The sequence below is a fragment of the Macaca mulatta genome, chromosome 3, assembly GCF_049350105.2.
Source record: "Macaca mulatta isolate MMU2019108-1 chromosome 3, T2T-MMU8v2.0, whole genome shotgun sequence".
NCBI lineage: Eukaryota > Metazoa > Chordata > Mammalia > Primates > Cercopithecidae > Macaca > Macaca mulatta.
In genome coordinates, this window is record NC_133408.1 from 2,541,426 (window position 1) to 2,680,392 (window position 138,967).

The window sequence follows — 138,967 nt, forward strand, 5'->3', positions numbered from 1 at the left end:
GGAATACCATCAAGGGCTACTTCCCTGGGACAATCTGCGTCCATCTCAGCCGATGGGACACCTGCTGCCACTCCTGCCCGTCGCTGTCCTTCCACAGCACCCTCCTCCACGCGACTCTCAGGCACCGCCAGGGGCTGCTCGCCCAGGGAGGAGTTAGAGGCCCCTGAGCCCACAAGGATCCCTAGAAGAGGGGCTGCGAGCCACAACCAGACAGGAGTAATTTCAAAACCAGGAAACAAGAAGGTTTTTAAATTTTTATTTTTTAGAGACAGGATCGCTCTGTCACCCAGGCTGGAGTGCCGTGGCGCAATCTTGGCTCACTATAGCCATGGCTTCCTAGGCTCAAGCAATCCTCCCACCTCAGCCTCCCCAGTAGCTAGAACTACAGGCACGCACCACCACGCCTGGCTAATTTTTGTATTTTTTTCGTCGAGATGGGGTCTCACTATGTTGGCTGGTCTTGAACTCCTGGCCTCAAGTGATACACCTGCCTTGGCCTCCCAAAGTGCTGGGACTGCAGGTGTATGTCACTGCGCCCGGCCAGATTTTTCACAAGAAACCCAGACCATGGGATGAGGATGTTGGAGAAAGTGGAAGCCGCCCCCGCCCGCCTCCCCACCACGCTGCCCTGCCTGCATCCCACAGACGTTGTTCCCAGCACTCGCTCTACCACAAAAATGGTTTTGTTGCAAGCACTGGTTTGTGACCAGCTCCTCTGAAGCGAGAAGCCCGTTCTCTAAGGAGCTGGGGCTGGGGCTGGGCAGCCAAGCCGGCCCCACCCGAGGGAGTGTGGGATCCGCTGCCTGTGGCTCCTGTACGCCCGTCTGTCCCATCATCGGGGCCTCGGAGGGTGTCCAGGCTGTGTCTGTGGATGCCGTGTCTGCTCGTGTCAGGGAAGGGCCAGGACACTGAACAGAAGGGATGCAGGCTCCAAGTCGTCTCGGCCACCCACTCGCCAGGAAGCCTTTGGTGGGGCTGCTGGGGCTCTGAACCCTGAGCAGGCAGCAGGGCCGGGGAGGTTGGACCACGGGCGCTCACGACAAGAAGGGCCATGCACACAGGGGCCACCCACATGCCCTGGAGCCCCTGGGACTACCCCCACCCCAGGCAGCCTGGGAAGGCTAAGGGTGCTGGGCCCCTGCCTGGGAGCTGAGAGTGGTCCTGCTCTGTACTTCCCAGACACCCCGAGTGGGGTACACCACCACGCCCAGCCTGCCCAGCCCTGCTGCAGGACATGGGCCAGCGAGGTCCCACAGAGCACTGGGGTGGGGGAGCAGGGGCAGGGGGAGCCCAGCTGGGCCTCAGGGGCCTGGGGACGCACCACCCCCTTGCTTTCCACACCCTGAAAACAAGGACTGATCAGTCACTGATTCACAGTCCAACAAACCTTCAAATACCAGGGCTTCCAGCAACAAAAGAGGCCCTCTCCTGCTTCTGGGTCAGCAAGAGCTTCAGGGCTGGGCCCACTCCGCGTCTCCTCCCTGCAGAAGGACCCTCTGCTCTCCGCCCCCAGAGCAAGGCAGTGGGCTGCCTGGGTTTGGAGCAGCTGGGAAGGGCGAGGGCAATGGTTGGGGTTGGGGGCACAGCCCAGGGGGTGCATACACAGGCAAAGAGCAGGCTGGGGCCTTGCCAGGGCCATCTGTGTCCCTGGTCACTGAGGGTGGCAAGGGAGACTGGAAGGGAAACAGACCCCCAGGTGGGGAGGGCCCCAAGCCAGCCCCCATGGCAGCCCCTGCAGGCCTCAGTGCTCCTGGATCCCACCAGGGCCGCAGCAGGAACCGAGGCTGAAGCAAATCAGGGTGGCTGGTGGCACAGTTGGGGCCACACCCAGGCACAATTCCCTCCCAGGGGGCTAGCTTGGGGGCACCGGTGCCAGTTCAGGGACGGATTTAGGGCCTCCACAACTACAGTCCCCACAAACCCTGTGCACGGCCCGCCCTGACTCAGCGTGGGGGCCGCAGCTGCCAGCGGAGGGATGTGGCTTGTCGTACTGAGCAGAGCAGGGGCAGCTGTCCCAGGGTGGGCCCAGCCCTGTGAATCAGGGAACAGCTCATGGGAACGGCCCTGGGGGTGCAGGGTAAGTTCACAGAGCCCTTTATTGAGTCCCACAACCGACCAGAAGGAAGGGCGTCCACCAGGCTCAGATCATGGTCCTCGAGGGGCTGGCGCTCTCTACCTGGCCCACACGTGTGTCCTGAGGAGTTGGGGCACGCCCACTGCCCTGGTCAGAGCTGGCCGCCACCTTCCAGCTGCATCTGCCGGGCCAGCGTCTGCCCGATCGCCACCAGGGGTCTGGCTCTGTAGGCCGGACTAGCCAGCAGCTCCCGAAACCGGGTCCTTTCTTCTTCACTGAAAGAATGGAGACCACAGATCAGCAGGCAGGAACCCCCAGGCCCCTCAGCACCCCCAGGATCCGACGCAGCTCAGCCCCTCAACACCCAGGCACGTCGGACACCGGAATGAATGGCAGAGGCCTGGGGCCACCGCTGGACTGAATGTCGGGGCCTTGGAAACTTCCAGCAGGAGGGGAGAGGCTGCCCCGGGCCCGCAGGGCCACATGCATCCCAGAGCCCTGGCAGTGCCCACTGTGGGGTGTGCCGTGGAGCCACATGCGTCCCAGAGCCCTGGCAGTGCCCACTGTGGGGTGTGCCGTGGAGGTGTCACCCGGCCCTGGCAGTGCCCACTGTGGGGTGTGCCGTGGAGGTGTCACCCGGCCCTGGCAGTGCCCACTGTGGAGTGTGCCGTGGAGCCACATGCGTCCCAGAGCCCTGGCAGTGCCCACTGTGGGGTGTGCCGTGGAGCCACATGCGTCCCAGAGCCCTGGCAGTGCCCACTGTGGAGTGTGCCGTGGAGGTGTCACCCGGCCCCGGCAGCAAGTCTGGGGCTGATGGGGCTGCTGTGAAGGCTGAAAAACGGGACGGCAACTCACAAGCCCTGCAGACCACACCTTACATAAGAGACGGCTCCCTCCACGGGCGACCAAAATAGACGCACACGGAGGAGAGCCGAGAGCTGGACAGCCTGAGCTGGCACAGGCCTGCAGCAGAGGGGGGCACGGCAGCCCCAGATGGATGCCACGGCGACGACCCAGCACAGCACCAGCTCACCCCAGCCACCACCCAGCCTGGCAGCCACTCAGCTCCTGCTCTAAACACAGAGCAGCTGCCGGCATCCCAGAGGGGTGCCCGGTGGAACACAAAGGTGACATGGGTCCCATCTCAGGCACAGAAGCCTCGGGGGCAGCTAACAAGGCTCCTTCACACCCCACTGGATGACCGCCTGGGCAGGATGCCCACACACCAGAGCCACCGAGGACAGCAGGGCTGGGGCCATCTCCACAGCAGGAGGCGGTCAGGGCTCTGCTAGTCACTGACCACCGCCTCCTCCTGCCACTGCCATGCTGGCCCCAGCATGGCAGCTGGGACACTCCCCGTAAAGTCAGGGTGAAATGCCTCAGTCACAGCCTGGACATCACTAGTGAGCTCTGGGGCTATCAGGACCCAACAAGGCCCCACCAGGGGCAAATGAGGAGCCGAGGCCAGGGAAGGCCCAGGCCAGGTTCTTAGCACTATGGTCCATCGGGCAGAGTCCTGGGTCAGAGCTGGGGGGGAAAGGAGCCATGACAGTGACGCTTGGAAGCGAAGCTGCACGGGGAGGGGTTGCAGGGGGAGCCTGTGCCTGTGCCCGAGTTTGGACACGGTATGGGACACGGGCTCAGAGCCCCTGGCACTGTGTGACTGCCACGCTGGGCCAGGCCTCCAGGTGCCATCCTGGACAACCGTAAACACAGACTCACAGACAGGGCCCTCCCACCTGAGAGAACAGCCCTTTCCTTGGTTTGGTACACATGGGAGCAGCCGTGGGGCACAGACCACCAGCCCCAGGAGCTACAAGGCTCATGCCCAACACGGAGCCCCCAGGGGAGCACGACCCAGGGAGGGGCCACTGTTGCTTCCCACTGGAATCTTGGGATTGAAGAATCCAAAGCCACTCAAACACCTGAGCCCTGTCCACACATGCCAGAAAGCACCACAGACACAGAACACGGAGTGAACAAGGGGCCTCCCGCTCTCCTCTCAGAAGCAACAAGAAACCAAACTCAATCTTTCATGAAACCAGGAGACCTGTTAACCTGAGCTGCTTCGAAATGCAGCGACCCCAAGGACGTGGGGGCACCAAGGGGTGCGGGCCACAGATACTCTGCGAGAGGAAAACCTGTCGCCCTGTCCGGGCAGGGAGGGGCTCCCTGGACCAGGCTATACACTGGGGAGAGGTGGAGAGGGAGGCCAGGCAGGAGGATGGCCACAGGGAGAGGGCTCTGCCGTTTCCAAACTGTCTCCAGACAAGACTGACCTGGGAAGAACTCAGTTCATAAACAGAGAAGCACAAACCAAAGAGGACAAACATAAAGATCTACAGGAAGACCCCGCTCCTGAGGAGGCCGAGGCAGGAGGATCACTGCAGCCCAGGAGGCGGAGGCTTCAGTGAGCCTTGATCACACCTCTGCACTCCAGCCTGGGCCACAGAGCAAGTAACTGTCTCTAAAAAATAAATACAAAAACATTTTAAAAAACTAAAAAGACAGTTTACTATAGTGTCTATACTTCACTCTAGACACGACGAAGTGTCTAGAGTTAAAATGGATTAGAGAACACGAGATGGAAGACAGATTAGAGAGATGCAGTAAATTCGTAATTGGTGCCCCTGAAGAAAAGCCAAGACAATAAAGAAATCTTTGGAGCTACCATTCGACACCAGCTTCTAAACACAACCGTACTCACGAAACAGACTTCAGATTCTACACTGGAAGGGCACAATGGGCCTCAGTAGAAACTGACACGGAATGTTCCCTACTGAGAACTATCTTAGCAAAGTTAGTTCGAAAACAAAGAAAAAAATCATTCCAGTAGCTTAACTAAAACCATCTTATAAGGGCGTAAAACGTCCCTCAGTGGAAACTGGAGCTGAGTCTACAAAGAGGCAAGAGCGTGGTCTGCAGGTTTCTGTACCCCAAGAGGACAACTAAGTACAAATTTCTGCCAATTACAGGGTCCTAGCCCTGCTAACTGGGGGCCGCAGTGCCCAGTCACAGAACCAAACATGACCATCCGGGGTTCAACCAGCCAGGGGAGGGGAGGGGCGGAGCGGGGGCTGCGTCCACCCGTCATTTTAGATCCATGACTCTCCTTGGAAGCCTTCCTGGGAGGCGGGCCTTGCCCCAGGGCCACAGGACCTGACTGCACTCAAGAGCCCCCCTGGAGTGGATAGGCAGGAGCTAGTGGAGCAGCATGGAGGGGACTGGGGGGGACGGGGGCGGGGTTCTCAGCCGCTGAACCCCTGAGAGGGCAGGCCGAAGGCACTCAGGACCCTTGGAGAGGGCAGGATGGGGGCACACAGGAGCTGAACCCCTGGAGATGGTGGGCAGGGTGAGGGCACTCAGGAGCTGAACCCCAGGGAAGTGGATGGGGTGGGGGCACTCGGGAGCTGAACCCCGGGGAGGTGGGTGGGGTGGGGGCACTCGGGAGCTGAACCCCGGGGAGGTGGGTGGGGTGGGGGCACTCGGGAGCTGAACCCCGGGGAGGTGGGTGGGGTGGGGGCACTCGGGAGCTGAACCCCGGGGAGGTGGGTGGGGTGGGGGCACTCGGGAGCTGAACCCCGGGGAGGTGGGTGGGGTGGGGGCACTCGGGAGCTGAACCCCAGGGAGGTGGGTGGGGTGGGGAGGTGGGCGGGGTGGGGGCACTCAGGAGCTGAACCCCGGGGAGGTGGGCGGGGTGGGGGCACACAGGAGCTGAACCCCGGGGAGGTGGGTGGGGTGGGGAGGTGGGCGGGGTGGGGAGGTGGGCAGGGTGGGGGCACTCGGGAGCTGAACCCCGGGGAGGTGGGCGGGGTGGGGGCACTCACAGAAGCTGCTGTCTCTGGGCTGTGCTCATCCGGCTGAGCTCTGAGGGCCGGGGCTTGTTGCTCTCCCTGCTGTGGACACAGAGAAGCCACGTCAGTCAGCACCCAGCATCCCCTGAACACCTTCCCGTGGGCAGAGGTTGGCTCCTCCCTTCCTGGAGCAGACATCGTGGTGGCCGAGGTGACCAAACCGCTGCAGAACCACAAGTTCCATGCTGCACTGTGGCTGTGGAGGCTGGACCCGGACAAGCAGAACAGCTGCCTGACAGTCCTGTGACCGCCGGCCCCAAGCTGCTGTGCATGGAACCTGGTGACTCCTGCAGCTCCTCCTGGCTCCGTGAGGCATGGAGGGAGTGGTCAGCCAGGAACACGACACACAGCATCTCCACCCCACCTGCCTGGCCAGGGCAGGCTGCACAGACACCTCACGCTTCGGGCCAGATGACCCTGGCAGGCAGAGCCGGTCCCACTCCCACAGCACAGGCCACTTCCCAGGAAGGCTGAGTCACCCACCCATGCCGACATGTCCCCAAGTCCTCTCTCTAGAAAGCACATGCTATTCTACAGTGGGGAGCTGCACCTGCCCTCCTGATGACTGAACTTGGGGACAGGGACACAGACCCCCCATAGATTCTGCCCTGCCTGCATCTATGGGGAGGGGGTACCAGCGAGCGCTGCGGTCCCCCATGGACAGGTGGAGGAACTGAGGTTTCCTGAGTGCTGCTGGTTATTCCCTTTAGTTCTGGGATCTCCAAACCACCAAGCTGGGCCCTGACTCAGGGTGCAGGCGGGCCAGGACACTCTCATCTCTGACGTCTACCCCAGGCAGGCTCTGGCTCCCTGCGGAAATTCTCACCCTCAGGTAACCGTGGGAATCTCTGGGAGCTCACTTGCACTCCCTGTGGTCAGCTGGCCAAGGCAGCTGCCCACCTGGCTGCACGTTCAGATGGGACAGCGACCTGGGCCTTGAAAGGAAGAGAAAATCTTCAGGGCCACACCAGGTGCCTTCCCAGACCTGCCGTCCACACAGTGAGGTGGGACCCAGAGGACGGCGGGAAGGTGGAGCCACGGAGTCCTCAGGCCAGGAGACTTGATCTTTTATTCATGGATCTCTTAAAATATGAATGACAGACATTTTGTGTCTGCCCAAAATAGCCCTCAGCGCCCGCTTTCTTTTAACCCTGGCTCTGTGCTGACTTGGGGAAGGACTCAGTCCCCATCCCTTCCTGCTCACACCGGCAGATGACAGCCCCTCGCGTCTCCCGTCCCCTCCGCCCGCTCAAAGCCACAGCTCCATTCATCCCAGGGGCTCTGCCAGGGCCGATGACATCTCCCCACGGCCTCTCCTGGGCCAGCCTTGCCCCGATGCGGAAGCTCTGCCCCTCTGGCCGGCTGACCCCCTCCCTGAGTCCACCCCTGAGCAGCAGCTCCCTCAGCGACTGCCCAGAGCTGTCCTGGGTCCCCACCCTTGCAGAAGCCATCAGCGTGGGGCCCCCTCCTCTAGGTGCACCCCTGGTGCCAGGACAGAGCCCTCAGCGGGGGCAGCCACGTGCTGGCATCAGGAGACCTGAGCTCAGGCCCAGGGTAGCCTTCCTGGTTGGGGAAACCTTGGGCCCCGGAGCTGCACCCTCACTTTAAGAGATGAAATAGCAGTGGGGGCAGGACCAATGCCTCCCAAGGTCGCAAAGCAGAGGAGCTGCACCCAGGGTGGCTGCAGTGCCCACAGGGCCAGGCGCAGCACCTCCTTCTCCCCACTGCAGGGACCGCCCCCCATCCACACGTCCCACACGCTATCCTCCCAGGCGGGACGCACAGCCTCCCAGTGGGGTTTCCCGAGTTCAGGGTCCTGGGAACAGAGTGCTGGGCAGTCACTGTCACGGGCCAAGGTGACCCGTAGGGCAGCACCGGCAGTGACGCGACTCCGAGAGGCCTAACAGCAGGAAGCCGTGGAGGAATTCCAGCCTAGCTCTGCCCAGTGTGGACCCTCGCCAGTCCCCACAGCACTCCCTCCAGGCAAGAGCAGCGACATCACCACCATCCCCCTCCTGACAATCGCCCACAAAGCGCACACAGGAGGCCGAGGTCCAGAGCTTGGGGGGTCACCGGGGTCAAGTGTCGCTCGATGCCTGCTTCCCAGCCAGGAGCGACGTGATCCCCAAACACGGGCCCTGCCCTGGCCTCTGAGATTCCAGCTCTGCACCCCGCACCCCAGGAGCATGAGGCCCTCAGGGCAGGGTGCCAGGACGGGATTGAGAGGACTGAGGGTTGGGAGGGGCCGCGGGGCAAGGACCCAATGCTTGGGTTCCACAAGGACGGCTCTGCCAGCCCAAGCCAGATATTCTCCCCGCTAGGTGGGAAGGGGAGAAGTGGGAGACAGGGCTCCAGGCTGCGAAGGAAGGGCTGTCCACCCTCCAGCCTCCCAGGCCACTGGTGCTCGCCTGCTGACCCCTCAAGCCCAGAGCACATCAGAGTCCATGAGTGGTGGTCAGTGGGGCAGAGATCTGCCTGCTGGGACCTAGGTGCAGTTCCCAGAGACGTGGCCCACCGCCCAGGCACGCCGCGCCCCAGATCCCAGGGTCTCACACCTCCTGCAATACCAGGGTCAGAGCTCCCTAGAGAAACAGCAGGACTGACTGGCAGGAGATGTCCAAGACGCACCTGGCATACCTGCTGGTGCTGGGCAGTGGGAAAGAGCTAAAAACACAATCCCCACCTCAATGGGGCTAAAGGGAGCCGGAGGCAACTGCAAGAACTCCCAGCGGCCAACGCTGGAACAGTTTCAGCACCGAAATCAATAGTGCTGGATGACAACCCCGAGTGTAAACTAAACATCCATCTGTCCAGACCAACACCAAGGCATGACCGATACATATTCGGGGAGGACAGACAAAGCTCCTTTCCCAGCAGAATTCCAAGCAATCTTTGTCACTGCTCTGTCTTCCAGGAGGTGGAGCACAACCCCCACTCCAAGCCCGGGCTGCAGAGTGACTTCCTTCCAGAGAGGACAGCATGGAGGGGGGGCCTCAACCCACCAGGGGTCAGCTCAGCCTCACAGTGGTCAGTCACGGTGACAGCGTGTGCCCGATACAGTGGAGTGACAGTGGGCCTCCACCTCTGGGGGCTTCGTCCCCACACTCAGTCCCTTCCTGTACCGTGAGAAAAACATCAGACAGCTCCCAGCTGAGGGACAGCTTCCTCAGAACAGTCAAGGTCACCAAAACCAAGAAGAGTCTGAGAAACTCACAGCCAAGAGGGGCCTAGGAGCTGTGACGTCTGTCACCTGGGATCCTGGACAGATCCTGAGGCAGAAAGGGGTCGTTAGGGAAAAATGAAGGAAACCTAAGGTATGGGCTTTAGTTAACTATTAATTACTTACAGCTCACTGTTTCTCTTTTGATACTGGTTCCTTACGTGACAAACACACCACACTCACGTCACAGGAAAAGCACGCAGGTATGCCGGAGCTCCACGGAGCTCTCGGTACCATCCTTGCCATTTTCTACGAGTCTAAAGCCTGTCTAAAACAGGGCCCATTCCATGAGCTCCACCAGGGTCAGGAGGCACTGCTTCCTGAGCCTCATCTGAGGAGGGACAGGGACTTCCGGCGACAGGAGGCTCTCAGGGCTGAGAGCAGCCCCGCACAGAGCCGCAGACAGCCCTGAGGCAGGGGCACATCCTCCTCGGCCTGGGGGCTGGGTGTTTACACAGCTCTCTCCCTTCTGCGAGCCCCAAGCACATTTTTCAGATGAGAAAACTGAAAATAGGGAAATGATACTTGACCAGGGTCACATTTTTGTCCAAGAACCAGGAATGTTCGGTCGTCACATCTCCACTTCGGGCGGCCGCTCCTAGTCTGGACCCAGTGCTCCACCGTGGGATGCCGGCTGGAGCTGCCTGGGCCTGCAGCGCGTGACCTACCACCCCCGGGCCTGGGCAGCTGGGCCATGAAAGGATGGACCCCAGGTTTGACATTGCACACAGCCCCTGCTTTCTTCTCAGATGGAAAGTTAGTAGGAGAAAGAAAATTATTTTTAAAAAGGCAAAATAAGACCAGGTGCGGGGGCTCACGCCTGTAATCCCAGCACTTTGGGAGGCTGAGGCAGGCAGATCATAAGGTCAAGAGATCGAGACCATCCTGGCTAACACGGTGAAACCCCATCTCTACTAAAAACACAAAAAATTAGCCGGGCGCGGTGGCGGGCGCCTGTAGTCCCAGCTACTTGGGAGGCTGAGGCGGGAGAATGGCGTGAACCTGGGAGGCGGAGCTTGCAGTGAGCTGAGATCGAGCCACTGTACTCCAGCCTGGGCAAAAGAGCAAGACTCTGTCAAAAGAAAAAAAGAAAAGAAAGGAAAAGGAAAAGGAAAAGGAAAAGAAAGGAAAGGAAAGGAAAGGAAAAGGAAAGAAGGAAAGGAAGAAAGGAAGAAAGGAAGAAAGAAAAAGAAAAAGAAAAAGAAAAAGAAAAGAAAAGAAAAGAAAAGAAAAAAGAAAGAAAAGGCAAAATTAGAGATGCACAAATGAATGAGGAAGGCCCGGAAGCTGAGACAGAACAGAGCAGCCTGGCCTCTTTCCAGCCAGCTCTGAAAGCTGGGCTGTGACTACACAGCTCCTGCCTGAGCCCGAAGCCTCAGCACCCACACCTGGGCGGTGCCTCCCACCCCCTGGGGAAGGGCGGAGGCTGCTCTCCTTTCGCCGGCATGTCACCCAGGCACAAAGAGCCGGAAAGAAAAGCTGCCGGGAGAGAGGTGCCACAGGCAGCAGCTTATCGGCAGGCTGCATCCCCTGCAAGGTGACAGCGAGGGTCATGCAGCCGCCGCCCTCCTGGTTGAGCTGTCCTGGGTCGCACACACCACAGCAGGCTGGCAGGGCCACATCCACATTGCCAGGGCACAAGGAACCTGCCACTGGCAAATGGCTCACTGGGTGACAGGGTTCTGGAGGGAGCATCTCAGTGCGTCAGGAGGGCTCATGCTGGGGACCAGGCCTTGCCCAGGGCAGGAGGGCGGAGGGGCCTCACTGAGGCCCAGGCCTGCTGGCTCGGCCGTTCACGCACTAAGGGTCCAGAATCCACCACCCCAGCTCTCAGCAGGGGGCAGGGGAGGTGCACTGTGATGCCAGCAGCCAAGGGTGGGGCAGGGGCCTGCCTCTTCCCTGAAGAACAAACCACATCCAGACCCGTGGTGAGGCTGGGCGGCATGTGCCTCCCACACAAGTAGGTACAGCTCGGGAGAGCAGCCGCACTCACACCAGGCCCCGGCCCTCCTGGGGAGGATGCACGAGGCAGCTCCCACCCCAAGGGGACAAGCTCCAGGGATGTGTGTCCCAGGGGCCTGCATGTGTGGGTCCCACGCCCTCAACACGCCTGACGGCAGGCCTGAGCCATCCCCACGGGCCACCCTCTGTGGGACGGAGTAAGGGGCAGGGTAGGGTGTGCAGCATTAGGCGGGCGTCAGGGAAAGGTCCACTCCAGAGGGGAGACGGGAGCCCCCGTTAGAGGCACGGGAAGAGCATGGTAGGTGCTCAGGCGCCTCGGCTGAGCACAGCGGGGTTTCTGCAGGACAGAGGCTGTGGCAGAACAGGGAGCTGCGGGGACCCCCAGTGGGGCCTGGCAGGAGCTGTGGCCAGTGTGGGGGGAGGGGCACTCGAGGGAGCTCGGCATCAGCAGAGTCACCAGGCTCCTCACAAGGGTGGGCCTGGGTGCCCCCGAAACATACCCCACAGCCCCCGCCAGCCTCACGAACTCACGCCCTGGGAACGGGGTACCTGCGTGGAGCACCAGCTGAAGCCCCAGCTCCTGGCCTCTGCAGGGTCAGGAGCCACCGTGGCCCACAGGTCCGGCTCATATCCCTCCACCTTTGGACCCGGGTCAGCCCCACAGCTCAGACAAGGCCACCCCTCCCAGATACTCACCTGTGGGCTTGGCGTCGGCTGCTAGCCTTGAGCCCCAGCAGCTCGGGCAGGGCGTCCCTGAGCGGGTGCAGGTCCCCCACCACCACCGTGGCCCTCCGCCTCCGCTCCTCCCTGTGCTTCTGCTCAGCCAGTTTTATGGCTTCGATTTCTAAGGAAGGAGAAACGACGTTAGAGGCAAGCAAGAGGCGGAGGGAGGAGCCCAGGCCCAGAGCCCCTGGCCCACGAGAGACCTGGCGGGGTGCCCAGCCCTGCTGCCTCTCTCCTTCCCGCTGTCGCCCCCATTCCGCCCCGGGAACCTGCAGGGTGGGCAGGCTTGAGTTATTTTTTTTCCCCTTAATGACAGAGCTGTGCTTTTTAATCGCAGGGCTGACAATGAGGTGGAGCTGCAGCCACTGAGGATTTCTCCTGCAAAGGGATGCTGGCAGCCGAGGCCGGAGCACGCATGGGGGAGTGCACACAGCTACCGAGCAGAGGGGAAAATGAGGAAAGGGGTCCTCAACTTAAGATGGCAAGTCACAGCCTGGGAGGCTCAGCTTTGTTCCCAGGAGGAAGAGGGCTCCTCAGAGGGAAGGGGAGGAGCCCCAGGACAGACCTGAGGGCTTGGGGCCATGGGGGTTGGCAGGCAGGGCTGAGGCCTCCACACTACAGAAGGGATTTGGGCAGGGTCTGGAGAGAAGGGGCATGGCCTTGGGATTTGATTTAATTTAAAAATTTATTTATTTCAAAATTGCTAAGAGAACACATGCTCGGACATGCTGCTTGCTACACGTGGCTCCTGGAGGCTGTGGAGTGCGGACAAAGCCTGCTCTCTTCAGGGCAACCCAGTGGGACAGGCCTGCAGCTCAAACACTGCCAGCTCGTGACACAGGCCCGGGCATGGCAGCACCTGTGCCCCCCGGGAGGAGTGCCCAGGTTTCCAGAGGTGCCAAGAGCCAGCTCCTCTCCAATCCCGCTGTCTGGGACGGCGGTGCCCCCTCTCAGCCCCCAGGGCAGGTGACTCACGGAGCAAGGACTGAAGGGCCCACCCTGACCAACCCAAAGTCAGGGATGCCACCCTGCCCTGGGTCCCTGTAGCAGGGAGTGTTTACCTGGCTCCAAATCGCTGACAAGAACCTGGGACAAAGACCGCCCTTCCTCTGGGCCCTCAGCCCCCAGTGCAGCTTGAGAGCTTGGAAGGTGTACACCAGCTCTCCACAGCCTCGGGAATCATAAACATAAAGTAAGAATCCAGCACTTCTCAATCCTGCCGGGACTGTGGCAGACACGTTACACGGCACCTCATCCAAAAGAGCCAGGGCACCCTGGAAACCTGGGGTAGGGAGGGGCGGGCCAGGCCAGGTGGCTCCTTCACAGGCTGCAGACCCAGGCCAGGGAAAGCAAAGCAGATGCGTGTGGCTCCCATGAGGACAGACACAAAGGCCTGCACCTCTGCAAGTCAAAGCCAGAAGCCTTTCAAAAGAATGATACTTGTGCCCAAGCAGGGTGAGCCTCAGGCATGCAAGGATGGTTCTCCCGGGAAATGCCTCAGGGTGACCCTCCACAGTGGCCACTCAAGAGGCGAGAAAGCCTATGGTCACCACCACCAGTGTCCAGAGGATTCTGCACAATTCACTGCCCACGAATGGGAAAAATTACAACGAAACCACAAACGGAAGGAAGCTCCTTGACAGAGATGAGCTGCTAGAAACCCACAGTGAGTATCGCATTTCAGGGCAAAACATTAGACACTCAATGATAAATCAGAGCAAGGAAAGGACGACCACAATATCGACAGTCCCACCTGGCCCGCTCCATTCTGAGAGGGGAGGGAGGGAGCGAGGCAGTGGCGGGCGGGACCCACGCCCTGGGAACACTCAGCACTGCTCTCATCTGCGGCACCTGGGGGAGGGGAGGCCCCACACAAACACCAGCTTCCATGCAGCCAGGAGAACCCACGGGAGAGTGCAGTTCTTCTCTGTCAGCTACTCCAGAAAAATCTGATGCTGCCTCAATTAAAATTTCAACAGGATTTTTAGTCAAAACTGTGCAGCTAATTCTAAATTTTATTTTTTAAAAACAATTAAATGCATAAGAATAGTAAAGACATTTTTTAAAAAGAACAAGCAATAAGAAAGTAGGACTATCGGATATTAAAGCAAATGATGCCGCCTAGGAGGACAACCAAGGGTTGGGAAAGTCAACTGGGACATGTGTGTGATTCCAACTACCCACCCTCCCGCCTACGGGACGTGGGGAGCCACTGCCTGCGGCATGTGGGGCACAGGCTGTGTGGTGAAGCATGGAGGCACTACCCGGGCACCGGGCAGGTGTGTGGACAAGACAAAACAAGGGACACAGAGTGACTAGGGGAGGCCTCCAGGAATGGGAAGGCCCTGCAAGGCGGAGGAACAGCAAGGATAGTTTGTGAGCTTGCCCTCACAAAGACAACGGGGGGTGGCACGTGCAGATCTACAGCAAAAATTTCAACATATGTTGGGGAAAAAAAAGCAAACTGAATGAAAAAATCCACACATAGAGAAACTCTGCATTTCTAAAGATCCTAAGGAATCTACCAAATGACTACCAGACCTAATCATGATATTAGTAAATTCATAGGATACAAGATCAATATTTTAAAAAAACAATTGTGTTTTAATATACTAGCAGACAGCTGACAAAAAACTGCATTTATGATAGCATAAAAAACTATAAAAATACTTAGCAATAAGCTTATTACAAGATGTAAGACCTCGACACTACAACTATGTAACACTGATGATGAAAATTAAACAGAGAGATACACCACGTTCACGAACCTGAAGATCTGCTTTGCTAAGATGGTAATTCTGAACTGATCTATACATTCAATGAAATCCCAATCACAGCCCCACTAGGTTTTTGTTGTTTTTAAAGAAATAGACAAGCTAATAATAATTTATGTGGAAATGCCAAGGACCTAGAATATCCAAAGCAACCTTAAGACAGACAAACCAACAGAAAGGACTTGTGTTATCTGACTTCCAGACTAACGCTAAAGCTCTAGTAATCAAGACAGCCTGGTATTTGCTAAGGTGCAACAAACAGATCAGTGGAACAGAAACAGCCCAGAAGCAGATCCACACTCAGGAGACTTCCTGATTTTTCAAAAAGGCACCAAAACAATCCAATAAGGAAAAAAAGTATTTATAACAAATGGTGCTGGAACAACTGAATATCCACATTAGGGGAGACAAAGGAGCTTAACCACTAACATCACACAGACAAACAATTCAACATAGAAAAAAAAAAAAAAACTCTAAATATGAAAGTTCAAAGTATAAAGTTTTAAAAGAGGAATAATATCTTCATGGCTTGGGAGTAGCCAAAGTTTTCTCAAACAGGACACACATACACATACATACACACACACAGTAACTAATATAAATTAAACTTCTCAAAATTAAACCCCCGTTTATTAAAAAAAGAAAGTTCTCACGCCTGTAATCCCAGCACTTAGGGAGGCTGAGGTGGGCAGATCACGAGGTCAAGAGATCGAGACCATCCTGGCTAACACGGTGAAACCCCATCTCTACTAAAAATACAAAAAAAAAAGCCAGGTGTGGTGGTGTGTGCCTGTGGTCCCAGCTACTCAGGAGGCTGAGGCAGGAGAATCTCTTGAACCCGGGAGGCAGAGGTTGCAGTGAGCTGAGATCGCACCACTGCACTCCAGCCTGGGCAACAGAGCACGACTCTGTCTTAAAAAAAAAAAAAAAAAAAAGTTAAGAAAATGAACAGGCAAGTCAGAGTCTGGGAGAAAACATCTGTAAAACACATATCCAACCAAAGACTGGACTCTAGCACAAAGAATTCTTAGAGCTCAATAATAAAAAGGCAAAAAGCCTCATGAAAAATGAGTTTCACTGACGCTGAAACACAAACGGGCAGGGAGTACATGAAAATGCTCTTTTGGCGGCAATGAAAACGAGCACCACCGTGAGACACCATTTCACGGTCACCAGACGGCCAAGGCTGAGGAGACGGCGCGCCACGCACCACCGTGAGACACCATTTCACGGTCACCAGACGGCCAAGGCTGAGGAGACGGCGCGCCACGCACCACCGTGAGACACCATTTCACGGTCACCAGACGGCCAAGGCTGAGGAGACGGCGTGCCACGTGTTGGCAAAGCTGCAGGGCACGGACTCTCACAGGCTTCTGGTGGGAGCGTGAACGTACAACCGCTCTAGAAAAGCGTCTGGCAGCTGCTTATAAAACTAAACATACACCTACCCTATGACCCAGCATTCCATTCCTCAGCATTTACCCAAGAGAAACGAAAACATGTCCACAAAAAGACTTGTGAAGAATGTTCAGAGCAGCCTTATTCATAGTAGCTAAAAATGGAAAAAAGCCCAGGTGCCCATCAGTAGGAAAGTGAATAACCAATGGTGTATTCACACAATGAAATACTTCTCAGCAATCAAAAGGCATGGACTGCTGCTACACGCAGCCTGGATGGCTTTCAAAACCATCACGCTGAGCAAAAGCAGCCAGACCCAGAAAGAGTGCATCCTACATGATTCCACTTATATGAAGTCTAAGGCAAGGGAAACTCAACTGTGGACGAGAAAGGACGACACAGTGGTTATTACCTCTGGGGCAGGGGGAAGAGGTAACTGACTGGGAGGGCGCGGGACTGCCAGGGAATGGTGGTGACGGTCCGTAACCTGAACGGGATTTCAGCTGCACAGGTGTCTACAACATTTGTCAGAAATCACTGAATGGCACACTTAAGATCTGCATTTCATTTTATGTAAATACAGTCTTCAAAAGAAAAAGAAAAAAAAGCACCATAAATTCTAGCAGAATTATTTGGGGTGGAGTGTACTGATGTCTGCAATTTACTTTGAAACGCATTTTAAAAAACCCATGTTGGTACATGGACAGAAATTGCTAGATGAACAGTTATGTAATAAAGATTGTAAAATCTGTATGGTGGGTACAGGGTATTCACTATAAAATTCTTCCCACTTTCCTAAATAAAATTTTTCATAATAAAATACAAAGTAAAAGTAACTCGGGAAATGTAGCTAAGGCTGTATTTAAAGACAACTTACAGCCTTTCATTCCTGAACAAAACATATACAAACAGATGAGCAGAGCAACTGAAACCCAAAAAAAGCTAGAATGGGAGAATGATCAAAATAAAAACAAGTAATTTTGAAGACAAAAGAGTAGAACTGACCATTAAACATTAATTATTAAACGGAAGAGACATAACTTCTTAATCAGAAATGAAAGGGGGATACAAATAAAGAACGATAAAGAAAATAGAATATTTAATAAGAATGCAACTAACACATAAAGACTGAGCTCTGACTAAATTTGATTATTAATATTACTTACAGACAGGGACCCACTCTGCCGCCCAGGCTGGAGTGCACTAGTGCAATTATGGCTTCCTGCAGCCTCAAACTCCTGGGCTCACGCGATCCTCCCACCTCAGCCTCCTAAGTCACTAGGACTAGAGGCTCAGAGGCACGCACCACCTACTCTGCCTAATTTTTACATTTTCTGTAGAGACAAGGTCTCGCTATGTTGCCCAGGCTAGTCTGAAACTCCTGGGCGTAGGTGATCCTTCCACCTCAACCTCCCAAGGTGCTGGGATTACAGGCATAAGGCACCGTCCCCAGACAAATTCGATCATTTCGTGAGTGGCCAAAATTGACTCAAGTCGTGAAAAAAGAAAAAAAAGGACCAAGAGCCGTGGAATAAAATTTACACATCATCAAAGAATTATGGCCTAGAAAATCAGGGTCCAAATGGCCACAGTCCAGGAGTCCATCCAAATCCACTTTCACAGCTATGCTAGGAACTGTGAAAAAGAAAATGGAAGAATGAATCATTTCCCTAAGAAATATCCAAAAAGGGACAGAAATCATAAAACTAATAATCACGAAATAAACCGACAAAGTTTTCTAGGTCCTACCTCTGAAAAACATAACCTCCAAAGAAAAAATAAAGCAGATCATACACTAACGTATAAGAACATAAAAAAGAAATTATTTCAAATTAATTTCACAAAGTCAGCAGAATCACACACAAAAAAATAACCAAAAAATACAAAATAATTTTGACGAGAAACAATCTTAGAACAACACTGGCAAATATCCAGCATCATGAAAAATAAGGAGATATTCAAAACAACCTGAGTGGGAAGTGTGGCTTTCAGCCCTCAGAGACATGCGGCTGCGAGCACGTGGCAAGGCTGACCTCCTACGTGGAGCCTCAGAAAAGAGGGAGCCACAGGCCTGAAAGGGTCTGGGGACCCCAGGAGCCCTGCCCACACCCACATCGCTATGCACAGACACTGGTTTTCACCGCGGGCAAGGCCTGAAAGGATTTCACACACCACCACAGGCACTTCTGAACCATAAAGACTCCACAAGCACAGGTTACTTCCATAACAAAAAATTTCACAGTGGGGAACAAAAATAGGTAATTTTTACAAACAAGGAGCCGAGAGCAGCAGCTTCCCAAGGCCGTCCTCCAAAGGGAGGCAGCCCAGCTCGGGGTGGCAGTGCCACCCGTAACAGGCCAGACCAGTTTGGCTGTGCTGCCCAGTCTCCATGGCACCCTCTCTGTGCCTCCACTGTCCTTTGACCCCCACAGCCGCCTCTAAAGGGTCTTGGGAGATCCCCTTGGGCACCCTGGAGGGAGTGTGGCTGGTGTAGGCCAGACGGTGCGGCTGTGGGAACAGGAGGGCCCACGGGATGGGACCTGGGCCGGCAGCTGCCTTGAGATGCAGGCATGGACTTACTCTGCAACCACTGCTCACGCCTTAGCTTCATTTTCTCCTTCTTGGGCAAAACGGTCTTGGCCTCTGCACCTGAGGAAAGAGAACATGGGAGTGAGAAAATGGGTCCAGGTGGCACCCCCATGACCTGAGAATGGGCTGGGGAAGGTTCTGACGGTGGAGCCACCGCAGTCACTGCAACTGGTCTGGCCTGTGCCAGCCTCTCAGGCTCCAGAGCTCTGGGCAGCACCAGGGGCACCTGCAGCCTCAACCCGGCCTTGGGAGGCTCTCTCAGCAGCGGCCCCCCGCAGCGATGGCCTGGCCACTTACTCCTGACCTGCCCCGGAAAGCAGGTGTCCCAACACGGAGGCATCCTCCCCACCCATGCCCCGAATGACTGTCACGGCAGGCCACAGCAAAGCCATGCAGGAACACCCAACGGCTCATGAAGGGGCCACGAACAGGGCAGAGGCCCCTACGGGGACATCCCCAAGATCCTGCACGGTCACGTGAGGCCCAGCGATGTACCTGCTCCCTGCCCCCTGCCAGGCCCGATGACGTGCTCAGTGGACCAGAGGCTCCATCCCTGGACCCCACAAAGCGGCCCTCTCAGGGAGCCCCCAAAAGTGAACTCCACAGGTGCCCCTGTGCTTGGTCCACACGGAGCTCAGGCACCTGCCCGGCAGGCGGGGAAAGGAGCCTCATTTGCTCGGGGAACGGGGCAGGGGCGGGACAAGCCTGCAGGGCCATGCAGGTGGGGACAGCTGGAGAGGGCTCTGGCCGCTGTGTCTCTGACTCTAGTCTGCTCTAAAATAGAGGGGACTCAAGGGCATCCCCGTTTCCTCGGCCAGAACTGATTTCCAGGACGGTTCAGCCTCCGCCGCATTCTCCCCAGAACACACCTCCCAATTTCTCTTCTAATGCATGCAGACCTTCCCGGCTTGTCCAACAAATCCGCCACGCAACAAATCCGCCACGCAACAAATCCACCACGCAACAAATCCGCCACGCAACAAATCCGCCACGCAACAAATCCGCCACGCAACAAATCCGCCACGCAACAAATCCGCCACGCAACAAATCCGCCACGCAACAAATCCACCACGTCAAAGGAAAAACAAAGCAGAAGCAAGCCCTGCCTGGAGAAAGGCAGTCACTGCGCTCAGCATTTCAGACTTCACTTTGGGAGCTGGTGTGAAACCTCCAAGGCCCAGGGCTCCTTCCTGCAGGATCTGATCCCCTCCCACAGCTTCCCGGTGTGCCTGGGCTGACCTACTTTCCTCCACTGCATCCCCGACCTCTCGCTCCCGACCACAAAGGGGAGGGGCTGATTCTGCAGCTTTTCTGTAGTTCTGAAATTGTTTCAAAAGAAAAATGAATCTAAGACCAGTGGAAACTGACCCGGACAGTGACCTGTGTTGTGTCGGAATGAAGAAAACGAGGCCCGGGCGCAGGCCAGGTCGGGAACGCAGCACAGTGACCCTTCTCAGCTCTGGCCCCAGGGAGCTCCCCAGCCCCATTGCCATGGCACCACGAAAACAGGAACCAAACACGCTACTCCTGCAGGAGGAGAGGGCCTGGAATGCTATAGCCGGAGCAGAGGCTGCCTGGAACTGCTGGCGGCGGCCCCACGACCCCCAGCTCCCCCTGCTTTCTGGGCCCAAGGCGCCCTCACTGAAGTGCCCTGGCACAGGTTCATGCCTCCTCCCCTTCCAGCCTCTGGACAGGCTGACGGGTGTTCACGAGCTACGGAGGGGGCTCGCCCTGTGAGTCCCGCTTCTCTCTCCTCCGTGGGCCCAGGGCCACAAGGACAGGGCAGGTGGGTGCACCCCCACCTGTGAAGGGGACAGTGTGAAGTCAGCTCGAGCTGCTCCGGTTTCTAAATTTACCCACGACAAGGCCAGCACACCACAGCTCCCACAGGTCTGCAGAAGCACAGGAGTGTCCTGTGGGTACAGCAGAAATGCCAGCTCGGAGGAGGGCCGGGCTGGGAGTGCAGATGCTGGGCCTCAAGCAAGGGTGTCTGGAGCCACCGCTGTCCTGGGCCTCACCCCCAAACCCAGATCCCAGCAGCGCCAGCAGTACAGCCCCAGTGGCTATGCGGAGGGGAAGGTCACCAAATACGTCTGATTAGTGACAAAATGACAGCAGCAGGGGCCACCCCTGAGGCACGTCATCCCAGCCTGAGCTTCTCACATGGGGCCTAGCAGTCTGAGCGGGCACCAGGAATACCAAGGCAGAGCTGACGGTAAAATGCGACTTCACAGAATCAACCGGCCAGCCGAGCTGAGGCTGCAGAACGGTGCACCCTTGGAAGGGCTGTGACCTAGGGCTTCCCGCACTAGGCCGCCTGCTGCACGGGCGGCTCAGACACTGCCACTCCTTCTGGCCCGCTCAGTCCCTGACTCAAACGCGTCAGGGAAGATGGGCAAGTCCCCATTAAACTGAAACTCAAAGAACCCCAGCCAGTGGCTGAGGCAAGGCTAGAGGAGGTGCTCAAACCCTCATTCCCCCCAAAGCCGAGACGGGATCCCCCCAAGACAGAGCCCAGGCCTCCTTGTGGGGAAATATGCTGCAGGTGCCACCCACTCCCCCTCACACTCGGCAGAACCCTCTGGGGCCACCCGTTGCTACTGGCAGTGAACAAGCCCAAAGGGTGAAAGACAAGGCCTCAGGGCACGGGGTGGCTCCTGCGATCTGGGTCCTGGGGCCACCCAGTGGTACCCAGGGTGCTCCTGGCTGCCATAGCGCCTGTACCTGAGCTGGACTGCAAGGCAGATGGATGGTGGAGATGAAGACGAGGAGGATGAGAAGCCATGCCCTCGCCTGAGTCTTCAGGAGCCCAGGATGCAGCTGCCACGGAGCCGACCTGCAAAGAGGCGCCCGGCTCACACGCAGCGTGCGGGGACGGACCGTGCGGGACAGCCCCTCCAGTCCAGTGGGAGGCACTCTGAGGAGGACTCGAGGGCCATTCGAGGAACAGCCTCTCTAACCCTTGACTCTGGAAGATCCCGCCTGGGCCCTGCCCTTGGGGAGTGACTAGAAACCAGCCCTGAGCTGACTCGCCACGGAGCCCTGGGGGTGGCTTTGGTCCCCGAGCGCTGGCCAGCCCAGCAGAAACTTGCAGCATGAGCTGAATGGCTCCGCAGAGAGAGAGGGATGGGCACACACTCAGGCACAGGCTGCCTAAAAACCATGACAAGAAAAGGGAAGGTGAGGTGCTGCCATGCAGGAGCCAGGACACGTGCTCTGGAAGTGCAATTCTGGGGACCCCGGGCCAGCCAGCCGCCCCGCCAGACCACGCCTTCTCAGCTGCCACGGTGCTGCCTGCGCTCTCTCATCTGAAAAAGGGGTCCCGGGAACAGATGCAGTAAACCAGGCACAGGGGAGGACGCCACATGTGGCAGCCACACAGCAAGCCTGTGCTGCAGGCAGCTCACCTGGTTCCCAGCCCTCACCAGGTCAGCAGACACAGAACCAGGCTCACCAGAGTTGGGCTGTAGGGTGACGCAGTTCACGGGGCACGTGTTCTGACGGACCCTAAGGAAAATCAGCATGAGACTGGCTTTTCCGTGCACGACATCAACAAGCCATGGTTCTCACCCCACAAAGATCTGTATGAGGCTCAGGCACAGAACACAAGACGCGATGCTGCTGGCACGTGCTGCTTCATCTCGGGCTCGGGTGCCGGGAGATGCTGTGGCCTACAGAGCCGCTCAGATGCTGCCACCACCACCCAGGTCACGAGATGAAGCAGCACGTGCCAGCAGCATCTCATGGTGCTGAGGTTCTCCTCACCACGCCTTCTGGGTGAATGCAAGCTGAAATGCATTGTGGGACAGGCCGTTTGGAGAAAAATGAAGTGGGAATCATCCGTCTCACTCTAGACACAAAAATAAAGTCCTGATGGACTAAATACATTAAAAAGGCACTACAAAAGCACTGCAGAGAACACAAAGGGGCCACAAAACACACAGAAAACACAGAATTTGCTACAGAGAAACTTTAAACCTCCGCAGAGAAAAAAATAACATGAACAAATTCAAAAGAACTACCAATGAGGGGGAGATGTGTGCAGTTAACAAAAGAGATTGCTTCCTTCCTACACAGCTTTCTCAAACCAATAAACAGCCGAAAAGAAAAACAGGAAAAGGCACATACAGACAGCTCACAGCAATGAAGGCTGAATGCAGCCTTGCGGACGAAGAGCCGCACGTTCCACGAGGCAGGCACCGCCGGCTGGGTCCGCGTCGCAGACACCTCGTCCGTATCCTCCACAGGTACCGGCTGCAGGTGGAGGCCGACTTGGGTTCTGCTCCCGGCGGTGTCTGCAGTAGGCAGCCTGGCAACCCCTGTCAAGTGTCAGATGTTCATCAAGCTGGATCAGCAACTCCACCGCTGCGGTCTGATCTACAAATGTCTTTACTCACATTCACAAGGACGGCCCACACTCCCTACAGAGCTGGGTACACCGGACAACAAAACCTCAGCAGCCGTGACGTGAGGCTGCCCCAGAACACAGCCCAGGGAAGCAGCAGGGGCAGACACACACCCACTTGTAAAAACATAGGGGGCTGGGAGCAGCAGCGTGTGCCTGTGGTCCCAGCTGCTCTGGAGGCCGAAGTGGTGGGGAGGATTGCCTGAGCCCAGGAGGTCAAACCTGTAGTGAGCCCAGATTGCACCACAGAGCAAGACACTGACCCCCGCCTCTGAAAAGAAAAAAAAAAAAAGGAGAGGAGCAGATAGACCAAGACGTCTGCAGTGGGGAGGCTGTCACTCAATGGTAGTGTGCATTGAGTTTTTCACAATATCTATCATTCGCCACTTTGCACAACTTCACGAAGAGGCGGTGCTGCCGGAATACGCTGGAGAAAGCACAGCTTTCCCTGGGAGCACTGGTGGGCAAGCATCCAAGGGGGTGCATGCACCCAGCACCGCGGCAGCGGGGAGAAGCGGCAGGAGCACAGGGGACCGGGAGTGGGGCAGTGGGAGGGCCGGGTTCCCCTGCCTCTCTGTTTTCCAGCTTTCTTCCTTTTTTTTTTTGAGACGAAGTCTCACTCTGTCACCCAGGCTGGAGGGCAGTGGCACAATCTTGCAATCTCCGCCTCCCAGGTTCAAGCCATTCTCCTGCCTCAGCCTCCGGAGCAGCTGGAATTACAGGCACGCACCACCACACCAAGATAATTTTTGTATTTTTACTAGAGACGGGGTTTATCACGACGTTGGCCAGGCCGGTCTCGAACCCCTGACCTCAAGTGATCTACCTGTCACCTGTCTCTGCCTCCCAAAGTGCTAGGATTACAGGTGTGAGCCACCGTCCCCGGCCTCTTCCTTCTTTATACTACACGTTTGTCATCAGGTGTCCATTTTAAAGAAAAACTCAAAGATCTTTTTAAATATTGGTGACAAATTGTCCCGGTCAAAGACAGCGTCCTGGAACAAAACTGGAACAAACCAGGCACTGCCATCCAGGGTCCGCATCCGCAGACACCCCCGGCCGAGGTTTGCAGCGAGGAAAGTACCGGCAGCACAGCAGGGAAGAGCAGTCACAGCCAAGAGCGCCTAGGGGGTGGCGCTACCCATGGACATTGAAATGCACAGCACCAAGGCCATGCTGCTGCGCTGAGGAACCCAGGCTGCAGGGCCGGAGTATGCTTCCACCGCTGGTCCCTGTGCCCCCTCTGCTGTTCTGAGGAAAGGCAAATGGCTCACCTCAACTCCCTTCTCCCAGGACCTGAGGGTGGGCATTCAAAACCACAGACAAATCTGTCGACGGCCAGAGTTCCCCAAGTACCGTGTCGGGCAGCCCCCACCCTCCAGCCAACACCATCCACCCCAGCCACACACTCCCCCCGAGAGAAGGTGGCCTGGGAGACAGGGCCTCTGAGAGAAGGGTCGTCAGGAGCACCGGAGACAGCCTGTGCACGGCGCCCACAGAACGCTCGGCCCCTCTGATCCTCTCAGCAACCCACCGACCACAAGATGCGGAGTCTATGGGATCTGGTCTTGCAAGTGTCACGGAGCTGATACAAATAAGAAACGTGGGCTCCAAACCCCACAGGATTCTCTCCACAGACACGGCAGCAGGCTCCCGGCACACTCCATACCCACCCCCAATGTCAGCTCACCCCACAAGGACCCTCCAGAACTCCCCACGGGCAGCGCAGCCAACGATGGATGCAGCGTGCACTCCGGGAGCAGTGTGGCTTCTTGCTGTCTTGTGAGCTCCCAGCCAGGGTAACCAGGCAAGAGAAACATGTCAAAGGCCTAAGAACGGAGAAGCCAGAGACAGAACTACCACCGTCCCCATACATGGCACGGTCGTGATGCAGAAAATGCCAAAGGATCCACAGCTACTGGGACTGAGGGCTTCAGCAAGGCCTTGGGGTGCGGCCGAGGTTTGCAGCGAGGAAAGTACCAACAGCGCTGCAGGGAAGAGCAGTCACGGCCAAGAGTTCCCTGAGGGGTGGCGCTACCCAGGGACACTGAAACGCAGAGTGCCAAGGTCACGCGACTGCATTGAGGAACCTGGGCTGCGGGGCCAGAGGGCTCTCTTGGCCTCCTGCAGCCACACCTGGCCTGTGTCCTCGGCATCTGCCCAAACTACCCGTCCCACCTGGAAAGGAGGGAGCCCCAGAGGACTGCTTCAGTCCTAAGTCAACACACGACAGGCTCCCGAGGACACAGGGCCCCACCGCCGGGGATGGTGCCCGAAGGAGTGGCTGTCCTGCTCACCTAGAGGCGTCCTGCCCCAGGAGGTACAGCCACTCGTAGCATTTGGTAGGTTCAGCTGGTTTGGGGGCCCCACCTAGGGAATCTCACAAGAGAGCCTCCACGATCTGCCTATTCCTCAGACAAGCACATCAGAAAACCACAGTGCCCAGGCCTCGGCTGCCCACGGGTCCTACCCACAGCTGCACAGGGCCCCTGACCGTGACAGGCCGGCCACACGCCCAAAGGGGAAGGGATAGCACTGTAGCCAGGAGGGCATTCACTGTCACCTCCCATTAGGAGTAGGGTCTGAGAAGTGAACCAGGAGAGCCTGCTGCACGGGCTCGGCTTGGGCCTTCCCAGGTGGGGTTTGGAAAACACACCAGGTGGGGTACCAAGGGGGAGGCTGCCAGAGGCAGGGCCCTGGGGACCTCCCAGCCTCAGGACAGTGCCTGCAAGTCAGAATGAGTGCCATGCCCAGATTACAGTGGCATCCAGGGCCCCAGCCCTTCTCTGCTCACTCCTAAGTTTCCATTTGAAAACACTCAGCTGCCTCCCACCCCAGCTGTCGAGGAGGACAGTGATGCGCAGGACGCCTTAGCAGGATGCTGCCGCCAGGCCCCACCAACAGAACATGTCGAGAGCCTTAAATAGCTCCAGCCACCAAGCTCCAAGTGCCAGGTTTAGAAATAGCAACCCACATGCTCAGACACCACCCCGTCGTCTCCTAGCAGGAGGGCACCCGGAGCACATGACACAGACACCCACATAGCAGCACCCCAAATGAGGGAGGGTCCCACGGGGCCACATAACCCCAACTGTCCACCCAGACAAAAGACCTTTGCTGGGCACAGCATCCCCCTTGGGAGGGCGGTCCTGAAGCAGCTGGGGCCAGACCTGCAGGGGAGAAGGAGGGCCCTGGGGCCAACCTTCTAGTGATGGAAGGCGGCTTCTGGGAACCCCCAGCCAGGTCCAAGGTGATCAGGTCACACACTCTGATGTGAAAGTTCCAGAAACAACTTAAACATTAGCCCTGACAGCAGACAGCTCTGATGAGAGGAGTCACTCCCTGAGTGGCCAGGAAAGCTGCCGATTGCTGTCTAGCAAACAGAAAAAGGCAGTGGCCGAGCTTCCCGGGTGGCGAGCAGCGCAAGCCCAAGACGGCGGCCCAGGGACCTCGGTGAGTCAGTGAGATCCAGACGGGCCCGGCCCACAACGGCCACACACGGCCGGCGAACCCTGCTCGGACACAGGGCAGCAAGGGCTCCTGAAGATGCTGCTAGCTAAGGCAAGGGCCTTTCCTGAGACGCGCTGCCCCAGTTAGTGATCAGCACGGGCAGCAGGCCTGGGCAAGAACACGAGATGGTGCCCACACAGCGCCCTCGGGCGGCGAGAGATGGTGCCCACACGGCGCGCTCGGGCGGCTCTAGGGGCAGGGCCTGGCTTTTATCTCCCAATGGTGCGAATTTGCCTATTCTGCAATGTGTGCGTATGCGCTACTTTTTCAATGATGAAATGTTATTTTCTACAAAAGTAATTTTAGATAAAGATTGATCCCTAACCTTTAAATCTCAGCCACAGGCATGACGGTGAGTGGGGCACGGTGGGCAAGGACACGGCTGTTCACCCTGTGCATTGAGGACTCAGCCCCTGGATCCAGATGGTAGAGCCAGGACTTGAACACGACGGGCAAGGGGCCACATCCACAGCCTGTCCCTTTGCTTCTTCCGGGGCTGTGCGGCAAGCCAGGGCCACCCATGCCCACTCTCCCTGCCTCTCTCCTGTCTCCCTGCGCGATGCCATGAGGTTCTGGCCCCGTGGATGGCTGTGAGCTTCAGTGCCACCAGGCAATGGGAGCTCCTCTGCGCCCAGTATGGCAGTGGCCACGGTTTCATCTCAAGCTGAGTGAACAGGGGCCAGGCCACGAGACACAGGCACAGGAGACACTGGCCGAGCCCAGGGGCATCTTCTCCTGTGTGTTCTGCTGCTGCTGTGTGTTTAAACCATTTTTAAGGCCTTTAAATCCAACTGGCAACTTTAATCCGACGAAGGCTTAGCCGGCTGCACCGTGCCCATGACACGTGTGCCCAGTCGCCGTCACGTGCTCCAGGACAGGCACCAGCTGGAGTCCCTGTGATCCTCAGGCAGGTGCCACCCACACTTGCCTGGGACGGTCTCTGTGCCCCAAGTTCTACGAGGATAAACCCATCGCAGTTCTATAGTAGTCCCCAACACCTTCCTTCCGCAGGTGAAGGAGCTGATCGCAGAAACCCTGAGGACACCGGCAAGGAGGCGCAGGAGGCTGGAACCCCCGAGGCCCTGGCTGGCTCCTGACTCCCACTAAGATGGGAGGAAACAGCACTATGTCTGGTCCAAGTCAAATGCCTCAGCATGGCACCATGTGGCTGCGTGACCGTGGACCTGAGAAGCGCCACCAACAGGGCCACACTCCCGGCTGGACTGGCGTGGGCCACGCCTCCAACCCCTGATCTAGCATCTCAACAACACGTGGCTCACGAGGATGCCCGGCTTAAGAAACAAGTCACTGGGCTCCCAACATACCGGTCGGCACGGCCACACCCTCCACAGGAGCACAGGAAAGAAGGTGCCCCACTCCCAGCCACCGCACCCACCCCACTCCCAGCCACCGCACCGCGCAGCCAAGGCAGACGACACACAGGGAGCTGCGGCCGAGCCGAGGCCATCCGACCCCAAGCCTCACTTCGACGGAGCCATCTCCAACGTAACCTCCCCGTCGGTTTGTTCTTATTTTAACTTGGGAGTAGATATAAGGAACAAGTATGTTCTGCATGGTTTCTGTCATACCCTTGACTTCACAATTGTAGAAAAAGGTCTTAAAAAAAGGAATTTTTTTTTTTTAGATACTGGAAAATAGCAGAAAACGAGCCCATCCTGTTGTCAGACAGGCACCTGGGACTCAAGCTCAGAGACACAGGCAGGGTGGGGCAAGGTTCATTTCCTGCCATTTTCCAGTTATCTTTAAAAAAAAAAAAAATCCCTGAAGACAACCCTGTAACCGCAGAGTCTAAGGCACTCTGCACTGTCTGATGAGGAGCTGGGACTTCCCAAGTCTCCACTGTGCAAGGCAGGAGGGAGAGCCTGCATCTCTATCCCGGGACCGACCCACACCTGGGCTGACCTGACAAGGACACAGCTCTGCTGCCCTCTGCTGGGCAGATCACCAGTGCAGAGGGACGCCCAGGAAGCCAAGGTGGCTCCCTCCACTGCAGGTGCCTGGAGGTGGAGTGGGGTCTAAGCCGGTATGATCGCCTGGGCATCACTCTGTGCTGACTGGAGAGCCAGCCCTGCCCGAGGGCCGGGTGCAGGAGCTCCGGGTGTCCTTGCACCACAGCCTGGTGGCCTCGTCACCCAGTCCAACACGCCTGCAGATGTTCCACTGACCACAGGAGCAGCTGTACACAGCGGGGAGGCGCAGGCGGAGGTGGCAGGAGTGGCTGCCAGAGCAGCAGTGGTGGTGGGTGTCCTGTGCCCGGCATCTAAGAGCAGGCCTCTGCGGCCTCAGGTCTGGCCCCGCGGTGCGCTCTGGCCTGCTGCTGCTGCACAGAGGGTCTGGGGAGTAGGTGGGGCTGGGGCCACACTTTGGGGACCCGGACAGCAGTGTGTCCACCCGGCCAAGGGTGCCGGGTTCCTCTGGAGGAGCCTACGTGCAGGACCGCCTGGGCTGTGTCCCTAGGGTCCACCCCACATCGGAGTGACTGCCGGGCCTGACACCCCTGACAGCTAGGTCCAGGGCCCACGGCCCGCGGCCCACAATCTGCTCCCAGATCAGGAGCAGCCCTGGGCAGGACCACAGGCCGTGCAAGGGGAGCCAGAGCTGCATGCTCCAGAGCCAGCAGGAGCGGGAGCAAGCAGCAGCCCACCTCGGGGCTGGGGACCCAGCCTCTCTGCACTCTCACTCTTGCAGGCTCAGAGATGCCTGCTCCTGCTGCCTGGCCTCTCCCTGCTTCCAACACCCACTCCAATCTCAAAATGGGGTTGGGGCCGAGCCCAGGCGCTGTCACGGCCCGGCTGGGTGTGCACACACCCAGGCCCTGCCACCTCGGGCTCCTCTGGACCTTGGGCACCAACAAGCTCTGGGAGGAAGCCAAGGCAGGGGCTGAGGGTGGCTTGGCGCTGGCCTGCAACGGCCGGACCCTATGCTTGCTCACACACACCCTTTGCCACTCCACGCCCGACTCCAGTCTCCCTTGGAGCCATGGGATCCAGGCCTGTAGCACGAGCTTAGCACAGCCTGCCAGGCCAAGTGGGTGAAACGAGCCCAGCGGCCCTGGGCAAAACTCGAGCAAAGGTGCCACCGGCCACAGGTATCTGGCCAGAAAAGCAACACCTCCAAAATCCTGTAACCCCACCGGCGCCTCTCATGGCCCTCACGCCCCCAAGCCGTCCACCGTGCTTTGAGCTCCCTCTCCAGCAATGGTGACAGGCCTCCCTCCACCCTCTGCTCCAGGGGCCCCCAGGCCCACCTGGCTCTGAGTCCACGCCAGGCCTCGCCCCACCCTGCCTGTGTCTCTGGGCTTGAGTCCCGAGTGCCTGTCTGAAAACAGGTGGGTTCATTTTCTGGTATGAAGGAACACAGAACTAGAAATCCAATACTAAGCGTGCTCCACGACAAGCTCCCTGGACCACATGATGCTGCACGACCAGCTCCCCCGGACCACCTGATGCCAAGGATTGGCACTGTGTCCAAGGCTGCACAACCAGCTCCCCGGACTGCCTGATGCCAAGGACTGGCGCCATGCCCAAGGCTGGAGGATGCAGCCACCACTGGACACCCGGCCGGTTGCCAGGCTCTGGTGTTGCACAAGCTCACTGCACCAGCTAGAGTGGGCTGCACAGCACGCACAGCAGGTGGCACTGTGTGGGGGGAGGCTCAGGAGACGGGTGCTCACCCCAGCTCTGCCACAGGTCCCTCGCCACCCCCAGAGCAGACACGGAGGAGCTGTAGCCTCGATATGGGGTCCACGGGCTGCCACAAAGCCCCTGCATACACAACCTGGCCCACAGGCAAAGCGGAGTCCTGCTGGGGAGGTGCAGAGGGTCTTAAGAGAGCTGGGGCGGGAGGGGACTCTGGGCCAGCCTCAGCCTTGCACCCATGCCCTCCTCCTCTCATGGCAGGAGGCTGCAGAGCTCAGAGGGTCCCTCTCAGGATGCAGGGCCCACCTGTAATGGTAAGGCAGGCCCCAGGGCATAGGAAGGGAACTGGGGGCAGATATGGCTTCCGGGCAAGCTGGGATCCCAATTTCAAAAAAACATAGAGGAGGGGCGCAGGTGGGCACATGGATGTCCACCAAGTGATGGGCCACAGCCTAGACCCCTCCCCTGGGCCACCCGGCTCCTTGGCCAGAGATGCGGCATGCAGTGCTATTTCCAACTCAGGCCAGGGCAAGGACGATGAGACACATCTTGGGAAGTTGGTGTTGCACTAATCCAGACAGACAGGCACCCACAGGCCGCCACCTCACCTCCATAGCCAGGAGGGTCACTGAGGGGTGGCGGCCAAGTCACAGGATGCAGTATCTGCACGACATGGGCCTGCCCTGGGCCCAGGCCCCAGCACAAGCCCAGGGTGGGGTGGGGGTGGGGCGGTAGGGACCCAGGGCACCAGCCAATGAGGAGCTGAGGAGACCACACCAAAAAAACAGAACTGTTCCTGGAGAGAGGGAGGAACATGGTGAGGAGCAGCCAAGATGCAAAGGAGCCCAGTGAGGCGCCTGGATACCTCGGAAGCCCGAAGAAAAGGGGCTGGGGCCCCCAGACCAGGGCAAGCCCCTCCGCCTGTGGGGCTGCTCCTCTGAGGGTCTGAGGGCCCCACCCATGGGGCCAGGCACCCCTGCCACCCTGCCAAGCTGGCACTTCACATCCCAGGGGAAGTGGAGGCTTGTCCCTCCGTCTGAGCCCTCTGTGAGGTCCAATGGTCCCCTTCATCCAGCCCAGGACTCTTCAGTGCAGAGAACCCACAGCAGGCGGTGGAAGGAACATGCACCAGAACCCTGGGCCGAGAGCCACAAGCAAAGATGGCTGGCCAGAGGCCTCGCTACAGGAAGGCTGTGATGGGTGCCCGCGGTGATGAGCTCAGAACACCCCCTTCCACAGGATGGCCACCTGGAACGCACCTCAAGGACAACCTCCAAGGGACCATTTTGGAGCACCTTCTCCTGAATCCCCCTGGGGCACCGAGGCAGAAATCACAGCCATGGGCAGTGCACGAAACCACCGGCTCCTGGCCAGAGCCACTAAGTGCATCCCCAGGCCAAGGCCCCAACACCCAAAACCCTGACCCTGCCACACAGCTCAAATAATTCCCATCCTTGTGCCCCTCCAGGAGAGCTATGGGAGACACTGCACACAAGCAGGAAGCGCCAGCATGGACCAAGCTACAGTCCAAACAACACGAGCTCAGGGCTGGGGAGCGCAGAACGGGCCACACTCCAGTCGGCACAAGCTCAGGGCTGGGGAGCACCAGAACGGGCCACGCTACAGTCCGGTCGGCACAAGCTTTAAGGTTTTTATGCACAAATAAGGGTATATGAATTAAGAAAAAAATTAATTACCCAATGAACTCGCAATCAACAGAATCTTCAAATTTTTTCAACTTATGGTTCAATTACTTCAAGAAAACATTTCTATGCTCTACTCTCATAAGGTGGTTCTGAAATTTGAAATCAATCTTTGACACCATAAAGTTCAAGCTTCTACCCTCTCCCACCAGTTACTCTAAATTAATGAGGTTTGAGCTTACAGAAAACAAAGACCTGGCCAGGCGTGGTGGCTCACGCCTGTAATCCCAGCACCTAGAGGCCAAGGCGGGCAGATCACGAGGTCAAGAGATCGAGATCATCCCGGCCAACGTGGTGCAACCCCATCTCTACTAAAAATACAAAAATCAGCTGGGCGTGGTGGCATGTGCCTGTAGTCCCAACTACTCGGGAGGCTGAGGCAGGGGAATCACTAGAACCCAGGAGGCGGAGGTTGCAGTGAGCCAAGATCACGCCACTGCACTCCAGCCTGGTGACAGAGCAAATCTCCGTCTCCAAACAAACAAACAAACAAACAAAACCAGAAGATCCAGGGTGGCTCAAAGGAGAGGCCACAGGGCTGCTGGGCGTGACCTCAGCCCAAGAACACTGCGAGGCCAGATGCTGCTAATGAGGAGTTTCCCTGGTAGGCAAGAGGGGTCGTGAGCGTGACGCCTCCCTCAATTAGGAGGGGAAGAGGGGACGTGAGGGTCAGTGCAGCAGGTGGCCTTGGGGACCAGATGAGTCACAGGGGTTGAAGGGAGAGGGCCAAGAAAAGGCAGAGGAAAGAGGCCGCTGTGTGAAAGAGAGGCTTTCTCTGAGAAGCTCAGGCCAGAGCCAGGTCAGTGAGACCCATGACTCCCCTCCCCTTGGGGACAGCCTCAGTGGCCTCATCGGGAATCAGGGAGCGCACAGCTCGGGTGGACCACCCACAACATCGAGGCTTCTGGCTGGAAGGCACAGCTTCTCTCTGGAGTTACCTGGCCTGGTCACCTCACCAGGTCCTCCTTGGAGAGAAGGCGCAGGAAACCAGCACTGGCTAAATGTACCTGGATCTTTCCAGAGGCACAGTGAAGCCCTCAGCACCCATGAGCTATGTCTGTCGCCGCTTTGTGGACAATGGAGCTAAGGGTCAGAGAGCAACCACAATCACACGACACGCCCAAGGAATTAAGGCTGGCCACCTCTGGGCAGCTGCAAAACCCACTCATCCCCAGCCTTGCCGCCAGACCAGCCTCACTCAACAGATGCGGAGCGGACACCTCCACGGCCTTCACTGCACTGTTTTAAACGTTTCACACCAACTAACTCATCTCAACCTCAAAACTGCCAGAACTTAGGAGATAAATATTGTTACCACCTTTGACAGATGCAAAACCCAGGCCCAGAGTGATCAAGTGTGCAGCCAGAGGCTACCAGGCGGTGAGGAGCAGAGGCCCAGAGCCACGCTCTCAAGGGGCTGCCTACAGGCCCCAGACCTGGCTCGTGCCCTGTCCTGGCACTCCCAGCTCTGCAGACTGTGAAGTCAAGTGCAGTCTTCACTGTCACACTGGTGTCCCCAGCTCTGCACCCACAGCCAGGCCCTCTCCCTCCCCAACCCGTGGCTCTCCAAGGCTGTCAAGATGTAAAAAGTTGAGCTCTGCACCCACAGCCAGGCCCTCTCCCTCCCCAACCCATGGCTCTCTGAGGCTGTCAAGATGTAAAAAGTATTCCTTGTGGCCCTCATGGACTACCTTAGATGAGTGAAGGAAGCTCTTTCCTGGATTTATCCCTGGGAGTGACACTGTGTCACCATCCTCCAGCCAGAAAGTCAACACTCCTGGCGTTGAGCATGGAGGCCTGGAACTCTCTAGAACACCTCAGGCTCAGTAGGAGGTGCAGGGGACTGCATTCCCTGCTAAGCTCCAGACACTGGAGTGAGTGCGAATTCCCGGGCCTCTCCCTGGCCAGGCTGACGTGTGTGCTGCAGGGCTGCAAGGAGTATAATCAGGAGACAGGGAAGGGCTGCACGTGGCTCTGATGAAACTGACAAGACCCCACTTGGGCTTCAGGATCTAAACCCTAACGAGTTATTTGTACAAAATGATAAACAGCTAACCTCTGCAACACATAAAGCACTTGTTTAAGAAAAGGGATCAAAACTGCCCCAAACATAGAGACAGACCATGAGAATCAGCACACACGGAGAAAAGAGTTCAAACCCTGTTGGTCACCAAAGAAGCCCAAGTTCCTGTGGCTTTAGCGCTGCTGCCAGGATGCAGGGCAGTCCCTGCGTAGCTGGGGGGACAAGATGCAGCCCAGGGGCAAAACCACCGCTGCAATCTACTCTGGGGAATCACCCCAACAAACAGCCAGGGGCATCCCTTGCTCAAGGACATTGTCAGGTACAGGTTAGCTGGAAAGCTGCTGAGACCTCGGGTGTGTGAGTGAGTGATCCCAGATCTGCTGGGCATCAGCATGGCAACCCACGCACTTAAGACTGCTCACCTCTCCTGACGGAAGTGACACTCCTCACGTCCAGCTCCAGCTTCTGCACCAAGGCACTGGGGTCTATCTTGGTCCTGGCAAAGATGTTGGTGTTGATGAACGCCCAGTCCTAATGTCCCCAACAAAAAAGGAAGGAAAAAAACGGTGTGAGACTTGCTCTGTGGTTTCAGAGGGAAGTTAAAGGTGAGGAGAAGACGGAGGACAAGAACCCGGATTCCCCAGCTTCTCTGCCTGGGAGGACCTGGGGGAAACAGCCCTCACCTCCCAGAGCAGGAGCCTCCGGCCCCAGAGCTCCAGGGCAGACCCGCAGCACCCAGGCCCACCTGCTCCCTGCCTGAAATCACCAGATGGGCTTCAGGAGTCAGGACCAGTATCTCAAGAACCAAATTTCTTGCCCAACCGTTTCGTCTTACTCTTTCCACAACATCCTCCTGTGTCGCAGAAGAAACCTGCAGCTGAGCAGATGAAGGATAGGCAGCTCCCAGCCTGCCAGCCCCTTCAGCTCAGAATGACCACACCCCATCAGAACCAGTCATCTCAGCGGCCTCTCTGCCAGGTCTGTTTCTGAGCCACACTCATCCCTACATGAAGATTTCAGCTCCTCCAAGTCAGCTGTCGACCACACTGCGAGAAGACAGAACCCCCAGTCCCTGACCCCCGTGCTGCCTGGCCCATTCACGTGCAAGCCTCACTGACCTTGGCAGGGAAGGCAGCACCGACCTCAACAGAGGTTTCTGAAGGGCGTCAGAATACGCCACCCCCATGCCGGGCGCGGTGGCTCACGCCTGTAATCCCAGCACTTTGGGAGGCCAAGGCGGGCGGATCACAAGGTCAGGAGATCGAGACCACGGTGAAACCCCGTTTCTACTAAAAATACAAAAAATTAGCCGGGCGCAGTGGTGGGCGCCTGTAGTCCCAGCTACTCAGGAGGCTGAGGCAGGAGAATGGCGTGAACCCGGGAGGCGGAGCTTGCAGTGAGCCGAGATTGCGCCACTGCACTCCAGCCTGGGCGACAGAGCGAGACTCTGTCTCAAAAAAAAAAAAAAAAAAAAAGAATACGCCACCCCAAAACATGTCACTTTGGCAAAAGAATTATTTTGAGCTAAAGGCACTCAAAAATATAGCAGGTACCAAGAGGGCACATTAACCCCCTCCGTTTTTCCTGAAAGAAGATAAAATCCCCATGTGGAAAATGCCCTCCTACACCAGAAGGAAAGCGACATTCTTATCATCGGGGACGGATGAGAGGAGCCAAAAGCACTCTGTACAGACACACCTGGTGAACACAACCCCTCCCGTCCTGCAGCCTGCCTCCCCACGTGGTTTAGTTTTCCACAACCACCTCCATTCAACCTCTCACCCTCTCACAGAAGCACAAAGGTCTCCCACTTCCTTGTCTTCATTTCCTTATGAGGCTCCCATGTCACATAAAACTTCGACAAATGTGTATGCTTTTCTCCTGTTTACCTGTTTTACGTGAGTCTAAATCTCAGGCCCAACCTGAAAACCCTGAAGGTAGAGGTAAAATGTGGCCTCCCTCACATTACAGAGGAGACAGGGTGCAGGTGAGGCAGAAGGCAGCTAGGGCACCAAGAGGTGCCGGGCTGGACTGCATCTCCCAGGCACCCTCACCCACAGCACCTGAGGGAAAAGCCCTTGGTCTTGGGGGGTCACGTGGCAGGGACAGAAAAGTCGGTACATGGGAAAATATCAGACTCGAAGGGCAACAGTGCTGGAGACCAGGGCAGCCTTCAAATGGGTGGGCAGGTGGCTGAGGCAGCACAGGTAGGCTGAGGCCTCACAGGCAAACAAGGCCCAGGTGGGGGCAAGGGTTGGAGCGTGCAGCCTTCCAGATCATGAATGTACGCTGGTATATGGCATACGACTGCTTTTCCCACCGTACCCGGGACATTCTCCATGGTGGCACTTTATACCTCATTAATGCATATTTCTGGAGCTTCATATAAAAAACGCTGTTACATCATTTGAACGTCTTTCAAAGATTACAATGTCATTGTCTGATTAGACACTACAAATCCTTTTTACCTGTCTATTCCATATGCAAGTTCAATGACTGTATTTTCCATATATACAAGTTCTATCTGTTGCTTTTATCTTCAAATTTGCCAAGTCTTTTGAACGGCTCTTTGTTCCTTTCTATGATTCCTGAATTATGTCTTCCACATTTTCAGACACACTTGTTTTTTAGTTTCTGTCTGATAATTCTATTTTCTAATTTCCACCCCAGGCAGGGACATCAGAACACTGGGTCCCGATCAGCCCCACCTCAGCCACCAGCACGGCGCAGGTTTCAATGAGCCAAGACGACTAGGGGCACACCCCTCTCCTGCTAGTAGAGAGAGATGTCACCTGAGAAGCTGAAGCTGCTCCTGCCCCATCTCTGGTGTCCGGACATGGAGCTCCTGCCCAGGAGAGGTGGACCGCAAAAAGGAAGAACTCCACAGCTCTGCCAGAGGGGACTCACTTTGTCTGCAGCTCGTGTGAGGGCCCTCACGCCTAAGGGTGTTGTTGACCAGGAAGGAGCTCTGGGTGGTGACGGGTGCAGAGGGCAGGGTGCCCAAGGCTCCTGGGTAGACGGTAAGCCCCTCTGACCCAGGAACAACTCCCAGGAAGTCGCATCCCTGGCAGTCTGGAGGCTGTGCGCGTGTTCACCGATGCGCCCTCCCAGGAGTGAGCAGAGGGACTCCGTAAGCTACTAGTCCTTGGCTGTGCCTCTCTGAGGGCAGAAGGGAGGTCAAAAATACGAACACGCTGAACCTGACAGCCCCTCCAAGCCAGAGGTATCCAGTGGTAAAGGGCAAAAACCCACTGGCCAAGGAGGTGTTAAGAACAATTGCTGACCAGTAAGGAGCTTAAGCAGATCCAAGTAGCCAGGCTAAAAGATAAACAGAGGAAGGAGAAAAACAACAACAACAACAAGGGGGCACATCAGAGGCTACACACAGCTGGAAGGGGACAAGGAGAGAGGTCACATAGCTCAGTGTCAGATCAATAAACAAAGTAATCAAGCAAATACTAATCCCTGGTTGCTACAAGACTATCCAAAACGCCCAATTTTCCACAAAAAGTGATTCATTCAAAGAACTAGGAAAGCATGAGCCAGGCAACAGAAACTGCTTTGAGGAGCCCACATGTAAACAATTCAGAGTAGCCATTATAAATATTTCCAAGCACTAAAAGAGACCATTGTCTAAAAAACTAAAAGAAGGTATAATGACATTCTCACATCAAAAAGAAAACATCAGTAAAGAGAAACTATTTTTAAAAGGAGGAGGAACAGGAGGAGAGAAATAAAGTAAATTTTGGGGTCCAAAAAAAATGAAAAATTTCACTGGAGGGGTTCAAAAGTATCTCTGGGTTGGGAGAACATGTAAACTTGAATTAAGAGAGAGATTATGCCATCTGAAGAAAAGAGAAAAACTGAATGAACAGCGCCTTAGAGCACTGTGGGACACCGTCAAGCACGACGTACGTATTTATAATGGAAGCATCTGAGAGGAGTGACAGAAAAGGGCAGAAAAAAATCTCAAGGAAATAATGGTTGAAAACTTGTCAATGTAATGAAAAACATTAACGTACACATGCAAGAAGCTCAGTAAACTCCACGCAAAACAAAGAGATCTACACCAAGACACATCGGTCAAAATATTTAAGGCAAAAGTTAAGAAAAAAAATCCTGAAAGCAGTAATTCCTTTCACGTGCAGTGTCTGGAACAAAGACAGAAGGTAGATTCGTGCTTGCCTAGGGCTGCGTGGGATGGGGAGACAGGCAGCTGACTGCTAAAGGGAACGGGGTCTCTCTTGAGTCTGCTCTCCGTCCTTCTCTAACCCTGGGAACGTCCTTTCCTTTGCTAGGAGCTCAGTGCGATTCAGGAACCTCTGGGGTCGGCGTGGCAACCCTGGACCGCAGCGGGAGGGTCCCGACTCTCTCCCCGCCCCGGGAGCGGCGCGAGGCCGTGTGCCCAGGACTGCAGCGCAGAGCGGAGCCTCGGAGGTCGCGACGCTTTGCGAAGCAAGAAGGTCGCGTCTGTCGCGCAGCAAACGCCCGCAGGGCCCGAGGGTGGGCCTGGGTCGCGGATCCCTGCCGGAGGCGAAGCCCCGCAGCTCACCCGCCCTCGGACCCACGCGGCGGCCCCCGGCCTGCGCCTCCACTACTCACCTTCCCCGCGGCCGAGGCCGGCGGAGGGGCCGCCTCCGGAGCAGGGGGCGCGGGGCCGGGGGCGGCCTCCCCCTTGGGCCTCACGGCAGCCTGGTGCACTCTGGCGCGCAGCCCCCTCACTTTCCCCATCTTCACCGCAGAGATCGGCGAACGCGCGGAGCACCTCCCGGAAGCTGGTCCTGCCCTCTCGCCGTCCGACGGAAACAGGAGCGGCGGCTGCCGGGATCCGGGCGGGCGCCGGAAGTACCCGGAAGCAGCTCGGGCGGGCGCAGGGTCGGGGGCGTAGGGTTGCGGCGCTCTGAGGACGGGGATGGCGCGGAGCACTAGAAACAGTGAGTTTCTGTCTAGATCGTGGGGTACCCAGGGGGGTGGGTCCGAGATCGGGGATGGAGAGGACGCGACCCCCGCGGCAGTCGAGCTGGCCTTTTTAAAATTCTATGTTTGAGAAAGAGTCTCCCGCTGTCGCCCAGGGTGGAGCGCAATGGCGCGAAATCGACTCACTGCAGCCTCGACCGCCAGGACTCGAGCGATCCTCCCGCCTCAGCGTCTCGAGAAGGTGGGACCACCGGTGGGCACCGCCACGCCCGACTAATTTTTATTAATGTTTTGCTAGAGCCAGGATCTTGCTGTGTAGTCCAGACTGGTCTTGAACTCCTGGACTTCAGCGATCCTCCCTCCTCGGCCCCCAAAGCGCTGGGATTGAGAGCATGAGCCACACTGCGCCTGGCCAAGCTAGTCCATTTTGATTGACCTTCACTTCATGTCAATTTATTTTTTACTTTTCAATTTGTTTATTTTTACTAAATTTATTTTTATTTTTAATTATTTATAAATTTAATTTAATTATATATTAATATATTATAATTATATATTAATATAAAAATAATTTAATATTTATATTTAAAACTATTAAAAAATAAATTTAAATTTATTTTTACTATTCAATTTAGTCCTCAGAACAGTTCCTTAGAATTGGGTATTGCCCAGTTTACATGGGAAACATAGCATCCAGGTAACGGGCTGGGTCCGGTGCTGGTAATGGAAGCCCTGCTTGTCTGACTGCTTGCACCCCCTGCTGTCTATGCTGGGCGCCGTGGGGTGCATTAGGGAAGAGACCTGAAGATGCAATGCCTGTCCTCAAGGAGCCCATTGTTCTCACGGGGACACAAAGCTGACACATCAGGAACAAACTATGGAACTGGCTGTGGTTGGGGGCCATGAAGGAAGGCTGCCAAGTCTGGGCCCAGCCAGGTAGCGGCCACACCTCTACCCTGCTCCCCAACACTGGGCACCAGCACTTGCCTGCCCAGGACCCACAGTGAAAACCCACCCATACAAAATGCACTTTGAAGAAGAGTAGCGGGTCCCAGGCAGAGCCAGGGCCACCTCTCAGAAAGGACCTCAAGTTTCTCGCCCAACTGAGAGATGGACAGATGACCGCACAAGCCACTCGCAGCCCAAGGTGATAGACTAGGATATATTCAAGGCTGTGCAACTGGCTTGAAGTCATGTCTACTAACATATTCGAAGACCTATGGAGCATTCACAAGTTGTTCTTTTTACCCTCCAACTGGATGTGTTCACAGCCAGTCTACCTAGGAATGCTGTTGGCTGTGAAAACTCCAGAGATGAAAACTCCAGAGGCTGGTGTCTTTAGAGTTCCATCAGGGTGCTTCCAGCATCTGGGCCCAGCAACTCTTGAGGTGAAAGTGCTCATCCTTTTTTTTTTTTTTTTTTTTTTTGTGAGACAGTCTCGCTCTGTCGCCCGGGCTGGAGTGCAGTGGCGCGATCTCAAAGTACTCATCTTTATGTACTTTGGATGCCAGCGAATGTCTATTGTTTTAGCCACCTGGATCACTTTACCTGTTAACTATTCCAATGTGAGTTTACTTCATGGGATTGTCCCTGTTTTTAAAGAACATTCTGGCCAGGCATGGTGGCTCACGCCTGTAATCCCAGCACTTTGGGAGGCCGAGGCGGGCAGATCACCTGAGGTCGGGAGTCTGAGACCAGCCTGACCAATGTGGAGAAACCCTGTCTGTGTTAAAAATGCAAAATTAGCCAGGTGTGGTGGCGCATGCCTGTAATGCCAGCTACTCGGAGGCTGAGGCAGGAGAGTCACTTGAACCCGGAAGGCGGAGATTGCGGTGACCTGAGATTGCACCATTGCACTCTAGCCTGGGCAACAAGAGCAAAACTCTGTCTCAAAAAAAAAAAAAAAAGAAAAAATCTATGTGATTTAAAGATCAGCCTCCTCTTCCACGGCCAGCCCAGTATTTGAGACTGCTATGGTTTGAATGCCGGTCCCCTCTGAAACTCATGTTGAAATTTAATTGCCGTCATACCAGTATTAAGATGTAGCACCTTTAAGAGGTGATTAGGCCATGAGGACTCTACCGTCAGGAATGGGTTAATGTTGTTATCATGGGACTGGGTTTGTTATTCAAGTATTTTTTATAAAAGGACTAGTCTGTCCCCCTTTTGGCACGCTCTTGCCCTCTCTTTGCTGTTCCACCAGGGGTTGACACAGCAAGAAGGCCCTTGCCAGTTGTCAGCCCTTCAGTCTTGGACTTCCCAGTCTCCAGAACCATGAGCCAATACATTTCTGTTCATTATGTAAATTACCTAGTCTGTGGTATTCTGTTATGGCAGCACAAAGCAGGGTAAGACAGAGACAAAGACTCACCTGTACAAAGGTGGAAGCTTCAAAAGAAGCCATTCATGTATGGGGTGGCGCTGCGGAAGGACCACTGTAGAGAATCCCTCACCAGTAAGGAACTGTGTTAATCAGGTAACTAATTAATTTTAAAAAAGTTTTTTAAGAGACAGGGTCTCACTCTATTGCCCAGGCTGGAACAGTGGTGCAATCATAGCTCACTAACGGTGACCTCCTGGGCTCAAGTGATCCTCCCACCTCAGCCTCCTGAATAGCTGGGAACACAGGCATGTGCCACCACACCTGGCTAATTTATTTATTTATTTACTTCTTATTATTATTATTTTTTGCAGAGACAGTCTCCCTATGTTGCCCAGGCTGGTCTTAAACTCCTGGGCTCAAGCAGTCCTCCCACTTCAGCCTCCCAAAATGCTGAGATGACAGGCATGAGCCACTGCATCTGGCCCCAGATTTTCTTTTTTAAAAAAGCAACATGTGTATGATACTGTAGGGGAGGGAAATATCTACTTCCTCCTCTTAGGGTCCTGGCTGGGCCTGGGAACTAAGTTGAAATCAGATGGATTAACAGGAGAAATGTATACAAATTTAATGTCACCTTCATGTGACACAGAACCCTCCTAAGGAAGCAAAGACCCAGAGAAGTGACGAAACCTATGTGTTTTTGCAAGAGGTTGAACAAAGAGGCAGTTGTGGAAAAGTAAACCATGTGGGGAGGCTTGAGAACAACAGGAATTACTTTAATTACTTCAATGTCTGTACAGAATTCTGTCGGCTATGATGTGCTTCCCTGTAAAGGAATATTTCTTTGCCCGGTACGGGAAAGGAGTCTTTCTTTTCTTTTCTTTCTTTTTTTTTTTTTAAAGACAGTCTCACTCTGTCACCCAGGCTTGAGTGCAGTGATGCAATCTCGGCTCACTGCAACCTCTGCTGCCCAGGTTCAAGCGATTCTCGTGCCTCAGGAGAATCGCTTGAGATTACAGGCACCTGCCACCGCGCTCGGCTAATTTTTGTATTTTTAGTAGAGACAGGGTTTCACCATATTGGTCAGGCTGGTCTTGAACTCCTGACCTCATGATCCACCCGCCTCCGTCTCCCAAAGTGCTGGGATTACAGGTGTGAGCCACTGCACCTGGCCGGGAAGGCATCTTTCACATGGGCATTTTTATCTCCTGTCTTCAGGAGGAAAAGGAGAGATTCAATGATGCTCTTGCCAGTGCCGTCTTTCAAGTGCCTGAGGTAGAAGTGATTCTCACGTCAAAGTCACAGAGTCAGCCACCCTTCGATCCCAATGGAAACGTCCTAAAAGCTGTTTACAGCTAACAGTTTCCCTTCCTCCCCGACCCCAGACCCTAGTTCCCTGCCCACTTGAAATCATGATTACGGGTTTCCTGTCGCCATTCTAGAGACTTTTATACAAAGAGAGTTTTATCTATGAGAAAATATTTTATAGTGATCCTGTTCTTCATACCAATTAAACCAACTTCCCTGATCCACACCTGGCTTCTCTCACATCATAAAGATCTTACTGTTTGCCCCTCACTCCCCCTGGCACTCCATAGCGGCTGCAGAGGACACTGGATGTGGCCGTGGCTCCATCAGTTCCCATGTGGCTTGTTCCCTGTCTCCTGCTGTAGCTGACATGGTGGCATGCGCATTGCCTAATACATACAAACAGAAGCTTTCCAAAGAGAGAAGTCTCAGGAAATTCACGGTGAAATGTTTGGCAGCTGGTGTATATAAAAAGCTCAGGCCTGCTGCTCCCTTCCTGTTGTACCCAGGAGTGGCCAGAAGCCTCCTCTCCAGGCCTCATGGGGGAAACACTGGTCTCATGAGAGACCTGGGTCCTGCGCATCAGGACCAAAGCGGCATGTGCGAGAACCCTGCGGGCCAAGAGATGACAGCGATTACAAACCCCAGCCCCAGCCTTGCAGCTGACCTTGCAGGAGACACCCTGCCCGGCTGTCCCGGTGCAGCTGAACATCAGGGGCCTCTGCTGGACAGAAGCTCCGAGTCCACACTCTAACCCCAGGGGCTGGGGCTGGTAGGTGACACGTTGCATTCTCATTCTGGATTCTGTTGCCTCTTTCTGATCAACAAGGTGAAGCCTCAGCACGCAGAGAGGGGGCTAGGAGAGGCCCCTGCAGACATGCTGGGCCTCGTGGTACCTCAGCTGTCCAGAACCAAAGCACATGGTGCTGCTTTGCCCCAGCCATGGCCAGTGGTGAAAGGGACAGAGGGAATCACTGACACCTGCAGGGATGCTCGGACCCCTCAGGAAGGCCGCCCAGGTGCCCACCTTCAGGGAGACCCACAGATGCCCCATGCTGGAGGGGCACAGTATGAGTGGCCGGATCCTTGCAGAGCCAGTGCTGGGCTTGGACCCTGCAGATGCAGGGGTTGCCCCAGGGAGGCTCTCCATGGACTCCGAGCCTGCCTCTACCCTGGACTGTCTCCTGCTCTCTCCTCTCTGTCCCTGGAGCGGTGTGTACTGGCTCTAGGTCAGTAGGAGGCGTCATTCAGAAATGGCTTTCAGCTTGCCCCCCGACCACATCTCTGTTTCAGGACCACTTCTACGAGAGGGGATGCTGCCGTGGCTGCATCAGTTTCAGCCCTTTCCCTGCCCCGAGACGTCCCAGAGAGCGGCTGGGTGCTCACAGTTCCTGTTAGGCCATCAGAGGAAGATCAAAGATCAACCCTCCCCCATGGGCCTCTGCCTGCCAGGTGGGCTCCCTGCCTGTCTCCCGGCCCCCAAGAGCTCCACGGACTCTGCCAATAGCTGCTTTAAAGGAGGGAGGGAGTTTTCTGATCCTCTGGATATCCCTGGGGCTGGGGCTGTGGGCTGAGCCATGGGAGAGCCAGCCCAGTTCCCTGGGGGTTGGGGGCTGTGTCCCTCCATCCCTGAGTAAAAATACAGCAACTCCTAACTCAGAGTCAAGGGTCAATAGTCAGAAAACCTTGGTGCAGCCTGGGACAGGCGTAGAGGTCTCAGCAGAGCTGCCCAAGAGCAAGACCTGGGATCTAGCAGGGAACTATGCAGTCACCCCTGAGAGGCCGGGCTCTCTTCCTGAGCTCTGGGCCTAGGGTGGGGGTGGTTGTGGGTTCTGCACACGCTGTTCCCCTACGTCATGGGTCTATCCCACTTGGCTCCTCCCACTCGCTTCCCACCTGTGGAGAAGCCTGTCCAGGTATCACCACCTCCAGGAAGCTGTCTCTGATTTCTCCAGTTGAACAGTGAGACTTGCCACACCTCACATGCTCGCTCTTGTCACTGGAATTATAACCACAGGTTTTCCTGTATCCTGGAGGACAAGGATGAGGGCTTTCCACTTGAGCCTCCCTGGTGGAGTCCAGCTCCTGACATACCTGGTGAAAGTTCTCAAAAAGAAGAACATGGAGGAGGAATGTGGATAATAACCCTGGCTGCCTGCATATTCTGAGCTAGGAAGATGTAATGGTGAATGGCCTGCCTGTGTCACAGCTCTGACTCAAGGCCAGGCTCTGGGCTCCAGCCTGAGCTGGAGGACTAGGTCAGAGCCACACAGCGCCGGGCCACATCTGCCTCACCTGGGACCCTGCGTGGGGTACAGTCTCGGGCCCCACCCAGACCTGCTGAGTGAGAGACCCCATGCAGGACTCAGCCACCTGTGGTTTCACAAGCCTCCAGTGGGTTCCTAGGCATGAAGACCAGCGGTTAGAGGCTGAACTGGCAGGAGCCTGTCTCTAGCCCCTCGTCGCCCCAGCCTGGCCCTGCCTCAGAGGCGACACCCAGGACATGGCCATGACCCGTGGACTCCACTCAATCCTTCTTCTCCAGGAGCCATGCAAAGTGTCAGCCAGCCAGGCCTCCAGAAGACAGTTGTCACCTGTGAGGCATTGCGGTGTCAGTCATGTAACTGCCAAGTGCCAGCACATGGCCCATGTCCAGTGCTCGGTAGCAGGGAGCCATGACCTGGCAAAGATTCCAGGCTCAAAGGCGCACCTGGGGGCCCTAGCGTCCAGGTGGCTCAACTTTGCCGGCACATCTGCCTCCTTCCAGATCTCCCATGCTCACCTCTGCGACAGGGAGGGAAGGCTCTGCCCGGCCCGGCCTTCCTTCCGTCAGCTCCACCAGTGCAGGCTGGGCAGCCTGGGCTTTACAGCTGGCTTCTGCCCACACTTTCTCCTTGAAAGAAGAACAACACTGAGGCTGCCAAACGCATCTCAGATGCGTTTTAAAAATCCTGGCCCCCTGTCTCTGTCCCATCATCCGCCTCGGGGACCTCCTCTCTCCTGGTTCTCTCCCCACACTCTGTCACTGCCACATTTTCACCTGGGCCTGGCCTTTGTCTCCACCTGAAACTCCTGAAAATCTTGAAATGGATTTCTAGGTCCCTGGGGACTCGGACAGCACATTCCCCTTCAGAATAAAGGGCACCCACGGTCCCCCAGCACCTGCCCAAGCCACACTCCTAGCTCCCCTCCCTATCCCTGCAGCCCAAGGGTCCCTTCAGCCACCCCCAAGTCCCCACCTGGGCTCCTGCCCCGCCCCTGGCTGTCAGCGCCTTCTCCACCCGGCCCCTCTGCTCACAGAGCCCCCCTCGCTTCCCCTGGGATGGGGGGCCAGGCCATGACCCTGAAAGGCTAGCGGTGGTCTTGACCTCCCCTGAGCGCCCTCCCCTCCCTCTCTGTCCTCCCCTGACCCTGGCCCCGTCCTCTGCTGCTGGCCTCTGGGTCGCGCCCGCAGACTGAGCTGTGCGTGGGGGTCCTGGCGGCCTGGGCCGTCCCGCACCGAACGCAGACGGTCGGAGCCCAGCGGGGATGCGCGAGGTCCTTCTCGGGGCTCCTCAGACCCTTTCTCGAGTCGCCTGAGGGCGCTGTTTCCCCGCGGCCGCCCCTGGTTTCTGCGGAGTCGGGGCTTCAGACTCGGCGCCCGGGAGACCCAGTGAGACCCCGGGGAGGCGCGGGCTCTGCTCCCGGGTACCAAACGCACCGGCTGCCCCTTAGGAGGGGCGGCGACCTGCACCCACGGCGCTGGCGCCCGCACGGCCGCTCCTTCGGCTCCCGCAGCCTGGACGCCTTCCGAGGCCGCCCAGCCGGGTCCCACGCGCGGCCCCATCCACAGGCCAGGACTGCCTTCCCGGAGCTCGCGGCCCCCAGCCTGGAGGACCCGGCCCCAGACGCCCTCCCAGCCCTCCCCAGCCCACTCTCGCCCCGCAACCCCCGACGGGTCTGCGTGCGGGTCTCTGGCCCGGGCCTTTCCCGGGGAAGGAAAGCTCCCTTCGCGCGCCCCAGGGAGCGGCCAGGCTCGGAGCCTGGAAACCCTGCCCGCCTCGGGCCGCAGGTTTTAGGCAAGCTCTGGTCTTTCTGAGCCTCAGTTTCCCCGTCTCTACAATGGGGACGCCATGGGGTTTTTCTGAGAACCCACAGGAAAAGCTCCAGGAAGCGCCTACTCACAGCACTTGCTCAGTGGTGGCCCCGGAGCTGGCAGGGAGCAAATGCAACGGAATACGGCCGGGGTCGGGGTCAGGGTGGGGGAAGGATCACGGTGTCCGCGGCGGGGGAGGCTCCGAGCAGCTCCGGGCAGCGGGGGAGGGGAGGCGGCTTCCTCCTTGGAGACTCACCCTCGTGCCCGGGGGGCACTTCAGGGAAGGAGGCGCCACGCTCCAGTGCACTGGGCTGGGACCTGCCGCAGCCTCTGCACGCAGCGGGCTCCATCCCCCGGGCCACGGATTGGGAGACTGAAGCAGGCGCGAAGCCCACCGCCCAGCCTCTGCCAGGCCTGAGACCCCAGCCACCTCCGGGCAGTTTTCCTGAAGCCCGGGGCCAGGAGAAGGTGAGCGGCTGCCCGTCGGGCGTCGGGGGTCGCCTGCACCGGGTGGACGCGGTGGCACTTGGGTGCGGTTGACTCCCAACCTCACCGTCCGACCAAGGGATTGCCCCGGCCGGGCGGGGACCTGGCGCGCCTAGGCCGGGAGGGGACAGCTGGTTTCGGGCGGCCTCTGCCCCAGTGATTGTAGACTTTGGCTTTGGTTCAGGGATGTCTGGGGTTAAAAATGATCGTTTGGGTTCCTGCAGTACTGTTCGCGGTCTGAGCATCTCCAGAACCCGCACATTCCCATAATGAATTTCCGAGAACGGTTACCGAGAACTGGGACGGCGAGGCCGGACCCCACCTGTGCACCTCTGTGTGTAGGGACGGCAGACGGCCCGGTTCCGCCTGTCCGTGCCCCAGGATGCTGCAGGAAGCTCAGATGCAAACTCTTTGGGGCTGTGGAGTTCCCGCATTGGGAAACTCTTGCGATAAAAATAATCGTGCTGTAATCCCCAGGGACCATTGAGAGGAAGTGGTGAGGGCGGGGGAGGGGCGGGAGGAAGCGGCTGGGGGCTGCGGTTGCCAAGTCTAGATTTCAGGAAGCGCTGTGCTGGGGTGGGTGGGAGACCGGCTGCGCCCAGCACGGAGCCGCTTCCTGATAGCCCTGGCGGCATCACCCTTGGGTCGGATTCCAGAGCCCGGGGGTCCTTTCAGCTTTCCGTTCGTTTTCCTTACACTTCGTCCCTCTCTCCAGCTAGAGAGAGGCAGGCTTCTGGGGTCTGGGTGCTTTTGTTTTGGAGCCATTTAACTTGATTTATAATAACATGCTTTTCTGATTATAAAATTAATGCATGGCTACTATAAGCAATTTGGCAAAGTCAGAAAACAAGTTAACACGTTAAAATCTCCTGGATCCTGTCTTGTGGGGACTGCAGGGAAGCCCAGACGGCCACCCCTTCCGGGGGCCTCTGTTCTCCCTGGGGACTTGCAGCCTTTCTGGGCTTGGCATTGCTGTGGCTAAAGTGTGAAAGGGTCAGGCAAGGCTGTCAGCCTTGCATCCCCCACGTGTGACTGCATGGGGTCCCACCCAAATCCGCGTAATAGACCCACTCAACCTCACCCCTGCTCTACTGGCCCCAGGGAGGAAATGCTCATCATTGCATCCGCCCACCCCGCCCCTGCGGTGCCACATTCACCAGCCTCGCTGGGCATGTTCCCCCTCCCCGCCCCTGCGGTGCCACATTCACCAGCCTCGCTGGGCATGTTCTCCCTCCCCACCCCTGCGGTGCCACATTCACCAGCCTCGATGGGCATGTTCCCATACCCCGCCCTCTGCCCCTGCCACTTTCACCAGCCTTGCTGCCCGTATGCCTTCCCTCACTCAGCAACCTCTGGGCCCCGGTCCCCACTGCCACTCCATGTACCCAAGCTCTGCAGTCCCAACCCTTTGTCTGCTCATCCCTGGGAGGCAGACCTGTCGCCCCATTTACAAATGGAAAAAGGTGCCTTTCAGGAACTGACCTGAGGCTGTGCAGCCCCCTGCCTAGCAGGTGCCTTGGGCTGCACCCCAGGTTTTCTGGGGCCCAGCCATGCGGGCCACCTGCCTGCCCAGCTCCTGTGTGTGTGAGAGGCCAGTTCGGTGGAGCCCAGCCATGAGGGCCACCTGCCTGCCCAGCTCCTGTGTGTGTGAGAGGCCACCTCGGTGGGGCCCAGCCATGCGGGCCACCTGCCTGCCCAGCTCCTCTGTGTGTGAGAGGCCAGCTCGGTGGGGCCCAGCCATGCGGGCCACCTGCCTGCCCAGCTCCTCTGTGTGTGAGAGGCCAGCTAGGCCCCTGGGGCCCAGTGGAAAGAATTGCTGCTGTTTCTATCAGAAAGAAAAACTCACAGGGGAGGGAGGGAGAGGAGGGAGGGCTGCCCTCCAGCCCGCAGGGACTTCCTCGGTGGAAGGGGCCGGACCTTTCTGGTCAGGTCCCTCTGGGTTGAGAGGTCATCTCTGGGCCAGGACCCAGAACTGGAGGAGGGAGGGGCAGGGAGGAAAGGTCCCTGCCTGGCGGTGCTGCCTTCCAGCGGGGCCTGGTGGGGCAGAGGCTGGAACACCCACTCGGGGTTTCCGGTGGGAACTGGGGAGCCGGGTGGGGAGCCTGAGTCCCCTCAGAGGAGGAGTCGTTTTGAAACTGGAGGGAGAGGCTAAGAGAGGAGGCTGTGGGGAGACCTAGGGTCGCCCAGGGTCCAGCATCAGTGTTTAGGTTCTCTGGCTCTTCCCTGCCTCCACTGTCCTCCATGTCCACACCATTCCCATGTGCCTGTGTCCCACCCCTTCTCCCACACACTGTCTCCACTCCCCACGCCTCATTCCTCTCCAGAGAATCACTGGTCTAGAATAGAGACCTACAAACTTGGGCCCTTAGGCTGGCCCTCCACCTGATTTTGTCAATGAAGTTTTATTGGAAAACAGTCATACTCATTCACGTTCAGAAGGTCTATGGCCACTCTGCAGCCACAATGGCAGAGCTGAGCAGTCGTGGCAGAGACCATTTGGCCAGCGAAGCGTAAAACACATACTGTCTGCAGGGGCTTCCTGGGTGGAGGGGGGTGAACCTTTCTGGTCAGATCCCTCTGGATTGAGAGCTCTTCCTCCCCCAGGGAAGAGCTTGCCCACCTCCTCCCTAGCGGGGACATCGAAGCTCACCTTTACAGAGCACTTTCTCTGTGTTCTGTGCCACCCAAGCCCATACCCAGGCCCAGTGAGCTCTGTGCATTGGTCATCCCCCTCACTGCAGGGGGAGGCCCCAGATACCACCCACGGGACACATTCGTGTGTGAAGTGCCACACTAGGGCCCAGAAGGGACAGCTCCCCACCAGGTAGGGACAAAGCAGGGGTGAAGGGAACGCATGGGCTGGCCTAAGGGCTGGACCCTTCAGTATGGGAAATGTGTGGGCGGGGTTGCGGAGGGGGTTGGTAAGGGGCTCAGAAACAACACAGATGTGTTCAGAGACAGGGCGGGTCATTAGATTTGATGGAGGCTTGGGGTCCCTGAGCTTAGAAAGCCCCCATGGAAACCAAGTCACAGGAATCCAGGGTAATGAAGACTGCCCAGACTTTTCTAGGAGATACATCCCCAAAGACGTCCTCTCGTGGCTCCATTTGGGCGGAAAGCATGAATTGAACAGGAAAGGAAAAATGTCAAGTATCAGAAAGAAGAGTGGCATGCTTTGAGGGCAAGTGGACCCCCAGTCTGGGGCAGAGCCTCGGTTAGGGTAAAGGGCACCCACCCGATCTGACCCAACCTGACCCTCGGGAGCCCTGCTCTCTGGTCAGCCAGCCTTCGCCTTCGTAGGGTGGGGAGGTGGGTGGAGGAAGAAGGTTTAGTGGTCTGTGAAGGTGGCACACCTCGTTTTGGTAGATGAGGGCATTACCTCCCATTGCCCCACCGCATTCGAGCTGCTTTCAATCGGCTTGGTGCTTTTGCTCTGACCATGAACTGTCGTTCACTGCTAGGCCATGTGGACGGACTGGAATTATAGTTTCTTCCCCTCTGGTTTTCCCCCGGAGTCCATCATTGCTTAACTGTTTTCCTTGCTCCATCTCCTTTGAACAATGAACATCTTCCCACACCCAGGGGGCCTGGAAGACCCTTCCCAGCATAACTCCCCCCCAAGCATAACTCCCCCCCAGCATAACTCTCCCCCAGCATAACTCCCCCCCAGCATAACTTCCCCCCCAGCATAACTCCCCCCCAGCATAACTCCGCCCCCAGCATAACTCCCCCCCAGCATAACTCCCCCTGCCCCAGCATAACTCCCCCCCAGCATAACTCCCCCCCAGCATAACTCCTCCCCCAGCATAACTCCCCCGCCACAGCATAACTACCCCCCAGCATAACTCCCCCTGCCCCAGCATAACTCCCCCCCAGCATAACTCCCCCTGCCCCAGCATAACTCCCCTGCCAGCATAACTCCACCCCCAGCATAACTCCCCCCCAGCATAACTCCCCCCCAGCATAACTTCCCCCGCCCCAGCATAACTCCCTCCGAACCAGCATAACTCCCCCCCAGCATAACTCCCCCCCAGCATAACTCTCCCCCAGCATAACTCCCCCCCAGCATAACTCCCCCTGCCCCAGCATAACTCCCCCTGCCCCAGCATAACTGCCCCCCAGCATAACTCCCCCCCAGCATAACCCCCCCAGCATAACTCCCCCCCAGCATAACTCCCCCCAGCCTAACTCCCCCCCAGCATAACTCCCCCCCAGCATAACTCCTCCCCAGCATAACTCCCCCCAGCATAACTCCCCCCCAGCATAACTACCCCCCAGCATAACTCCCCCTGCCCCAGCATAACTCCCACCGCCCAGCATAACTCCCCCCCAGCATAACTCCTCCCCCACCATAACTCTCCCCCCACCATAACTCCCCCCCCACCATAACTCCCCCTGCCCCAGCATAACTCCCCCCCCAGCATAACTCCCCCCCCACCACCCAGCCAAGGCTACCAGTCAGTCTGTCCCTGGGCAGGGGATGACAGGTGAGCCTGTCTGGCAGCCCTTGCCAGGGGCTGTGAAATCTTCCTTTGGGTGAGTCAGGGAAGCAAGAATGCCACATCCTCATCTCCCTCTCTCAAGGAGGAGCCACGCCACGCAGAGGAAGGCAGAGGAGGGAGGAACTGTGATCCCAGCGTGGGAAGCTGCATCAGGGGGAGCACAGGCCCACCCAGGCCACAGGGGGATGGAGGCTGCCCCCAGCTTCTTGCACCCCTGCCTCCTTCCTACACTCACCTGGCTGCCCAGGGCAGATCTCCATTTCTGCAATGAACCCAGTCGGGTGGCCTGAGACCAGCCCTGGTGGTCGGCCTGTTTGTATGAATCTGTGGAGGATCCCGTGAGAAAGAGCTCGTTGGAGCACCCCACCTGGGGCACCCAACTCCATTTCCTGCCCCATGCCCTCCCCACTCGCCTCCAGGGAGTGTGTGTCACCTCCTCCCCTCCGCCAGCACTGCCTGCAGCCCTCTCCCCGCCCCCGCCCCCGGCCCCGCCTGCAAAGGGCCTCACTCGCCTGCAAAGGGCCTCACTCGCCTGCAAAGGGAGCTGAATCAACACTGTAGAAGGAAGTCACTGGGGGGAAGAAGTGAAAAAGAAAAAATAGGCCTACGTGGGGGCAGGGATGGGAGGAGACCAGAGTTGGGTTGCAGGGGAATTTGCAGGCAGGTTGGAGGGTGGGCGGGAGAGAGAAGTGTGGTGAGTGACTGGGAGGGAGCAGCTGTGGCCCAGTGGTGCCCAGGGTCCTCACGGGGGTGCTCTCCAGGCAGGAAGGCGCTTTCTGCCACTTGGACATCTGCTGGGGCCAGACCCCAGGGGTCTTCACGGCTGGTGTAGACCCCATTCTCATCATCTCAGTTATGAACTCCACTGACCTGACCCTCTTCCCTCGGTGTTGTCAAAATACTGCAGCTCCCCTAGCACCTCTGTGAAGTGAGCCTGGAACCACCCCTTCCCCACTGGCCCTCTCCATCCTTAGCATCTTTCTTAACCTTCAAACCCTGCTCCTATGGGGTCTCCTCCGTGGAGACTTCCAGAATCCCACCTGTCACAGAGAGACCTCCTTCCCAAGCTCTGGGGCTACATGTTATGGGGATGGAAGCTGGGTGAAGGGAAACTGGGGGCCCAGGCCAGCGTCCAGGATGGGAGGGCAGGAGAGCAACCCTCAGGTTCTGAATCTCCTTCCCCGCCTGTGCTTGCCGGCTGCCCCCGCTGCCTCCACGGGTGGACACTGGGGGTCCCTCTCATCCACCCTGTGTCATGGCTGACGTGCTTGTCTCCTGAACTCAATGGACTGTTCTGGAGTGCAGGGTTGGCAGCCTCAGAGCACGCAGCTCTGCCAGGCCAGCACAGGGAACGGCTCAACCAACCCCTGATGACATCAGGTGGTTTTCTGGAAGATGTAAGTGAAGGCGACTGCAAATGGAATTTCTGGGCTGACTCGAGGGAAAAGATTGTTCTCAGAATCCTGTTCCAGTTCTGCTCACTCACACCCGGCTTCAGAACCTCGTTCAGTGGTTGAGCAGATGAGAAACCCTGAGCAGTTGTACCCGGACATGTGGCTAGTTTCACCCACCTGACTCCCTCGGCCCTTAGGGCTGGACTCCTCATTCCTAGCTTGGGATCAGCATCCACCCACTCCTGCAGCCGCTCAGCTGGCAGGGCCCTGGGAAGCAGCCCGGCGTGGCCCCACGGGTGCCGGTGCTGCTACGCTTCCTTCTGCGGTCGCCATTTCCTCATCAAAGCAAGAGGGCAGGGCAGCAGGCCTCCCTGCTCCTTGGAGCCTGTGATTTTCACTCCGTGCAGCCACACCTGATATTTTTACAGTAAATGCACCAATTACTCCCTTGTCTCCACAAAGAAGAACGTGCACGGCCTCTGACTTCCAGCCGTGTGCGATAGGCACATCAGATGGGTGACAGTGAGAGGAGTGCTGAGTCCCCAGAATGGAGGCCTGGTCCTCCCACAGCAAGGTCACGGCTCTGGGAAGCCCCAGAGTCCCTACCCCTCCCCTCCACTCCCTCCACCAGCCTCTTTTCATTTATTTATTTATTTATTATATTTTGAGATGGAGTCTCACTCTGTCGCCCAGGATGGGGTGCAGTGGTGCCATCTCGGCTCACTGCAAGCTCCGCCTCCCGGGTTCACGCCATTCTCCTGCCTCAGCCTTCGGAGTAGCTGGGACTACTGGCACCTTTTTTTTTTTACTTATTTATTTTTACTTATTTATGTTTACTTATTTTTTTTTACTTATTTATTTGTACTTATTTATTAATTTTTACTTATTTTGTTGTTGTTGTTGTATTTTTAGTAGAGACAGCATTTCACTGTGTTAGCCAGGATGGTCTCGAACTCCTGACCTCATGATCCACCCGCCTCGGCCTCCCAAAGTGCTGGGATTGCAGGCATGAGCCACCACGCCCGGCCTCCCTCCACTGGCCTGTTTTTATATCGGGCTTCAGCGATTGCTCTGGGAATTACAATAGACATATGAAACACTTCATTGTCTACTTATAATAAAATTAGTATTTTACCACTCCAAGTAAAACGTAGAGAAATGTCACAACTGTAGAAATTCCAACCGCCGTTGCTTTCTGCTGTAGCTGTCACATATTTTGCATTTATGTACATTGAAAACCCCACCAATGATATAATTTTTGTTCTCAACATATTTTAAAGAATACAAGAGGAGGAAAGTAATCTGTTCTATTTACCCAGATATTTACCATTTCTGTTGCTCTTTCTTCATTTCTGAATTTCCAAGTTGCCCTCTGGTATTATTTCCCTTCTGCCTCAGATTCCTTTTAGAGCATGTTTCCTGGGGTCTAATGTTCTTAGTTTCTCTTCATTTGAGAATGTCTTTATTTTTCCTTAATTCGTGAGGAACACTTTCACTGGATATAGAATTATGGGTGGGCATTTCTTGTCCTTAAGCACTTTAAAATGTTGTTCTATTGTATTCTGGCCACCATGGTTTCTGATGGGAAATGTGCAGTTCAAATGGGTGTTTCTCTCTATGGAATATCATTTTTTGTTGAAGCTTTTCAGGTGTTTTACTTTTGGTTTTCAGCAGTTTTAACATGGTGCATATAGGCTTGGTTTATTTTGAGTTTATCTTTTGGAAATTCACTGAGTGTCTTGAATCTATAAATTCATGTTTTTACCAAATTTGGGAAGTTTTCGGTCATTATTTCTTTGAATACTTCTTTCTGTGCCAATCTTTTACTCTTCCTCTTCTGGGACTCCAGTGAACAAATGTTATACCTTCTGATATGATTCCACAGGTCTCTGAGGTGCTGTTCTTGTTTGTTTGTCTATTTTTTCCCTCTCTGTCATGTATATTGAATAATTTCTATTGGTCTTCAAGTTCACTCACCCTTTCCTCTGTCTTCACTGTTCTCCTATTGAGCCCATCCCATTCACTGAATTTTTGTTTAATTTCTGTTACTGTATTTATCATTTTTAATTTTTTGTAGCTTCTATAGTTTTACTAAACATTTTTACCTTTGCATTTGTTTCAAGAGTTGTTGCCTTTACTTCATGGAACATGTTTATAACAGCTGTTTTAAATGCTCCATGTGATCATTTCAGCATTGGGATTATCTCAGAGTTGGCATCTGTTAGTTATCTTTTCTCTTACAAGTTCTCAAGGTTTTCTTTGTTGCTGTTTGAGTACTTTTCGGTTGTATCATGGACATTTTGAATATTATTTAATAAGACTCTGGATTCTACTAAAATCCTCTGGACAGCAATGATCTTTTTGTTTTGCTAGCAGTCAGTCTGGTTAGAGTTAGATGACAAGTCCAGACCTGCCTCTTGTGGGCTGTGGTTCCCATGTGAGTTCAGTTTTTATTTTTTTATTTTTCCTTCCTTCCTTCCTTCCTTCCTTCCTTCCTTCCTTCCTTCCTTCCTTCCTTCCTTCCTTCCTTCATTCCTTCCTTCCTCCCTCCCTTCCCTCCCTCCCTCCGTCCTTCCTTCTATCTCTCTCTTTCTCTCTTCCTCTCTCTCTTTCTCTCTCTCTTTCTCTCTCTCTTTCTCTCTTTCTCTCCTTCTCTCCTTCTCTCCTTCTCTCCTTCTCTCCTTCTTTTCTTTCTTTTCTTTCTTTTCTTTCTTTCTTTCTTTCTTTCTTTCTTTCTTTCTTTCTTTCTTCCTTCCTTCCTTCCTTCCTTCCTTCCTTCCTTCCTTCCTTCCTTTCTTCCTTTCTTTCTTCTTTCAACAGGATCTTACTCTGTCACCCAGGCTGGAGTGCAGTGGCATGATCTTGGCTCACCATACCCTGAACTCCTGGGCTTAAGTTATCCTCCCACATCAGCCTCCTGAGTAGCTGGGACCACAGGCATGCACCACCACACCTGACTAATTTTTGTATTTTTTGTAGAGACGGGATTTTGCCATGTTTTCCAGGCTGGTCTTGAACTCCTGAGCTCAAGCAATCTGCCCACCTCAGCCTCCCAAAGTGTTGAGTTACAGACGTGAGCCATGAGTTCAGTTTTCAAAGTCTGTGTGTCATATTTGCATCTGGCTCACACTCGCATCCCCGAGGCCAGTCTGCGACCTTGGCAGTCAGTGGTCTACCCCATGGTTCAATTCTCAAAGCCTTCGACTTGCTCTTTGGGGTCATTTCCACACAGGTTTGGTTCAGGGCTGAGTCTGGAACTTTGTACACAGCTTTATGGGATGCCTCTCTTGAGCCCCTCCTTATTGGTTTCTCATACTCTGTGGCTTTCCAGGAGCCCTCTTTCCTGGTCCTCGCCTCCAGGCATGTCACATGCTTCCTCCGGGCATGTCACATGCTTCCTCTGGACACTGTCATATGCTTCCTGCTGGCTCCTGCAGTTGCTTCTGCTGCTGTGGCTGCTGCTATCGCCACTTTGGGAGTGCAGTTTCAGGACAGGGGTTTGCTTCTGGGACAAGAGCAGGAGAAGGAAAACAGCACATCTCCCCCAACTCTCTTCATCCTCTGGGGCAACCCCTTTCCAGACCACTGACCAGAAAGGATGGTTTCTCTTGGCCGTACTCACTGTGCTACTTTGAGGTTCAGACTGCTGCACATCAAAGCCAGGAGACAGGGAAGGGCAAGAGGCAGGACACTGATCACGACCACGCTGTCAGTCCACCCTCACATTTTGATTTCTCTCCACAGTCTGTCTGCTATTATTTTATTCCGTGTGGTGTCTTAGCTGTGCTTGGTGACAGACATAGAGTGCACTCCACTTACTCTGTCTTAGCTGGGACTAGAAGCTACTGGAGCTTTTTGTTCTTCTAAATATCTTGAATTTAATTTTATTGTTTAACAGCATCATCAAAGTAGAAGTTACATGCCAATACTCACTCTTTTTCAGTGTACAATTTTATGATGATTTTTAGAAAATTTACAGAGCTGTGGGCTGGGGGTGGTGGCTCACGCCTATAATCCCAGCACTTTGGGAGGCTCAGGGGAAAGGATTGTTTGAGCTTAGCCCAGGCAACATAGCGAGACCTAGTCTCTGTTAAAAAAAAAAAAAGAGAGAAAGAAACAACAACAAAAAGAAAATTTACGGAGTTGTGCAATCATCACCACAATCTAATTTCAGAGCATCTCCACCCCCTAAAAGATCCTTCTGCTCATTTGCAGTCACTTCCTTCTAGTTCCTTTAAAAAAAAAAAAAGATATAAACTATTTTAAGAACACAGAAAAGCATGGAGAGCGCTAGTACCAATGCCTAGACTCCTACCTCTCATCTTGTCAAATCTTAACATGTTGCCTGACTTTGCCCATAACTTTTTCTTCCTTTTTAGTAAAGAAAACTCTTTAATAGAACACTGAAGCCCTCTGCTTCCATCTCCCAGGCCTGTAACCTTCTCTGTCTTCAGAGGTAACCACTGTCCCAGGTTCAAGTGATTCTCCTGCCTCAGCCTCCCAAGTAGCTGGGATTACAGGCACCCACCACCACGCCCAGCTAATTTCTGTATTTTTAGTAGAGACAGGGTTTCACCATGTTGGCCAGGCTGGTCTCGAACTCCTGACCTCAGGTGATCCACCCACCTCAGCCTCCCAAAGTGCTGGGATTGCAGGTGTGAGCCACCGCGACTGGCCTGATGTGTTTATTTCTGAGAGAGATGTGTTAAAGATATTTGCCGTTTGGGGCTGTGTTGGTTTGCTCATATATTTGTCAGTCTTTGTTTTATGTATTTTGAAGTTCGGTACATAAAGGTTTATGACTGCTGAACTTTCTTTGTGGATGGTAACTCTTGTTCGTTACATCTTCCTTTGTTCATTGGATGCATTTTGCTTTGATTTATATCTTTTTGACGTTATGTGGTATCTTCGTTAGTATTTTCTAGCACATATGTGTATTTTCCATTTCTTTATTTTCAGCCTTCAGTGTTGTTCTCTTTTAACCATGTATCTGATAGAGAGCCTTTTTTACACTTTTTACTTTTTAATTGGGATAAAATATACATAACATAAAATTCACCATTTTAACCATTAGAAGTATGCATTTCTGTGGCATTAAGGACACTTATTACTGTGTGACCATCACCACCAACTGTCTCCAAAACCATTTTGTCTTACAAAACGGAAACTTTATACCCGTGAAGTAATAACTTTGCACTTCCTTGAAATGTTTTTTTTAATCTTACTACAAAAAATTTCACACATCTACAAAAGTAGAGAGAACAGTTTAGTGAAGCCCCATGTCCCCAACAGTGGCTTCGATAATAATCAACTCACAGGTGACCTTGTTGTATCAACACCTCTCTCCCCGCACCCAACCCACCACTCTTTATTTGGAAATAAATCTGAAACATCCTACTGCACCATCTGCAAATATTTCAACATGTAACTCTAAAAGATGGGCACTTTTAAACATAACCACAAACCATTGTCACACCTAAAACGATTAACAATTATTTCAAAACATGCTCCTTGCATGGCAATTGGTTCATATTGAGATTAAATCTCCTAATCCAAAGGGTCTCTCTCCCTTCCTCTCTCCTCTTGTACTTTGCCGTTTGCCTCGTGGGGGTTTCTTCAGCTTGGATTTTGCTAACTGCATCCCTACGATGTCATCTCACACATCCCCCCTGACGCTTCTTTGTAGATCTAAAAGCCTCGACCTGATTCAGCCTCAATAGTCACCATTGTTCTTTCTATTTATCTTAATTTCTATTGTTATTTCATTAAGACTAACTCATTAAAGGTGTGTGCATAACGTCTGGTGCATCTGTGATGTTCCCAGCGATGGTCATTGACGACTTGAAGTCATCAGCGGGTGTAGTAGAATGATACTCTCTTTCTGTCCTTCTTCATTATTTTCTAGACTAAGTCTGTAATGAGAAGATGCCCTTGACAGAGAACATTTAATTGGAACTTATTTTGTCTCTTTATTTCTAAAACCCAATGCAAGACCTTGTTGATTTAAAACGAGAAAATGTAACCCATTCATAGGTGCTGTGATTCCTGCTGGGTTTGACATTATTCCCAATGTCTAATTGTTTGGTTTTTATTTACCTTTCTTGTTTGTTCTATTTTCCCTTACTTTTTTCTTTTAAAGGATTTGTCTCTCTTTTTTTTTTTTTTTTTTTTTTTTTTTTTTGCTCAGTTGCCCAGGCTGGAGTGCAGTGGTGCAATCATGGTTCACTGTACCCTCAACCTCTTGGGTTCAAGAGATTCTCCCACCTCAGCCTCCCTGGGACCATATTGGATGCCACCATGCCTAGCTAATTTTCAGAGCATTTTTTTGTAGAGATGAGGGTCTGGGTCTCCAAATGTTGCCTAGGCTGGTCTCGAACTCCCGGGCTCAAGTGATCCTCCCACCTTGGCCTCCCAAAGTGCTAGGATTACAGGTGTGAGCCACCGCGACCAAAATAAAGATTTGTCATATTTTTTTCAGGTATATACATTTTATTTTTATTCCTAAGGAGACTCTTGAATTGTTATCATATATACTTGGAATTTTTTTTAGCAAAATGCCCACTGACGAGCATCTGTATTCCTCCCCAGATAGGATGGAATGACAGTGTGCTCTCTGGCCCCTCCCAACCCAGCCCTCTAGGCATTTTGTTTCATAGTGTTAATATTTTTACCACTATTTTTAAATCAATGGGTTATGATATCATAATTTTTACTTATTTCTTTGCCCAACTTTGTATCATCTGCTCTTGTATTTCTCATGGATTTCTTCATGTCTATTTCTGCAAGACATCTTTAAAACAGAGTTTGGGGGCCAGGCGCCGTGGCTCATGCCAGTAATCCCAGCACTTTGGAAAGCAGAGGTGGATGGATCACTTAAGGCCAGGAGTTGAGACCAGACTGGCCAACATGGTAAAACCCTGTCTCTACTAAGAATACAAAAATTAGCTGGGTGTGATGGTACACGTGCCTGTAATCCCAGCTACTTGGGAGGCTGAGGCAGGAGAATTGCTTGAACCCGGGAGGTGGAGGTTGCAGTGAGCCGAGATTATGCTGCTGCCCTCCAGCCTGGGTGACAAGAGCAAAACTCCGTCTCAAAAAAAATTGAAAACAAAAAATAAATACATAAATAAAACAGAGCTTAGGGTAGTAATGTGTCTGAGTCCTTGCTCTGAAGATGTCTGATTTGGGGTTTTTTTTCTAGGTATAATCTCTTTCCCTCCTCTTCCTCTTCCTCCTTCTCTCCCTTCTCTCTCTCTCTGAGCCTGTAGTATTTTAGTGTTCTGTGGTATCATCCTCACGTTCCTAGTTACGGGACCTCATTGATCCATCCCTGAGGGGTTCAGTGGCCTCGCAATCCACGTCCCCGCCCAGATCTGCAGCCTTCCTCCTGTGACCTGAGCGTCTCCTCCTCACTGTCCCTGTTCCCTCCCCTCCCACCCCCGCGTGCAGGTGGATGTCAGTGCGTGCACGCAGCCACATTTTCTTGCCTGTTCCCATCTCTTTATCCTCCTTGGCTGGTTCCTCTGCTCTGTTCTCTGGCTCAGGAATTTGCTCTCCAGGGTTTTTCATTCTGCTCTTTAGCAGAATGTGTTACTGTTGCTTTCCATCATCAAACTTTTCACTCCCATGGCCTCTGTGTTCTTCTTCCTGATGCATGCCCTCTCCTCTGCCTGGCGCTCCTGGAGGCCGGGCCCCTCTCCCAAGTGCGAATCTGATGGAGGCAGGTCCTTCTTACTGGAACCTCGTGAGAAATGACATGTCCCACCTGTCTCGACGGGTTGTTCTCTGACATTAGAGCAGCTGTAGAGCAGAGAGGGGCAGGGGTGAAGGGCCACGGTGGTGCAACCCACCACTTCCTCCAGCGAGGAGCTGAGAGGAACAGGAAGTGTCGGGACTTTAGGACCCACGCCTCCAGCTGAGGTTTTTAGACGTGATCCAGGGCAGACTGATAGTGAAGCCCCCACGCCCAGCCAGGAGCACCGCCGAGGCCTCCAGCGCACCGAGGGTGAGTGTGCAGAGGACCCGCCATGTCCACGGTGATTTTTGGAGGGAAGCACCTTCCTGCCCTGGCCTGGAGTGACCCTGGTGACCCTGCTCATGGCCCCGGCCCAGGGGGTCTGGCAGGAAGGGGTCTCCAGACCATCTGCTCCACGGTCCCCTTTAAGACCCAGCAAAGGGAAGTGCCTCACACGGGGTGCTGGGAGCGATTGTGACTGAGGGTGGCGCCGGCATGGGAGGACAAGGGACTGTGAGGCCGACGAGGCCAGGAGAAGGCTGGGCCCACAAGCGCCTAGGGGGTGGCTGGGGGGTCCTGGCGCTCCGGGCTGGGCAGGAGGAGGGTTCCTGGGGCCTCCTCTGTGAACCTGCTGCGCCTGCCTGTGTTAGGCCCTCCTGTCTGCCTGCCGCCCCGCCAGGCTACAGTGATTCCATCTCCAGATCAACTCGCAGTGTGTGGTGTGGTTTGTGGTGTGTGGTGTGTAGTGTGGCATGGCGTGCATGTACGTGTGTTCATGTGTGGTTCTTGTGTGTAGCATAGCGTAGTGTGGTGTGTGTGTGTATGTATGGTGTGCGAGTGTGTGTGTGATGTGGTGTGGTGTCTGTTGTATGTACATGTGTGATGCACATGTGTGTAGTGTAGCATGGTGTGGTGTGGCACATGCTCCATGCTCCTCTGGGACCCTCAAGCTTCCCTGCCTCCTCTGTGGGGACCCCTGGGTGAGGTCTTGCTGTAGGGGAGCGGGCGCTGCTGTGCGATTCTAGTCCAGATGTTTCAGCTGGTGACCCTGGCCTCCCCACGACAGGCTCCTGGAGGCCGTTCCCAAGGTCCTGGTGGGAGGGGGATTGAAGCCATGCCCCTGGGTCCCGGGCCCACCTGGTCCCCTTCTCCCAATACTGCACTCTTGGGGCCAGCCCTCCCCACGCATCCTCCGCCCTGTCACCCCTTACACCACCACACCCACACACAATCCCCTCTCCCCCGGATCTGGGGGCCGGGATCCTGCCCTGCTGTCCCCGTCCGTCCATCTGGGGCCCCTCTCCTCTGTCAGTTCCTGGGTGGGGAGAAGGAGGGATGGCACGGCTGCAATGGGGAAGCGGGGGATGGCCTGAGAGCACAGCCTGGGAGTGAGCTGTGGAGACACAGGGGACACTCACTGTCACTCAACTTCCCCGTGACGGTGGCGCGACGCCCACGGGTTTGGGGGCTGAGGCTGGATTCTGGAGGCTTCACAGAAACAAGCTGCTAGAAGCTCTGGGCCGTCCACTGTCACCGCAGCGCTTCACAACTCCACGCCCAGCTCACTGCAGAATCCCCGGGGCCAGCGCCTCACTGAGAGTGGCCTCCAGACTCCACATTTTAGGAAGGAACTCCCACCCCACCCAGTTGACTGCAGAATCCCCGGGTCCCTGCTGGCCTGGCACCCAGTGTTCCCCTTGGTATTCGGGGATGAGTGGGGGAGTCCCTTTGCCGGGAAGAGGTCCCTAGCTGGGCCCCTGCAGGCGGTGGCTGAGCCTTGGCCCCAGGGCCAGTCCCCACCGGGTGTGACATCCTGAGCAGGGCCACAGGGCAGATTCCCCAAATGGCCAGGACCCCTGTGGCCGCCTGACCCCGGAGGGCTGAGGCCCTCGGTGAAGCAGGTGACCGGGCGGGTGTGGGGTTTGGTGTCAGCTCCACAGCATCACTGCCACTCAGCATATGAGTTTCCACTCCCAGCAGTAAATGAACAGACGAGCAACTGAAGGCGCCTCCAGTGCTGGGAGAGGAGACGCTCAGCCACCCAAGGGCCTTTGCCCCAGGGGAATAAATCCGGGCATTTCCTGGTGGGCATGGGCTGGGCTGGAGAAGCTGGGCCTCCTGGCAGGGGCTGGCATGAGATCCAAACACTGCACAGGCAGCTGGACAGTCCTCCCCTGGGCCTCGGGCTTCTCACCTGAACCACCGGGTGGTAACCCCTGCCCCTCAGGCAGCATCAGTGTGACCTGCCTAGTGCACAGTGAGCCTGAGGCAATACGGTCACCACTGGGGGACTCCCTGGGGAAGAGGCCCCCACACTGCAAGGTGCCCACGAAGGGACCACCACCACCCAGGAGATGGGAGGGACCCTGTCTGCACCCTGTCTGGAAGGGACGTGGGGTGAGCGGGCTATTTGGTCCCCTGGGACTCAGTTTCCCTATCTGTGAAACAGGAGGGGTGGTCTGGCCAATTGTGCACACTCCAGCTGTCTCTACAGTCAATCATGTAATTTGAACTCACTTCCCCAGGGCTCCTGCCAGGCCCAGCTCTGTCCACTCCAGCCCAAGCCAGGCCCCATCAGGTACCAGGGCTGTGGGGCATTTGCCTCTGTGGATGGAGCAGCATGGCGCCTGTGGCGGTTCCATGGAACAGGTCCTGTGTGGCCCCCCTTGCTGCACTCTTGTCCTGTGTTAGAGAACCATGGTTCTGCCTGAGGCCATGTCACCGGAGGCTGGCTCCTGTTCCCGGAGGAGAATGCCAGCAGCCACAGGGATCAGTAACACAGGCATTCACCAGTGGGTACAGACCAGGTCGCTGGGAAGCCCCAACTCAGGAGGCTCTGCAGTGGGCGCCTGGCAATTATGGTGATGCGGGTGACACCCACCCCAAGGCGGACCTGGTGCCAGCAATGATCCCTCATATCCTACTTGGCACAAACTGGCACTAACATGGGGCATTGATTAGGTGGTTGCACGCCTCGACTCTGAGCCCATGTGTGTGGAACCCAGGCCCTGAGTGAGCACAGAGGGCCCTGGTGCTATCCTGAGCAGAGGCTCCTGCCCACCCCCTGCCCACCCGGGGCTGCGTGTTCTCTCTGGCCATCCAGGGACCGAGAGTGCAGAAGAGTTAGCCGCAGGGGAACAGCTTCCTGCCTCGCTGATTGGTAAACAGCCTTGCTGGGAACACATGTTGGTGTTAGGAGCGGTGGAGGTTTCTGTGAGTGATGGAAACTCGGGGTAGGGGTTGGGGAGAAAGAGGTGCTGAGAGTCTCAGCAGAGGGCAGAGTCCAGGAGTTCTGGAGCGCAGTTCGGAGCCCATGTGCCGTGCCCAGAGGAGAGGCTGGCAAGCCCATCCCATGGATGGGTGAATGGGTGAGTGACAGTGGTGACAAGCCCACGCCAGCAGGGAGGTCCCACTGCCGTGAAGCAGTGTCCTCAGCAACGTCACGGTGGGAACAAGAAAGCCAGTGGCTTTGGAATCTGGAGGAGCAATTTCAGCACAATGCATCGGCCACCATGAAATTCAGTTTTTTTTTTTTTTTGAGACAGAGTCTCGCTCTGTCGCCCAGACTGGAGTGCAGTGGCCAGATCTCAGCTCACTGCAAGCTCCGCCTCCCGGGTTTACGCCATTCTCCTGCCTCAGCCTCCCGAGTAGCTGGGACTACAGGCGCCCGCCACCTCGCCCGGCTAGTTTTTTGTATTTTTTAGTAGAGACGGTGTTTCACCGTGTTAGCCAGGATGGTCTCGATCTCCTGACCTCGTGATCCGCCCGTCTTGGCCTCCCAAAGTGCTGGGATTACAGGCTTGAGCCACCGCGCCCGGCCGAAATTCAGTTTTTAAAATGTCCTTTTTTCATTTATCACAGAAAGGGTGGAAAATACAAACAGGAATAATGAAAATTGAAAATACTCATAGTGCCACCACCCAGAGAAACACAGAATATTTTGGTACTGTCTCTCTTCCTCTTTCCCACAAATTCACTTTCACCACAAAGCCAAGCTGCCCTGATTAGCCGTTCGCATGTTTTTGTTGCTGTGTGGGACTCCACAGTGCGGGCATCAAAACTGCCAAAGCGTCTTCCAGGTTGATGGCTACACAGGGAATCAAGATATTTTGGCTGAAATCCCTGGTTCTTTCCTAGCGTGACTCGTATGTTTCTTAGGCAGTTTTCTTTCTTCAGTTTTCTTTCTTCTTTTGTGAATTACCTGTTCAGGGTGCCACAGCCTGGAAACATCCTTGAATGGAGTATTTACCTTTTTGTTATTAATTTCTAAGATATCTTTAGAGGGGAAGATTACCAGTTACCTTTTGCACTAGAGAGATATTAGGTATTTTCTCTATGCAATTTGTTATGTACAACATGTGTCATTTTCAGAGTCTGTCTTCTTGTTATTTTCCCCCTTAGCTTTTCTTTTTTTTTTTTTTTTCTTTTGAGACAGAGTTTCACTCTTGCTGCCCAGGCTGGAGCACAGAGGTGTGATCTCAGCTCACTGCACCCTCCGCCTCCCGGGCTCAAGTGATTCTCCTGCCTCAGCCTCCCGAGTAGCTGGGATTACAGGTGCCCGCCGTCAGGCCCAGCTAATTTTTGTATTTTTAGTAGAGACGGGGTTTCACTATGTTGCCCAGGCTGGTCTCAAACTCCTGACCTCAGGTGATCCACCTGCCTCAGCCTCCCAAAGTGCTGGGATTACAGGCGTGAGCCACCACGCCCGGCCTCCCCTTAGCTTTCATGCTGAGGTTTCCTTAGTCTTAGATACCTATTCTTCTATTTCCTTTATTGTTTTATTCCCTAAAACCGAAGTCCTACACATTTGTGGCCATTCTTTTACGTCCACAACAAGAGCGTCCAGGGCCTCAGCCTCACGTTGCCACCCGGGAACAGACAGTCTCCTTCGTGTTAGACGGAAGAGTGGTGTCCCCTGGTCTAAAATGCTGTAAATATCATTGGATTTCCCTTTGACTTGAGGTATTTAGCGGAGTACTTTAGCATTCTTTATTAATATGTGTGTGTGTGCGGGACGGGGTGTCTTGTTTTATTTCATTTGGCCAGAAATTGTGGCCTTTAAAAGTTGTGCTATCAGGCCGGGCGCAGTGGCTCATACCTGTAATCCCTGCACTTTGGGAGGCCGAGGCGGGTGGATCACGACGTCAGGAGTTCAAGACCAGCCTGGCCGATATGGTGAAACTCCATCTCTACTAAAGATACAGAAATTAGCCGGGCCTAGTGGTACGCACTTATAGTCCCAGCTACTCAGGAGGCTGAGGCAGAAGAATTCCTTGAACCTGGGAGGCGGAGGTTGCAATGAGCTGAGATCGCACCACTGCACTCCAGCCTGGGCAACAGAGCGAGATTCCGTCTCAAAAAAAAAAAAAAAAACAACAGTGCTATCAAACTTCACAGATAGTAAAACGAACGGTAGGAACGCATCTCCCTGACCCTTGGGGAAATACACGTTTGCAGTGTTGGAGGGTCAGAGGAGACATGGGCTGGGGGTTCCTGCATCCTCTCCGCTCCGACTTGTTCCGATCTGATTTGACCTGTCTTTGTCCCTGGATTTCCTGGAGCCTCTGTGATCCAAGAAAAGCGTTCCAGCCCGCACCTGAATGGCTCTTCTCTCCAGTTCTTTATCATGTTCCTACGAAGCAGAGATGAGTCCATCTTGATGCTCTGGGTTTTGGCTTAGAAGGTGGATGCCTAGTTTATAATCATCCCTTGAGCCTTCAGTTCCCTCCCACTTCCTCTTCCTTCCAACCTCGTCCCCCACCGGCATCGTCCATCGCTTCCTGTGTACCTCCGAGTCACCTTGATGTGAGCGTGTCTCCTCTAAGAAGCATAAGGTGGGTTTTATTCCCTGACCCCAGCACAGGCAGGAGCAAGCTCTGATGCAAAGTTCTAATGGGTCTGTGGAGCCTCTGGCTTCTCAGGCAGTCTCCTCTTAGGGTTTTACGGGGTTGCAAAAAGGAAGCCTGACCCTGCTGATTCCTCTCCCAGCATAGGCTCTGCCCTCTCTCTGCTGTCTCACTTTAAAGTTTCTTTTCTTTTCTTTTTTTTTTTTTTTGAGACAGAGTCTCGCTTAGTCGCCCAGGCTGGAGTGCAGTGGCGCGATCTCGGCTCACTGCAAGCTCCGCCTCCCGGGTTCCCGCCATTCTCCTGCCTCAGCCTCCCGAGTAGCTGGGACTACAGGCGCCCGCCGCCTCGCCCGGCTAATTTTTTTGCATTTTTAGTAGAGACGGGGTTTCACAGTGTTAGCCAGGATGGTCTCGATCTCCTGACCTTGTGATCCACCCGCCTCGGCCTCCCAAAGTGCTGGGATTACAGGCGTGAGCCACCGCGCCCGGCCTTCTTTTCTTTTTTGAGACAGAGCCTCCTTCTGTCACCCAAGCTGGAGTTCAGTAGTGCCATTAAGCTCACTGCAGCCTCCCCCTCCTGGGCTCCAGTGATCCTCGCGCCTCAGCCTCCCGAGTAGCTAGGACTAGAGATGCATACCACCATGTATGGCTAGCTTATTTTCTATTTTTATTTTTCGTAGAGATATAGGGGTCTCACTATGTTGCCCAGGCTGCTCTCAAACTCCTGGCCTCAAGTGATCCTCCTGCCTTGGCCTCCCAAAACACTGGGATTGCAGGCATCAGCCACCACGCCGGCCTGTTCGTTTCCCGTGTTTGCTCCTGTTCTCCTGTCTTTGACTTCTGTGAAAGGGTGCGTGTGATTTGGCCTGGATCTGCTGCAGGTCTCTTCCGACGCCGCTTTCATGTCTCAGAGCCTGAATGCTCAGAGCTTTGCTCGCCGTGAAGTAGGGTTCATCTGGTGCCCGGGAGGGAAGGGCGCCCGGTCCCCGAGGGGTTCTCCGGGGAAAGATGACCCCATCCCCCGGGTCCCGACCCTCAGCCCCCCGCTTCCCCTGTGCAGGGGACTTGGTGACAGATACCACTTCCTGCAGCTGGGCTGGGGTTGCACCAGCACTTCCCTCTCGGGCAGGGTTGAGGTCAAGGGCGACTCTGATGCAAGGTTCTGAGAGGCCCGTGGGGCTGTGGATTCCTGAGCAGCCTCAGCTTTGGGTTTTGCACCTTAGGTCTTGGTAAGGGGACCCGCCTGCCCTTAGACGTGGGAAGTCCAGGAGCTGGAGGACGAGGAGGGCGCCCGCCCCCAGTGTGGGGCAGCAGGGAGGGCAGCAGGGTCATCAGGCTCCAGGCTGGAGCTCTGGGGCCTGCTCGGGGGGGGGTGCGGGACGGGGGGTTCTGTGCTCTTCCTCCCTGCTTGCCCTGCAGCTCTGTCGGCTTAGCTTCAGGGCACCAGAGGTGACAGTGGCCAGGTACCTGCCTGTTTGCCTGAATGCTGTCCTACATCTGTGCCTTACCCATTCCCGTCCCCCAGGGAGCTGGCACAGGCCCTTCGACCACCTCCAGGCACACGGAGGAAACGGACGCAGAGAGGCCAGATGCGGTCTTGGTTTCTTAGGCCTCAGGTGAGGCCCTGGACCTCCGTGGGCCATCCTGGCTACTGGGTGGAGGGGCTGCCCTGCCCTGTTCTCCCACAGAAGGGAGGCCGGCTGCCAGGCTCAGTGCACTGCCTTACCTCCCGGAGCCGACCTTCGTCCCCAGCTGTTTGTCTGGGCTCAGCCACTGGCATCGGGGGGTGGGGCAGGGCCTGGCTTCTCTTATGCCCCCAGCTCCGAGCCCCCCAGGGCTGTTCATGGAGGAGCAACAGTGGGGAGAGGTTGGCTCCCCGCCCGCCCCCTTGCTGTGGTCATGGTCAGGGCACTGTGGTCTCTGAGCCAATCCTGCTGGAATCAATGTGCACCCCATCTCCCTAGGGGCAGGGGTTTTGCTCAGGGTAACTGGGCTCCAGGTCCATATCTTGCTGCTGCTGGGGGCCTCAATTTCTGAGGGTACAAAGTGTTTGCATGCCGCTGGTCATGACTGTGTTAGGGGCGGAGATGTCAAGTCTGCGGCCCCAGGGAAAGCGTGGAGCTGGGGTGTGGGTCCTTACCAGCCTGGCTGAGGCTGCCGGGGGAAGGCTGCACCCCCTCCCCACTTGGCACAGCTGCGAACTGGGGGTGTCCTGAGGCCAGCTGGACCCTGCACCCTGGGGTGGCTCCAGCATGCACAGGGTCTCCGGTCAGCTGAGGGGTTGGTGGGCACTCATGGCACCGAGGTCTGTCCAGGCGCGGGACTTTGGGGGGGCGCAGATGGAGAGCTGGAACTGGCCTTGGCCTGAACCACAACCCCCAAGGATCAGAGACACAGGGGCTTTCAGACACAGGGTAGGCCCGGTGTGAACCCAAACCACCTCCTCCAGGAAGTTACAGCAGGTGCAGGTTCTGTTTTTGACCCCAGAATGGGAAGGATCAAGGGTTCCCTTTTGACATTTTGGAATTCTGACTGTAATTTTGCTGGGAACCAGGAAACGAGGTCACCTCCAAAACGACAGGACCTTGGGGCTGGTTGGGGCCTCTAAGCTGTGGGATGCTCAGATGGGCCCGGGTGGGTGTTCCGTCGGCCTCAGAGCCCCCGGCACAGGTGCAGGGGTTTTGGGGGATGGAGGGGAACCAGGGCCTGTGGCTGAGGGCACCCAAGCCTCCCCGGCCACAGCACAGCACCCAGCACTGTCTTCAAAGTGAGCAGGCCCTAGTTTGGTGTTCTGCTGGCTTGGGTCTGCCCACTGAACCTTGGGTGACCCTGCCAGCACCACCCGAGGGCAGTGGGTGGGGCAGAAACGCCCCAGGCGCCTGGGAGGCCGCGAGAGGAACCGGCGTTTGCTGGGGGAGGTGTGTTCATCTTTGCTTCTGATAACAGCCCCAGGGTAACAGAAGCGTCTTCCTGCCCACTATGGCAGGAAGGCTCCTGGGTACCCCTTCTCAGAACCTCTCCACCTCTTGGTGCCAGATAAAAGGGTCCCAGCGAGGACCCAACGTTCTCAGGTCCTGGAGGTCAGACCCAGAGGCCCACCCCACCTAGGAAGCCCTAAGACCCCCCAAGGAGCCGACCTAGGGCTGCTTTGGGCACCTCCAGGATGGAGGGAAGGGAGCCCAGGCTGAGGCCTGGTTCTGTCATTTTGCCTCTGGGGCCGAGGGCCTGTGAGTGACCACAGAGCTGCCCCAGCTGTGGATGACTGGGTTAAGGACGGGGTGGGTGTGTATCTGGAAACAAAGGGCAGGAGCCTGGCAGCTGGTGGCTTGGGCAAGTCAGGTGACTTTTTTTCCCCACCTGGCAGGGACCGCAAGGCTCCTGGGCAGGCCTTGCACACAGCCTGGCACTCGTGGGCATCAAGCCAGCTTTCTTTTCCTGGCCCTGTTTCTGCCACAGAGAGACAGGGCAAGCCCGGCTCTGCTCCAAGCACAGGCTCTGCTCACGGAGGACTTGGGGTGCACAGGGGCAGAGTGCACACACCGGGTGTGTGGGGTTGTGGTGTGCGTGTGCGTGCACATTTGCACGTGTGTATGGTATGTGTGTGTGGTGTGTGTGCCTGTGTGGTGTGTGCGTGTGTGTACGTGTGCATGTATATTTGTGTGTGGTGTGTAGTGTCTTGTGGGGAGTACGGTGTGGGTAAGGGGTGTATACATCTCTCTGTGTACATATGTGTGGCGTGACACATACATGTGTATGTGTGGTGTGTGCGTGCATGTGGTGTGTACATGCGGTTAGGCATGCATCTGTATGCGTGTACACGTGCATGTGTGGTGTGTGGTGTGTGGTGTGTGTATTGTCTGCATGTGTGTGTGCCTGTGTTGTGTGTCTCTGCAGGGACCTGCTGCAGCTGTCCTGGGTGCCTGGCTGCTGAGCAGGTGTGCTGCCCGCACTGCTGGGCCCGACCTCCCTCCCTCCCTGGCTATTGGAAGCTGGGCCCAGCGCAGCTGTGCTGGCCTGACTCTAACCCACCCCTGCAGGGGGGACAGGAACCCAGCTCCTTGTCCCAGGCCAGCTGGAGGCGGGCTTTGTGGGTGGTCAGCCCCAGGGGCTGGGCCTGAGACCGTCACCAAAACCCCTTCCCTCCACAGGACATGCTGGGCCTGCGCCCCGCTCTGCTCGCCCTGGTGGGGCTGCTCTCCCTCGGGTGTGGTGAGTTCTGTGTTCCACGGAGGGGACTCCACGCGTGACATTCCGGTCAGGGAGAGCAGGGCCTGCCCTCATGTTCCCACAGATAGAAGTTCCCGGGAGGCTGGGGAAGGATCATGCCCCTGGGGGCAGGTCGGGGACTCAGGCCTCGTCCCCCCACACGCCAGGAAGCTGTGGCTGTGCTGTTTCCCCAGGGCCCCCCTCTGCACCTGGGGGTGGTGGCTGATGCGGGGTCTCCTGGAGGCTGCCTCCCTGTCTCTCTGGGCCTCCTCTGACCCTCCTGCTCTACTCCCCCTTGGGTGCGGGCCTGTGGTCACTCACAGGCCCCCTTGGGTGTGGGCCAGGGCGGCCCAGAGCACCCACTCACCTGCCGGCCTCGTCCCTCAGTCCTCTCTCAGGAGTGCACGAAGTTCAAGGTCAGCAGCTGCCGGGAGTGCATCGAGTCGGGGCCCGGCTGCACCTGGTGCCAGAAGCTGGTAAGTGCCTCCTGGGTCCCTCCCCACCTGCCCAGCTCCTGGGTGGGGGCCCTTTCCTGCCCCTGAAGCCAGTGGCACCCAGAGGACCAACAACTCCATTCCTCTTGGGGGGTCCCCAGACCCTGGCCTCGCCCTCCCCTCAAGGGGCCCCTGAGGTTCTGATGTGTGGTGTATTTGGAAACACACACAGAACACATACTTTTAGTTTTTCTCAGCCATTTCAGAGAGGTTGTAGACATGGAGCCCTTTGTTTCGTAGTACTTCAAGGGAGGTCTTTCTTAAGAACCAGGTTTTCACTTACAAAACCATGTGAGCAAGTGCAGAAACACACGCGCTTCTGGCCGGCATCGCCAGCACGCTTTCCTGTAGAGGCAGCAGGCTCGGGGCCAGCGACGGGACCTACCAAACAGCCCTCATCAGAATCCAGGGGCTTTGCAGGGACAAGGTGGCCGAGAGGAAATGTATTTTGATGTAAATGTGTGAATGTGTTTTGATACATGTATATCTATATTTGATAAATACATGTACCAAAACCAGGAAATTCAGCATTGGTATCTCATTATGATCAAACCGACACACTGTACACATATTTTATTGGTTGTCCCAGTGATGTCTTCGTGAGCATATTTTCCTGGTGGATCTTGTAACTCAGGCTCACTCTGTGCTCAGCCGTCTCAGGCCCCGAACCTCCTAACCCAGGCTCACCCTACACTCAGCCGTCTCAGGCCCCGAACCTCCTAACCCAGGCTCACCCTACACTCAGCCGTCTCAGGCCCCGAACCTCCTAACCCAGGCTCACCCTACACTCAGCCGACTCAGGCCCCGAACCTCCTAACCCAGGCTCACCCTACACTCAGCCGTCTCAGGCCCCGAACCTCCTAACCCAGGCTCACCCTACACTCAGCTGTCTCCTTGGGCTTCTTGAATCTGGACCGGTCCTCAGCTTTCTTTGTCTTTCCTGTCCTTGGGCATTTCCGAGGAGTTCGGGGAGCAGCTTTGTAGCATGACTCGGGGGTCTTGTCTGGAGTTTCCTCTTCCTGGACTCAGGTGCGCTTTGGCAGGAGCCCCTCAGTAACGGTGTCCTAAATGCCCGTGAGAGGCACTGCTGTTGCCCCGTCCCAGTCCTGGTGAGGTCAGTGTGGACGGCTCTGCTGAGATGGCATCCGCCCGGCCTCCCCACCCCGCTGCACAGTCCCCTGTGGGCTGGTGACGTTCTGCTCCCATCAAATCACACGGGCAGGCTCAGCGTCCGCGGATGTCCCCACCTGAAGCCGCCATCACTACAATGGCTGCAGCTGGGTGCAGTGCTGGTCCCTGCCTGCCTCTCACGGCTCCCAACCTGAGGAAGTGTCTCTCCTTCTCCACAGTTTTATTTTGTTCAGTAGTGCATCATCTGTGACTGTCCTTTCTTCCCCGAGATGCCCAAATCCACTGGGTTTGGCTCCGCGTCCTGTCCATGGGTCCCCATCCTATTTTTCTGAGCACTTTCTTGCTTTCTGGAGCAACATGACACCACAGGCCCATCTTCGTGTCCCTTGCCCTAGCCTGGAATCGGATGTTTTTCTGAAGGCTCTGGTTCTTTTCCCTGCGAGTCCGGGTTCCAGCACTGTTGTAGCAGGACAAGCCACAGACAGAATTCCTCAGACACCCAGTTAAAGAAGGAAGGGCTTTATTTGGCCCGGCGCATCGGCAGACTTGCGTCTTAAGAGCCAAGTTCCCCAGAAAAGAAATTCCTGGCCCTTTTAAGGGTTTACAGCTCTAAGGGGTCCACGTGAAAGGGTTGTGATAAATCAAGCAAGCGTGGGGAACGTGACTGGGGGCTACACGCATCAGCTGACAGAACAGAAAGTTTTACAATGCTTTTTCATGCCATGTCTGGAATTTACAGCTAGCACAAGTAGTTTTGGTCAGGGGTTAATATTATTGTTATTATTTTAACCACCAGGGCCAGGAGGTGATGCCAAGGTCCTCTGGCTATTTATCTTACTCCTGTTTCTTTCCAACTTTTCGCTTTCTCCCATCTCTCCTGTCTTATGAACTAGGGAAGGGGAGCGGGAGGAGAAGAAGGGAAGGGCAGCAGGAGAAGTGGTGTCTCATTTCTTACCGTCAGCGGCTTCCTCGTTTCTCAAGTTTGTGGCCCACGGGGAGTGGCTTCGGGGCCTCCAGCCCACGCCACTGCGGCGAGCAGCCCGCAGATGAGAAGCTGGGTGGCTCCTGTCTGTCCTCGGACTGAGCAGGGTGGCCAGGCCCCAGGTGACACCACCTTGCTCAGGTTGGGTTTTTCTCCCTCCCCTTTCTGGAGGTTGTCAGCTCATCTGAAATAAATACCCTCCAGTGAGATTTGTTTGTTTCTGTGTGGGTTACATTTAGGCTTTCTTTTCCTTCTAGCCGGGATGCTTGCTGATGTAGTTTAATTTCTGGAGGACTTTAAAACTTCTGTGGTTTCAAAAGTCAGAGCCATACAAAGAGGCAGCCTGGGGACTGTCGCCCTCCCCTCCCACCTGCCCCCCTGCCCGCGGGACACCAGCCCTGGGGTGGGGGCGGGCTTATCCTCCTGAGCTTCCCTCTGTGAAAGCAAGTAGAGAAACACGTGCGCTTCTGGCCCCGCATCGCCAGCACGCTTTCCCGTAGAGGCAGCAGGCTCGGGGCCAGTGACGGGACCCACCAAACACAGCCCTCCTCAGAATCCAGGGGCTTTGCAGGGACAAGGTGGCTGAGAGGAAAGCACCCGGGGCCCAGGCCTCCCAGGCTCCCCTCCAGCTTCCGTTCTTCTAAACTTTGAGGGGCTTGGCCCAGAACCCTGCCCATGTTCTGGGTTCCTTGGGGTCCTAGGGACTGCCACATTCCTTCGGGACAGAACAACTCCGTTGGACAAAGGTTCTGCTGATGAAGGGCTTGAAGCCCCTGGGCCAGCTGCTGGAGGACGCGGAGGCCTCTCCTCTCGGGTCAGCCTTGGGCTGGAGAGCGGGTCCTGAGTCCTTTCTGCTGCTAGAGGCAGAGGACGAGGGGATACCCCGCCCCCCAGGGCTCTGCTGCGGCCGGGAGCCTTCAGCGAGGGGCTGTCTGGGAGGCCGGAGGAGCTCCCTGTCTCTGTCCACAGGGACTTCTGTCCCAAATTCCAGGTACAGAGGAGGAGGGGACAGGGTGGGTCCTCAGTCCCTGATGGCCAGTCAGCCTCCTGCAGGTCCTGCAGTGTGGCCCCCTCCTGACCCCTGACTCCCCCTCCCCAGAACTTCACAGGGCCAGGGGATCCTGACTCCATTCGCTGTGACACCCGGCCACAGCTGCTCATGAGGGGCTGTCCCGCGGACGACATCATGGACCCCAGGAGCCTCGCCGAAACCCAGGAAGACCACGATGGGGGCCAGACGCAGCTGTCCCCACAAAAAGTGACTCTTTACCTGCGACCAGGTAGGCTTGGTCTCGGTGGGGGTGCCAGGCACCCTCTGTGCTGGTTATTGGCTCTGGCTAGGAGCCTGGCCCTGCTCTGGGGTGTCAGGGCTGCCCAGAAGGGGCATGTGTCCAGGTTGGACGGCTGGGTGGGCCAGTGAAGCTCCAAGGCTGCTGGAAAGCTGAGCTCCTCAGCGCCCTTCCGCTCCGTCCCCAGGTGGAGCTGCCCCAGCCCTCACCATCGGCTCTCTCACAGCCCGACATTCTGCATCTTTTTTTTTTTTTAAAGGGAGACCAAGCCATTTGGAAAACACTATTCCATTACACACTCAGAAGGCCACAGTACTCTTAGAAGAGTAGAGGGTCTGATAAGTCTTGCAGCCAAGAGACCTGAGTCACTGTTTAAATGAGTGTTGTCCAAACTGACTTGACCAGAGCACAGTTTCAGAACACAGTCCCCTGTCAGCACTTTAGAAACGTCCACCTTATCGGTGGCTCACACCTGTAATCCCAGCACTTTGGGAGGCCAAGGCAGTGGATCATTTGAGGTCGGGGGTTTGAGACCAGTCTGGCCAACATGGTGAAACCCCATCTACTAAAAATACAAAAAAAAAAAAGATGAGCCGGGCGTGGTGATGTGCACTTGTAATCTCAGCTGGCAGGAGAATCACTTGAACCCGGGAGGCAGAAGTTGCAGTGAGCCAAGATTGTGCTACTGCACTTTAGCCTGGGCGACAGGGCAAGACTCTGTCTCAAAATGAAAAGGAAGGAAGGAGGGGAGGGGAAGGGGAAGGGGAAGGGGAAGGGGAAAGGGAAGGGGAAGGGGAAGGGAGAGGAGGGGAGGGAAAGGGGAAGGGGAAGAGAGCGCCCTCCTTGCTCCAGGAAGGCGGGTGTGTGGTGGTGCAGCAGATGGGAGAAGAAGGCCTAGTGTGGCCACCAACCTGTGACCTCCCAGGCCACAGTGAGGCCAGGGAAGGAAGGGGAAGCCATCTCCCAGGGAGGGGGTGCAGACAGAGCCGGGGTGACTTTAGAGGAACCAACTGGTGTTGTACAGGCTGGGACTCAGAGCTCTGCCCTCAAGGGAAGCCCAGGTCAGCGGCCACTGAGTTAGCCTTGGGGCAGAGTGGCCCAGGGTGCAGGCGGCCAGGTGAGAGCCAGCAGCAGCCAGGTGAGAGGTGGCTGGGAGACAGTGAGGGAGGGGGCCAAACCAGTGGGGAGGTCCTACACGAGCAGGGGCCAGGTGTCCCTGGGGGCAGCAGCGGACAAAACCCCACCTTGGTGGGGGGATCAGGCCGGCCCCTCATTGCCCCGTGAGCAGGCACAGCCCCTTCGCCTTGGAACCTCCACCTCTGACCTCAAACTCGAGGGCCTGGCCCTGTGGCCCCTGGAGGCAGCTCTGATGTGTTTTCCCCGTGTCCCACCTCACAGTGAGGAACAGGCTGGCAGGGGTGTTGCCTGTGGCCAGAGTTTGTGCAGCTCTGTGGCGCTGGAGGTGTCAGGAAGGATCGTCCTGGAGGGTGGGGGTGCGCCCGAACGGGGGCATCCTTGTGCCGTGGGGAAGGGTCAGGGAGTGGCTGACCACGGCCTGGCATGCATCTCCACTGTGCAGGCGGCAAATGCTGTTGCCTCTGGGGGGGCACAGGTGAGCTCAGGTGGGCACAGGTGAGCTTAGGCAGGCTCAGGTGAGCACCAGGGACAGATCCTACAGCACCCCGGGGCCACAGGCTCCCAGAGCAAGGCGGTAGGATCTGGGAGGGGAACGTCCTCTCACGGGGTCCCGGCCCTACCCCCGCAGCCCGCGGCCCTTCGCTGAGCCTGGCACTCTGGAAGGGAAGGGACGGGGCCCCTTGGTCAGCCACCAAAGGCCTATGTCTGTGCCCTTTGACTGCAGCACAGCCACAACGCTTGTGGGCACATGGTCTTGGCTGCCTCCTCCATGTCGCTGCAGACGCCGCAAGGTCCCCGAAGCCGCACACATTTACTGTCTGCCCTCCGCAGAGAGTGTTTGCTGGTCCCCGGCCCAGAGGCCAAGTGACGCCTCCGAGGGCTAAAAGGCACAGCAGGGCCAGGGCCAGGATCGCCGGGTGTGAATGTGGGTGAGTGTGTGTGTGTGTGTGAGAGTGCATGTGGGTGGGGTGTGTGTGTATGTATGGTGTGTGTTGTGTGTGTGTGTTTAGCATTCTGTGTGGAGTGTGTGTGTATATGTGTGGCACGTGTGTGTATGGGTGTGAGTGCATGTGTGTGTGGTGTGTGTATATGTGTGTGGCATGCATGTGTGTGTGTTTGGTGTATGTGTGTGTGAGTGCGTGTGTGTGCATGTGGTGTATTTGTGTATATGAGCACGTACATGTAGTATGTGTGCTATGTGTCTGGTGTTGTGTATGAGTGTGTGGTGTGTGTGTATGTGTGCATGTGTGGTGTTTGGTATTTGTGGTGTGTGTATGCATATTTGTCTGCGGTGTGTTTGCTGTGTGCGGGTGCTATGTGCGTGTATTTGTGGGTGTGTGTGTGTGCTATGTGTGACTGTGTGTACATGAGGTATATTTGTGTGTGAGTATTGTCTGTGTGCATATATGTGGGTGTGTATGCCATGTGTGACTGTGTGTGCATGTGGTGTATTTATGTGTAGGGGTGTGTGTGTGTTTGTGGGGGGGGCGCACATACCCTTTCTGTCATGGCAGCAGGCATGTTGGGGATGGGGTAGGCCCTGCACTTGTCCCAGGGCTGAAGGCTGGAGGGTTGGGCAGAGGGGACAGGTCTGGTTACCCTCCCTCCTTGCTCAATCATTAACGTGATGTGTGTTTATGGAAAGCTGACTTGTGCTAGGCACGGTTCTGGGAGGCGGGGACACAGGCTGGTTGCGGTGACGCGTAAACACAACCGCAGGTGTGACTGAGATGCAGGCGAGCGGAGTCCAGGGCTGGGATGGAGAAAGGGGCATCCTGGGGACGGCCTGCGTGGGCCTTGCTGGAAAGTGCCAGGTTTGTGTGATGCCTGTCTACGTGGCCGCTGATGAGGGTGCCCGTGAGACTGCAGGCACGGGGCCGGGTTACGTGTGAGCCCAGGTGAGCCACTGGCACTCTCAATGAAAGGTGTCCCCGATGTCACTGACGTCAACTCTATGCACCCCAGGCAAGGGTTTCAGTGTCACTGCGTGGCACGTGCCTGCGTCCTAGAGCCATGTCCTTCCTCTGAAACTGCAGCCTGCCTGGATGTCCTGTGTCTGGTCCTCAGCTCTCCTGCCAGGTGGGGAGAGGAGCGATCAGGAGGATTTAGGGGCTGGAGAAAAGGGTGCCAGTGCACAGCTCGCTCGGGGCCACACGCCCCCAGACACCCTGTGTGAGACGTGAGGTGTGGCTCATGGTGTTCTGTCCCTACCGGCAGGCCAGGCAGCAGAGTTCACCGTGACCTTCCGGCGGGCCAAGGGCTACCCCATCGACCTGTACTACCTGATGGACCTCTCCTACTCCATGCTCGACGACCTCAGGAACGTCAAGAAGCTGGGTGGCGACCTGCTCCAGGCCCTCAACGAGATCACCGAGTCCGGCCGCATTGGTGAGGCTCAGGCGCTGCAGGATGAGACACAGTCCTTTCCCAGACCCTGGCCACTCCTGCCTGTGGCCCACGCACCTCCTCATGCACAGGTCCCCAGGGCAGATTGGGGGGCCCCAGATGCAGGTCCCCTCAGGGCATCCACAGAGCTGCAGTCGGCCTTCCTCCCTGCCAGGAGCCACACCCAGTCCCTGGCTCCCCAAGACTTGTAGACATCGTCCAGTCCTCCACTTCCCCTTCCACCTTCTACTTCCTTTATTTATTTCTCGGTATGTTTAAAAGACAAAAGTCTGACAGTGCCAATTATTAGACATTAAAGACCACAACGCACATAGATGGTACAGCAACAGCACCACTGAAGAAACCACACAGCAAGCTCTGCTGGGCCAGGGGCTCCACTCTCCACCAGCACTGCCTCGCCACAGAGCAAGTCTCCAGCACACGTGTGTGTCAGTCACAGCACATGTCTTCCCCGCCAGGCGTGGCTCCTCCCATCAGCACTCTGCCAACTTCCCTACATGCAGGGATGCACACACGCATGCTTACACACACACACACATGCACACACGCAAATGCATGCTCACAAAAATACACGCTCACACACAAATGGACGCTCATACAAGCAAATACACGCTCACGCATGTGAATGCATGCTCAAACATGCAACACACAAACACAAATGCACATTCACACATGCAAATGCACTCTCACGCATGTGAATGCACGCTCACACACAAATGCATGCTCACACATGCAAATGCACACACACAAATGCATGCTCAAACATGCAAATGCACGCTCACACATGCAAATGCACACTCACACATGAATGTATCCTCACACGCACAAATGGATGCTCACACATGTGAATGCATGCTCACGCAAATACATGCTCACACACACGCATACTCACACAAATGCATGCTCTCACATGTGAATGTATGCTCACACATGAATGTATGCTTACACGCCATTGCATGCTTACACACGCGAATGTATGCTCACGTAAAAATGCACACTCAGACATGCAAATGCATGCTCACACACTTACATGTGCACACACATGCACACACAGACATGCTCACATGCACACTCCTGATCACCCATGTATGTCTTCACTCACATATACAAATCATATGCAAACACACATGTCCACATATGTACCTGGTCACCTATGTGAACTAGGTGTGTCCACACCTGAACATGCTCACATGCATACAGGAATATGTGCACACACAGTTGTGCTACACATGTACACACTCATGTTCACATATGCAGATGGCTGCACACGCACAGATACGCATACGCACATGTCCACATGCCCACACTTATACCTGGTCACACACATACATGCAGGAACTCACATGCATACACTTGTGCTCACACATGTACATGATTGCACACACACACCCACAGACATTCACATGCACGCTTGCACAACACACATGCTCACACACACTCCACATGTGCCATCTTGCTTTCTCCCCTTCCCTGCTAGGACAGAGGAAACAGGCTCGCCCTCGTGCCCCTTTGAAGCTGGCCCTCCCACCTGGGGCCAGCCTGCCGCCTCCCTAGCCCCTCTGTGTGCCCTGCAGGCTTCGGGTCCTTCGTGGACAAGACCGTGCTGCCGTTCGTGAACACACACCCCGATAAGCTGCGAAACCCATGTCCTGACAAGGAGAAAGAGTGCCAGGCCCCGTTTGCCTTCAGGCACGTGCTGAAGTTGACCAGCAACTCCAACCAGTTTCAGAGAGAGGTCGGGAAGCAGCTGATTTCAGGAAACCTGGATGCACCCGAGGGTGGGCTGGACGCCATGATGCAGGTCGCCGCCTGCCTGGTGAGGCCGCTGCCCCTGCTTGGGTCCCCGGCTTCCCCCAGTGTTGGGGGCTCTGTCAGGCACTGTGGGGGAGCAGTGGGGTACCCTGGCTGGCAGGTCATCTAAGGGACTCCAGCCTGGGCCTGGGGAGGGCAGCGCCTCACCCTGCTGCTGCCCATGCAGGAAAGGGCAGGAGGAAGGGAGTGGCCATGGGGGCTTAAAAACCATGCGCAGATTTCATTGTTTGCTGTGAACTAAATTTGTGACCCTGGGCAAATCTTTTGAAGCCTAAACATTTTGCGAGTGGCCAAGGGTAGAACAGGGCCGCTAGGCAGCTGGTCCCGTGGTTCCTGGGGTGGAACCGCCCTCCTCCCTCCAGGCCGGGTGGGCCCTGGCTGCCCAGTGCATGTCTCTCCACGTCCTGCCCACCCAGTCTGTGACTGTGAGCCTAACGGAGCAGCCACGGTCCCTGGGCTGTGTTGAGGCTGCGCACCGTCCTCCTCTCACAACCCACCTTAGCTCTCCAGCTTCCCTGCAGGCCCAGCGTAGACACACTGCTCACGGGTGTGGGGTCACGGCCTAGGACATGCACAGCCCACAAACGCGCCTGCCAGAGGCTGTCCATGGTGGGCTCAAGGCCTGCCAGGCCCCTCGGGCTCGTCTTCCTCTGTGTTGCGCTGGTTCTGCACGTGGTTCACGTGTCTACCAGGGTTTTCCCCCTTGGGGATGGTTTCCTGAGGGTTTGTTCCCAGCTCTGAAGTGCAGGGACCACAACCATGTGACTCTCCTTGCCTTTCCATACGTGCCTGCGCTCCCTGCGCCTCACACACACACGGGGTATTTGAGGGCCCTTGTCTCCTCCTGGGCGTGGCGTCTGGGGGAACACGGCTGGGTCCCTGAGACCCAAGGGAAAGGGGCACCAGCACCAGCCTCCGGGCCACCCCGCCAGCTCTGCGTTGTCTCCTCTGCTCCAGAGGGCCCAGTTTGGGAAACCGAGGCAGGTAACCCCGCCCCCCACGCTTTCCTCTCAGGAGGAAATCGGCTGGCGCAACGTCACACGGCTGCTGGTGTTCGCCACCGATGATGGCTTCCACTTTGCGGGCGACGGGAAGCTGGGTGCCATCCTGACCCCCAATGACGGCCGCTGTCACCTGGAGGACAACATGTACAAGAGGAGCAACGAGTTCGTAAGTCCCCACCCCAGGCACCCAGGCACCGCCTGGCAGGACACCATTGACGGAGGGAACAAGGCGGGGTCTCCACCTTACAGAGCCTCCTTCCAACCCAAGGAGCAGATTCCCGAGGAAACTTCTGGAAGCCCCAAGTGGCAGTGTGGGGTCTCCCAGGACTGGCCTCAGGCCAGGGGAGGGTGGGGTTGGTGGGGGCAGCCAGGCTGAGCCCCGGCCTCGCCCTTGTGGCACTCCCAGGCCCTGTTGGTCTCCAGCCCCACTGCCCCCGCACCTGGGCTGTCAGCGGCTGTGGAGGTACAGTAACCGCCCCCAGGCTACAGCCGCGCCCTGTTGTCCCCGCCGCTGGCCAGAGTCCCATCCTGGAGCATCCGCCTCCTCCTCCTCCTGGCCTCCTCTGTGGTTTCCCTGCTGCCCCTGAGTCCGCCTCCTCCAGTGCGGCCCCTCCCTGTCCCCAGCGCCTGAGCTGGGTGAGGGACTGCGGGGACCATGAGGAAAATGCGGGGAGGGACCCAGGATGCACAGGGTTAGGACGAGCCTGTCTCTGCAGAGGCATTTCAATGGCTCAGAGGGGCCACGACCTCTGGCTGGGATCAGCCGTGGGCCCAGAGGCCACCACCGGTCACAGGGGCTTGTCCTCGCTGGCCATGGTGCAATGCTCTTGCGGCCTGACATCATAGGCTCTGGGGGCGGCAAAGGACTTTAGAGATGCAAAACTCAGGTCCTCTGCCGAAGCCACAGACGGGAGGGACGGCCGTCGGGTCCTGGAACTTGGGTAGCGAGAGCCGCACCTGACCCTCATGGCCTCTGCTGAAACTGAGCGCCTCTCAGTGCGAAAGCAGGTCCACCGTGTGGGGCAGGCTGGGATTCTGCCCCGTGGACATCCCCAGTCCCACGGTGAGACGCCTCAAATGCTGCTCTTGGCTGGACTCTGAAAGCCCAAGTCTATGCACACGTTGCCCAGAGGCCATGGCGGCTCTCTGCACTGCACTCCTGCGCGGCAGCCTCTGCCTCTCCAGCCTTCCCCCGAGAGGGTCCGAAGCACAGGCAGGGCTAAGGCTGAGTGGGGCAGACAGGGGCGGGCACCTGGAAGGCTTGTCTCAGACTCGGGGCCAGCTGAGCAGGACCTCCTTTCTCCAGGACTACCCATCGGTGGGCCAGCTGGCGCACAAGCTGGCCGAAAACAACATCCAGCCCATCTTCGCGGTGACCAGGAAGATGGTGAAGACGTATGAGGTGAGTGCTGTTGGGTCCTGAGCATCTGTTGGGCAGGGGCACGTTTCAGCCGCAGGCCACACCCAGCGCCACTGCAGGTCTGAGTGCCACCTCCACATGCTGGGCACGTGAGGGCCAGCCGGCCCGGGTCACAGATGCCTGTGGGTGAGGAGCCTGAGGCTTCCCGTCCAGGACAGGACACCTGCGTGTCGATAGAAGGAGGAATTCCTCCCTATCCCTGAAACTCAGCTGTGTTAACAGCGTGTCTTGGCATTGGTGATATTTTCTGTTCTTTTCTGGAATATAGCACAATTCTTTATTTTATGGAAACATGCTTATTTTATGCTCACATACATTTGAATATCAACACTCTCCACGAAGATAAAATTACACAAAAACGTTCACAAGCTTGGAGCGTGGGGTGGGATGAGTTTTACAAAGGAAGCACAGCCGATAACCAGCTCTGCTCCTAGAAGCAGAAGCCCCCAATGAAATACGTTCATCCCGAATTTCCACCGCCCGTGCCATGTGTTCAGCCTGGCCTGAGCAGGTTCGTGCGTTCAAGTCGCTCAGGTGCTGTCGGGGTTCCCAAGACCACTCTCAGGGTCAGTGATTTGCTGGAAGGACTTGCAGAGCTCAGGAACTAGTAAACTCACAGTTACGGTTTATTGCGAAGCAAACCCTCCTGGGTGCCAGCCGCTGCCCGAGGTGGGAGGATACAGACAAAAGTCACTAAAGGTCAAAGGTGCACAGGAGAGAAACCAGGCCACCTCCTGAGGGAAACCACCGCTTGTGCACACAGAGAACACACCCTTCTGCCATATGTTGATGGAGACAAGCCTTCCATAAATGCCTCAAATGGGAGGAGCCAAACCAAACAAATGGAGCCCTGGGATTCAGCACTGGCTTTGGATCTTCCCACATAGGCCTCCTGAGTGCTGGGATTCCAGGCATGGCCCCGGGCAGCTCAGGGCTTTTTACCCCCCCTTACCACATATCGCTGACCACACACTCTGGGGACCAAGCGAGAAACTGCATTGAGGACCGTCCCAGCCATTTTGCAGGTGCAGAAGCCCCTGGGGTGAGCCCGGTGCGTGGAGACGCCATGGCACAGGTCCTCAGGGTGAGCCCGGTGCGTGGAGACGCCATGGCACAGGTCCTCAGGGTGAGCCCGGTGCGTGGAGACGCCATGGCACAGGTCCTCAGGGTGAGCCCGGTGCGTGGAGACGCCATGGCACAGGTCCTCAGGGTGAGCCCGGTGCGTGGAGACGCCATGGCACAGGTCCTCAGGGTGAGCCCGGTGCGTGGAGACGCCATGGCACAGGTCCTCAGGGTGAGCCCGGTGCGTGGAGACGCCATGGCACAGGTCCTCAGGGTGAGCCCGGTGCGTGGAGACGCCATGGCACAGGTCCTCAGGGTGAGCCCGGTGCGTGGAGACGCCATGGCACAGGTCCTCAGGGTGAGCCCGGTGCGTGGAGACGCCATGGCACAGGTCCTCAGGGTGAGCCCGGTGCGTGGAGATGCCATGGCACAGGTCTTCAGGGTGAGCCCGGTGCATGGAGATGCCATGGCACAGGTCCTAGCCATGCCGTGTCTGGTCTTCTTGCCCAACAGAAACTCACTGAGATCATCCCGAAGTCAGCGGTGGGGGAGCTGTCTGACGACTCCAGCAATGTGGTCCAGCTCATTAAGAACGCTTACAATGTGAGTCTCCCACACCGCTCAGCCGGGACCCATGGGGTGGCCAGCAACCTCCCCACTGCAGGTCAGCAGGAGGGTGATCTGGGAGGAGAGCCACTGCCCTGTGGGCTGGTTGCAGCCTCCAGGACACCCTGGCCTGGCAGTTCCACGGGGAGCTCCATGTCCTCTCTCATTGATGGTGTGGGCGATGCTCCTTGAAACCCAAGCTCAGGCCCTCTTCATGCAGGACTCTTCTCTGTGGGTCTCTATGGGGAAGGGGGGTGGACACTCTGGTGGTAGACAGGGCACCTGGGGCTGGAGGAGGCCACAGGAAACCCCCACGGTGGACTTGGGCCCTGGGAAGACACCCTGGGGGGTGGAATTCCTCTTGCTCTGTACACCTGTCCTGGGCAAGCCCCAGAGAAGCCCTCACCCACTGAATTTCTTCCTGGTGCATGGCCCAGCTGCACCCTGGGCTGCTCCCCGGGGAAGCCCGGGGCCCTGGTGGGCATAGGTAGGCACAAGTGCACACTAGGCACCGCTCAGGGCCCCAGGCACCAGAGGTCCCAGACTGCTCTGGAAATCTACCCCCCGGTGAGAGATGTTCTCAGAATTCTGGCCTGGATCCTTCTAGGCCAAAGGTCCTGCTGGCTTGAGGGAGCCCAATACGGTAGCGCCTCTGACAAACGCTGGGTCATTGAATTAAACTGAAGGTCTGTGGAGGAGGTGCCATTGGCTTCTTGTAGCCTCCTGTGAGCCCCAAACCCCCAGAGCAGACCCTCCTGGGTACCAGCCACTGCCCGAGGTGTTTCTGTCCTTATACAGAGGATGCAGGCGACACCACCGCCCTGGCCATTATGAACCTGATGCCCCTATGAACCTGTCCCTGTGCCTCCTCTCAATTTCCTTCTGTCTCTCAGTCTTTGTCTCTGTCTTTCTCTGTCTCTCTCTGTCTCTGCCCCATCTGTCTCTGTCTCTGCCCCATCTGTCTCTGTCTCTGCCTCTCTCTGTTTTTCTGCGTCTCTCTGTCTCTGTCTCTGGCTCTGCTCATCTCTGTCTGTCTCTGCCTCTCTGTTTCTCCCCATCTCTCTTATCGCTTGAACAATTTATCCAGCTCCTGCCCTGTGCTAGGTCCTGGGGACTCAAGGCTGAGGAGCAGCAGAAGCTCCCACTTCTGAGGCTCACACCCTGGCTCCATGCTGGTCCCTGTGGTCGGGCTGTTTTGGGGTCAGGACTGTGGCCCCGGCAGCCCCGCCATCCTCGGCACATCCCGCCATTCTCTCCTCTGTGTCATTAGCTGAAACTGGGGACTTGCAGGGAGAGGAGAAGTGGAGACGGGTCTAAACCACTGGGCCAGGCAGGGCCAGGACAGCAGAAAGACTCGCCCCTAAGAGTGGCCGCTCTCTGCCCGCAGAAACTCTCCTCCAGGGTCTTCCTGGATCACAACGCCCTCCCCGACACCCTGAAAGTCACCTATGACTCCTTCTGCAGCAATGGAGTGACCCTCAAGGACCAGTCCAGAGGTGACTGTGACGGCGTGCAGATCAATGTCCCGGTGAGCCTGACCACAAGAGTCCCTATCCCAGCACACGGAGGGGCTCCGGGGACAGCCAGAAGGAGCCAAGGTCCCCATCCCAGCACTCTGACGGGGGCAAGGAGGGGCACACAGGCATCAGATGCTGTCTGGGGGCAGGCGGCATCCACTGGCAGGTCCCCGTTTCCTTCCTTCACCCCCTCTCTGCTGAGGCCAGACACTTTCCTTGTGGAGCTGGTGTCATGAATGTCAGCGAGAGGGCGCCGAGAGGGTGCTTCACACACGCCTTGGCCCAAGAGTCCTACTCATCAACCTGGAACCCCAAATCCCTGGGTCAGGCCAGTGTAGACTGAGGGATGGAGTGATGGCTGCACCCCCTGGGGGCAGACACCGGACGCGCAGAACAGGCACAAATGGCAAACCGGGTTGGGTTCATTCTCATGATTTTCTGCGTGTTTCATTTTGTTTTTTGACAGACACATTAAGGCATGGGCCACACAGGTGATTAGAAATGGACACTGAGTTCCTTCCCTAATCTTTCAGGTTGAAGTTTATTATCCAATCATTTGTTTTTTGTTTTTGTTTTTGTTTTGCTAGCTGCGAACTAATATTCAGTAAGACACTTGCTTTCATTGCACTTTTTTAATATGACTTTGGAATTCCTTCAAACACGTTTCTCCCTAAATGTTGCCCGTGGATTTTTTTTTTTTTTTTTTTTTTTTTTTTTTGTGAGATGGAGTCTCACTCTGTCGCCCAGGCTGGAGTGCAGTGGCGCCATCTCGGCTCACTACAATCCAAGTGATTCTCCTGATTCAGCCGCGTGAGTAGCTGGGACTATAGGCGTACGCCACCACACCCAGCGACTTTTTGTATTTTTAGTAGAGACAGACTTTCACCATGTTGGTCAGGCTGGTCTCGAACTCCTGACCTCAGGTGATCTGCCCGCCTTAGCCTACAACAGTGCTGGGATTACAGGCGTGAGCTCCGGCGCCTGGCCTGCCTGTGGCTTCTCACCAGAACATTCCCTCATGCTGGGTGGTCTGAGTGGGAGTGTGCTCAGCTTATCTTGATTTGCTGTCTGCGTGTCACATGTCTCTGCCGATGTGCGGCCTGGGAGATCCTGGTGCCGGTCAGAGCGGGAGTACGGGCAGAGCACCTCCTTGCCAGCTGACTTTGGCTTCTCGGATCTGAGCATCAGCTCTTCCCTGCTCCCAGTCATCCCCTCCTCCCCACGCTGAACCCCCCACGACCCCTGCAGAGGCCGGCAGGCGAGGGCTGGAAGCCGGGCTGTGACCCTGGCCGCCGAAGGTCCCCACCTGAGCCCAGCACTGCCCTGCAGGTCACCTTCCGGGTGAAGGTCACGGCCACAGAGTGTATCCAGGAGCAGTCGTTTGTCATCCGGGCACTGGGCTTCACGGACACAGTGACCGTACGGGTCCTTCCCCAGTGTGAGTGCCGGTGCCGGGACCAGAGCAGAGACCGCAGCTTCTGCCATGGCAAGGGCTTCTTGGAGTGTGGCATCTGCAGGTGAGGCAGGCACAGGTCCCCGTGAAGCCTCCCCCAGCCCCACCCCACAGGGCAGGTGTCTGCAGGTGAGGCGGGCACAGGTCCCCACCCCACAGGGCAGGTGTCTGCAGGTGAGGTGGGCCCTGGTCCCCACCCCACAGGGCAGGTGTCTGCAGGTGAGGTGGGCCCTGGTCCCTGTGAATGCTCCCCCAGTCCCACCCCACAGGGCAGGTGTCTGCAGGTGAGGCGGGCACAGGTCCCCGTGAAGCATCCCCCAGTCCCACCCCACAGGGCAGGTGTCTGCAGGTGAGGCGGGCACAGGTCCCCGTGAAGCCTCCCCCAGCCCCACCCCACAGGGCAGGTGTCTGCAGGTGAGGCGGGCACAGGTCCCCGTGAAGCCTCCCCCAGCCCCACCCCACAGGGCAGGTGTCTGCAGGTGAGGCGGGCACAGGTCCCCACCCCACAGGGCAGGTGTCTGCAGGTGAGGTGGGCCCTGGTCCCCACCCCACAGGGCAGGTGTCTGCAGGTGAGGTGGGCCCTGGTCCCTGTGAATGCTCCCCCAGTCCCACCCCACAGGGCAGGTGTCTGCAGGTGAGGCGGGCACAGGTCCCCGTGAAGCATCCCCCAGTCCCACCCCACAGGGCAGGTGTCTGCAGGTGAGGCGGGCACAGGTCCCCGTGAAGCCTCCCCCAGCCCCACCCCACAGGGCAGGTGTCTGCAGGTGAGGCGGGCACAGGTCCCCGTGAAGCCTCCCCCAGCCCCACCCCACAGGGCAGGTGTCTGCAGGTGAGGCGGGCACAGGTCCCCGTGAAGCCTCCCTCAGCCCCACCCCACAGGGCAGGTGTCTGCAGGTGAGGCGGGCACAGGTCCCCACCCCACAGGGCAGGTGTCTGCAGGTGAGGTGGGCCCTGGTCCCTGTGAATGCTCCCCCAGTCCCACCCCACAGGGCAGGTGTCTGCAGGTGAGGCGGGCACAGGTCCCCGTGAAGCCTCCCCCAGCCCCACCCCACAGGGCAGGTGTCTGCAGGTGAGGTGGGTGCAGGTTCCCATGAAGCCTCCCCCAGCCCCACCCCACAGGGCAGGTGTAAGCAGGTAAGGTGGGCGCAGGTGGCTCCATCCCCACCCCCACTCCACAGATCGGGCGTCCTGGGGGCCCCCTTCTGCAGGAGGTGGGGAGATTTGGGATTGGAACCCAGAAACCCTCGGCAAGCCCTCCCCCGTGCTCCTGAGCCAGGGCACCAGCGATGCCAGCCTGTACTCTACACTCTCTGGCCATGGAGGACCCAAGGCAGGGGACTGGTGGGCAGGAGGACCCCCTCACCAGAGGATAGAGGCCCATGTCAGGGGCACAAGGAGTCCCCACTGGGCGTGCCCATGGCCTTGAGTAGGTCACTTTCTCTGCCTGACCTTCCTTGACCCTCGGAGCTGGCTTCTTTCTGTCCTTGGGGACCCAAGGCTATCAGGCTGGCAGCCCTGGGGCATGAGAGGCCAGAGAGCCTCCTGGGACAGGTGACTGCTTCTGGCAGCCTGGGCCCCATAGGCCTCCCTTCGGGAGTGCACACCCCCTGCCAGGCGTGGGCACCCCACCTCAGGGAGAAGCTGGGGACAGGTGGACCCAGCGGGGAGGTTCACACGGCATTCAGCCAGGAAGCTTACCCTGGGGCTGGATGGCTCTCCCCCTTTCCTTGCCTGCCTGGCGGAGCTGCTGGGCTGACCTCCCAGGGCTCTGCCCCGTTTGCTCTGGCCACCTCCTCCCCTCTCCAGACTGCTGTGCCAGTCCACGCCCCGGTGGCAGTGGACCTGCAGGTCCCTGCTGCCCCCAGCCTCCTCCCATTTCTCAGGACAGTGATGGTCTCTGTGGTCTTGGTAGTCTCTGGCTGTCCCCGTGCCTCAGTGCCCACCCTGCCCACTATCCTGGGTGTGCAGTCCTGGGGCGGCCTCTTCACGGGACTGTAGGGGTGACTCAGTCGAAACACTTGGCAGGTGTCGCGGGGTGCCCTGCCACAGGTAATCAGACGCTCGGTCCTGTGGCTTCCTCCTCTGGGGAGCAAGACAGCCCATGGCAGGGCCGTCCCTGAGGATGCCTCAGGGGCTCCTGTCTGCCCGCGTCTTGGTGACAGCTTCCACATCTGACAAAACCACTTGTCCCTGAGTTCTCCCACAACCTGGCCGGTCAGTGCACAAACGCAGGCGGCAGCTGGCTGGAGAGAGGGCGGGGCTGTGGCAGGTGGCAGTGCCAAGTCCCCGTTGGCCACCACGTGGGGCATGCAGGAGCAGACACCAGCCACTCACAGGGCACCGGTGTCGCAGCACAGGCCATGTGCATGGCAGCAACACAGCTGCACAGTGAGCCTGCCGAGCCGCTGCATGCTCAGGCCGAGGCCAGGTGTCTGCTTTCCCCTCGGGACATCCTGGGGAGGGAGCCCAGGGCCCCCGCACGTTTTGAGCACATTTAGTACATGGCAGGTCCTCAGTAGGCCTCGAGGAAGGCACAGAGAGTGTGCCATAGGGGTGTTCTCCACCAAGGGCAAGGGGCCTGGAGGACGGGGCGGCCGTCTCACATCACTGTGGGGAGCCTGACCTTGGAGCTCCTCCTGTCCCCAGGTGTGACACTGGCTACATTGGGAAAACCTGTGAGTGCCAGACGCAGGGCCGGAGCAGCCAGGAGCTGGAAGGAAGCTGCCGGAAGGACAACAACTCCGTCATCTGCTCAGGGCTGGGGGACTGCGTCTGCGGGCAGTGTCTGTGCCACACCAGCGACGTCCCCGGCAAGCTGATATACGGGCAGTACTGCGAGTGTGACACCGTCAACTGTGAGCGCTACAACGGCCAGGTCTGCGGCGGCCCGGGTGAGCCCGTGGGTCCCTGCTGGACAACAGCCGTCCTGCGGCACAGACTCGGCGTTGGGGGGTGCATTCTGGAACACGCAACGAGTGGAACAAAAAGGGGGGATCCTGAGGACAGACAGCGCAAGTCTCGCCCGGCCACTGGGCGTCAGCAGGAACTTGGACGACCCTGCACCCCGCCCTGCCTCAGTTTCTGTCTCCATGAGGGCAAGGGGTCCTTGTGGGGAGGGTCCACAGGAGGAACGATCACAGCCCTACCGAGGTCCCATTCATAGCAGGGCAGGGGCAGGCCCAGACTGGCCAGGAGGTGGCCACGTGGCTGACAGGGGCTGGAAGGCCTGGCTAGTGGCCCGGTGCCTTTTGCTCAGGCACATCCCCCAAGCTGGAGGAGGCAGGTGGGCCGGAGGGAGCGACAGCAGTGGGGTTTCGGGCGGGTCTCGGTCCCCAGGCCAAGCAGGAGCTTAGTCGTGCTGCCCCCGTCTTCCAGCAAGGGGGCTTTGCTTCTGCGGGAAGTGCCGCTGCCTCCAGGGCTTCGAAGGCTCAGCGTGCCAGTGCGAGAGGACCACCGAGGGCTGCCTGAACGCACGGCGCGTCGAGTGCAGCGGCCGTGGCCGGTGCCGCTGCAACGTGTGTGAGTGCGAAAGGAATTACCAGCCTCCTTTGTGCCAGGAGTGCCCCGGCTGCCCCTCGCCCTGCGGCGAGCACATGTGAGTGCAGGTGGAGCAGGCAGGGTGGGCAGGGATCCCTGCTCCCCAGCCACCTCTCCAGCAGCCGGGCTCACTCAGGGTCCCCAGTGAGCACCTCTGCACCTCAGGGTTCTCTGCGGGCGCATTTGGACTGAGGAGCCCTCAGCGGCCGCTGCACCCCTGTGCCCCCCTCCCTCCTGTGCGCACCTGCCATGGGCCCTGGGATCAGGCTCCCAGTTCACCCACTGCACCCCGCATCTGCCCCACTCGGGCCCCCTCCTTGGCCTGAGGACACCCCAACCCCACCTGCCCCACCTGGTGGACACACACCCAAGCCCAAGCCCCCGATGCCTGAGCCCCCGCACGCCCTGGCACCCACGCTCACGCCTGGCTCCCCACAGCTCCTGTGCTGAGTGCCTGAAGTTCGACAAAGGCCCTTTCGGGAAGAACTGCAGTGCGGCGTGTCGGCGCCTACAGCTGTCGAACAACCCCGTGAAGGGCAGGACCTGCAAGGAGAGGGACTCAGAGGGCTGCTGGGTGACGTACATGCTGGAGCAGCAGGACGGGTGGGATCACTACATCATCTATGTGGATGAGAGCCGAGGTGAGGCCACTGGGGTGCAGCGGGGACCGGCTCCAGAGCTCCGACTGCGGGGTCTCTGCAGAGGCGAGGGTGGTGCAGAAGCAGGGTCTCACCTCCAGTGGTGTGGGCCTAGCAGGGTGGGTGAGCCATGCGGGATGCCCTTGGTGGCATTGCAAGGAGGCCAGAGGCCAGTTCCCCCAACCCCGAGCAGCCTCCCTTTTCCATCCCCTCCTCACCTGACCCCGCATCAAGCTGGGCAGCAGATGGCCTGTTCCCTGGGGCACCGCTGCTCCACACCGGGCAGGCCCACCAGCATGCCACACTGCCCGGGCCAGGTCATCTCCCACTGGATGCCTCATGGGGCCAGGCTTGGAGTTGCAGGTCCCTAGGGGTGGCCTGAGGTCAGGCTGCTGAGTGAAGCTCCCCTGAGGGGATTGAAAGATCCTGGTGCTCGGCTTTCAGCCCTGGAAGGGCCCAGGGGCACCAGGCACTGCCATCCCCCAACACTCTCTGCTCGTCACTCATTTGGCTCCAGTCGGAACCAGGCCCAGCCCCACGGTGACCTTGGCGGCACTGACCCTGTCTTTTCAGGTCTCATGTTCCACAGGCTCCCGAGAGGCAGAGGGGCTGGGACTGGGGGGCCGCTGGCGGACTCCATCAGGCATGGCCAGCAGCCAGCCAGAACTCTTGCAGGACTGAGACCTGGGAGCTCCTCCCTCCCCAGGAGGGGACCCAAGGCAGGCAGTGGGGTGCTCTGAGCCCAGTGCTCTGACATGCCTGGAGCTCACAACCCACACGTGGGCCTGGGGCTGCAGACCCCCGTCTGCCAGGGCAGGAACCCCTGCAGGCCACTTTGAGGGACAGACCTGGGTCATGTCTGGTTTGTGCAATCCCGGTCAAGTCACTTCACCTTTGAGGACAGGTGAAGGAAGGCAGACCCCCCCACCAGGAAAGACAGGATGGCAGGAGGGGGCCCGGGGAGTGAGGGTGCGGGTCAGGATGGCAGGAGGGGCACAGGGAGTGAGGGTACGGGTCAGGATGGCAGGAGGGGCACAGGGAGTGAGGGTACGGGTCAGGATGGCAGGAGGGGCATGCGGAGTGAGGGTGCGGGTTAGGATGGCAGGAGGGGGCACGGGGAATGAGGGTGCGGGTTAGGATGGCAGGAGGGGGCACGGGGAGTGAGGGTGCGGGTCGAGATGGCAAGAGGGGACCCGGGGAGTGAGGGTGCGGGTCGGGACGGCAGGAGGGGGCCCGAGGAGTGAGGGTGCGGGTCGGGACGGCAGGAGGGGGCCCGAGGAGTGAGGGTGCAGGTCAGGCCAGGGACTGCCTGTCTGTCCCAGGGTCAGCAGCTGTGGGCCTGGTCCACTATGGCCACAGTCCCCATGCTCAGGAGGTGAGCACAGCTGCTGCGGGAACCAGGACCTCACGCTGCTTATCCTGGTAGCGGCCTCACCTGCTGAGCTCAGATCTGGGCCTGTCCTTGACGACCATAAATCACCTTCGCAGTAGGGGGAGAGAACGCCAGCAGGGACCCTGAGCCTTATTCTGAACTCTGATGTAGAACAGTGGGGTCCCTCACACTGTCTCCTACCTCCCAGTATTAGCGCTCTGCCCTGGCTGCCCAGTACCCTGGCCCTGCCTTCTTCTCTGTGAGCAGGGGTGGTGGCAGTGGCCCTTAGATTTCATTTGGAACCATGGGGCCTGGCATTGAATCCGGCAGGGGCTCGGCCAGGTTCTCACTGACCCCTGGCCGTGGTGATGGACGGTAAGCCAGGGCCCTGGGAACCTCCGTCTCTCTAAGTGCTGTGTTGTGCGGTGACCTCGGACCTGTGGGCACACACGGCCCAGTGAGATGGGGCTGGACTGATGCTCGGTGCGCTGCTTCTTCCTAGAGTGCGTGGCGGGCCCCAACATCGCTGCCATCGTCGGGGGCACTGTGGCAGGCATCGTGCTGATCGGCGTCCTCCTGCTGGTCATCTGGAAGGCCCTGACCCACCTGAGCGACCTCCGGGAGTACAGGCGTTTTGAGAAGGAGAAGCTCAAGTCTCAGTGGAACAACGTAAGCTGCCATCCTCCGGGGTCCCACGCAGAGGGGTGTGTACGTCCCACACTCTGCGACCTCCTGCTGCGGGAGGCCATGGACACCCACGCATGGCTGCACCTCGGCCTCCCCGGGCAGCTTGTCCTCTGGGCATCCGCCGCTGTGGGTGAGCTTGGCCGCCGGTGCTGGGACCCTGGGAGGGCTGCCCCACCTCCAGCTCTTCCTCAAAGCGACGGCTTCCATGCGGGGAGTATCTTCAGGTATAAAGATTCTGCTCTGAAAACCTCCCACACTCACAAGCCTGTTTGCATTTCCCACCAGGATAATCCCCTTTTCAAGAGTGCCACCACGACGGTCATGAACCCCAAGTTTGCTGAGAGTTAGGAGCACTTGGTGAAGACAAGGCCATCGGGCCCACCACGTCTGCCCCGTCACGCGGCCGAGACATGGCTTGCAACAGCTCTCGAGGATGTCACCAATTAACCAGAAATCCAGTTATTTTCTGCCCTCAAAATGACAGCCATGGCCAGCCAGGTGCTTCGAGGGGCTCATCAGGGGGGACAGCCCTGCTCTGACCTGCACAGTCCTTGCATGGAGATGTGAGAAGGGAGGGCTTGAGGCTGCTGAGGTGAGGAGTGTGTCTCCTGTGCAAGTCAGGACAGTCTGGTTAAAGGTGGTGCCAATTTATTTACGTTTAAACTTGTCAGGGTATAAAATGACATCCCATTCATTAAATTGTTAATCAATCATGTGTATAGAAAAAAAATAAAACTTCAACACAGGCTGTCCATGGAAACTGGCCACTGTGTCTGCTGTGTTCCCCCGACTGGCAAGGTGGCCAGGTGCACGGGGGCCCTGTCCTGCCTGCTGACCTTGGCCACACAGGCTGGCTTCAGACCATGGGCAGATTCTGTTTGCCCCTTTTCCTTCCTCACCTGCTGGTCTGTACAGAGCCCCATCCTGAGCCCCGTCCCAAATCCTAGGGCATTTCCAGAAATGGTGTGGTGGCCCCATCAAGGAGGCACCTGTGGCAGAGCCTGGCCAGGGCAGAAGCAAAGCAGGAAAGTGAGTGTCTGTCTGCCCTCCCGTCCAGCGGTCTACACCTCCCCTCCAGCGGTCTACACCTCCCCTCCAGCCGTCTACACCTCCCCTCCGGCCGTCTACGCCTCCCCTCCGGCCGTCTACGCCTCCCCTCCGGCCGTCTACGCCTCCTCTCCGGCCGTCTACACCTCCTCCTCCACCCATCTACACCTCCTTTCCAGCTGTATATACCTCCTCTCCAGCTATCTACACCTCCCCTCTGGCTGTGTCTACATCTCCCCTACAGCTATGTCTACACCTCCCCTCCGGCTGTGTCTATACCTCTCCTCCAGCTGTCTATACCTCCCTTCCAACTATGTCTACACCTCCCCTCTGGCTGTATCTACACTTCCCCTCCAGCTGTGCCTATACCTTCCATCCTTCCAGCTGTCTGAACCTTCCCTCCAGCCATCTACACCTCCCCTCTAGCTGTCTACACCTCCCCTCCAGCCATCTACACCTCCCCTCTGACTGCCTACACTTCCCCTCCAGCTGTGTCTACACCTTCCCTTCAGTCATCTACTCCTTCCCTCCAGCTGTCTACATCTCCCCCAGCAAGCTGTCTACACCTCTCCTCCAACTGTGTCTACACCTGCACTCTGGCTGTCTACAGAGCCCCCTCTGCCTCCCACTGGGGTACTCAGAGGGGAGGGAGCCAGTACCGCTTTAGGGGAAGTGTAGAAACAACCCTGGGCTGTGCTAAAGCTGCTCACAGCCCCAGAGCAGAATTCAGCACCAAGCTCCACACAGACCCTGCCTGAGAGCTCTGGACACAAGCAGGCTGCCGGCCACGGCTGCAGTTGGTGAACGTCTCGGTGTTAGCACAGGAAGGCCCTTGTCCTGGGAAACCCCTCAGTTTGTCTGGGCAAGCCACACAACTGGCCACACTGCCAGGGCCACTGCAGACCTGCAAATGGGCACATGTGGTCAGCATCTGCTTTAGGTCCCCTACTTTAAAATTCTAACTGTGGCCAGACACGGTGGTTCACACCTGTAATCCCAGCACTTTGGGAGGCCAAGGTGGGAGGATTGGTTGAGCTTAGCAGTTCGAGGTCAGCCTGGAACCTGAGGCTGTTAAGTTAGCAGCTGCTGACTTAACAAGAGTCACACGGCACACCTGGTGACCCAGCTGTGAACATTGAGACTTCATCTCTACTAAACATTAAACAAAATTGGTAGTGTGGTGGCATGTACCTGTAGTTCCAGCTACTCGGGAGGCTGAGTTAGGAGGACGGCTTAGGCCTGGGAGTTGGGGGTTGCAGTGAGCTGTGATTGCACCACTGCCCTCCAGCCTGGGTGACAGAGAAAGATCCTAGCTTAAAAAAAAAAAAGCAAACAAACAAACAAAAAACAAGCTTCTAACTGCGTGATAACCTTTTACTGCACATGCCTGGGAGCCTTTACCTGGGCAGGTGGGAGGAGCTAGAAATGGCCAGATGCTCCATCACTGCCCACTTCCCAGCTCAGGTGACCTCTACCCAGCCTGCGCCTGGGGCTTTAAATGCACCTTCCCTGCTGGAGAAGGGCTGCCGTGGCTGGTGTTCAGTGTTCCTTGGGGAGGCTGCTGTGTAGCCAAGGTGGAGACCCGCTGGCCTCGAGCCTCAGTTCCCCAAGGCTGGCCTGGGCAGCAGAACAAGCCTTATCTAGGAGCCTGTCAGAGACGCATTCTCAGCCTGGCCCCAGACCAGCTAGTCAGCGGCGCTCTGGGTGGGCCCAACAATCTGGGCTTTGTGGGTCTTCCAGGGATACCAATGCACGCTGTAGATTGGGCAAAGCTAGGAGATGGAGATCAAATTGTTGACACTGACTGGGCGCAGTGGCTCACACCTGTAATCCCAGCACTTTGGGAGGCTAAGGTGAGCAGATCAGGAGGTCAGGAGATCAAGACTACCCTGGCCAACATGGTGAAACCCCATCTGCACTAAAAACATAAAAATTAGCTGGGCACGGCGGCGCATGCCTGTAATCCCAGCTACTCGGGAGGCTGAGGCAGGAGAATCGCTTGAACCCGGGAGGCAGAGGTTGTGGTGAGCTGAGACTGCACCACTGCACTCCAACCTGGACAACAAAGCTAGATTCTATCTCAAAAAAAAAAAAAAAATTGTCGACATCAAGGAATGGTCAACAGGGGTGTGTGCAGTGTGGTGATGCCCTCTCAGGAAGGAGGGATGGGGGAGGGTGACCCCAGGTGACCAGGCAACCAGAGGGCCTGGCCTGGAGCACGTCCGGCCGAGATCAGATACCAGCCCTGCATGAAACCCTCCTCACAGTGTTACTGAGAATTCCGTCAGGCTTTGGGCAGAATTGGAGCTGGGCACTGACCAGGGTGTGGCAGGCACCATCACCCGCCTCACTGCAGCTGCTAACTTAACAAGAATCACCCGGCACATGGACCACCTGCTCCCCTGTTCCTGGAGGTGGAATCTCTGAGCCTGGACTTTGTAAGCAAAGAATTGCTTAAGGTGTTTTCCACACCCCGAATCCCAGCAAAACAGCCGACGCCAACTGGTCTGAAGGCCCCCACCAAGGAACCGACTCAGCTCAGGAATGTGCTTTCTTCATCCCCCATCCCGTGATTTCACCCCTCATGCTCACCTCCCCATCAGTGATCCCCATGCTTCAGACCCCATCACCTGCCCAGATCCCTGAAAAACACCATCCCCAAGCCCCTCAGTAGGCGGGTTTGAGGTTTCCTCCCATCTCCTCTCTTGGCTGCCCCATGCGTCTTAGACTTTCTCTGCGGCAACTCCCTCTGTTTCGGTGGGTTGGTATATCACCGCGCAGTGGGCAATAGGCCCTGAGCCAGGGTCCTAGGACACACGTGCCCCTGCTCGAGATCCATCTTGGTGATTGCAGCAAGGGCCTGGATTACCCCCCCCGATGTGCCTCTAGCAAGACAAACTGTCAGATGCCTCAATCCATTCTGTGGTTTTTCTGACATCTTCCTGCCAGTTTTCAGGTCTTTTTGACATTCCAACCTTGTTCCAGGCAACTGAGGGGAGCTCCTGAGACATGGGAAAGAAGCACGGACTCCAGGGGTGAGCCCCCAGTCCACGTCCAGCTCTCCTTCTTACTGGCTGCCTGACCTGGAACAAGCTGTGTTTTGTCTTGTCAAAAGTACAGGTGGAGGGATCACTAAAGCCTGGCCCTGGGAGGATGCAGAGAGGCTGGCACAGGAAGTGCTTTGAGAATCGTAACTGCTTGCAAGGGATAGGCAACCGGAACTGTCTGTGCCTTGGTCAAGGACAAATTCCTGAGCACAAGAGACCCCGCATGGCACAGACCAGCTCTGAAGCCGTGAAGCTGCCGACCGTGTGCAGTCCTCCCACATACCAGGAGTGCAGGTTCCGCATCATTGCTTGGTCCCGTCATGGGACATGGGCTCTGGCCTGTGAGCACAGCCCTCTCTCCCTCCCTCGATGCCTCACCCCAGACCCTGCTGACTGCTGCCTGTCCAAGGGCTCCCACAGACCCAGGCTCCACACTGTCTAGCCCCTTCCAAAGTGAGTCCAAAGTCTGGGACCTTCAGGTGCTCTCCTTGTTCTCCCCAGTGTTAAGCATCTGGTGGTTTAATGTGCTGCCAGAAGGTTCACTCTTTCTATGCAGCCTCTCTGGAAGTAACTCTTTCACCCACTAAGGAATGTACTCATAATGACCAAAAAAGCAAAAATCCAACTGCACAGACACTTAACCACCAAATAAAAACTCTGGTGGAAATCCCCAGCAGGTGACTCCAATATGCACAATTGGGTGGGGGCCCTGGAATTTCCCCTTTCTGGCCCCAGCCCACTGTGGCTATCTGTGCCTGTGGACAGTCTTTTCCATGGCTCTGGGGCTCAGCTGTCATTTCTCCTAAGTTGGTACCATTGTGATTCTATCAGTTTAATTCTGTAACCATCTTTCTTCATGGAAAGACATATGCACTTTTAATTCCAGACTGCTCTAAGTAATCATTCTGTTTCTCTAAAGAATCATTATGGTTGTACTGGCCGGGGGCAGTGGCTCAAGCCTGTAATCCCAGCACTTTGGGAGGCCGAGACGGGGGGATCACGAGGTCAGAAGATCGAGACCATCCTGGCTAACACCGTGAAACCCCGTCTCTACTAAAAAATACAAAAAAAAACTAGCCGGGCGTGGTGGCGGGCGCCTGTAGTCCCAGCTACTCCAGAGGCTGAGGTAGGAGAATGGCCTAAAACCGGGGAGGCGGAGCTTGCAGTGAGCTGAGATCCGGCCACTGCACTCCAGCCTGGGCAACAGAGCAAGACTCCGTCTCAAAAAAAAAAAGAATCATTATGGTTGTACTTCCTGTACAATGTGCCGTTGGGTCATTCCTCTGAGCTTGAAGCTCTTTGACAATTGAATATGTATCTTTGGATTCCAAACATGTTAAATTACACAATGCCCCCCATTTCCTCTTTTTAAATCTTGACTTCTATGCGGTTAAAACAGGAACTTGGGTTATACCACGTATTTTTTGAACTTCTGCATTGTTAAATTGTCCCAAAACTTAGCTATATTTTAAAATGCCATTGTGGATGGCACTGTTTAAAATGTGGTGGTATTCACTGAGTTTCGGTTAATGTTTACATGTCCCTACATGTTTAATGTCCTTCAAATACCATTAAATTAGCTTTGTGTGGTTGTATTGTTAGGATGGAAAAAAAAAGTTGCTTCAGGGGCATAGTTCTAAATTAGATTTTTGTTTATTCTGTTTCTGCAAATTGATTTTTTTTTGTTTGTTTGTTTGAGACGTAGTCTCACTCTGTCTACCAGGCTGGAGTGCAGTGGTGCGATCTCAGCTCACTGCAACCTCTGCCTGCCGGGCTCAAGAGATTCTCCTGCCTTGGACTCCCGAGTAGCTGAGACTACAGATGTGCACCACCATATCCGGCTAATTTTTGGATTTTTAATAGAGACAGGGTTTCACCATGTTGGCCATGCTGGTCTCCTGACCTCAAGTGATCCATCTGCCTTGGCCTCGCACTGTTGGGATTACAAGCATGAGCCACCACGCCCGGCCTGCAAATGGATTTTTTTTTTTTTTTTTTTTTTTTGAGACGGAGTCTCGCTCTGTAGCCCAGGCTGGAGTGCAGTGGCCGGATCTCAGCTCACTGCAAGCTCCGCCTCCCGGGTTCACGCCATTCTCCGGCCTCAGCCTCCCGAGTAGCTGGGACTACAGGCGCTGCCACCTCGCCCGGCTATTTTTTGTATTTCTTAGTAGAGACGGGGTTTCACCGTGTTAGCCAGGATGGTCTCGATCTCCTGACCTCGTGATCCGCCCGTCTCGGCCTCCCAAAGTGCTGGGATTACAGGCTTGAGCCACCGCGCCCGGCCTGCAAATGGATTTTTAAACATCTTTGATACAATAGAAGATCCCAATGAAGATGTAAAGTCTTCAAACTGGAAGACGTGGGTCAGAGACAGTTTGCTGTCACTAAGGACCCTGTGCAGCCACTTTATCCCTTTATGCTGAGCCCAAGCAAACAGGACAAACATAAAAAATGATTGTAATTTCTAGAATAAGTTAACATTTTTTGTCGCTAAGTTTGCCAAGATCCCAACCAGCTATTTAGCCAGTTGGTTAGAGGAGGTTTTGGCTCTGAAATGTTGGTTTATGTGGGTTTCTTATCAGCTATGAATTTAGTGATATCATTTGGCTTATCTGGGATATAGACACAGCTTTCAGTTTTATGATAGCACAGGTTACCCTCGAGCTGCAGTGAGTATGTCTAAAGCCACATGGTTTTATAATACAGATTTTCTCAGGTAAGTTTGTCATTTAATAATGAGATACCCATCTGGCTATAACTTAAGGCCTTTTGTGTATAACTGGTGAGGGCCTTCACATGTCAAGTAACACCTTCGATACTCAGTTCTGGAAGAAAGACAGAAGCTAAATGATGATACCAGTGAAATACAGAATGAATCTGACAAGACTGTAGATGCGGAAGATTGGGGAGTGTGAAACGGTATGACATATTTGACCTTGTGACTGGGCACAACCCAAAGAACACTGTCCTAGCTGTCCCAGGGTATCACCTTCCAGTACAACAATCCATTTAGGAGGCACAGCTTTCTTTTTTTTTGAGACGGGGTCTCACTCTGTCACTAGGCTGGAGTGCAGTGGCGCAATCTCGGCTCACTGCAAGCTCTGCTTCCCGGGTTCAAGCAATTCTCCTGCCTCTGAGTAGCTAGGATTACAGGCGTGCACCACCAAGCCTGGCTAATTTTTATATTTGTAATAGAGATGGGGTTTCACCATGTTGGCCAGGCTGGTCTTGAACTCCTGACCTCAGGTGATCCACCCACCTTGGCCTCCCAAAGTGGTGGGATTACAGGAGTGAGCCACCGTGCCCAGCCGAGCCTCAGATTTCTTTAGATGGGAGATGTGAATTCAAGAGTCATCTTCTAATGTTACGGTGAAGGCTGGTCAGAAGTACCTGATAAGGTCCATAGCTGGTTGCAGAGACTTTTTAAAAAATGTCATTTCCGGCCAGGTGCGGTGGCTCAAGCCTGTAATCCCAGCACTTTGGGAGGCCGAGACGGGCGGATCATGAGGTCAGGAGATCGAGACCATCCTGGCTAACACCGTGAAACCCCGTCTCTACTAAAAATACAAAAAACTAGCCGGGCGAGGTGGCGGGCGCCTGTAGTCCCAGCTACTCCGGAGGCTGAGGCAGGAGAATGGCCTAAACCCGGGAGGCGGAGCTTGCAGTGAGCTGAGATCCGGCCACTGCACTCCAGCCCGGGCTACAGAGCAAGACTCCGTCTCAAAAAAAAAAAAAAAAAAAAAAAAAAAAGTCATTTCCAATAGACAAAATCTCCTAGCTGAAGTCTGTGGTCCTTCAAATTTTTGTTTCCCGGGAGCTCACTGTGAAAAGATTATTTTTGTCAATTATAATTTTTGTTAATTATTTTGCAAGGGCACTGCAATACCTTAATATGTCTCCCTTTAATATCATAGATGTACAATTCCTTGGAGATAATTTCATGGGTCTGCCTAATTTCGAACAGAGATAACTGGTGTTTACCTAAAGGTGTCGACCTCAGATTAAGCAGAACCAGCAGAAGAACTTCTGACCAAGGAGTTTAAAAAGGGTTGGTTAATTTTGCCAATTGAGTTTTGATTATTCCATTGGTGCATTTCACTAACCCAGATGATTGGGTGTGATAAGCGCAATGGAAATGCTGGAGGATGGGCCAAAGTTTACATACCTATTGAATCATCCACCCCGTGAAGTGAGTTCCTCTGTTGCTACAGGTTCCAGAGGAATTCCCCAGATTGCAATACGTTTTTCTACAGCAGTTTTACTCACTGCTGAGGCCACTGCTCTTCTGTATGGAAATGCCTCTGCCCAGTGAGAAAAACACGTAAATCATTACCAGAACATGTTTGCATGTTTCTGAGGCTGGCAATAGCATGGAATCTAATGGTCATACCTCACAAGGGCCTCAGGTAAAGGGAAATGTCCTTATAATGGTTTTCCTGGATTATATTTTAGGCAACTGTGGCAATGACTGTCTATTTCGATCTTTGTGTTTGTAGAAAGTGAAAAGTTCCTCTTCAAAGTTTCCCTTCTTGTTAAAGAATAAATCGTAAGTGTTAAAAATAATAGTTTCTTTTAAAAACTAACTTCCTGGCTGGGTGTAGTGGCTCAAGCCTGTAATCCCAGCACTTTGGGAGGCCGAGACAGGCGGATCACGAGGTCAGGAGATCGAGACCATCCTGGTTAACACGGTGAAACCCCGTCTCTACTAAAAAATACAAAAAACTAGCCGGGTGAGGTGGCAGGCACCTGTAGTCCCAGGTACTCGGGAGGCTGAGGCAGGAGAATGGCCTAAATCCGGGAGGCGGAGCTTGCAGCGAGCTGAGATCCGGCCACTGCACTCCAGCCTGGGTGACAGAGCGAGACTCCGTCTCAAAAAAAAACAAAAAAACCCCAAAAAACTAACTTCCTTCAAGCCTCCTGGCTTTGTGCTAATAACTCTTTTTAAGCCCTGTCCTATGTGGCTATTAAACATGCTCACAGGCATGTAGTACATTCTATGTCCCAGAACCTTAACCAAGGTATCTGTGCTGGACCTGCTCACAGGCACGCTCCAGCTCGCAGGCTATGCCCCTTCCCTATTTGGCATAAGCAACTTCCTCTTTCTTTTGTCTTTCCATTACTTTTACCTATTGAGAAAAGTTTTAAACTGTTAGCCAATCAAATTTTAGTTTCGATTGTGAGGTCTGGCTCCAGCCAATGGAGACAGAACACAGTAGCAGGGACAAACTACATCAGGGATAAAAATTGCTTCCCTCTTTTGTTCAGGTGTGCTTTCGCCATTGTTCCATCTGCGATGAGCACCCTTTCTGCAGAAAGTAAAAATGGCCTTGCTGAGAGGATTAAATTTATGTTCGAATGCTGTTTCTTTGCAGCACCAGGGAACAAGCATTCTGTTTCTAAATAAACATTTTTACATGGTGTTTTAGGAACCCCTAAAGCATCTCCACCACTTTCATGTATTATACAAATAATAATGGAAGGTTATAATTTGTACGTCCCAAAGGCGGAGCATTAGCAAGGTCACATTTGATCATTTCAAATGTTGGTGGATTTTCTTCTGCCGACTCTAAAGTCCTGGCATGTTCTGTTTTAAGCGCGCATATAAGGACTGAGCTTTAAAGAAAAGTTTGGAATCCAATTTCTATAATATCCTGCCAGTCCCCCAAACCCTTTTGTTTACTGGTTATTGGTGGTGGAAAGCTAAAATTCCTTTCAGTCTATCTAGATTAATAGAAAGTCCTTCTTTAGATAATAAGTGGCCCAAGTACTTTGTTTTTTATAAAACTGAAGTTTTTCTTTAGAAATTTTATGTCCCCTTAGGCTGTTGTAATGAATGTATCCCATCTTCTATAAAAGCTTGCTCATCTTCTGAGCAGAGGAGTAAACTGCCCATGTATTGTAATACTTTTTTTTTTTTTTTAAGAACAAGTCAAAAGACCAGGCCCTGTGCCTCAGGCCTGTAATTCCAACATGTTGAGAGGCCGAGATGGGCGGATCACTTGGGGTTAGGAGTTCAAGACCAGCCTGACCAACATGGAGAAACTCTTGTCTCCACTAAAAATACAAAATTAGCCAGGTGTGGTGGCGCATGCCTGTAATCCCAGCTACTCAGGAGGCTGAAGTGGGAGAATCCCTTGAACCCAGGAGGCAGAGGTTGCAGTGAGCCGAGGTGGCACCATTGCACTCCAGCCTGGGCAACAAGAGCAAAACTCCATCAAAAAAAAAAAAAAAAAAAAGGAACAAGTCAGTATCTAAAAGAACAGTTTTTGCGTCAGTTGGGCTCTCAGTGTGGCCCTGGGTATAGCTGTCTGTGTGTATCGTCTGCCTTCCCAAGTAAAGGTAAAGAGAAATCAATACTTTCATCCACAGAACTACTAAAGGATGTGCTACAAAAGTCCACTACAGTAAAATACTTTGATCAGGGTAGCCAAGAGGATTCTTCCAGTATCAGTGGAAGACTCTGATCATATTTGATTAAGTACTGCCTTTAGTAGGTTTTGTAATTCTTCATTATTCAATAATTCAGTGTCTTCTAGGGCAATATGGATTGCAAATGGGTTAGATTTTGAAACTTTTTTTATGTCTAGTAACTCAGCTTTCTCATCTAATTCTAAATACGTTGTCCCCCTTCGGGAGAAAAAAATGTGGGTATTATAATTCTAAGAAGTCTCTTTTTATAAGATGGATGGTAGCTGAGAGAACCAGAAGGAAAATGTGAGTCCCTTGTAAAGGACCTAGTTGAAAAGTTATAGGCTGAGATTTACTTGCCATTACAGGAGTATTAGTGATACCTACCCTTTGAATTTTTTTTGACTCCAAGGAATGGAACCTTGTAACAAGGTGGAATTTATTACAGACAATGCGGCTGCTGTATCAGCAAGAGCTTATGTCAGCAATGAGAACTTGTGTTAACTATTTAAAATAATTTTTATGGCCCAGCGCAGTCGCTCACGCCTGTAATCCCCGCACTTTGGGAGGCCGAGGCAGGCGGATCACAAGGTCAGGAGTTCGAGACCAGCCTGGCCAATATGGCAAGACCCCGTCTCTACTAAAAATACAAAAATTAGCCGGGCATGGTGGTGCGTGCCTGTGGTCCCAGCTGCTTGGGAGGCTGAGGCAGAGGAGTCGCTTGAACCTGGGAGGCAGAGGTTGCGGTAAGTCAAGACTGCACCATTGCACTCCAGCCTGGGCAACAGAGCGAGACTCGGTCTCAAAAAAAAAAAAAAAAAAAAAATTATTTTTCCCAAAGTAGAGCCAGGGTCACACACTCAGGTATTTAAATTCTCTGGAAAAACCAGTAGGGTCCTGGTGAGCATCAAGAAATTCCTTGATTATACTTTTAAGTTCTACCTTTGACCATAACTGATTAACTGGGGCACGTAGTTGTCCCCTATCAGACACTGGCTGTTTGAGAAATGGCCTCAGAACAGGAGAAGGAGGAGGGGGAAGAAAGGTGGGTCTGGGCAAGGTAGTGCATTCAGACAATAAAAGATAAAGAGAAGGAGTTGAGGAAGGAGGGGGAGAAATTTCAGTAGTCTTTTTAAATTCAGAAATTATTTTAGATAATTTTTGTTTTTCTCTCATAAAGAAATACCTTTATTAGAACTTCTTTTGGATGCTTCCAAATACCATAAAAAATACTCTCCCAAAGATTCTGTGTGATCCTAGAGCCAGCGTTTTCCAATTGAGCAAACAAGTAAATGAGCTTGGTATTCCAAGGGTACCCGGCTTTGGTCACTGAAATTTTGTTTTTTCTCAAGTTATGTGAGACCATTTTTCTAAACATGACAAGAGGTGGCGCCATAAGCACTGCGCAGGAATCCAGCTGCAGTTGCCAAAGATGGGTCCCTCCTGAAGGAGAAAGACTTGGTTTTGGATGGACGATTGTCTATAACATGAGTTTTCTTAAGTGACAAAAGCCTGTAAGGGAAAATCTGGTCACTCAAGAAGAAAGTTTAGACATGTCACTTGAACTCAGCTCCAGAGCCTGGCCAGTTTTAAAGATTACAAATTTTGCTTAAGCCACGATTCGTTTCTTCTTTTCAAAGAGAAACTGTTTTCCCCTTCTCCAAATTTGAAGGAGAAAAAAGGTTGCAAACTTTAGCAAGACGAACAAAACCTTAACGTCGAAGGGCAGTGTAACCACACACCTGCCAACAGCTGACTCTTTGCGTTAAAACCAAGCTTCAACTCCAGCCCCATCAGGTGTGGACCTGGGTAGGCGGAACAGTCTGAACCTCAGCCCTGGGAGGCTGCCAGAGACCCCGATCAGTTCCCAGGCGGTCGGGTGAGCCAAGGCCGCTCCGCGGGTGCCAGCGCTCCGAGTGCCAGAGAAGTGGCTCGGATCACAGGAGGCTGGCTTCGGGCCCATCTGCAGGCGCCCAGATCCCAACCTAAAATCACACAGAGTCAGAATCTAATGTAAGGGGGGTTTATTCAAAGGTGGTTGGAGGCTGGCCCACCCGGAAACACCAACTCCAGAGGAATGGAGTCCGCCCTCGGAAGCAGGCAGGGGAAGGGTGCCCTCGGGCAGGCAGAGGCCGAGGGGCTTTTAGCAGGATCGCGGCGTCCTTCCTACGAGGTGGGCGCAGTCACAGCGTTTGATGGGTGACGGGCAGTGCCTGTTTCGGGGAAGGGTACGTTTAACCCGTCAGAGGGTGCGGCAGTCACGGCTTCCCGTCTTCTGGTCTAAGCAGTGCAGAAAACAGGGGAAGTTCATCTACAAGGGTCATGAACCAAGAAGGCAGGAGGTTTCCGTCCCTGGCACCAGAGAATCCCGGACCCGAGAAAGGAGCTGCGGGCGCACGGGAGCGGGCGGCCCCGGCTCTCGTGGGGCTTAAAGCGGCAGACTGTGTTCAGGTTCACGCCTCTAAATGTATTTTTGCCATTTCTTAAGTCGCCTTAAAAATGTCCGTCACCATTTAGTCCTTTCATCAACCGAGCAGCGAGGGCGTCGGCGAGAAGCCAGGGAGGAGAAACGGCGCCTCTCTCGGGAATTTAGGTGGCAGCTTCAGCACTACACGTTTCAGCCTATTTTGGGGCCACTTCCAGTGCGGTTAACGTACAAAAATAAATAAATCCCCGAAACACCCCACGCGGACATCCGCGGGAGCCCAGCGCGGGAAGCCGCGGTGTGGAGCGCGGGCACCGGCGCGGACTACGAGGGCCCACCCGCGCCTCCTCCAGGTCTCACTTGAGAGCAGCGTGAGCAGGGCCTGGGGCCGTCGTCCGGGACGCCCGTAGCCCTTTAGGATGGAGGCCGCCGTCACCTCCGCCACCGAAGCACCGCGCTCCGCCAGGCCTCTCAGCCGGCCGCCCGTCCCCGCCGCGCAGGCGCAGGAGCCGCGGCGGGCCACTCGGTCACTCCTCGCCCATCCGCGCCACGGAGGCGCACTGAGCCTCAGCCGCTCTCCTCACTAACGGGCGCCGTTCCTCCATCGCGCAGGCGCACTGAACCTCAGCCGCGCCGGGAGGCGGGCCGGATGGCGAGGGGGCGGAGCGAGCTGCTTTTTGAGGCTGCGCAGTCGCGTGGCCCCGCCCCGCAGGTCCACTTCCGGCGCCGCAGCTCTTCCGGGCAGAGACAGCTTGTGCTGTAGTCGGAGTTATAACGAGTCCCTGACCGACGGAGCGACCGCCGACCATGGCTCCCGGAGTGGCCCGCGGGCCGACGCCGTACTGGAGGTTGCCCCTCGGTGGCGCCGCGCTACTCCTGCTGCTCATCCCGGTGGCCGCCGCGCAGGAGCCTCTCGGAGCGGGTGAGGGCGCCGGGGCGGGCGGGGCCGCGAAGGGGGCGGGGCGGCTGGTGGGTCCAGGTCGGGGTCGGGGTCCGGGTCGGGGTCGCGGCCTGGGCGCTGGGCTCGGCGGGCGGCCTAGGCCCACGGTCGCAGGCACTGCCCAGGCGGCGGCTTCTCGAGGGTCACGCCGGTCTGGCGGCCGCGGGAGTTGCCGTCGCGGCTGGGGCGCGGGCCGGGGAAGAGCCGCCTTTGTCTTTGTCTTTTTGTTTTGTCCAGTCTCTGCGGCCTCTCCTCGCGCGTGGCGGCGGGTTGGCCCTCGCTCGGCAGGCGGCACTCTTGGCACCTGCGGCCTCTCTTAGCCTCACTGAGACCTCAGACAGCTCTCCTCGGGTTCGATCCCGAGCCGGGATGGCAGCTCACGACGTGCTCGAGGTCGCACAGCTGGTCGGGGGCAGGTCGGGATGGCGGCCCCAGGCCCCTGGAGGGTGATGGGGGCCGCGGCCGGCGTGTCTCTGCAGTCGCCGGCGTTCACGCCGCCGCTCCCTCCGGGCCACAGTTCCATGCACAGCAGCGAACGCTCGCACTTATCTTATGCCTCAGAAAGGAAGGCTTCTCCAAAACCAGGCTGTAGCATCTGATTTTGAAGCAAGCTGATTGCGGGTCTACGCTGTCCAGACCCGCAGGTGGCATTCTTCATTCGTTTATCCCATCTGCACCAGGCCCTGCGGCCACAGTGGTGACCGACAGACATAGCTTCTGTCCTAGAGGAGCTGAGTCCCCGGGAGGCTGACCAAGAAAGAAGCAGTGAGGGCGCGGGGGCTGGAGGAGTGCTAGTGGAGGAAAGTGCGTGACAGGAGACTCAGAGTTCCAGAAACCGGGAGTGTTTATAGAGAGTGGCTTCCTGTGGGGCTGGGCCTCCAGGACCTGGTGGGCTGCGGGAAAATCCAGCAGGTTCTAAGCTGGAGAGTGTCATGGTTGGACCTGTTTCAGAATGTCATGCTGGTTTCCGTGTTTGGAGTTTCCAGGGGACCACTAGTGGTGGGGAATAGTGCCACCTTAACTTCAGTTTCCTGACCCTTACAATTAGGGTTGACCTGGGCCCAGCTTGAGGGGCTAATACTTTTCTCAACTCATGTTAGCCCAGGCTCTGTCAGGGTCTGCTAAGCATAGTAGAGCACTTTTTCTTTTTGTGACCTTATGGAATGTTTATTCCAGTGCGGGGTTATTTGTGTTTCTTCTTATCTGTTTCCATGTGTACTTAGTGTTTGTGACGTTAGCAATGCAGCTGCCTTGAAGTTTGTTAATCAAGGAGGCCAGTGGTACTGTACTGGGAACTTTTGGCCCACATTGAGTTCTAAGCACAAATGTGCAATGAATACGTTTCAAGAAACGGAATGGGCGTTTGCCGGGAGAGTGTGTGATTCACTTGAAACTCGTATCAGTGGCTCGGGGGTGTGTTTGCTTGCATTGTTAAAGTGGGAGTGTTACGAAAGCCACCCTGAGGTTTTTGTTTGACTACTGTGATTCCTTCTACTCTGCACTTCTGAAGGGTGCAGAGATGGGTGTGGACAAGTGGAGTGGACAGTTTGGGAATTAATCCAGAACTGCCATTCGGTGTGTCAGCTGAAAAGCACTTCCTTCTCCTCTAGGAGACCACTCTTGGTTACTTCCACTTAGAGTAATCTCCAAGTCCCGGTGGGTGAACTGTTGTTTCTCTTACTGGGGACCCCTTGAAATAGGAAGAATGGTGCCACGTCATGTTGGCATTCACTGCCCAGGCGCCCGTGGTGTCTGCGTGCCCCTTGTCCTTGGAGAGAGGGCCTATTTATAGCTTGGAGAACTCGCATCTTCCCACAGAGTACTTGCTTAGTGTGAGATTTTTTACTGCTTGTCATAGTTACAGGAATGTGACCACAATACTAATGTTTAAAACATTTTGTCTTCTTTACAAGGACACTGTGTGAATTTAAAGAATACATTATACCAATCCAAATCCAACACTTTTAAGCATCTTTTTATGTGTTTTGATGGAGGAGAGACATTAAGAACCCATGGTGTATTGAAGATCTTTGGAGCAAGATTCTTGAAGTTAAAGAAACCTGGATAGGGCTTTTGGACCCCACTTTATTTATGTATGGGGTCAGACTCAATCCAAGAGCTTCATCTGGAGGAAAGACGACCCCAAAAAGGAGTTCGGACTACTGTCTGAGGGCTGGAGCAGTGTGGCCAGTGCAGGTCCCTGAGGTGGTAGGTGCCACCCAGCCGCTCCTTACAGTGGGACCTCCTGATGTGGAAAGGGGTATCTGTAGTCGGCCCATCACTCTGAGAAGCATGGCTTTCTAACTTCACAGAGTGCTACAGTGTACACAGGGTTCACAGCGTTGATATATACTATTAATCTTCAACTCTTTGTTTTGAAATAGTGGAATTTGCAAGAACGTTTTTTGTCTCCATATCTGCCCTCTTTTCTCACCTGGAATTGACAATGTAGTTGGTCTTCATGCCTCTGTCCCAGTGCAGAGTGGGCACCATGCCTCTTTGGCTGTTGGTTCTGATGAGAACTGCAGCCTGGAGACTGCAGCGTGTGGCCTGCTGTGTGACAGGAGCATGACGAGAAAATACTTAACACTTGCTGATGTGTTCCTTTGTGCTTAGTGCGTTTATTGACTCACCTGAAACTTCAGGAAAGCACTCAAATGGGTCATGGAGGATTGGTGTATCCTGACAGAAGAAAACTTTTTTTTTTCCTTTAATTTTAAAAACAAATAAGACTGAAAGGTCTTTAAAAATTGATAAATGGAGTGTAAGTTGAAGCCTTGCAGTCATAGGACCTCAGAAGTCAGGGCAGTCACATTCAGTGTTAGACTCAAGCAACACAAGGGCAGTTTTTATCTCTGGTTTTCTAGCACATGGTTTTTCTGTATCTTGTGATGTGATAAGAGATGGTGATCTCTTAGAGAAATAAACACTGCTTATCTCTGAAGCAGTAACAAATGATTCATGCCTTTCTTTTTTTTTTTTTTTTTTTTTTGAGGTGGAGTCTTGCCCTGTTGCCCAGGCTGGAGTCCAGTGGCATGATGTCAGGTCACTGCAACCTCCGCCTCCCAGGTTCAAGTGATGCTCCTGCCTCAGCCTCCCAAGTAGCTGGGATTACAGGCACGTGCCATCACGCCCGGCTGATTTTCGCATTTTTAGTAGAGATGGAGTTTCGCCATGTTGGCCCGGCCACTCTCGAACTCCTGACCTCAGGTGATCTACCCACCTCGGCCTCCAAAAGTTCTGGGATTACAGGCGTGAGCCACTGCACCTGGCCTTTCTTTTCTTCCTATGCAAGATGATGTGTTTTCAAAGGACAGAGTAGAATGACCTTTTCCCATCTTTGATGTTATTTTTTTTTTTTTTTTTTTTTTTTTGAGACAGAGTCTCTGCCGCCCGGGCTGGAGTGCAGTGGCCGGATCTCAGCTCACTGCAAGCTCCGCCTCCCGGGTTCCTGCCATTCTCCTGCCTCAGCCTCCCGAGTAGCTGGGACTACAGGCGCCCGCCACCTCGCCCGGCTAGTTTTTTGTATTTTTTAGTAGAGACAGGGTTTCACTGTGTTAGCCAGGATGGTCTCGATCTCCTGACCTCGTGATCCACCCGTCTCGGCCTCCCAAAGTGCTGGGATTACAGGCTTGAGCCACCGCGCCCGGCCTTTGATGTTATTTTCATAAGGACTGTAAACATTGGTGTTTTCCCCCTTATTGAAAGCCCGCCCTGTTCTTGGCCTGCTGGGAGCAGGAGGAATGTTGGGTGGTTTTTCTCTCCCTCTTCCTCTCATGCCTCTCCGCTGACTCAGACTGACCGGTAATCCAGAGGTCTGGGGGTACATGGAGTTGATGGTATGTGTTTTGGAGCTCAGTTCTTGTAGTTCACACAAGACCTAGTTATCAGAAAGAAGCTTTAAAAATGAAAATCCGCATGAACGAGAACGGCGTCATCCCTGTCGCTTGTAGCCACTGTAGGGCTGAGGAGAGGAAGCACACGCACCCTTCCTGGTAGATGACTTTTCAGGAAGGACTCCAGTGGGTGTGTCGGGCGTGCCCTGTGTCTCCTTGCCCAGGTTGTGTTTAGAAAGACCTCAGAGGTGCAGAAAGTTGAAGGAATAGTGCAGTGAAGTCCTGGATGCCCTTCTGTTCTCAACATTGACTCCGTTTGCCTTAGCACTCTCTCTGTAGATCTCCTTTTTATTTTTTAAGTTTATAATAAAATTGTGTTTTATTTTTAAAAATTGGTTCAGGCCAGGTGTGGTGGCTTACGCCTGTAATCCCAGCACTTTGGGAGGCCAAGGCGGGTGGATCACGAGGTCAGGAGATCAAGAACATCCTGGCTAACACAGTGAAACCCCATCTCTACTAAAAATACAAAAAATTAGCCGGGCGTGGTGGCAAGTGCCTGTAGTCCCAGCTACTCCGGAGGCTGAGGCAGGAGAATGGCATGAACCCAGGAGGCGGAGCTTGCAGTGAGCCCAGATTACACCACTGCACTCCAGCCCGGGCGACAGAGTGAGACTCCGTCTCCGAAAAAAAAAAAAATTGGTTCAGCTGGGCAGAGTCGCTCACACCTGTAATCCCAGCACTTTTGGAGGCCAAGGTGGGAGGATTGCTGGAGGCCAGGAGTTCAAGACCAGCCTGGGTGACATAGCAAGACTCCATCTCTACTCATATTTTAAAAATGTATTGTAAATTGACAAATCACAATTGTATTGCCTGTTGTTATTTTGACCAAACCATTTGGGAGTAAGTTACTATTGTGACCTTTATCCCTACATTCTTCAGAGTTTATCTCCTAAGAAGGAGGCTGTTCTTTTACATAACTAAAATTTATATAATTATCAAAAGCTAGACATGTAACATTGATATGATATCATTGAATACCTGATTTAACCTCCAATCTGGTACAAATTTTACCAGTTACCCCAACAATGTCCTGTTCCTACCCGCTGAGATCCAGGACCACAAGTTGCATTTAATCGTTGTGTCTCTTTAATCTCCACTGATCTAGAATAGTTCTTTGTTTTCAGAAAGCCAGTTTGTGGAAGGACCCTCAGTGGGTCTTACCGGGTGTTTCCTTTTATTCGATTCAGGTGCGCTTTGGCAGGAGCATGGCGCAGTGATTCTGTCCTCTCAGTGTCCTCCGTGGGGGGCACATGCTGTCACTTTGTCCCATCATCGTGTTGTTCTGGGTTATGGTGGGGATAACTGATCTCTTGGAAGGTGCCACCTTCTCCCCCTGAGTAATGACTCACCTGTGGGGAGGTGCTTTGAGACTATCTTGTCAGTCCACAGGCAGACCCAGTGGACTTGACATCTTCGGGGGCAGACCCAGTGGACTTGGCATCTTCGGGGAATTCTTGCCTGCGTTAGTGTTGGCTGTGATGATTGTAAAATGGAGTCTTCTCAACTCATCATTTCTTCAGCGTTTGCCACTCGGCCTTCTCTTTATTTCACGTCAGTATGGATTCTAGGGGTTAGAGTTCATGACTGTTATCATTTATTTTGATGTTCAATTGGCCCAGATTTGGCCAGAAAGACTCCCTCCAGACTGGCTTCTGGATCCTCTAGCCATTCGTTCCTGTCCATGCCACTCTCAGGCACTGCACTTTCTGCCCCACTTCTGGAATCAGCCATTTCTCCGAGGAGCTCTGCTTCCTGCTGGTGGGGAACAGCATCTGGAAACCAAGAGCTGGGCACCAAGGATACACGTCTGCTGCTGAGTGTTGTCCTTTCAGTGGACAGAGCTGGGAGTTGAATTTTAAAACCAAGAGTTCATCATGGTGCCCGTCACATTGCAACACCACGGGGGTCTGTGCCCACCATCAGCCCACCGTTCCTTCTTCCCACAGTGCCAAGTCACTGGGGACTTCGAAATGTCAGCAGTGCTGTTCTTATCAAAGTACCCTGTAACCCTGCCTCTCAGCAGTGATTTCAGAAATTAAGGCTTTTCACTGGTTGCCAATTTTCTTTACCTCCCTGGGGCTGAATACAACCTGTTGTTTCAAGTATCTAAAGTGGCTTAAAATAAACTTCTACATAAACTGACTAGCACACCCCTAGAGACTGAAAAAAGTACTACTTAGTGATAATTGCTGTAGAACATGTGACAAAATGTGCTTTCATTTCAAATAAAGTGGAGATTTATTTAGAAAAGTGGAGTGTATAACTACACTGTTAAATAGAAGGATCCCAACAATGGACTCGATGTGTTATTAGTCCCTCTTGGTAAACGTAATGAGTGAAATTGTAAGTTAAAGCTGAAGCTCTTTTCCCTCCATTTCATCATGAAACTCTTCACGTGTACAGCAAAGCTGAAGGATTTTGTGGTGCACGCTTGTGTACCCGCTACCTCAGGCGTGTCGCCACGCTTTGCTGTGTTGCATTTGTCCAGGTGTCTCCACAGCCTTCCACTCCTGCGTGAGTGTCAGGCACAGACGTCAGCGTCAGTCACAGACGTGAGCGTCAGTCACAACGTGTCAGTCACAGACATGAGTGTCAGTTACAACTTGAGTGTCAGGCACAGACGTGAGTGTCAGTCACAGACGTGAGCGTCAGTCACAGATGTGTCAGTCACAACGTGAGCGTCAGTCACAGACGTGAGCGTCAGTCACAGATGTGATCGTCAGTCACAGACGTGAGCGTCAGTCACAGATGTGAGCGTCAGTCACAGACGTGAGCGTCAGTCACAGATGTGAGCGTCAGTCACAGACGTGAGCGTCAGTCACAGATGTGAGCGTCAGTCACAGATGTGAGCGTGCTCTTCTGCCTTCACTGTGCTTGTCAGGGACCAGAGTTCAGAGTTGTCTTGTTTTTTCTTTTGAGATACATTTTTCATACAGGGAAATGTGGGAAACTTAATTGTGCTGTTCAGTGAGTTACACCCATATAGCCGGGACCGAGACAGACCCTCGATCTGGAAGATTCAACCTCCCCCATACATGGCTGCCCCCAGGCAGCCATTGCCCCCCTCCCTCCATAGGTGAGTCTCACCTTTTCTAGAGCAACATGGCCACAAAATTACACGATAGGGTCTTTTGCGGAAGGCGTCTTTCACTCACATGATGTGCTTCAGACTCATCCGTGTTTTACACAGACCAGTTCATTTCTTTTCATCGCTGAACAGTGTTAGTGATTGCACAGCCACATAGCTCACCTCTAAAGGAGAGACACAGAAATCAGCCTTTTGTGTTTGGAATGCCTTTTCCAAAGATCCCTTCATCCGGGAGCCGCATGTTTGCTATTCTTGATGCCCTGCTGGTATTGTGTGAGTGTTCCAGTCTGTCTGTCCACCCTCCTACAGAGTGACATCTGGGCTGTGTTCACTTGGGGCTGTCACGGGGCGTTCCTGCGCAGGTCCGTCTGTGGATGCGGGCTCCCTCTCTTCTGGATGAAATACTAAGAGTGGGATTGCTGAGTCATAGGTGGTCGCATGTTTGTTTAGGAGCAGCTGCCAGACCTTCTTTGCAAATTATTGAGCCATTTACACTTCCAACACTGTGTGAGAGTTCTGTTGCTGTGCATCCTTGCCAACATTTGCTATTGTCAGTCTCTTTAATTTTAGCCATTCTGGTGGGTGTGTAGTCATCTCTTGTTGGAGTTTTAATTTGCATTTCTCTAGTGACTGGTGGTGAGCACAGAGCTCTTTTCAGCGTACACAGTGTGTGTGTGTGTGTTATGGGATTGGGGGAGTAGGCAGTCAGCTTTGTGTGTGTGTGTGTGTTACAGGATTGTAGGAGTGGGCAGTCAGCTTGTGTGTGTGTGTGTGTGTGTGTTACGGGATTGGGGGAGTAGGCAGTCAGCTTTGTGTGTGTGTGTGTGTGTGTGTGTGTGTGATGGGATTGGGGGATTAGGCAGTCAGCTTTGTGTGTGTATGTGTGTGTGTTACAGGATTGGAGTGGGCAGTCAGCTGTGTGTGTGTGTGTGTGTGTGTGTGTGTGTGACAGGATTGGGGGAGTAGGCAGTCAGCGTGTGTGTGTGTGTGTGTGTGTGATGGGATTGGAGGAGTTAGGCAGTCAGCACGTGTGTGTGTGTGTGTGTTACGGAATTGGGGGGGTAGGCAGTCTGTGTGTGTGTGTGTGTGTGTGTTATGGGATTGGGGGAGTAGGCAGTCAGTGTGTGTGTGTGTGTGTGTGTGTGACGGGATTGGGGGAGTTAGGCAGTCAGCACGTGTATGTGTGTGTTACGGAATTGGGGGGGTAGGCAGTCAGCGTGTGTGTGTGTATGTGTGTGTTACGGGATTGGGGGAGTAGGCAATCATCGTGTGTGTGTGTGTGTGAGACGGGATTGGGGGAGTAGGCAGTCAGCGTGTGTGTGTGTGTGTGTGTGTGTGTGTGTGACGGGATTGGGGGAGTAGGCAATCATCGTGTGTGTGTGACGGGATTGGGGGAGTAGGCAATCATCGTGTGTGTGTGTGTGTGTGTGTGTGTGTGTGTGTGACGGGATTGGGGGAGTAGGCAATCATCGTGTGTGTGTGTGTGTGTGTGTGTGTGTGTGTGTGTGTGTGACGGGATTGGGGGAGTAGGCAGTCAGCATGTGTGTGTGTGTGAGAGACGGGATTGGGGGAGTAGGCAGTCAGCTTGGTTGCGTGTTGGAAGTTATTCATGCCATCGCTCTTGCTTCTGATTGGCTTGAGTTCCAGAGCTGTTGGCTGCGTGGAGTTGGACCCCTTCCTTAGGAGCAGTGCTGTGAGTAGCGGGCAGAATCCCAGGGTGTTCTGCATGATTGGAGCAGGCTGGCGCACCGGGCCTCTCCCTCGGTACAGGGAGCTTAGCCCAGTCTGGGGTGAGGCTGTCAGGGGACTGAGACCTTGCTTTGTCACATGAGATCTGTAGGTGAGTCCGAAGACACAAGTGTGCTGCTTGGCAGTGTTGCTGGCATTGCTGTGGCCTTGGATGGAGGCTCTTGGGTTACCAAAAGAGTATGTGCTGATGAGCGGAAGGTCCCAGCGGGTTCGTGGCTAGTGATTACACAACCGCAGGGCGCACCTCCTCTCGCAGAGGGATCTGAAACACCGCCCTCTGTGTTGGGACTCTTCTCTCCCGAAGAGCCCTCGCGGACAGGAGCTGCGTGTTTATGCTCTTGGTGCCCTGCCTGCCGCGGGATTCCTGAACACTCGTTCCAGATGCCTTGAAGAAGGCTTGTTACCAGCAGGGCTCAGGAAGAGGACCTTTGCTAATTCCAGATCAGAGGTTCTTGGTGCTACGCCCCTCACTGGTGCCCACCCTGCCCTTCTGGACAAATATTTACACTGCCTGATTCTCAGTGACTGACTTGTCTCTTGCCTGTTTCCTGCAGCTTGTTCTCAGAACACAAACAAAACCTGTGAAGAGTGCCTGAAGAACGTCTCCGTAAGTAGCACGCGGACTAGAAACTAGAGTGCCGTCCAAACCGTCCAAAGGCCACACGGGCTTTCTCTAGGTCCAGGGAGCTGCCGGGATGTGTGGAGGGCTCTGTTGTTTGGGATTTGGGGGGATGGTTTTTTGAATAGTTACTAAATGTTACTTCAGCCCTTTCAGGCATATCAAACCTTCTCCTGAAAACTGCAGTTACTGTCTGAGCATGGCCAGTGTCCGTGATTTCACTCCTGTGCATACGGGGCCACACTGCGTGCTCAGCACTGCGGTCAGCCTTCCTCACGAGGCCCCTAGCGAGAAATTGGGCTGTCCGTAAAGCTGCACCCTAAGGCTGGGAGCCCGTGTTTCCCAGGCTATCAGGGGCTGCAGCAGAGACTGCTTTCTGAGCTCCTCACACAGGATTGGAAGGGGCAGAGCAAGGAGAGAAAGGCACCAGCCCTCTGGGCAGGTGCGCCAGGCTGTCCATAGCACTCTCTGGTCGTGATCTGGGGCTCAGGTTTGGATTTTGTCCCTGGGTCTTTTAAATACTGTGTGCCCTTCAACAAGAGGCTAGCGGTCTAGAGCAAAGTTCCCTGAGCCTCCACGGCGTGGGGTGGGGCCCAAGACTCCCTGGGGTACCTTCCCAATGGAGTCTGATGCAGATGTCCGCCTGGGAGAAGGAGCACGCATGGTGGGGAAGCAGCGTCACAGTGCAGGTCTTGTTAAAGACGTGTGAACAGGGCCTTTGGCTTTCTCTGCGTGGTGACCTGCTCTCAGGCCAGCCTGGCTGGCACCTCTTAGGCTTGCCTTACTGCGCAGCCCTTGGTTCAGCAGCACCCACGTCTCCTCGCAGCACCATGAAGTCAGCGTGGGAAACCTGAGGGAAGGCCTGCGGCGAGTGGAAGTGGTTAGGCAGAAAACAGCATCCTGTGAGGCCTTTTTCTTAGGATTCCTGAGAGGCCACCCCCTGCCCCTTCCAGTCAGGGGTTTAGCAAGCGTTGAGAACTGCAGGGTGAGGCTTCCTTTTCCCGACAGTGAGGTTTGAGGACATGAGGAGGCTGGGAAAGATGTGGCGTGAGCCATATTCTCAAAAAACAGTTCTTCCTGCACGAGACAGTGGCGTAGGTTTGAGACACATCTTGTCAGTTTGTGGGACTTAACTGGATACTTGCATTTGCTGATTAAAAATTGAAAGATGGGCTGGGCATGGTGACTCACCTGTAATCCCGGCACTTTGGGAGGCCGAGGCAGGCGGATCACAAGGTCAGGAGATCGAGACCATCCTGGCTAACACGGTGAAACTACGTCTCTACTAAAAATACAAAAAATTAGCCGGGCGCGGTGGCGGGCGCCTGTAGTCCCAGCTACTCGGGAGGCTGAGGCAGGAGAATGGTGTGAACCCGGGAGGCGGAGCTTGCAGTGAGCTGAGATCGCGCCACTGCACTCCAGCCTGGGCAACAGAGCAAGACTCCGTCTCAAAAAAAAAAAAAAAAAATTGACAGACGCTGTTTCTGTAGTTTCAGATCTTGACATTGGTGGTGTTGAACTTGCTCCAATGCCCTGGTCCTGGTGCATTTTCTAGATGGTGCTTCTTTTTAGTCTCTGGGTTTTTCCACTGGAAGTCATTTCAGCCTTAAACACAGCTGACTATCGTATGTGGCTTTGTAGCCTAGAGCGTGTTTTTGCCGTGGTGCCCTGTGTAACCCTCACCACCCCGGGCAGGGTGTGGTGATGGCAGCCGTCTCGTGGATGAGGCGGGACCGAGGGACTTGCCCAGGTCATCGTGGGTGGGGCCAGTCCAGAAGGGCTGAAGGCCTGACTCCAGTTCTGACCCAGACAGGGCAGTGAAGGGGGCCGCTTGCCTTGCAGCCAGCTCCAGGCCTGCGTGGGCGTGGTCTTGGGCACACAGGAGGTTTCTGGAAGGAGGTGTCTGTGCCTGGGAGGCCTCAAGAGGACCCTGCATGTTGCAACAGAGGCTGTGGTGGGCTCTATCCATGCTGCTGAGGCTGTGGTGGGCTGTGTGTCTGCTGCTGAGGCTGTGGTGGGCTGTGTGTGTCTGTGCTGCTGAGGCTGTGGTGGGCTGTGTGTGTCTGTGCTGCTGAGGCTGTAGTGGGCTGTGTGTCTGCTGCTGAGGCTGTGGTGGGCTGTGTGTGTCTCTGCTGCTGAGGTTGTGGTGGGCTGTGTGTCTCTGCTGAGGCTGTGGTGGGCTATGTGTGTCTGTGCTGCTGAGGCTGTGATGGGCTGTGTGTGTCTGTGCTGCTGAGGCTGTGGTGGGCTGTGTGTCTGCTGCTGAGGCTGTGGTGGGCTGTGTGTGTGCTGCTGAGGCTGTGATGGGCTGTGTGTGTCTGTGCTGCTGAGGCTGTGGTGGGCTGTGTGTGTCTCTGCTGCTGAGGCTGTGGTGGGCTGTGTGTCTGCTGCTGAGGCTGTGGTGGGCTGTGTGTGTCTGTGCTGCTGAGGCCGTGGTAGGCTGTGTGTTTCTGCTGAGGCTGTGGTGGGCTGTGTGTGTCTGCTGCTGAGGCTGTGGTGGGCTGTGTGTGTCTGCTGCTGAGGCTGTGGTGGGCTGTGTGTGTCTGCTGCTGAGGCTGTGGTGGGCTGTGTGTGTCTCTGCTGCTGAGGCTGTGGTGGGCTGTGTGTGTCTGTGCTGCTGAGGCTATGGTGGGCTGTGTGTCTCTGCTGAGGCTGTGGTGGGCTGTGTGTCTGCTGCTGAGGCTGTGATGGGCTGTGTGTGTCTGTGCTGCTGAGGCTGTGGTGGGCTGTGTGTGTCTCTGCTGCTGAGGCTGTGGTGGGCTGTGTGTGTCTGCTGCTGAGGCTGTGGTGGGCTGTGTGTGTCTGCTGCTGAGGCTGTGGTGGGCTGTGTGTGTCTGCTGCTGAGGCTGTGGTGGGCTGTGTGTGTCTCTGCTGCTGAGGCTGTGGTGGGCTGTGTGTGTCTGCTGCTGAGGCTATGGTGGGCTGTGTGTCTCTGCTGAGGCTGTGGTGGGCTGTGTGTCTGCTGCTGAGGCTGTGATGGGCTGTGTGTGTCTGTGCTGCTGAGGCTGTGGTGGGCTGTGTGTGTCTCTGCTGCTGAGGCTGTGGTGGGCTGTGTGTCTGTGCTGCTGAGGCTGTGGTAGGCTGTGTGTCTGTGCTACTGAGGCTGTGATGAGCTGTGTGTCTCTCCTGAGGCTGTGGTAGACTGTGTGTCTGCTGCTGAGGCTGTGGTGGGCTGTGTGTCTGTGCTACTGAGGCTGTGATGAGCTGTGTGTCTCTCCTGAGGCTGTGGTAGACTGTGTGTCTGCTGCTGAGGCTGTGATGAGCTGTGTCTCTGAGCTGCTGAGGCTGTGGTGGGCTGTGTCTCTCTGCACTACTGCCTGAGCTGCTTGCTATGTGCATATTACTTAATCGATCAGAAAAGCAACACAACAACAACCAGAGAAGAGAATGCCGTGTCCTCCCAATGAGCTCCTCTGGCTCATGGTACCACTGTCATGGAAAAATGGAAAATCAGACATTTACAACTTGAGCCATTTGAAAAGGGAGGATTAGCCAAAAATCGTTAATTGCAAGCAAAACCCCTGAAATTTAAGATACTCCCAAATGACCAAAATAAACAGGGTTTAACTGTTACTTGTTATGTTACACTGGAAACAACTTAAACAAGACACTAAAGTGGTCACTGTATAAGTAGCCCTGGGAAAGAAAGCCCAGGGGATGTTGTCATATTTTTTTGTGACAACGACTTTCACCCTAACCTGGGCCAAAAATGTCAAGGCTTTCTATCCTATATCCTATTAAAAAGTCAGCAACACTGTTAATGTGGAGATGTGAAGTAACAGGCAGTCTGGACTTGGGTCTGGTCTTGGGCTGGCACATTAGCTGCTGCCGAACGGCAGTTCTTTTTTTTTTTCCTTTTGAGACGAGTTTCACTCTTGTTGCTCAGGCTGGAGTGCAACAATGCCATCTCGGCTCACCGCAACCTCCACCTCCCGGGCTCAAGCGATTCACCTGCCTCAGCCTCAGGAGTAGCTGGGATTATGGGCATGCACCACCACATGTGGCTTATTTTGTGTTTTTAGTGGGGACAGGGTTTCTCCATATTGGTCAGGCTGATCTTGAACTTCCCACTCAGGTGATCCGCCACCCGGCCTCCCGAAGTGCTGGGATTACAGGCGTGAGCACCGCGCCCGGCCTGAATGGCAGTTCTTTTACCCCTTCCTGTGCCACCTGCCTGCGTGCTAGGCTGTTTCCTGTCACGCTCGGTGCCTGGCTCACAGAGTGCTTGTGGGCCTCATTGTGTACCACCGTGGCATGTGCTAGGCCCAGCTCTGTGCTCTTACACACACATACGGGTATGGTGGTGTTGTCTCCACACCACTGCGGCCTCATACCTGATGTTCGAGGGGCTCAGACGAGCATCCATGAGTTTCTCTCCAGCTCTCGGTTTAGGGCAGGCTGAGCCTTAGTTGCATCATCTTTCAAGTTGTGCAACTTAGTGCGTTTGTGAAGGTCAGAGGTAGGAAGCATGGTCCTTTCTACAAATGGTGACCATGCTCACCAAAGTCCATTCATCACAGACTCAGTGAGTGCCTGTGATGGGCCAGGCTATGTCCTGCGTTCTTGGGATGCTTCAGCCAGTGATGTGCACGGGTGCCCAGCGTGCGGGGAGGAGAGGTCTACAGAAGCACACCCCACAGGAGGTGAGGAGGGGGTGGAAGCAGGTGGTTGTGTCCAGTCGGTTGGTCAGGGCAGGGCTCATCCAGTCAGTGGGGAGCTACACAGATGTGGGGAGAGTACTCCAGGCAGAACAGGCAGGCTGAGCTGAGGCTGCGAGCAGGAGGTGGGGTTGGCAGCACAGAGGCCCCGTCGCCTCAGTAGGGTGAGTTGTGGAAGAGGTGTGAGTGATGCGGGCCTTGATGAGTCCGTGGAGAGCTGACAGGGCTGCTGGCTGCTGTGCTGGGTGTGGACTGAAGGGCGGTGAGGGTGAAGGCAGAGACACGGTGGGAGGGGGAAGGCTGAGCCTTTACAGCAGCCGTCCACAGAGTAGATGCACTGCTGGGCTGTGGGCAGAGCCAGGACGGTTCTTTCTTTGTTTTTTCTGTTGTGTTTCTAACGCTTATTTAATGTTGGTCTCTTTCAGTGTCTTTGGTGCAACACTAACAAGGCTTGTCTGGACTACCCAGTTACAAACATCTTGCCACCTGCCTCCCTTTGTAAATTGAGCTCTGCACGCTGGGGAGTTTGTTGGGGTAAGTCATTGTTTTCATTTGCTTCTTGCAAAATCGATGCTTCTTTGAAAATAGTAGTATGGGCTGGGTGCGGTGGCCCACATCTGTAATCCTAGCACTTCGGGAGACGGAGGCGGGTGGATCATGAGGTCAGGACATTGAGACCATCCTGGCCAACATGATGAAGCCCAGTCTCTATTAAAAATACAAAAATTAGGCCGGGCACGGTGGCTCAAGCCTGTAATCCCAGCACTTTGGGAGACCGAGACGGGTGGATCACGAGGTCAGGAGATCAAGACCATCCTGGCTAACACGGTGAAACCCCGTCTCTACTAAAAAAAAAATACAAAAAACTAGCCGGGCGAGGTGGCGGCGCCTGTAGTCCCAGCTACTCGGGAGGCTGAGGCAGGAGAATGGCGGGAACCCGGGAGGCGGAGCTTGCAGTGAGCTGAGATCCGGCCACAGCACTCCAGCCTGGGCGACAGAGCGAGACTCCGTCTCAAAAAAAAAAAAAAAAAAAAAAAATACAAAAATTAGCTGGGCATGGTGGTGCGCACTTGTAATCCCAGCTACTTGGGAGGCTGAGACAGGAGAATTGCTTGAACCCAGGAGGCGGAGGTTGCAGTGATCCGAGATTGTGCCACTGCATTCCAGCCTGGCGACAGAGCAAGACTCCGTCTCAAAAAAAGAAAATGGTATTATGTGCCCAGTTAGCAGAAGTTGCTAGAAAATGTGATGCCAATAGCTCTGTGACTCCCAGGGAGAGGCTGGGAAGCCAGGGGTGATCTGGTGACCGGGAAAGCAGCCCTGGGGCTCCCTAGGGAACCTGGAGGACCTCCTTCCAGGTCAACCCCAGCACTGAGCTCTATCTCACCACGTTACAGAAGGTGTGGGAGAAGGGCGAGTTGGAAGGCAGTGTGTCTGACTTCTCTGCTCAGTATGTTTTGTTCATGTGTCACCCCGAAACTCATCTATGAATTCCCCTAGAATCTCCAGTTTTCCCAGATTGAGAATCCCTGCTTAGTGTGGACACAGCCCTCTTTTCTTGTGTGCGTATCTTTGTATATTTGATTTTGCGGGCATTTTTTAATTAGGGATATCAGCTCTTGTAAGATTCAGATTGTTGGCCGGGCGCGGTGGCTCAAGCCTGTAATCCCAGCACTTTGGGAGGCCGAGGCGGGCGGATCACAAGGTCAGATATTCGAGACCACAGTGAAACCCCGTCTCTACTAAAAATACAAAAAAAAAATTAGCCGGGCGCGGTGGCGGGCGCCTGTAGTCCCAGCTACTCAGGAGGCTGAGGCAGGAGAATGGCGGGAACCCGGGAGGCGGAGCTTGCAGTGAGCCGAGATCGCGCCACTGCACTCCAGCCTGGGCGACAGAGCGAGACTCCGTCTCAAAAAAAAAAAAAAAAGATTCAGATTGTTTCCTAGTTTGCCTTTTTGCCTTTTTTTTTTTTTTTTTGAGACAGTCTGGCTGTGTCGCCCAGACTGGAGTGCAATGGCACTATCTCGGCTCACTGTAAGCTCCGCCTCCTGGGTTCACGCCATTCTCCTGCCTCAGCCTCCGAGTAGCTGGGACCACAGGCGCCCACCACCAGGCCCGGCTAATTTCTTGTATTTTTTAGTAGAGACGGGGTTTCACTGTGTTAGCCAGGAAGGTCTCGATCTCCTAACCTCGTGATCTGCTCTCCTCGGCCTCCCAAAGTGCTGGGATTACAGGCTTGACCCACCGCGCCCGGCCAGTTTGCCTTTTAAATCAGTTTGTGGTGTGTTTTGTTACCTGGAACTCATTATTATGTAGTTGAATTTATTCATCTTTTAGGCTTCAGGTTTTGGGGTAATACGTAGGGTTCCCAAGCTTTGTAAAGGAGCAGTGTTTTCTTAAGGTGTTTGGATGATTCCTTTTGTTTATTTGCATCTTGGGTCCCTCTGCAACTTATGTCTTATCGCTCTTCTAATTGATTTCCATTTCAAAATCTCTCAGGCTCCACCTGAAACAACTTGTTGCCAGCGTTGAGGCCCTAGAGAATTCAGAAGTTTGCGTGGTGGTGGTGGTTGTAGTGTGGGATGTCTGGCAGGGGAGGTGGTGGTGTGTGTGCACATTCATGTGTGATGTGTGTGATGCGTGTGTGTGTGTGAACATTCATGTGCTCATCATGTCTTGTGTGTTCCTGTCTTGTCTGCCCAGGGCCTGGTCATGCCTGCCTCCACCTTGCCTCGTCCCTTCCATGGAACTTCCCTTAATGACCACTCTGTAGAGACAGCTCCTGGACCTGGGGAGCCTTGCCCTTTGGAGCACCTGTTCTGGAGGTGTTTTTAGTGGCACATAGCTTCTGATGAAGTGCACACATCTGAAGTCTCCCTCTGCATGGACTGTGGTTTATAGCCTACACAGTGCACACACGTGTGCGTACATATATTCAGTGCATTTTTGCATACGTATACAGGTGATCACCACTCACAGCAAAGTAGGTAGAACTTCCAGGACTCTCAGAAGGCCCAGTTCCTGTCAGGACCCCCACGGGAGCCACTGACTGGACTTCCCGTCACCACACATTAGTGTCGCTGGTTCCAGCCTTTATGTGGAGGAAATCCTGTGCTTTATTGGACGTTTTATTCAGCGTGTGCCCAAGATTCATGTCAGTTGCCTGCACCAGTTGTCTGTCTCGTGCAGTGTTCTATAGCTGTTTAGCCACGCTGCCGCCTGGGGACGTCTGGGTCCCCCTGGCGCTGCCACCCGGGGACGTCTGGGTCCGTCTCGTGCTGCCGCCCGGGGACGTCTGGGTCCTTCTGGCGCTGCCGCCCGGGGACGTCTGGGTCCCTCTGGTGCTGCTGTGAGCCGTCTTGTGTTGGCGCCGGCACAGGTGCTCACTTCTGGAGGCGCGTAGGAGTGGAGTTGCTGTGTCACAGCGCATATCTGTGTTTAGCCTTAGTGCATCTGCCAAACATTTTTGGAGTGGCTGTACCAGTTTGGCCTCCCCCAAGCAATGTGGGACTTGGTTGCTCCACATCCCTCCCAATGTTTAGGGTCACCAGTCACCCTAAGTTTAGTCCATCTAGTGGATATGTCATGGTGTCTTGTGCTTCTCATCTGCATTTCTGCAGTGACTGGCCGGTCATGCTGAGCACCTTTACAAGTGGTGGGCGTTTCTGACAATTCTCTTGTGAAATGAAATTCCCACATTAGGCTGCAGAAGTGGATGGACACACAGTGTCCAGCCCTGTACACAAGAGCGACAGCAGGTGACTAGTCACAGCCACAGCGGGGAGAGGGCACTGCACGCCACGCAGGGTCAGGCAGGGGAACAGGGCTCGAGGAGGCAGCCGTGTTGTGACAGGAGGGTGGGGTGCGATGACCTTGTTTGGTTAATTCTGAGGCTGAGAGGGAACTGACACCCGCTCCTCCAGGAGAAACAGGAAGTGTGCCTGGCCCTGCCAAAAGGAGGAAGAGGCTGTCTGAGCTGAGACCTTGTCCAGCCTTGTCCACGGGAGCAGAGTGGGGAGGAGAAGTTGTGACTGGGCCTTCAGGGCCCTCCTGGTTTCACCAGATGCCATGGCGCACATGATAACCAGTTTTAGGTGTTGCACCACAGGTCGTTGTTTATTCTTACAAATAACCTTAGAACCATTTTTATCCAGTTCTAGGCAAAATTATTTTGGAACTTTAGTTGTAATGACCTGAAAAACATGCTCACTTGGAGGAAAATGAGATGTCTACAGCATTGGCCGTTGGTCCCAAGGCAGGATGCCTCTCTTTGCCAGGCCTCTCCTGCATCCTTTGGTTCAAGCTCAAGTTCATGGGTTTTACCCCGTAGAATCAGCAAAAAGGAGCCCAAAGTGTGTTTCCCATTGTGACAGGATTTCTGTTTGTTTTTTAACTAGTTTTAGCTGCTAATCAGAAAAGCTGTCTGAGGGGTAGATGTGTTTTAGGGCCAGCCATCTTGTTGGTCTCATTGGGTTTTTTAGTTGATTTTTCTGGAGTTCTCCAGTCAAAAAATGACATCTTCTGCCAATGAAGCTCTCCTCTGTAGTTCTCCCTATTACTAGAATTTTTGCAATTCTATACTTCCAGAGCAGGTCAGAGGAGGAAAAAACACAGGATTAAAAGTTCAAAAGGCATTTGATCAGATGTAACCTCCTATTCCTGATTTTCAAACTATTTTAATAAACTAAGAAATGAATTCTGTTGAACGAGTAACCCACTAGAAGTGGATCTCAGGGTCCAGGGCAGCAGGGGGGTGAGGCTGAGGGAGCCCCAGAGGCCTCGCTGTCAGCCTCCTTGCCAGGGCCCAGGCGTGCAGCAAGTGTTCACTCCCAGCTCCTGGAGGTCAGAGGTTGTCACCTGTGGTGGTGGCACAGCTATTAACTGTAGTTAAAAACAGTGAATCATGCGGTAATCTACTGCCCAGGGGAGTTTGCTTATAAAGCCATCTTCAGGAGGCTGGGTGGGTGTTTTTGGTTTTTTTCGAGATGGTGTCTTGCCATGTTCCCCAAGCTGGAGTGCAATAGTGCAGGCATGGCTCACTGCAGCCTCAACCTCCCGAGCTCAAGCGATCCTCCCACCTCAGCCTCCCGTGTCGCTGGGACCAGAGGTGCATGCACCACACCCAGCTAGTTTTTAAAAAATTTTTGTAGAGATGGGCAGGGGTGGGTCTCACTTTGTTGGCCAGGCGGGTGTTGAACTCCTGGACTCAAGCCGTCCTCCCGTTTTGGCCTCCCAAAGTGCTGGGATTATAGGTGTGAGCCACTGTGTCCAGCCAAGAAGGCTGTTTGAACTGCATGATTGAAAACATGTTTGCGGGGCCGGGCGCGGTGGCTCAAGCCTGTAATCCCAGCACTTTGGGAGGCCGAGACGGGCGGATCACGAGGTCAGGAGTTCGAGACCATCCTGGCTAACACGGTGAAACCCCGTCTCTACTAAAAAACACAAAAACCTAGCCGGGTGTGGTGGCGGGCGCCTGTAGTCCCAGCTACTCAGGAGGCTGAGGCAGGAGAATGGCATGAACCCAGGAGGCGGAGCTTGCAGTGAGCTGAGATCGCGCCACTGCACTCCAGCCTGGGCAACAGCGTGAGACTCCGTCTCAAAAAAAAAAAAAAAAAAAAAAAGAAAACATGTTTGCAAAAGTAGTGTTACAGTATTTTTTAATTGACTCTGGTTTGAACTGAATGGAAAAATCTTGGCTGATTTTAATATATAGATCTTTAAAATAAGTTTAAAAGAATAGTAAAATCTGTTTTAAATGTGCATGTGTCTCGGAAGGCTGGTTAAGGAAATCATAATAGGGTTTGGGACTGATTAGTCAGCCGTTCTTCAACCCCAAGGTCCCCAAAATATTCGATTTGAAGATGATCCCGTCTTGTTCCGTGGCCTCATCCGCTCCTCCACGGTCATTCCTTACGAAACTGGCTGCCAGCATGTGCCCTTTACATAAATTTATTGTAAATAAAAATTTACAATATTTCTCTTGTAAACCATTGTAATATTCTTGACTGTGGTTTAAACAAAAAACAAAGCTGCAGGCCGGGCGCGGTGGCTCAAGCCTGTAATCCCAGCACTTTGGGAGGCCAAGACGGGCGGATCACGAGGTCAGGAGATCGAGACCATCCTGGCTAACACGGTGAAACCCCGTCTCTACTAAAAAATACAAAAAATTAGCCGGGCGAGGTGGCGGGCGCCTGTAGTCCCAGCTACTCGGGAGGCTGAGGCAGGAGAATGGTCTAAACCCGGGAGGCGGAGCTTGCAGTGAGCTGAGATCTGGCCACTGCACCCCAGCCTGGGCGACAGAGCAAGACTCTGTCTCAAAAAAAAAAAAAAAAAAAAAAAAAAGCTGCATCGGGCTTAACCTCCATTTCTAACCTCCATTTCTATGAGTTTAGAATGTCTTAGGAGAGTCTGAATACGTAGCTTGGAATTTTGGTTTAGTTAACTTTTCTCAGGCTTGAAATACCTTTTCATACTCAACTGAGACAGACTACCCTGTCACTGCAGTTCATTGTGGTTAATATTATAAATTGTTAATAAATTGTAAGTCACAGATAGGAACATGTGGCTGAAAGGAGACTCGGAGAGGGCGGGACCCTGGGGAGTGGGGGCAGGGCCACAGGCTCTCCACACCCCAGGAGCCAGCTTCCTGGCCGAGGTGGCTTTCCTCCTTAGCTCCTGTGTTCCGAGGTTGTTCCCCAGGGACAAGGGAAGGCTGCGGTGCTGGGTCGGTTATGTGTCTGGGGCGGCCCTAACTCCAGGTGCTTAAATCTCCAGTGAACTTTGAGGCGTTGATCATCACCATGTCGGTGGTCGGAGGAGCCCTCCTCCTGGGCATTGCCATCTGCTGCTGCTGCTGCTGCAGGAGGAAGAGGAGCCGGAAGCCAGACAGGAGCGAGGAGAAGGCCATGCGCGAGCGGGAGGAGAGGCGGATACGGCAGGAGGAACGGTGAGGTCGCAGTGATGCCTGCTGGGAAGAAAGTCACTTCGAGGGGATTCAGATCTGCCAGGCCATGGAAATCACGTGGACACGTCCTGAGTTTCCCTCAGTTTTTAGAAATTAAGAATGTGTGTAGTGCCCAGGGGATCTTCTAGGTCGTGGTAGAGAGGGAGAGACCGTGGTGGGAATCTAGTAGTGGCTGCGAACCTTGTTTCTACGGGCTTCCTCGCTGGTCTCCTCCCATCAGTGCGATAAGACTGAGTCTGCGCTCGGTGTCACCAATGTGTGACGGCTGCTAAGGCGGCTCGTCCCGGCCCAACATTTGCCAAGAGCAAGCTGAGGCTCAGAGGGGACAGCGTCTGACTGTGGCCAGGTCGGCTCTCCTGTCACCCTTTCCCTGGCGACACAGCACTCTCCTGAGTGTGTGCTGGGGCTCTCGGGTAGCCCTGGGAGGAGGTGGTGTCGTCCACACCTGGCAAGGGAGAGGATCTGAGGGGCCAACTGTCAGGTTGGTGGCGGGTGAGGGTGGAGGCGGGACATATTTTCCATGTAGTCACCTTGAAGTCACATGCTACTAAGTAAAAGCTGACAACTGCATTTTCCTAACCATTCAGAACCTGGGATATGATTTTTACTGTGTTTTCTTAATATGAAAAAAGCTTTTTAAAAATCACGATATTGGGCATTTGAATTGCTTTTATTGAAAAGAATAGAATAATACATTGGAACAACCTTCGAAGACTGGGTTCGTTGTCACCTTGCCTGTCCTGGTGGGTATGTGGCCTGATGACCAAGCTTGTCCCCATCCTGTTTTCACTCTGGGAACTGGAGGGAAGCCACCAGAAGAAACCTGGAGCCTCCACTGAAGGACCCGGAAGGGCGTGTCTAGCAGTTCTGCCGTGCCTTGTAGCTTGGTGCTCATAATGTTCCTCTGTGTTTTAGGAGAGCAGAGATGAAGACAAGACATGATGAAATCAGAAAAAAATATGGTAAGGACTGGTCACGCCTCCTTTTTGACTGGTTGGGAGGCGATGGCACGCTGTCTGGGTCCTCATTGGACTGGTTGGGAGGCGATGGCACGCTGTCTGGGTCCTCATTGGACTGGTTGGGAGGCGATGGCACGCTGTCTCGGTCCTCATTAGTGCCAGTGGGGCCTGAGATTGGGCTCTGGGTTCACCCATTGGAACAGAAGGAGGTCTCTCCAGAGAGGAACAGCTGGCGGTTGTCGCCAGCAGTGCTGTGGTGAACTCATTCCTAGGAATATTTTTATCTCAGCCAGTCGTCTTCATGAAGTCTGGTTTCTTAGACACCTGTTTGCTTATCGAGTCACAAGACTGCTGGGCCGGAAGTCTGCAGCTGTTCTGCTGTCATGTTGGGCTTCCCATGGGCGCACCTGCGCAGCCGAGGTGCTGCGGCTTTCTGGTCTTTGTTTCAGGGCGGCCCCTCATCCGCGGACACGTTGCTCGTTGCTCGTTGCCATCTTCCGAGTGTGGCAGGCGCTCCTTCCAAGCACTCCCCAGCACCGGCCCTGCTCCCTCTCGCCCGGCCTGGGGGTTCTGTTCTTGTTTGGTTGTGTCTGGAGAGATTTTGGAGGGGAGCTTTGAAGGAGCCAGAAGGAATGTATTTGCCAAGTGTAAACCTTTTATTTAGTTGGAGTGAATCGGAAATACGCATTACATGATCTGTGCTCCCCCAAATCACGTGACGTTCACTGCTGAACACTGAACACCATCACCCAGCCGCGCTTCATTGATTCTGTACTGATTTTTTCTTTTTTTTTTTGAGTCGGAGTCTTGCTCTGTTGCCGAGGCTGGAGTGCAGTGGCGCAATCTCGGCTCACTGCAAGCTATGCCTCCCGGGTTCACACCATTCTCCTGCTTCAGCCACCCAAGTAGCTGGGACTACAGACGCCCGACTAATTTTTTGTGTTTTTAGTAGAGATGTGGTTTCACCGTGTTAGCCAGGATGGTCTCAATCTCCTGACCTCATGATCTGCCCGCCTCGGCCTCCCAAAGTGCTGGGATTACAGGCGTGAGCCACTGTGCCCAGCCAATTATGTACTGATTTTAAAGTCCGAAAAGAGTCTAGCGTCTCCCGCGCTGGGTTTGTGGTTGTGTGACGTCATGGACATGGTGGGAACTGACTCCTCGCCTGTGCGAGGTGTGAGGTCCTGGGTTCACGGCAGCCGTGGGCCTCGGGAATCTGTCGTTCTGTGCCCACGGTGCTTTCCTTGAAGCAGTGTATTAAAGGCTAAACCTAATTGGAAAATTTCAGAGCCTTTTCTGACTAATGCAGGTGTTTTGAGTCTTCTGTTTGTATTAGGAAATACCATAAATTTGTGGTATTTTAGGATCCCGCCCACTGGGGGCATGGTGACATCACTGCAGTTGTTTCCGTCATCAGGTAGGGGACAGGACTGCAAAGCCCAGCAGCCACTGTGAGCAGCGCCTCTGTCAGGTGCGGGTGGTTGGCGTTGTAGCCCCCAGAGGCTTGGTTCCCTCTCATGGGGGCTGCAGAGGCCCCATGCTGCTGGTGCCCTGGGCTGTAAATGCTGGGTAGCTCTGCCCACTGGCCGGGATGTCCCCTCCCTGTCAGTTCTGGCCTCCTTGGAAAGTCCCCTCCATGTGACTGTGCTGTGACCTGAGGCCAGGTGAGTCCTGCCAGTCTCAAAGTGTCGACTTTGGGGTGTGAGGCTGCCGTGGCTGCTGGCCTCTAGATGACCAGCGGCTGATGGAGGCTTTTTCCTACGTGTTCCCGCCCATCAGTCTCCTGAGTGCTTCGTGCTTGGGCACTGACTTTCTGGGTTCGCTGCTGCCTTGTCCTTGCCCCGCCCCCTCCGTCGCCTGTGTTTCCTGGTGTGTGTCTGGAGTGGGTGGTGACCGGGTACCTGCGTGCAGCTGTCACAAGGAGCAGCACCAGGGTCGCCCTCCTCAGCGAGCGCATGCCTGTGTTCGTGGAGCGTGGGCCCAGCAGCGTCTGTGCAGGCCTTGGCTGAAGGCAGCATGCTTTCCTTGAAATGGAAGAGTCAAACGAGCTTTTTGGCACCTAGTGACTAATGTTAATGTAAATAAAAGATGAGGTGGACACACACACACACACACAGCCCAGCACCTGCTATCGCCAAGTGCAAGCTGTGTTTAAAGTTGCTCGACCTTTACTGTGCCCCAGCTCCCAGCGGGTGTGAGGCTGTGGGCAGCCGGCCAGGTTCTTGGTGGAGCGGTGTCTTCTGTGTCAGGGCCCTGATTGACTTGCACCTGCCATTTTGGTGGTTAATTTGGCCCATTAATTGCATTGATGAAATTAGCTTTTTGTGCCAGTTTGTAATAAAGCCCATTGAATGGCCTGTGCTTTAGAAAGCCTCGGCTAGGTAGAATAATTCCGAGGAATTCCTGATGGGAGAGTGGGAGAAAGTGTGTGAGTCAACCTGGTGCAGTTATATAAAATACCAGCACGCACGCAAAACCCTTCTTTTGGCTTTGGGTTTTCCCTCTGAACTGGAAGTAGACTCAGGAGCAGGTTTTTCAATAAGACCTTAACCAGTCTGCTTGCAGCTGGTATCTGATGACTGTTTCCCGAAACCAACTTTGAGCCTCATCTCCCAAAGCCTGATGCCTGTGGCCCTCCTTGACAGGCAAGAAAGAAATGTGGCTAGGCCCTTCCTTACCATCCCTCTGCTTCCCTGCCTCCTCTTCCACCCAACCCCCAGAATACCTGCAGTGAGTAGCTTTGTTGTAATCACTGCAGATAATTTTAGTGTGCAATACAGATTTTTAAAGGGAGAGAGAGGCCGGGGCGGTGGCTCATGCCTGTAATCCCAGCTGCAGGGAGGGATTACAGGGAGGCCGAGATGGGTGGATCACCTGAGGTCGGGAGTTCGAGACCAGCCTGACCAACATGGTGAAACCCTGTCTCTACTAAAAATACAAAAATTAGCTAAGTGTGGTGGTGGATGCCTGTAGTCCCAGCTACCCGGAAGCTGAGGCAGGAGAGTTCCTTGAACCCAGGAGGCAGAGGTTGCAGTGAGCCAAGACTGCACCATTGCACTCTATCCTAGGCAACAAGAGCAAAACTCCGTCTCAAATAAAAAATGAAGGGGGAGAGAGTGTGTGTATGTGCATGTGTGTCTGCAGTGTGAAGGGAAAACTCCTGGTCCTTGGGTAACTACCATGGGTTTACTCTTATGGTTAAATACACATTTTATTACAGTTCTGTCAGAGTACTTGAGAGTTAGATTGAGGGTCGTGTTAGTTCTTTCTGTAGCCTTAATTTGAAAGGTTTAAGAGCAAGTATAAGCACAAAGTAAGGTTATTTTGTTTAATACTAGCCATTCACTGTGGAACTAACCAACCACTGTGGAAAGAAATATTTGCCTTAAATTTCTTTTCTTTGCCGAGCATCAGGAAATAAGTGCTTATCTCTTAGGATTTGTTAGAATTCTTGTTTGTAGTAAATTTTATTTCAAAGTTTAAAGTGGTTTGACTTCAAAAAAGGTTAAGCACAGTATGAGAGCCTGCTTACAACACCCGTTGTTGCTATACCCTCAGTAAATCTTCTTTTTTTTTTTTTTTTTTTTTTTTTTGAGACGGAGTCTCGCTTTGCGCCCAGGCTGGAGTGCAGTGGCCGGATCTCAGCTCACTGCAAGCTCCGCCTCCCGGGTTTACGCCATTCTCCTGCCTCAGCCTCCCGAGTAGCTGGGACTACAGGCGCCCGCCACCTCGCCTGGCTAGTTTTTTGTATTTTTAGTAGAGATGGGGTTTCACCGTGTTAGCCAGGATGGTCTCGATCTCCTGACCTCATGATCCGCCCCTCTCGGCCTCCCAAAGTGCTGGGATTACAGGCTTGAGCCACCGCGCCCGGCCAGTAAATCTTCTTATAAAACTTAGTCTGTGTGGCTTTTTAGATTTTGTTTCTGGTTGAATGAACGAAGTTATGATTCAGGTTGATTTTGTTTTCAGGCCTGTTTAAAGAAGAAAACCCATATGCTAGATTTGAAAACAACTAAAGCGCTCCAGCCGTCAGGCAGTCCCGACGCTTCCTGTGAGGTGCACACTCCGCAGCGCAGCCCAACCGGGAGACCACGTGGCCCTCGCGGTCTCCTGACCTTGACCAGTGAACCTGCCAGCCTTCCAGGACAGGTGGCCGGAGAGCTGCCCCTGAAGGACAGTCTTCCTCTCATCCTGCAAACTGGTGACCTTCTATTCCCTGTTCATCTCTGTTTCTAGATTTAGTCACTTGAAATAAGAAATCTTTGGGGTTTGGGGTCTTTTATACTCTTCTCAGTTTGTAAGAAGCTAACTGCACGCAAAGCCGCCTGACGGCACCTAGCGCTATGACTGTCATTCTCCCGGGGCAGCAGCAGAGCCCTGCCTTCCTCTCTGTCTGCTGACAAGCTTCACATGCAACAGAGGGAAGCCGGTCTGGCTTCTGTCGTGAGGAGAACTGACCAGCCCTCATCATTCCCCATAAAACCACGGACAGCATCGAGTCTTCACACCTGTCGACTCACATGGCTTTTGCTGATGACACGGGGCTCCAGTACACAGTCTGATAAGGACTTACTTCCTAACCTCAATTGTATTAAATAGCATTGGGGAAGAGCTAAACCTTTAAAAAAAGAAAAAAAAAATTACTGGATTTTCCTCCCTACTTAAAAGATTTCACCAGAAGACTTTCATATAAAAATTCAGGCTCTTTTTAGATAGTTTTTAAAATTTGTATCTTTACTAGAACATGAGAATCTTTTTCCCTTGGAAGCTTGAATTATAAATGTGGTGTTTGGCCTGCCTCTGCAGCACTGGTTGCCTGCTCGTGTGCCAGCAGTGTTGGGAGGACGGGCAGGACGCTGCAGCTTTCTCCAGCCCTGTTGGCATCCTCAGTGCCTGCAAGCCTCTCCCTGCCTGTCGGGCTGTCTGGGGGGTGGCCATTTAGGGATCGTGGGGACGGGGTCCACCCCAAGAAGAAAGGAAGGCCCATCCACAGGCCTGGCTCTGGGCCGTGTGCCCCAGAAGCAGGTGTGTCCAGAGCCAGCTGAGGGCTCTCCTCACACCACCCAGCAGGCGCCAGTGCTCCTTCTGCCTCACGGGACCAGTCCAGCTTCCAGCTGCTCTGGCTCAAGGGTGTTCTAAGCCCTTCCTTCAGAGTGGGCTTCTCCAGGAGCTCTCCAGTGGCACTGCTGGACCTGCCCCACGTTTCTGTAAAATCAGAATACGTGGCTTTAGTAAGTAGACCAAGCGCTTCATGGCAGGGAGAGCAGCGTGCGAGGAATCACTGAAAAGTGCTGCCTAAGGAAGTTTGAAAATAGTCCCCGTTCCAGATTGCCTTGAATTTTAAAACATTTTGCTTTGGGAAAGTAGGTCGACAGCACCTAAGATAAATGATGCATTCCATTTTCACACTTCACAGTCATAAAAACTGAGAAAACTGTCTTCAGCATGAACTAAAGTTCACAGGCAGATCACTGTGATCCAGAACACAGTAAGAACTCATCAAACAGCTTGATAAGCCTTTTTGACTGTGTACATCTGTACCGGGAATAACATTCCTATGCTGAAATTTTCACAAAGAATAGAACCTGCACCCAGTTCTTCAGTCTGATTTCTCTGACCTCTTGGGCATTTGTATTTGTAGTAAAGTATTGCAGAGTTTCCTAAGTATTTTATAGCAGCCATCAAAATTGGACTTTGTATTGTTTATTCATAAAAGAAACTTAGTAATAGACTTGAACGAACTTTGTATGAATACAGTAGTATGTACGCAAAATCAGCGTCCTGAATGTAGGCTGCTGAGCTGAAGGTAGAGCTTGGTTGTTAAATACGAACTTTGTATGAGTACAGTAGTGTGTACACAAAATCAGTGTCCTGAATGTAGGCTGCTGAGCTGAAGGTAGAGCTTGGTTGTTAAATACGAACTTTGTATGAATACAGTAGTATGTACACAAAATCAGCGTCCTGAATGTAGGCTGCTGAGCTGAAGGTAGAGCTTGGTTGTTAAATACGAACTTTGTATGAATACAGTAGTGTGTACACAAAATCAGCGTCCTGAATGTAGGCTGCTGAGCTGAAGGTAGAGCTTGGTTGTTAAATACAGTGGGTGAATCCTTGCGTTCAGTGTAGAAACTACGTCTATAAGGTTGGTCTTAGTCCATCTGATTTTTTCTGAAATACGCTAAGAGCAGCCACAAAACTGTAACCTCAAGGAAACCATAAAGCTTGGAGTGCCTTAATTTTTAACCAGTTTCCAATAAAAGTTTAATATCTGCATTTGTCTAATATGCTGTGTGTTCTGTTTCACATCAGTGGTGTCGACATTACTGCCTGGAATGCTGGGAGGCAGGTCAGCTTTTTTGGGTAAAGTGGGCCTCTGAGCCATCACGGGACGCCTGGGCAGTCTCCAGGCTAAATGCCTGTGGCTGTCACAATGGACCAGGCTGTGTCCTAAAACTCCCCACCCACAGGCCTGCCCCACAGGGGAGGTCTTGGCCGTCTCCTCCCTCCACAGCTGTCCTGCCCACCGCATGCCCTCCACTTGCACTGGGTGTCGAGGGCGCTGGGAAAAAGCAGGGCTGCCTTCGAGAAGGGTGACCTTGGCCCCGCTGTGTGAAGCGCACACCTGCATGAGGCTCCCGTGCTCCGTGCTCCCCTCCCGTCCTTCCCTGGTTGTCTTCTGTGCTGGGTTCTTAGGGAGTGCCCCGCACCCCGGCCCCCTTCTGTGTTGCTCCTGCCACTTCAGTCCTCCGGGACACAGGGTTTAGTCTGAGCAGCAGAGTCTTGGGGCATCTCTCTGTCCCGTGGACCTGCCCAGCAGGGCAAGGTCTGGGCCTGGGTGTGAAGCAGGGAGGCCAGAAGAGCGGGCAGGATGTCGACTCCATCTTGTCACTGACTTCGGGCCAGGGGTAGACACAGCTTCTAAGAAGGCAGCAGGAGGGTGAGGAGCAGCTCTTGTCCTGCTCAGGTTGTCCTGGGGCTCCCCTGACTGCCAGCCTGGCATCACGCCTACAGTCCCCACTCTGCTGGATGGCACCGTGTGCAGGCCACAGGCGGTGGCTGTGGCAGTTCAGTTCTCAGTGCTCACTCGACGGGCGGACCCAGTAGGTACCCAGCACGCCCCCAGCATTCCGGACCAGCTCTGCGAGGCCCATGTTACAGAAGCCTGTCTGCCCCAGAGTCCATCACGACGGCCACCGTGCAGCTGCTGTCCACCGTGCATCCACTGTGAGCCCAGAGTGACCTGGGGCAGCCACCTCTTCCGGGGGGAGCACTCATTGTGACACAAAGGTGTCTGCTTGAGCTTGACAGGGGTAGCCCAGGTCCCCAGGTGGACTGCCTGCTGCCCCTCTTAGCCTGTGGTCCCATGCATTCGCTGGTGAACAGCCCCCACAAAACGGCCTTTGAATCAGAGCCGCCACGTCCGGAAGGATGGAAGCAGCCCGTGAGCCACATGGACTTCGGCGGCACGTCTGTCACCCGCAGGTGCTCACACACATGGACTCCGACGCGCACAGTGGCTCACATCCCAGAGCCAGACTCCAGGCCCTCATCTGTGGCTCTGCCTCCCCAGGGCTCTTGGAGCCCATCCCTCCAGCAGATGGGGAGAAGCCCCCAGTTGGAAGTGACTGTCCCCTCAACCCATTCCACTGGCAACAGCTGGTCACCCCCTGGGGCCTGGGCAGTCGCCTCCCACACGGGTGGGGGCACCTCTGGGGCTGTCTCTGCATGGAGATGCCTCTGGTCTAACAGGATCTCCACTTCCTCCTCAAAGCCGGTTTAACGAAGACGCAGTGGAACCTCTCAGTACAGGCAGAGCCCGATGCGTGCGCAGAATAAAAGCCCATGTCACAGAGGAACATCAGAGCTGCCAGCTCAGCCGCTACTTACTGGGTCTGATGGTTTTCCCCTCTCCAGCTACAGAATGTTACTGAACCCACCATCAGGCTGCAGATGTTTTGTTCTTTTAAACCTCGAATACCAAGAAACGATTTCTAACTAGAGATAATCATAAAAGACAGCCAATAGTAGTATTCTTCAGTACTCTCTTCCACAAATCCTATTTCTCTGAGCTTCCATGTAGTGGCACTTAGTAAACAATGAGAAGAATTTTTTTGAGAGTGGTCTTTGCTGAGGAGGCTGCCTGCGTGAGGCAGGGCTGGCCTGGCCGGAGGCATCTGGTTCATGGAATTTTCTCCAAGAGGGCGCCATTGAGCCGCTGCCCTCTCTGCAGAACAGACTGGTGCTCAGGGTCCCTGCCCACAGCTCCAGGGCCCGCAGTTTCTCTCTGGTTGGTGGCTGGAATTTTTTAACGGGAATTCTCCGTGTATTACTTTCGCGCCGTCTTAACTGCCTTCATCACTACACCTCTCTCCAGAGGCTTTATCTCGCATTTCCAGCATGTTTGTGTGGATTTGTTCCTCTTGTTTTACTTTGTATATGAACCACAATTGGCCAGATTACGCAGATGAACCTCTGACACTGTGGGCACTGGGCGTGTCTGTTCCTCAGGGCCCCCACCTGTGCCTGCCTCAGGACAGCACTGCCAATCCCTCTGCTCCAGCACCACGGGCCATCTCCAGTAACCCAGACGGCCTCAGACGCACTGGAGTTGGAGGGCGGTGGGGAACGGCTGCCCGTGTGGCCTCGAGGTCTGGCCTGAGTCCTGCAGGAAGCACCACCAGCGAGAGAACCTGGTAGAATCGCTAAATCAGCATAGAGAGGGGTTGGCCAGGTGTAAAGGGCTAACTCGGTGACCGAATGGCAGAACCCAGAGGCAGAGGCTGCCCTGCTCAACACCCAGAGCCGGGAGGAGCTCGGACTCCCGGGGCCCGGGGCCCCAGGGCTGTGGAGGGAGGAGGGCGGCGTGCAGTGGCTGTCTGGGCCCGTCTGAGAAGTGCTGCAGGGCCCATCTGAGAAGTGGCAGGCTGGGTGCAGCCGCTGCCATCAGTCCCTTCACTCCCCTGCGTCCCTTCCAGAATTCTCCTTCCCCCCTGTGGGCACTGCCTGGCAGGGAGCAGCTGGTCAAGCACACCTGGCTTTGCAGGGCAGGGTAGATGGACAGGCTTGGAGCTGGGCATCGGGAGAGCCAGGCGGCACAGCTCCAGGTGCTTGGCCCTCCGGCAATGAGACGGGACCAGCGTGTGGGGGACCCCAAGGGGGACGCAGTGTCCAGGTTCTCCAGACGGGTCCTGTGTGCCTGTCCGCAGCTGCCAGTCCCAGCATGAGGGTGGCCTGGACTTTGCTACGGAAGCGGCCTGGTCACACTGCGGCTGCTGAGGCCCTTGTTTTGCAGATGAAGCCTTGTAGGTTGCATCCCTCAGAGAGAATAGATGGCAAATGTCTCTTTTCAGACCTTAAAGATGTCAGGCTCTCAGTTAATCTCTCCTAGGTCCGGAAAGTCCTAGAAGGGGCAGTCCTGGCTGCACTCATGGAGATTCTCTACAGGTGCTAATTTCCCTGAGAAAGGACGGCTCTGGGGGGCCATTTCAAAATATGTCAAAGAAATACATTTTGAGGCAAAATATTCTAATTTCCTTCAGAGTCTGACGATGCTATACCAGAGTCAGGCTGGAATTTGGTGTCTTATTGCCACACAGAGTGTGTTCCGTCCGTCTTAGGATCCCAATTTTAATATCAGGGCCGGCCAGCTGTGCCTCAACTCTGAAAGGGAAGGTTGTGGCTGTAAACGGCAAAGGTCCGGCTGTTTGCCGCTTAAAAAGAAGCCACGATGACAAAGGTGGGGTGTGACAGTAAGAGAGTGAGCTGCTGGGCGCAGTGGCTCATGCCTGTAATCCCAGCACTTTGGGAGGCCAAGGCGGGTGGATCACGAAGTCAGGCGATTGAGACCATCCTGACTAACAGGGTGAAACCCCATCTGTACTAAAAATACAAAAATCTTAGCTGGGCCTGGTGGTGGGCGCCTGTAGTCCCAGCT

General features: G+C 55.0%; 3 protein-coding genes and 1 pseudogene across 84 annotated transcripts; 3 read left to right on the forward strand and 1 right to left on the reverse strand.

The window, feature by feature from the left end:
- Nucleotides 1-241: 241 nt before the first annotated feature.
- Nucleotides 242-51,896, reverse strand: SLX9 (SLX9 ribosome biogenesis factor). Of its 26 annotated transcripts, none has more exons than XR_013414830.1 (8): nucleotides 38,497-38,671; nucleotides 34,317-34,425; nucleotides 18,586-18,654; nucleotides 11,807-11,954; nucleotides 5,902-5,967; nucleotides 2,177-2,349; nucleotides 1,388-2,031; nucleotides 242-908 (listed from the first exon to the last, which is right to left on the reverse strand). XR_013414830.1 is itself a non-coding variant. In XM_077995669.1 (7 exons), the coding sequence occupies exons 1-6, from the start codon at nucleotides 38,623-38,625 to the stop codon at nucleotides 2,226-2,228; spliced, it is 645 nt and encodes a 214-aa protein (XP_077851795.1). In that variant the 5' UTR covers nucleotides 38,626-38,671; the 3' UTR covers nucleotides 242-2,031; nucleotides 2,177-2,225. The 26 variants fall into 26 exon arrangements, 11 of the variants coding, with proteins under 11 accessions (XP_077851795.1, XP_014988221.2, XP_077851793.1 ...); XR_013414827.1 differs by having other exon boundaries at nucleotides 242-993; XR_013414829.1 differs by having other exon boundaries at nucleotides 2,117-2,349.
- LOC100427514 (uncharacterized protein encoded by LINC01547-like) lies at nucleotides 41,076-44,097 on the forward strand (annotated as a pseudogene). The gene is made up of 3 exons (XR_013414836.1): nucleotides 41,076-41,287; nucleotides 42,952-43,214; nucleotides 43,736-44,097. The product of XR_013414836.1 is annotated as an uncharacterized protein encoded by LINC01547-like (transcript).
- ITGB2 (integrin subunit beta 2) lies at nucleotides 46,614-93,993 on the forward strand. Of its 50 annotated transcripts, XM_077995488.1 has the most exons (18): nucleotides 65,832-66,046; nucleotides 66,196-66,468; nucleotides 68,006-68,096; nucleotides 70,629-70,689; nucleotides 71,074-71,162; nucleotides 74,393-74,573; nucleotides 77,937-78,107; nucleotides 79,700-79,941; nucleotides 80,952-81,107; nucleotides 82,248-82,343; nucleotides 83,937-84,026; nucleotides 85,417-85,557; nucleotides 86,876-87,063; nucleotides 89,646-89,890; nucleotides 90,375-90,594; nucleotides 90,975-91,177; nucleotides 93,049-93,215; nucleotides 93,519-93,993. In XM_077995488.1, the coding sequence occupies exons 3-18, from the start codon at nucleotides 68,070-68,072 to the stop codon at nucleotides 93,579-93,581; spliced, it is 2,340 nt and encodes a 779-aa protein (XP_077851614.1). In that variant the 5' UTR covers nucleotides 65,832-66,046; nucleotides 66,196-66,468; nucleotides 68,006-68,069; the 3' UTR covers nucleotides 93,582-93,993. The 50 variants fall into 50 exon arrangements, with proteins under 50 accessions (XP_077851617.1, XP_014988218.3, XP_077851620.1 ...); XM_077995486.1 differs by lacking the exons at nucleotides 65,832-66,046; nucleotides 66,196-66,468 and adding an exon at nucleotides 46,782-46,985; XM_077995532.1 differs by lacking the exons at nucleotides 65,832-66,046; nucleotides 66,196-66,468; nucleotides 68,006-68,096 and adding exons at nucleotides 46,821-46,985; nucleotides 75,326-75,452 and having other exon boundaries at nucleotides 74,393-74,594; nucleotides 77,904-78,107.
- Nucleotides 93,994-106,903: 12,910 nt separating this feature from the next.
- Nucleotides 106,904-135,306, forward strand: PTTG1IP (PTTG1 interacting protein). 7 transcript variants are annotated; one of them, XR_013414832.1, is made up of 7 exons: nucleotides 106,904-107,082; nucleotides 116,388-116,440; nucleotides 121,536-121,644; nucleotides 127,885-128,056; nucleotides 128,990-129,036; nucleotides 133,003-134,899; nucleotides 134,991-135,306. XR_013414832.1 is itself a non-coding variant. In XM_015132739.3 (6 exons), exons 1-6 carry the CDS (start codon nucleotides 106,968-106,970, stop codon nucleotides 133,047-133,049), a joined length of 543 nt encoding a protein of 180 aa, XP_014988225.2. In that variant the 5' UTR covers nucleotides 106,904-106,967; the 3' UTR covers nucleotides 133,050-135,306. The 7 variants fall into 7 exon arrangements, 3 of the variants coding, with proteins under 3 accessions (XP_014988225.2, XP_077851811.1, XP_014988226.2); XR_013414834.1 differs by having other exon boundaries at nucleotides 133,003-134,886; nucleotides 134,974-135,306; XR_013414833.1 differs by having other exon boundaries at nucleotides 133,003-134,839; nucleotides 134,930-135,306.
- The last annotated feature ends 3,661 nt before the right edge of the window (nucleotides 135,307-138,967 follow it).

Bases quoted from the DNA above. Each gene is read 5' to 3' on its own strand.
- PTTG1IP (XM_077995685.1), top strand. From the start codon at position 106,968: ATGGCTCCCGGAGTGGCCCGCGGGCCGACGCCGTACTGGAGGTTGCCC. The intron at 107,083-116,387 runs GTGAGGGCGCCG...TGTTTCCTGCAG, and splicing joins GCAGGAGCCTCTCGGAGCGG to CTTGTTCTCAGAACACAAAC. The intron at 129,076-129,117 runs GCGATGGCACGC...ACTGGTTGGGAG, and splicing joins CCTTTTTGACTGGTTGGGAG to GCGATGGCACGCTGTCTGGG.
- ITGB2 (XM_015132730.3), top strand. From the start codon at position 67,633: ATGCAAGGTTCTGAGAGGCCCGTGGGGCTGTGGATTCCTGAGCAGCCT. The intron at 82,344-83,936 runs GTGAGTGCTGTT...CTTGCCCAACAG, and splicing joins AGATGGTGAAGACGTATGAG to AAACTCACTGAGATCATCCC. The intron at 89,891-90,374 runs GTGAGCCCGTGG...CCCGTCTTCCAG, and splicing joins CCAGGTCTGCGGCGGCCCGG to CAAGGGGGCTTTGCTTCTGC.
- SLX9 (XM_077995666.1), bottom strand. From the start codon at position 38,625: ATGGGGAAAGTGAGGGGGCTGCGCGCCAGAGTGCACCAGGCTGCCGTG. The intron at 21,490-34,309 runs GTCTTAAGTGCG...ACTGGACTGGAG, and splicing joins TCCGTCAGGAGAGGTGAGCA to GGGCTGTCCCGCACGGTCCG. The intron at 11,955-18,585 runs GTAAGTCCATGC...CTCCTTCCTTAG, and splicing joins GCGTGAGCAGTGGTTGCAGA to AAATCGAAGCCATAAAACTG.